This window comes from Elephas maximus, chromosome 6 (genome assembly GCF_024166365.1).
Source record: "Elephas maximus indicus isolate mEleMax1 chromosome 6, mEleMax1 primary haplotype, whole genome shotgun sequence".
Classification (NCBI taxonomy): Eukaryota; Metazoa; Chordata; class Mammalia; order Proboscidea; family Elephantidae; genus Elephas; species Elephas maximus.
Genome location: NC_064824.1, coordinates 116,753,060 through 116,866,419, shown reverse-complemented (window position 1 = coordinate 116,866,419; position 113,360 = coordinate 116,753,060). Strand labels below are relative to the sequence as shown.

The window sequence follows — 113,360 nt, the reverse complement described above, 5'->3', positions numbered from 1 at the left end:
AGTGGTTAAGAGCTGGACTTTTAACCAAAAGGTTAACTGTTTGAATCCACCAGCTGCTCCTTGGAAACCCTACGGGGCAGTTCTACTCTGTCCTATAGGGTCACTATGAGTGGTAATAGACCTAATGGCAATGGGTTTGTTTTTGTTTGGCCTAGGAGCTGGCCCAACTCCATTTTGTTACAACCTCCTGTTTCTGCATTCCCGAGAATGTAACTCTGACTTCTTCCCATTCATATGCATATGAACTTGGGGTTCTGGCTGGGTGGAAGCAACACACAATGTGGCTACACCTAGGCAAGCTAGGGCAAGCCTGAGCAAGCCTGGACAAGTCTGGAAAAGTCCAGGGAGGGTCAGTCAATCAGAATCTTGCTGAGAGGTTCCTGATTCTGCCCTGTAACTGTCCTTGCCAAGCAGCAGCCCACTGGATTCATTGGTCTTCACTCTGTGTGGGCTAACGTCTCCCCATTCAAATGTTTCTTATGCTTTCAATAAATCCTTTTGTTTTAATTTAGCAGAGTCTGAGAGTTTCATACTTTGTACATACCACATTCAGATTATTAACAGCTATTTCTTCTCATTTTGAGTCATGCCACATCAACAAATGAAGGCTCTAAAAGCTTTACTTCATCCACATCATTAAGATCAACTCTACTTTGAGGAGACAGCTCTTTCCCAGTCGTATTTTCAGTGTCTTCCAACCTGAGGGGCTCATCAGGTTTCAGGTGAGCTTCCAAACTAAGACAAACTAGGAAGAAGGACCTAGCAATTTATTTCTTTAAAACATTGATCAACAAAAACCTTATGAATACCAGTGGAACCCCCGCCCCCTGCCACTTAAGCACATTAAAATTTCTCCAGTTCAACAGATTATGGGTCAGGCGCTGTGCTGAGGTCTAAGAATGAATGAGATTTTGTCTCTGCCCTCCAGTAGAGATAAAGAGGTATATTTAACCCAGGCTGGGTTAATGCCATTATTCAGTAAATACAAAGTCCTCTGAAAAAGGCAGCTTCTTTGAGAAAGTTAATGATAAAAGCAATGATTGGGTGAGTAACATTTTAAGTTCTAAGTAACCAGGCATGCTGCAGGACGGCAGATTACTGGGGCTCTGGGGCTGTACCAGAGGGGGCAGAGAAAGTTCTTCAGATACACTACTCCAGTTCATAGTTTTCCCTACCCACTTCCTGCTCCACTTCAGGGGCCTGCCGGAAGTTATGCCCACTCTTTCTAGTCTCCTGTCACCCCCTCCCATCAATTACTAAGCTACTGTATCCCTAAAATAAACATTGGCCTGATCCCTTTCATGCTCTCCTCTTCCTGCTGCCACTGGCTTGACTTGACGTGTCTTTCCTCCCAGGGCAGCATTGCCAGAAAAATACGAGACAGCCAGTTAAATTTGAATTTCAGATAAATAATGGACGCTTTTTTTAGTATAAATATTCTTAAATATTGCATAGGACGATGAGTTATACTAATACAAAAAAATTATTTGTAGTTTATCTGAAATTCAAATTTAACTGGCATCCTGCATTTTTATTTGCTAAATTTGGCAACTTTACCCCAGAGGCACCACCAGAACCTCATTTCCTCCTAACCTCCCTCCAAAGGGCTGTTTAGAGCAGTCTCAAGGCTCCCCATTGCCCTCAGGTAAAACCTCCTTGTCTCTTCTTGTTAGGTCCCGTTGAGTAGATTTTCCACATACAGACCTCCTGTGACAGAGTAGGACTGCCCCATAGGGTTTTCTAGGCTGCAATCTTTACACGAGCAGATCACTAGGTCTTTCTCCCATGGAGCTGATGTTTGAATTCGAAATGCCAACCTTCTGGTTAGCAGCTGTGTGCTTAACCTAACCATTGTTCTACCAGGGCTCCTAGTCCAGCCCTATTTCTTACCAATTTCACCCTATAACATTCCACCTCACCCCACCCACCTACCCACCCAGTCCCGGATTGCTATGACACTGGGCCTGAGGCCCTTTGCTTCCCATGCTGTTCCCCCGTCCCACAGCTTTCTTCCCTGCTCTGCCCACCACCCTAGCTTGATTCCTAAACACCCCCCAACACTCAGCTCAGGCATCACCTCCTCTGGATATCCTTTCCTGAACACCCTGTCCCCCAAATGCTGGGTTAGAAGCTCCATTCTCTAAGATGCCACAGCACTGAGTGAGTACTTAAAAAAAATTTTTTTTTTTTTAATCTCAGCATTTATCAAACTGAACAGCAATTATCTGGTCTTTTACTTGTCTCCTTTAAATTGTGACTTTCTTAAGGGCAGGAGTTGTGTCCTTCAGTTTTGTCATCTCTAGAACCAGAAATTTCTGTTTGGCAGACCAAAAAAAAAAAAAAAAAAATCCAAACCCGTTGCCCTCAAGTCTATTCCGACTCATAGAGACCCTATAGGACAGAGTAGGACTTCCCCATAGGGTTTCCGTAGCTTTTAACTACTACGCCACCGGGGTTTCCGTTTGGCAGACGGTAGGGCTTAACTAATAGTCTGATAAAGGGCATACAGATCAGTCCCTCATCCCTTTCCCCAGGAATAAGCCGGTCCGTTCTGACTCACGGCAGCCCCCTGTGTGTCAGGGTAGAACCGCGCTCCACAGGGTGTTTAGTGGCTGAGTTCTCAGAAGCAGATCACCAGGGCTTTCTTCACAGGTGCCTCTGGGTGGACTCGAACCTCCAAACTTTCAGTTAGCAGTCAAGCACATTAACTGTTTGCACCACCCAGGGACTCAAAAAAAGGGGGGGGGGGAGGGGGAGGAGACAATAATTTATTGAATACCTATTGTGAGTCAAGTTCTGTATTCTCCAGGCCAAGTGCTTCAGATGTTTTGGGTTTGTAATCTCGATTCCACGGTCAGAAAACGGGCTCAGAAGGAAGAGCAGGCTGCAATACTTGTGTGTGGCTTGTCCATGTGGGCCCCTAGTCGGGTGGGGTGTGAGGCGTTGGTGACTGCTGGCTGGAAAACAAATCTCCTTGGAGACCATTTTGGCAGTTGGTGAGAGTGAAGGGTGCTTTCTGGGGAGGCGGCCTGTTATGGATTGAATTGTGTCCCCCCAAAATGTGTGTCAGCTTGGCTAAGCCATGACTCCCAGTATTACGTGGTTGCCCTCCATTTTGTGATCTGATGTAATTTTCCTGTGTGTTGTAAATCCTAACCTCTATGATGTTAATGAGGCAGGATTAGAGGCAGGACACAATCTACAGGATTAGGTTGTTTCTTGAGTTAATCTCTTTTGAGATATAAAAGAGAAGTGAGCAGAGAGGAGAGGGACCTCCTACCGCCAAGGAAGAAGGGCTGGGAGCAGAACAAGTCTTTTGAACCTGGGATCCCTGCTCTGAGAAGCTTCTAGACCAGGGAAGATCAATGATAAGGGCCTTCTCCCAGAGTTGGAAGAGAGAGAGAGCCTTCTCCTACAGCTGGCACCATGAATTTGGACTTCTAACCTCCTAAATCATGAGAGAATAATTTTTTGTTTATTGAAGCCATCCACTTGTGGTATTTCTGTTATAGCAGCACTAGATAACTAAGACAGGGCTCAAGTGCAGAAAGCATGAAGAGATGTCAGGAGACCTGGCCAGATTCTATAGGCTTTGCAGGCCACCTTGGGCTCCACTTGGGGAGCAAGAGGGAGACAGGGGTTGAGCAGGGCTGTATTTGCTCCACTGAGCTCACACTTTGGGAGGGGACTTACTGTGCCCCTAGGAACTGAACTAAACTTACATTTGAAGTGTTGGAATGACAGGGGAGTTAGCCCTCCATAATGTCCACCAGTCCCCCTGAGTAACTCCTACTTAAATTTCTATCTATCCATCTATCTAAATAAATGTATATACTGTGGCGGAAAAGTAATTTTAAAAAGTCTCTATTTTAATTGATCTGAAATATACAATCTAAGTGAAAACTTTGCTTACTAGTAAGCACTCTGCTTTCACTTACACTTACTATGCAAATTAGCTTCCAGATAAGTCCCTGGGCCCCTCCTTCCTAAATTTTGTTCCACAAAACAGCTGGACTGGCCACTGGAGATAATAACGTAAGTAAAAGTGCCTGGTAATGGGTTTGGGACTCAGGAGGGGCTCAAGAGGTCTGAATTGCCTAGCTGCGTTCATTTCTATAGGTGCAGTGGGGACACAGTGGTTAAAGTGCTCGGCTGCTAATCGAAAGGTCAGCAATTCGAACCTATCAGCTGCTCCACGGGAGAAAGGTGTGGCAGTCTGCTTCTGTAAAGATTTTACAGCTTTGGTGGCCCCGTGGGGTCACTATGAGTCAGAATTGACTCAAGGGCGATGGGTTTGAGTTTTGGTGGAAGGTTCATTTCTAGCTGTGTTTTATCAAGTTAACTCCTGCCCACTTAATAAAGAAGTGTCATTAGGCTTTGAAGGACCTTTAGTGTTGGTATTGATTGGTAGCTATCAGCACGAGATAAATTCCTTAAAGCTGCTCTTCCATGGCAATCTTGGCATCATGGAAATAACATGGACTTTGGAACCACACAAACTCAGGTGACGTTTCAAAGCTTCCCTGAACTTGTGGAACTGTAATATGGATGGCTGTGAGGGTTGAGATGTGAGTGCAAAGTCACCAGCCCAAATTTGTGCACTAATGGTAGTGATCTAGGGTCCGTGGCGGCACAGGGGTTAAAGTGTTCAGCTGCTAGTCAAAAGGTCGGCAGTTCGAACTCACTAGCTGCTCTGCAGGAGAAAGATGTGGCAGTCAGCTTCTGTGAAGATTCACAGCCTTGGAAGCCCTATGGTGCAGTTCTACTTTGTCCCACAGGGTTGCTGTGAGTCAGAACTGACTTGACGGCAATGGGTTTGGTTTATTTGTTTGTTTGTTTTGTTTCGGTTGGTAGAAATCCACATTGCAATTCAGGACTTTCGACTTTAACACCTGTTTTCCTGGTTGAAGTAATTTCAAGTACAAAATGCCCTACTTTCCAGAGACAGAGGTTCTAAGTTCCATCTCTATTCTTTGACGTTGGAAGTTTTAAACCTGAGAAACGCGTTTGCTTTAAAAAGCATAGAATTGAAAGGGTGTTCATCACTGGGTTTACTTATAATAATAAAAAATGGGAAATAACTGAAATGTCCTTCAGTAGGAAATTGATTTAATAAATCAGAGCATAGCTTTTTGATGGAATACCTTGCAGCATTAAAAGTACGCATTTGAAGAACCTTTAGTGACCAAAAATGTTCATGATAAAATTTTAAGGAAAATGCAGCAATAAACAAAACATACAATATGACCCTACTCTAGAAAAACGAGTACATAGTAGATACATAGGCAAAGAAGCATTGATCCAATTGCTTCACGCTGGGATTTGGGAGTGATGAGCAGTTATTTTCTTCCTCGCATTTTGTGTGTATTCTAAATTTCCAGCAACGATCATGCATTGCCTTTAAACTCCGAAAATAACCACCAACGCTATTAATAAATTGCTGCCGTGCCCAATACAGGCGCGCGCCGGCTGGGAGAACCTCGGTGGGACGAAGGGCCGACCCCCGGCGTCTGCCAGGCTGCCCACCAGCGCCCCCTGGCGTTGCCCGAGGCCCCGCCCCAAGGGGCGGCTCCGCCCGCGCGACGGGGCGGGGCGCGGTGCGCAGCCAGAGCGGAGCGGAGCGGAGCCCAGCCCAGCCCAGCCCAGCCCAGCCCAGCCCAGCCGGAGCAGGACTCGCAACACCCAGAGGCTCGGAACGCACCGTTCGGAGCGGCCCAGGCAAGCTAAAGGGCCGGGGCGTTTGAGGGCTGGGGCGGCCCCGGGCTTGGCCCCCAAACTTTCTTGGAGTGCGCGACCCGCTCCGGGAGTTAGTCCCGGGCCGGTCCGCTCCGGCCCATGAAGCCGCGCCGGAATGGGATTCTCGCCCGGGCTGAAGTTTCGCTTTCCCTGTGTGCCCCGGGCGTGTGGCGCCAGTACAGCCTTGGGAGCTGGGCGGCTGGTTGTGGGATGGGGGTTGTGCCCTCCTGTCGCCCTCTTTCTGGCGCGAGTGGCCTGACTATCGCAGGGCGTGTCCACGGGGCAGCCCCCGAGCGGCCACCTGTGTGGAATGGGGACTGTCGTGGCCCTCAGCTGGTGGGAGGAGGAGGGGAGACAGCACAGGACCTGGCGCCGACCTCGCTGCCAGCCTTGGTGTAAACAGGTGAAGGGAAGGTCCTTAGCTCCGCGACGCGGTGGGAGCCAGCGGGCAGCCCAACCTCTTGGGCGTGGGTTAGTGGCCACCCTGCCACCATTACTTTGCTTCCAGCCATTTGCCCCCGGGCTAGTTCAGAAAGTTACGGGGAGGAGTGGTCTCCTTGGGTCAGAGTAAAAACAACTGAAATGGGAAGAGCGTGGAAGCAAATGGAGAAGACTGGGGAAGGAGCCAGGGAAGCGTGGGAGGGGAAGTAGAAGTCTGCTGGGGAGCTTTGACCCTGATCTTGTGGGCCAAATCTCAACAGACTTGTCCTCTCAGTTCATGTCCTATGGGGTCTCAAACCCCTCTCACTCCAATGTGGCTCCACTTGGTATCCAGGGGGTCAGAGTTCTGCCCCACAATCCCGGACATGGGATAAATGGGGGCGGGAGGGGTAGGCCTGGGAACCAGGGTCAGAGATGGAGCCATGGAAGGTCCCTCAGGTGTCCAGTTCTCTGGGGCTCTGAAATATTCATCTCATTGGTGAGCTTTGGTTTCAAAGCTGGCACCTTTGGCCTGGCCACTGGTGGCAGGGGACCCAAGTGCCTCCTTGGCTGCTTGGTTTGGGGCAAAGGGGGAACCTGCCTGCTCTCCCTGTCTCCAGTCATGAGGACTCAGACAGAGTCCCAGTGTATAATTTAGAAAGAAGTGGTTGTGACCACACAGTGTCAAGGGCCCTGACTTCCTCTGTCTGCTTGTGCCATGACTTCAGTGCCTCACTTCTAAAAAAGTGGGCACGTCAGAGGTAATGATGGGTTATACCATAAGTGTAGGGAGTGCCTAATGTTATGAGCTGGGGGAATGACACCTCAGCTTAGCTGCCTCCCCTGGAAATGGAGACCTCAGCCAGGAAGCCATCCGCTTCAGGGCACCTCCATCCCCAAGACTTCCCACCCAGCCCTTCAGAAAGAGCAGAAGCCACAGAGAAGGGACACACATGCTTGAGAGCCAGAGAATGGAAACTCATATAGCTCACTGGGTAGAAGACCTCTGCAAACAGCATGGGTAACCATGACGTGGGCTTTCTAGAAGTAATTTTTTTTCCACCTTTTTTTTTGTGTGCTTTAAGTGAAAGTTTATAGCTCAAGTTAGTTTCTTATACAAAAATTTTTACACACATTGTTAGATGACCCTAGTTGCTCTCTCTATAATGTGACAGCACACTCCTCCTTTCCACCCCAGATTTCCTGTGTCCATTCAACCAGCTCCTATTCCTTTCTGCCTTCTCATCTCACCTCTGGGCAGGAACTGCCCATTTAGTCTCATGTATCTACTTTTTTTTTTTTTTTTATCTACTTGAACTAAGAAGCACGCTCTTCACGAGTATCATTTTATGTCTTACAGTCCAGTCTAATCTTTGAAGAGTTGGCTTCGAATGGTTTTAGTTCAGAGTTTACAGAGATTCCAGGGGCCGTGTCTTCTGGGGTTCCTACAGCCTCAGTCACACCATTAAGTCTAGTCTTTTTACTAGAATATGAGTTCTGCATCCCACTTTTCTCCAGCTCCATCAGGGACTCTATTGAGTCCCCTGTCAGGGCAGTCATTGGGATAGCTGGGTACCATCTAGTTCTTCTGGTCTCAGGCCGATGGAGTCTCTGGTTTATGTGGCTATTTCTGTTTCTTGGGCTAATATTTTCCTTGTGTCTTTGGTGTTCTTCATTCTCCTTTGCTCCAGGTGGGTTGAGATCAATTGATGCATCTTAGATGGCCACTTGCTAGCTTTTAAGACCCCAGGTGCCACTCACTAAAGTGAGATGCAGAACATTTTCTTAATAAACTTTGTTATGCCAGTTGACTTAGATGTCCCCCTGAAATCACGATCCCCAGACCCCTGCCCCTCCTAGTCTGTCCCTCAAAGGGTTTGGTTGTATTCAGGAAACTTCTTAGCTTTTGGTTTAGTTCAGTTGTGCTGAATTCTCCTATGTTGCGTGTTGTCCTTCCCTTCACCTAAGATAATTCTTGTCTACTGTCTAGTTAGTGAATACCCCCTCCGTACCTCCCCACCCTCATAGCTATAGAAGAATGTTTCCTTCTGTGTTTTAGCCTTTTTCTGAGTTCTTATAATAGTGGTCTCATACAATATTTGCCCTTTTGCAACAGATTAATCTGAAACTATTCTGTTGGGAATGTTGTGGAGGGGTTGAACTTGACAGAATCTTTCAGCCCTAAGATGCTGGGATTCTAGACCAAAACCTGGGCCTTGTTTTGAAGGAGAAATGATATCCAGAAGTTCACAGGTCACAGTGCTGGGTACCTAGAGGGTAGCCAATACATTGGTCAAGGAAGAAGATAATGAGTCCTTACTCTTGTACAGAATGAGATTTGTACTTTTTCCCATCACATAGAGGTGATGTTAGGGTAGCTGGCATTCTGATGCTATGTTAGTTGGAGATGTCTCCCAGCCCTTGGTGGTAAATCCCACAGTGGAGGTTATGTAGCAGCAGCTGTCTGGGACTGTATGTATGGGAGCATGTCTAGTACTTAATGTGACAGTTCTGAGGGGCTCGGTATAAGGACAAGAGGTTTTAAGATATGAGGAGCTAAGAGAGGAGTCATTCTCAGGATTGGGTCTATATAAAACAAAGGTGGCTTAGATCAGCATCACATGGGACATTAATAGGTATGCATTGATAAAAATGTTTCAGGCTTAAGGAAGTTTGAAGGAACGCTGGGTTAAAACAAAGTTAATCAGGTTTGCTTACTGCAAGACTTCTCAGAGGCTTAATATGTATGTCATTGTGCTTCATGACCTCCAAGAAGGGGATGTAGGTTGCAGTGTCCTTTCTCAGACACCTCGGTTTTCAGAGCTCATCCAATAAGGTCTCCTGGGGGCAGTGTTCCTTAGACTGCAGTTTGGGAAATGCCAGGATAGATGATTCTAGCTCTCTATTCTTTGGTTCTGGATAAACTAGCCCCTTCCCCTCTCCCCCATGTGGGCTGATTAGCACTCACTCCCAGGTGGGGGAAAGGAGGCTAAGTGAGTCCTTTGTCTGGATTCTCAAAGCAGTTAATGGCAGAGTTAGAACTTGAACTTGGGACTCTTGACTTCCTGGCTCATTCATATTCTTTCCTCTCTACAGTGTCATGCTGTGTCTCTGCAGGCTATGGGGTAAGTGAGCACCAAGGAGGAGCTAGTCTTAGGATCCAGACAGGATTATGGAGGCAGTGTGGTGGGAGAGGAGCCCTGGTGGCACAGTGGTTAAGAGCTTGGCTGCTAACCAAAAGATCGGCAGTTCGAATCCACCAGCCACTCCTTGGAAACCCTGTGGGTTTCCTGATAGGGTCGCTATTAGTTGGAATCTACTCAACAGCAACAGTTTGGGTGGGAGGAGAAAAGGAGCCCTGGCGGTGCAGTGGTTATGTGCGCAGCTGCTAAACAAAAGGTCAGCTGTTCAAGTCCACCGGTCACACCAGTTCTCTGTCCTTTGGGTTGCTATGAGTTGGAACAGACTCAGCGGCAACGGGTTTGGTTTTTTTGGTATGGGAGGAGAAAAGGAGACCTGGTGGCACAATGGTTAAGCATTGAGCAGCTAACCAAAAGGTCAGCAGTATGAACCCACCAGCTACTCTGTGGGAGAAAGATGTGGCAATCTGCTTCCATAAAGATTATAGTTTTAAAGCCTGAGAATGTGGCCCCTGGACACCCTCTTAGCTCAGTGATGAAGTCACTCCTGAGGTTCACCCTTAAGCCAAAGATTAGACAGGCCCATAAAACAAAATGAGACTAAAGGGGCACACCAGCCCAGGGGCAAGGACTAGAAGGCAGGAGGTAACAGAAAAGCTGGTAATGGGGAACCCAAGGTCGAGAAGGGAGAGTGTTGACATGTTGTGGTGTTGGTAACCAATGTCACAAAACAACAGTGCGGGGAAAAAAAAAAGATTATAGCCTTGTCCTATAGAGTTGCTATGAGTTGGAATCGACTCGACAGCAACAGGGTATGGGAGGGGAAAGATTATGGCCATTCCCATACCAGACTTCCATAGACTTCCTCTGGACAAGCTTCACAACAGTAGACTCCCCAGCTAAGATTCTTTAGGAAGCATGTGATTCACTCAGAATCAGAAACTGTCAAAGTTGGAATGGACTTTAACCTCTCAGTTCAGGGTGCTCATCTTCAGATGAGAAAACTGGGTCCAGAGATGTGAAGTGGTTTGCCTCACTCACACAGTGGAGATAGTACTAGAGCCAGACAAGAACGCAGGTCCCTGCCTCCTTACCCAGAGCTTTAGCATAGGATTGACTTTGCACTAGGGAAAAGGAATTGGTATCAGCAACAAACTTGCTCAGCTCCTTTCTGCCATTTTTAATCATTAGAACCTCCCTCCTCATCCTAGGTGGTGGCCTCTTCACACAGATAACTGGTGGGGGTGCCTCTGGGGCTTTTGCTCCAGCCGGATGTAAGAGGAAAGGGCATGAACTTGAAAATCAGACTGCAGACCTGGGTTCAAATCCCATCTCTTTTGTTTGCCTGTTGTGGGACCTTAGATGTGTTTTTCTCTGAATTTCAGTTTTCTCATCTGCAGAGTGGGGATAATAATATCCACCTCATAGAGCTGCTGTAAGGATTAGATGTGCCTCAGACTATTAGTTGAAGGGTTGGTGGTTTGAACCGACCCAGAGGCACCCACCCTGGAAGACAGGCCTGGTGATCTGTTTCTGAAAAGTCAGCCTTGAAAACCCTGCAAAGCAGTTCTTCTCTGTACACATGGGGTCACCATGAGTCAGAATTGACTGGGAGTCAACTAACAATTAACAACAACAGTACCTGGTACTAAGTACACAGCAAATATGGGTTCCTTTCTCTTCTGGCCCACATGCAGGGAAGGATTTGTCTCCATTCTCCATCCTGGGTGGTTAATTATCTGTCACTTTTCTCTGTCTCTCTTCCCCCCAATCTTGAAGTTCAACTAAAAAGATAACAGGATGAAACACATAGAGGGTGGTGGATAGGGGCTATGCTTCAGAAGTGACACCCAGCACCTGTTAATAGGTTCCTCTTATCTGTACACCCAGGCCGTCCTGAGGTAGGTCCTGGCTTGGCTGAGGTTTCTGAGCCTGCCCACCCTGCTCACACAGCTCTGCCCGCAGAGACAAGGGTGACTGGGGAGCTGCAGTGTTGTGCCCTTCGTGCTGTCCAGAGCTCCCTAGCTTTCCTTGGAGGCTGGAGACACACTTCTCTGTCTCCCTGGGTCTGTAGAGAGGCTGCCCTGCCTAGAGACGGGCTGGACAGGATCGCTTCTAGCTGGGAGAGGGCATAGAGGTTTGGCAGTCTTATTTTTCTGAGCAGGAAGGACACGAGAGAACTGGGGGAATGGGGGTCTTGTTCTGGTTCCTCCTGTGGATGTGAGCTTGGGTCCTTACTCTGAGACAGTGGGCAGGGCTGGGAAGGGAAGTTCTAAACCCATGACCAAGAGGGAGGTCAGTCATGGGCCTGGGCAAGAACTTTCTCAGCCTTGGGCTTTTCTTGTCTGTCAAGTGACCAGGATTTCTCAAGTGCATTCCAGCTCTGACGTTTCAGTTTCTTGGTCCTTGTTGGCGCTATCCTCTTAACCCCCAGAGGCTCGGCTGATACCAGACTACTAAGGTGACACAGGATATTAAGGCCCCCTTGGTCCCTGAGTGCTTCAGGCCTGTGACTTGCCTGGATGCTCCCATGTATCCTTTTCCTCCTCTGCCCTCGGGGCTACTTGGCTAGGGGAGGAGGGTAAGTTTTCTTGTTGGGGAGCGGAGAGCAGGGGGACAAGAAGGGCTGGGGGAGCTGGGGTAGGGTAAGGCAAAGGAAGACAGGAGCCTGTCAGAGCCCTGGGCATGGTGGGCCAGGAGCCATGCTCAGTGCTTGCTGGGTGGGGCTTCCTGTGATGCACACTCTGAGGTATTCTTTCCGTTCTGGCTCTGGGCATCGGTTCCTGGCAGGGATGAGGGCAGGCGGCCTGGACCAGTCAGCTGCGCCTCTCTGTCCCTCCCTCCCACATACACAGACTCTTCTGTAACCCCAGTAGCTCAGGCCTCCTTTCTGCAGATTCCAGGGCCTTAACCCTTCAGATGCCTGAGCAGAGGCTGAGCCTTAGTAGGCTGGGGGTGTGGTCATCCCACTGACCTACTGAGGTGGCTCCAGGGGAAGGGGATGCTTTCCCTACTCTGCATCTGACAGAGCCCACCCACTTATGTGGCCATCCCAGGCTGGGCCTTGGAGCCCTGCAGGTGGGGACCTGGCTCCTTCCTGGTAGGGGACAACTGTGTATGTGTGGGGAGAGGGAAGGACAAACTTAGATCATGGACAGAGCAGTCTAAATGCTTCAGTAATAGGCAGTGTGAGGAAGAATGTGCCAGTGATCCCAGCTGCCTGCAAACCCAATGTGCTTGCCCCCCTCACTAGAGTTTGTTCAAACAGAAGCTGAATGCCTACTGTATTTTAGGAAAATTCAGGCTTCCAGTGGGAAGGTCCTTTTTAGCCCCTGGACACTGTGACCCCTTGAATACCTACCAGCAGAACTCAAATGACCTGAATTCTAGTCTTCGGGCATCTTCCTCACTGTGTCTTTGATCTTCTTCCTCCCCTTTTCCCTCTCTTTCTACTCGCCACTCTTCTCTGGCTCTTATTTTTAGCCGTAGCTAGGAAAGTAAACACTGCCCATGTCCCCCTTTCCCTACAGGCTAGGCAGATGCCAGCCCTAAGCCTCATCCCTAGCTGAGGCCTTAGTGATGTGGAAGTGGCCAGGGTCCTCATATAGGTTGGGCAGGAGCCAGGGAGCAGTCTCCAGGCCCCCAGGCTCCTGCCGGTCTGACAGTGTTTTCCTTGGCATTGCTCAGAGGTGAGCGTGTCTGAGTTTAGCATCTCTCCTGCCTGGCCTTAACACCAGGAGTCTCTTTCCCTCTCCTGCACCCATGTCTTTATAGAACCAGCTTTGTGACCAAAGACAAGTCACTCTACCTGCCTGCACTGTGTTTGGTTGGCTGGTAAAGTAAGAGGGTTGGCTACTTTAGATGCCTTTACTTGCAGCTATGCCATGTATGACTCTCCAGCTCTGAGCTGGAGTCCGTGGGTGGCGTACATGGTTAAGCACTCGACTATTAACCGAAAGATTGGTGGTTTGAATCCACTCAGAGGGGCGCCTTGGAAGACAGACCTGGCGATCTGTTTCTGAAAGATCATAGCTTTGAAAACCCTATGGAGTGCGGTTCTCCTCTGCACATGTGGGGTCACCATGAGTCGGAATTGACTCAATGGCAACTAACAATAGTTCTGAACCACACTCTTCTCCTTGGGGCAGTTGGACAGGGTTTGGGAATGGTGGGATAATGGACAGCGCTGACTAGGTAGGCTTCACACAGGCATCGGGTTCTGTGTGAATCTTCTGTCATCAGCTCAACTCCGGGGGGGTTTGTCATTAGAGAGTCTTCCACAGGAAGCCACGGTAGAAGCGATGAGAAGTTAGGATAAGCAGAGTGTCCAAATGAGGGATTAGAGCAGAGTGATTAAGAGTGTGGGTCTTGGAGACCAAGTCTTGACCTCATCACACCTCAGCTAGGTAACCTTTGGCAAGTCACCTAATTCCTCTAAGCCCCAATTTCTTCGTTTGTAAATAAGGATAATAATAATAGTATGTCTAGTGCTATTGTAAGGATTTAATGAAACAATAACTAAAAATAGCTAACATTCACCCCAGAGGCCAGCTTGACACAAGACTGGGGTTTATCAGGGGTTGGGTTCTATGTGTGTGTGTTCTCATTTTTTATAACAACCCTGTGGAGGGTACTATTCCTAGCATTAAACCCATTTTCCAGGTGAAGAAACCGAGGCATAGTGAGGTGAGGTGGTCTGGGCCAGCTTTGGTAAGGATAGGCATCTAGCTGGGTGACGCCCTCAGAGAACTGGCCCGTGGTTCTTAGCAGGCAGGACTACTGGTGAATTCCCCTGAAACCAGAAGAGTGAAAGGGGAGGGGCAAGGGAGTGGAGGAGGTAGTCTTTGTGAGTCAGCAGCCAGCTGGGCTGGACCTGAACCCTGGGGTCCAAGTGGCCCACCCAAGGCTGGCCTCTCTCTGTGCGTCACCCTTTACTCTGTGGTCGCAGCCCCTTTAGTCTGGGTAGGTACCTGTTGTTTGCCCTGCTTGGCTTAGAGGAGGGAGGGCGGGGCAGACATCTGGCTGGGCAAAGGGCTGACCCCACCCACATTGCTGGCTGCTCAGATAATTTCCAGGATCACAGTGTGTTAGAGCTGGAAGTGAGCTCAGCAATCTTCTGGCCCACCCATCTCATTTCACAGAGCTGCAGCCTGAGGCCTGTGAGGTGACGGAGCAGGTCATGGTCATGTCATTGTTTGGTGGCTTCACTTCCAGCCCCAGGGCCTTTTCTGTCAGTGCTTCTTGGGCCCTGTTCAGCCAACCCCCTGTATACCGCCCCCCGCCCCCGCCGCCTCCGCCAATGGTGGATGTCTCATAGGCCTGGGGTGCTGAGAGGATGGCAATAATGACAAATAACCCTACTTCAAGTGTGACCTGCCCAGTGCCCCTTCCACCAAAGAGGATGCTGTTCTCTTTGTGGAGGCAAAGGGTGTTTTCAGAGGGGAAGGGATGGGAGGGTGTAGGGAGAAGGAGGCTCTTACTCCAGGGAGGGGAACACAGTTTTCTTTTTCTTCCTGTTAAGGGGATTCATATATTTTAACCAGTTATGGATTTTTCCCTAACCTTACATAAGCCCAAACCATTTTCAAAAGCAGTTTATATCTCTCAGATTCTTAAACTCACAACACTTGAAATTTTAGTCTTTTCTTTGTTCTCTTTTGTGCCTGGATTTCTCAGGGCTGGCTGGCTGATGTCCTGGGGTGGGGCTGGGGAGGGGGGTACCGCCACCACTACCCCTTTTGCCACCCTGGTTTGCATCCTTCACTGTCAGGAAGGCCTTTGTTATTTGTGACCCGACACATGCTGGCTGTGGCTCTGGCCCATTTACTTAGGAAAGATGGAGAAGAGCTTTCCTTGAAATAACCCATTTAGAGACCTAGCCTGTTGTGACTCCTCCCCGCCCCCACTCCGCTTACTCACTGTCCCCTCTCTGAGTTATCCTGGTCTCCATAAGAAGGGAGAGAAGAGATAAGACCATCCTTTATCTGATCCCTGAACCACTCTCGGGGTGCCCTACAAAGAGAAGCAGGTTCTCTCTTTCTTCCAGCAGAGGCCATGAGGGTATCTGCTGACCTGAATTTGGGGGTGCCTCCTCCCTGTGGGGTGCTGAAGGCCTACGCCTTGGGAACTGCCCTAGGGGGTGGTGGCAGCCCTGTTAAGGTGCCCAGACTCTTTCAGGGCTTTTCCCTCCCAGGGCTCAGGGGGCATCCTGCTTAGCTCTTCCCAGGCCCCCAACTCTGCCACCTCAGAGGGAAACACCAGGCCTGGGGCACGATTATTTGGTGGAAGTGGCATAAAGAACACAACATAGCATAAAGGACATATATCCAGGCTGCTGAAGACTTCCATTCTGGTTATGCCACTAACCTGCCAGTTCTGTGCCCCAGGGGTCATGTCACTGTTCTGGGCCTTGGTTCCCTCATCTGAAGTGAGTGTTCGGGGCTACACAACCATGAGGTCCCTTCTAGCTCTGTTTCAGGGTTCCCTCCACCTGCTTGGTCGGCCCTGCCCTGGCTGTGGGGTCTTCCTACTGCAGAGAAGGTACTGACTTGCTCTAGTGTATAACCCCTCAGCTCTCTCATCTTGCCACTAGCCACTGCCCTGGGGGGAGACAGGCAGGATTCACAGGGGTTCCAGACCCTGGGGTACTCTGGGAAGTGCGTCTCCCTCTTTTAGGGGGTCTCGGGGCCCTGCACTCACTATCCACTCCCAGGCAAGGCCATTGAAGGGAACAGTTGCGACACACATTGCCACACGCCTATCTGATGTGTCAGGGCTATTACTTGAAGAAACCAGAAAGTCCTCTCTCAGGCCTGCACGTTTGCACAGCCCCCAGCCCCCAGTGGCCACCCCTGGGCACCCACTTGCCCAGGCCTCTCAGTTGTCCCCAGACTCAGCCTGCCCTGGTCTAGTCCCCTGGCCCCTTCCCCCTCTGGGGCCTGGCGGCTGTGGCACCGGGGCTAGTTTGTTTTCCTGTTCCTCTAGCTCTCCACTGGGAGCTTTGGCCCTGCCCCAGCTCTGGCATTCAGGCCTGGTGCTCCTGCCAGCTGCTGTGGGGGCTGGGCTGACCCCTTCAATGGGCCCCAGCTGGCCCTGTGACTCACTGAGAGCCTTTGCTGTCAGTGCCTTCCCAGTTTCTTCCCTGGTTCTGACGTCAAGTCCCCGATGCTGGAAGGTTTTAACTGAGAACAGGGGAGTTCCCAGGCTCCTCCTGGTGCCTCATCTCTCATACCACTGATGCTCAGGAAACCCTCTGGGCTCCAGAACTCAATCTCCCCTCCTGCTGCTTCCCTAGGCCAGGGGGCTGTACAGCAAAGAAAGGGCCAGGGCTGGAAAGCTGGCAGGAGGGCCAGGGGTTGATCTGGAGGGGTGGACAGTGTGCAGAGAGGGATATGCTGTGACCTAGAGAAAGTATGAAGGGCTCTTCCTCACAGAGATGGCCTGGACTGGGGCTGGAAGGGAGGTGGGTTGGCTGAGTGAGCTAGGCCTGGCCACTCATGACTGCTGTTCTTGTCTTCCATTTTAGGTCCAAGCAGCTGGGGTCCTCAGCCCTTGAGCGGCCATGTCCAACCCCAGTGCCCCTCCTCCATACGAGGACCGCAACCCTCTCTACCCTGGCCCCCCACCCCCTGGGGGCTATGGGCAGCCATCTGTCCTCCCGGGTGGCTACCCTGCCTACCCTGCCTACCCGCAACCTGGCTACGGTCACCCTGCTGGCTACCCACAGCCTATGCCCCCCATCCACCCGACGCCCATGAACTATGGTGAGTCCTTGAGGGGCACATGGAGGGGGGAGGGAGGAAGCAGCAATTGCAGTAGATGAGGCTACCTCTTTTTGTTCATTTTCTCATCAGCTTCCCGTTTAATCCCTTTTTCTTGTCTTCTCTGTTTGGATCTCTCTTTCTGTTCCTGTCTTCTTTACCCTGCTACTTTTTCCCTCGGCACCTAGTTTCCGAGACATGGGCTAGCCCCTTTATCCAGTAAGGAGACTGAGTCCATAAGCCCCACACCAGAACTTGCACGTCCAGATGACAGAGTAGCTGGATAATTCTCAGCGTGGTTACCTTAGGGGACCGTTTCCTTGTTTCCCAACAAGGCAGTTGCCACCCACCCAGACTTGCCATCTTCCTTAGGAATTGCCTTTGAAACCCAACACACATTAAAAAAAAAAAAAAAAACCCGCTGTGCTGATGAATCTCATTCTTTAAGGTAAAATGTGATTTTGCAAACATCCAAAAGTCATGTGGAGTAGAGTTTGATAAACATCATGGCAGGTAAAGGCTATATAAAAAAAAAAGGCTATAGTTGGTCAAAAATGAAATGAGATTAGAACGTGGTGGGACTGTTATCCTAGTAACTCATACACAGACTTTAAAAGCATTTCCCAAGGAAGCATTCAAGGACTGTTCTGAGTGCCCAAGGCGTCCCTGGAATCCTGGAGTAAGTGTGCAGCCAACTCTTTCTGGGTATACGTGCTCTAGGCAAATAGTAGCACATCAGTGATGTTTCAGTCCCACCTCATCCTGGGCATGTACACACCTGATGCATCTGTGTCCCAGGAGGCCTTAACGTTTCTTCCGCCCTGGGAGGCCCGACGTCGATCAGTCTTTGCACCTTGTTCCTCGCCTTATGCACGTGCACACATACACGTGTTCTTCTGCCCTCCTTTTCCCCACCCTCCATCCTCTGCTCTGATGCAGCCACTTCCTACCCATCCCCTGGGCATCGTGCCCATCAGGAGGGATTCCAGCTGATGATCTCGGCCTGCTCCTGCCTGGCTGCCCCCTAGATCAGGAGTCCCTGGATGGCAGGGACCACGTGCTTTTGTGCCCCACTAGGCAGCCAGCTGTGTGCTGGGCACACAGGGCCCTCCATAAATGCATGCTGGTGGAATGGTTCCCACCTGAACCCCTCACTGCAGGTCACACAGCTCCACATGGTGCCCAGGCCAGCTTTGGGACACCGAGGGCCCTGGATTGTGGGGGGTAGTACCTGAGTTATAACACTTGTCTTTGGCTGGAGATACCTGAGACTTTGTTGGGAGAGTGTGTGTGTGAGGAGCTTTGGGATTGAGGCCACGTGTTCCAGGTCCCCAGTTGGTCATATATAATCTGTCCCCAGGCCCAGGTGACGGCTATGGTCGGGAGGAGAGGGCAGTGAGTGACAACTTTGGGCCTGGAGATTGGGATGACCAGAAAGTTCGACATACCTTCATCCGAAAGGTGAGATGTGGGCTGGGAGGCAGATGTAGCTGGGGCCCCTTGGCTGTGGGAAGAGGTGGGGGGAGGGAGCCAGTATTACCCCAGGACTCATTCCCTGTGAGCTGCCAGCTGCCCTCTCTGTGCTTCCGGGCCTGGCTCCCTCCCTCTTCTGCTCCCTGAGCCCAGTGTCCCTGTCCTCACCTTGTTCTGGGAGGGTACATTCAATCTGGGAAGTGCTCTGTCTTCCCAGACATTTTTCTCCAGCTAGACTCACTGTAAGCAACTGAAAGCCGGAAATGATCATTGCTAACCCATCTGTCCCCCAGCCCATGTCTACACAGTGCTTTGCTCAGAGCAGATACACAACAGACGTCAGACAGAGCTGCGTGAAATGCGAGGCCATCATGCGTAGTGTGATGGCAATGAAGCAGGGGACGTAACTCATGAACTAGGCCAGATACAGGACAGGGAGGGGCGATGCCAAGGAGCAGCAGGAGGTGGGGAGAGCCAGAAGTGTTCCGCCCTGAGGATGTGTGTAGCATCTGAGCACACTGCCCACTGCAGGTGGGGTGGGGGTGGCCTCTAGGCCAGGCTGCAGCAGGACTGTGGAGTGAAAACAAAGTAAGAGTAAATCCTCCAAGAGAAAAAAAGCCTTCGCCACCACTAAAAGACAGGGAAGGAGTGGGACCCCCTGGTGGGCTCTTTGGGGCTCTCTGGTCTTGGGGGCTGGTTGCTTCCTAGGAGAGGCCAGGAGTGCGGTGGTGACCTGCGCCTGTGTTCCAGGTTTACACCATCATCTCCATCCAGCTGCTTATCACAGTAGCCATCATCGCTGTCTTCACCTTCGTGTGAGTCTCTAGGCCTCTCTACCCGACTCTGACCAGCCCTGGGCCCTGGGAGCTTGGGTTGGGGAGAGCCCTGCTCTCAGAGATGGGTGGATGGGGAAGATGAGCTGGGAGGCAGGCGGTTAGAGAAGATGATAAGGAGTCAGGCTGCCTGGTGGGACTTGGCAGAGAGGTAGGCATGTTGTGGTGTGAGCTGCCCTTGTCCTCCTCCCTCCACAGGAAACCAGTCGGCGATTTCGTGAGGAGAAATGTGGCTGTCTACTATGCATCCTAGTGAGTGTGCGCTGTTCTCTGCTCAGGGGCAATAGTTCCAGTTCCTAGCTGACCTACTCTCCTCAGGGCAGGGACCAAAATACTTTTTGAAGGGCCTTCCAAGTTGCCTTTGCCAGATTCCTGTGATGGGAAGTGTGGGTATGTGGGGCTAAATGAGGAGTAACAGAATCACAGGACTTGTGAGGGTGGGGGTGGGAAACTGTGGGGGTGATATGCATCCTGCAAAATGGTGTCTGTGTTCCCTTAGTCTATCTGCTATGGCGTCCCTACACTTACTTCTGGCCAGAATCCCTGTGTCACAGAGGTTCTCCGTGTACCTGACTGGGGAATATCTTGTCCTTGCTTCCTACTGAGTAGCTTCCCCTCAGACTTCCAGAGAGCCGTTTGGGCCTCCAGCCCACTACCTGCTCCTGTGCTGGGAGGCTGGGAGGCTGGGTCAGGAGGGGCCGAGGGGCGGTTTGGGCCTGCAGGCTACCTCCTTATCTCTTCCTCCCCAGTGCTGTCTTCCTGGTCACCTACCTGACTCTTGCCTGCTGCCAGGGACCCAGGTGAGTCCTGGAGGCTTAGACAGTGAGAAGGGATGGCAGAAGGTGGGAGAGGGGTAAAATATTTTGGGGAAAAAAAGGGGACTCCTTATGGCAGATGAATGGAGACTTGAAGAAATGAGGACAATAATGATAGCAGTTACTGTTCTGATGTATACAAAGGACCATGTGGGTGTACTGTCTGCCTGTCTTCCTTACAACAACCTGCAACATATGTAGCATTTTAACCACTTAACAGGTAGGAAAAACCTAGGGCCCCAAAAAGGCTAACTTTCTCACCGTCTCAAGGGCTGCAGCTGAGTCCACATTTTCCTGGCTCCATAGTCCTGGCCTGTGCCCCATGCTGCCCCTTCATAGAACATCTGAGCAGGTACCAAAGGCCTCTCGGAGTCAAGGCTTGATCCTCCAGGGAAATGAGCCAAGCACTTCTTTGTGCTAAAAGAGCCTCTAATATTTGATCAGCCCCATGTCACTTAATCACAGTTTCTCTTTCCCTTCAGACGCCGTTTCCCATGGAACATCATCTTGCTGACCCTCTTTGTAAGTCCAGAAGGGAGGGGGAGGGGGAGGAGATGGTTCGAGGGAGGGCATGGGGACAAGGTTGCAGAAGGATGTCCCTGGCTCCCTCCCCCATCTTATCTCTCAGTCTCCTCTGTGGCTTTCACTTTCCTACTTAGTCATGTTTGTCCCCAGCTCTGATGATCCACCGTGGTCATCCCCCCACGTGCTGACTTTCTTTTTAAGTGTTTTATTCTTGTCTCTATCCCTCCCTTAGACTCTTGCCTTGGGCTTCATGACGGGTACCATTTCCAGGTACATTCAGGGACAGCCTCACCCCAGTACCCTTGGGAAGTGTGTATTTTGGGGAAGTGGGGGTCCCTGGCTGGCAGTTATCTGCATGGGTGGAATCTGGGTAGGATCTTTCTGGAAGTGATGATTTTGAAGTCATCCCTACATGGCTAATGCCTTTGGCCTCTCTCGACTCCTTCCTAGTATGTATAATACCAAAGCCGTCATCATTGCAATGATCATCACTGCTGTGGTATCCATTTCAGTCACCATCTTCTGCTTCCAGACCAAGGTGAGGGCATGGAGGCCCCTCCCTGGCCACCCCCCCGCCCCGCCCTCCACTTTCTTATACAGACATGGCCCTTTGGACTTGACTGTTGAGCAAGCCAAGGAGAAGGGATTCCTAAGATGGGAAGGCCCAGACCCCTATACCAGGCATTTCCCTTAGAGCTCTTGATTCCCTTCCCCTCATATCTGTGTCTACAAAACTGCTTCCTATGTCTGTCCTAGAAGGTCACAGTCATTCCTGTGCCCCCTGGGCAGAGGCAGGACGCAGCACTGGGCCTCCCTGGTAGGTGGGGCCTGGCCAGGCTGGCTAGGCTGCTTGGTGGGGCAGGTGGCAGTCTTCTGACAGCTGCTTGCTGCTCCCTTCCCGGCAGGTGGACTTCACCTCATGTACAGGCCTCTTCTGTGTCCTGGGAATTGTGCTGATGGTGACTGGGATTATCACTGCCATTGTGCTGTCCTTCAAATATGTGAGTGTCCCAGGAGGCTGGAATCAGTGAACCCAGTGCTTAGAGCAGGCTTTCTGTATAGCACTGTGTTACAGGCCCCCACCCAGGTCCCAAAGGCTTCTGGCAGGCTCTGTCCTCCAGAATCCCTTGAATGGCTAACAGTGGTGCCAACACCAAGGCCCCATCCTTTTTTGGTTAGGGAATAATCTTCATTTGGAGACGGATAGCCCTGGCAGCCACAGCACCTGAAGCCCTGTATAGCAGCACCACATTCCTGTGGGAATGGTGAATTAGATCTGTTGGACAGCTGAGACCAAGTCTTAGAAGGCTTCCTGAGGACTTCTGGAATGCAGTGGACTGAGATGATGGGCTTGGGTGTATCTCTTAAGGATTGCTGTATCCAGCCCCTCCTTTAGTCCATCAGCTAGGGGAGAGCATGAGGCCCCCAGGCTGAGGGGAGCCACATGGGGGAACCATGTACGGAAGAGTGAGGAAAGGGGAAGGATATAAACATGAGGCCTGGCTACCCACTTCCTGGCAGGCCAGCCCTGCCCTTCTGAGGAGAGGCACCTATAGGGGTGTGGAGCAGGGCTGTCCTATGGGTGCTCTCTGGTTCTGATACTCATCAGGGGATGGGGTGGGGGCCTTCCTTCACAGCCGTTCTTCCTTAGTCTGGGCTGCAGGAACCACTCTGTTGAATGCTGACCATGGTTAGCGGAAAGGAGATGGGGCTCGTCAACCAGTGCCTGCCTAGGTCTGCCCCCTCCAGAGCTGCCACTCAGCCACCTTCTTGCAGAAGTACAGTGGAAGCCTCTGTACCTTGACTAACTCTGGAGATTGGCTTGGCTAAGAGATGCTGTGACTGGCTTTATTTGGCCTTTGTAGGATGGCCTCTGTTTTCTCTTCCAAATATATTACCATTCTCAATTTCTTCCAGGATCTGGAAGGCAGTAGTAGTCCCTTCATGAAGAGCTAGCTTCCTGCATTGACCCACTCTGATTCCAGAACCCTGGGGGAAGTGGTTACTGAGAGCCTGCCTCAGCCCTTGTGCTTTGTTAAAGTCCTAACCCATTCCTGTTCCCCTTTTTCGTAGGTTCCCTGGCTTCACATGCTCTATGCCGCTCTGGGGGCCATTGCTTTCACCCTGGTGAGTCAGTCCCAGCCCTCTCTCCAGGATGGGGCGGTGAGGGGGTGGAGGGGAGGAGCTGAGGGAATGAAGCATGGATTTAGGCTGCTTGAGGGGCAGGGAGTAGGGCCATAGCTGACTTTCCCTCTCCCCACTGTCAACAGGTGTCTGTTAATTTTCTGGGTATTCCCACCCTCTTTTGTTCACACTGCCTACTATTAGAACACTCAGCAGGCTGCATTATAGACTGGGGTGTCTGTCTTCCTTCCTAAACTGTAACTTACTTGGAGGCAGTTCATTAATGTGTCCCCCTAGAACACTGTGCCCCTAAGCTCCCAGGCTAAATCTGCTGACCCAAAGTGAGCTCTGGACACTGGGGCTCTGGGTTCTTACCCTGACTTCCGTGTCCCGGCAGTTCCTAGCTTACGACACGCAGCTGGTTCTGGGGAACCGGAAGCACACCATTAGCCCGGAGGACTACATCACCGGTGCCCTGCAGATCTACACTGACATTGTCTACATCTTTACCTTTGTGCTGCAGCTGGTTGGGGACCGCAATTAAGGAGCACCCCGTTTCACCCACCCTGGGCTCTCCCTTCCTAGAGGGCTGGGCCCTGTGACCAGGGTCTGGGCTTCAGACTCTTCTGCCCCTCAAGTGATGCCCAGTTTCCTTTTTTGTCCTGGGGGTGGTAGCCTCTCTGACTGTGGATATTGTAGGTACCTGATGGGGTTGAAGAGCCAAGATTGACTCTTGCCCTTGTTGGGCTCGGCAGGGACTGGGTTGAAGATGTCCTTTCTTCTCTAGCCACTACGTGGCACCAAATTTTTCTTAGCAGCTGGGGCTGGCAGGGAGGAGGGGGGCATGAAAAGAGCCTATTCTGTAGCTAAAAGGGAATATGAAAAGGGAAGTGACTTCAAGGTGATGAGGTTTCCCCTCCAGTCTCCTCCCTCTGCCCCCAAAGCCAGGAGCTTTGATCCGGTCATCTGGACTTATAGACCATTGTCCTGTGAGGCTTTTGCAACCCATGGCGCCTGCCAGCTCAGGTCTATACAGCTGGGCCTGGTCTCCCTGCTTCAACCCCTTCTTCTTTCAGTATGTGTGTATATATTGTTTATCTAGGTGGAGTGTGGGCACGAGGAGGAGAACAAGCAAAGTAAAATACAGGGGCCAGTCAGAGCAGCTCCTGCCCTGGGCTCCCTCATAGCTTGTGGTGGCGATGGAGAGCAGGTCACCATCCTCCAAAGCTGCTTGGAGCCTCACTGGGTGCTTCTGAGATCTCTGGTCAGAGGCACCTCTTGTTTCCTGTGCTCAGGCTGCTCAGAGCAGAAAGTGAGGTCAGGAGATGGGGTGGCTTATTACAATTTTAAGTGTGGCCAGGAAGTAACTGGGTGAAGAGAGACTGGGGTGGGGGCAGAGAAAATGCCTTGGGGCTCCCCACCCCATCTGAGCGATATCCAAGCCTTCCATGGCTCCCACAAAGACTTCTGTGTTCTTTCCTCCTGCTAACCCTGGGAGGACCTGCGAAGACGACTTCCTGTTTGTTCTTACTTCTGCTGGGCAACTTTAGACTTGAGCCCCAACGCCTCAGCAAGCCACCACTTTCTTAACACTAAGTGCCTCAAGTTGGAAGAGGGGCAGGGGTCGCTCTGTTGGGTGGGGGTGGAAGCCATATCAGCCCAAGGGTATATTTATGATTTCTCTATCATGTACTTGGTCCTAAGTATATCACACAAAAGGATACAACCAAAAATGTAATAAAGTTTTATGTTTAGAAGTAAAAACCCTATATGGCTCTGTTATTCTCCCTATGAAAAACATGTCAGCCCTGGAGCGGTAGTCTGGCTCTGCCCAAGGCATCCATGTCCTACTCCACATTCTGGCTTGATTTCTCCCATTTTCTAAGATAATCTGATACACTTTCTCCAGTAATTCCTGATGATGGATGCCATAAGCTAGCTCAGCAATCGCCTGTGGAGAAGGGAGTGTTAACTCCTGCAGTGCTGGATCTGGAAGGGACCTCTCAGAGAGGTGACGCTTAACCTTTTCTGGGTCATCAACCCATTCAAAAAGCTCATGAGAGCGATTAACTCTTCTCCAAAAAGCTGCACACAATTTTGCCTATGGGGTGGGATATGGACCCCAGGTTCAGAACCCCTGCCTTAGAAATCACTAGTCCAATCCCTCTTAACAGATAAGGAAACTGAGGCCCAGAGAAACTGAGTCATTTGGACTCAGCCAAGAGCGCATTTTTCCTCCACACCCTAAATGTCTTATATGATTCCTTTTATTATTTACTTCAAGGCTGAGTGAGGCCACACCCTCCTGGCCAGCAGCTCAGTGGGCTTGGTCCCCAGGGCCTGAGCCTAGGCTTGTTGAGCCTAAGTCTCTGGTTTCCCCACCATCCAGCTGGGAACACTGAGGCTTCAGTGAGAAGGAGCACACATGAGTAACCAGCCCCACCCTCTGCCCCTCCCGTCCCCAGGGACTTGCAAACCCAGGCCTGTTCCTTTCCACTCAAAATCTTAGTAACTTTATTTGCCTTTGGCCGGCTTGATGTGGGAGGGGCGAGGGGTGGCAGCAGCCTGGGCTTCAGGCGCCCCCTGGTGGGCCTCAGTGGCAGGACCAGAGTGACAGCCAGTCCTGAGGGAGGCCATGGTTAACACAGTCTAGGGGAGGTTTGCAGTGTTCCTCAGGCCTGCACCCGGGATCCACCTTCAGGAGATGGGGTATGTTAGGAGGAGGCCCTGAACCTCTGGCTCTCATACTCGCCCGCGTTGGACGCCCGCATGTTCTGCCGAGCCTTCATCTGCTTCAAACGGTCCTTGTCCACTTCCCGCTTGGTGAGGATGAAGAGGAGGATACCACAGGGCAAGCCGATGGCCCTAGGGGTAGGGAGACGTGCACGGGGTTTGGAGAGGGGCTGACCTGAGCCAGAGGGGTTGGGGTAGTCCCATTCTAGCTGCACCAGTTACATGGATACTGCAATACCTCTTGCCTCTATCCTCTGTGCTGGCTGCCAGAGGGCCCCACACAAATCGGATCCTGTGCTACACTGCTTAAAACCCTGTAATGGCTCCTCATTACTTGTGGTCAAGTTCCAAACTCCTAAGCATGGCACGCCAGGCCCACTGTGGTTGGGTTTCTGCCTACCTCTTCACCCCTTTCCCCTGTAGTGTGATACTACCCGATATGAACCCTGCACTCCTGCCACACAGACTGTGCATGATCCTCCAGAAAGTCCATCCTCTTTCCAGCTCCCAAGTCTTAGCAAAGGTTCCCTCTGCCTGAACTGCTCCCCATCCCCTCTCAGACTCTGCTCCTTAAGCTGAATAAGTGTTACTTGGGAGGCACTTTGGTGTGGAGGAAAGAGCATGGAGTCACAAGACTTGGTGAAAATCCCAGCTCTGAGCCTCAGTTCCCTCCTCTGTGAAATGGGGAAGTGATATTTATCTCAGAAAGACTAACAAATTACACTATAAAGTACTGGCACACCTCAGGTGCTGAAAAAAATGTTCATTTCCCCCTGCTTTTTTTTTAATATTAATAAATATGTATTAATATCAGAGTCAGATTCAAATAACAATGCACTGAATACCTTCTAGGTGCTACTATACAGCTAAAATAATCTCACATGATTTCAATTAATTAATTACAGAAACTTGGGTCTCACCCCAAGCTCTCTAACGGGAGGATAAGACCAGGGACTCATATTCAAGCCAGACCAATTCAGCTTACTCCACAGAAAACCCACTCTCTCCTCAATTCCACACCCCTTCCCACACCCCTTGCCCAATTCCTCTGACATTCCAATCCTTGCACCCAGCAATTCTGTCCCCACACCTTGGATTCAGCTCACCATTTGAAACTTGAAGAAGTTTCTGGGTCCTGCCCTCCCCTGGATTCCACTCCCCATTGGTGGGCAAAGCGGCAGTGAAAACTCACCAGGCTAGTCCCACAGCCTTCATAGGGTTCTTGGCCCTCTTTCTGGGAATGTATTCCAGCTCAGGGGGTAAGGGCGCAGGCTCCTCCTTGCACTCTGGGGAACTGTGGCTTTGCAGTGCCCGGGTCCTGCTCTGGGAAGCTTTCTCTCCTGAGAGAATCCCTGTGGATGGAGGTTAGGAAAGTCAGAATGAGGGGGTGAGGAGAAAGCCTGGGGGAGGGGCTGGGGAGGTGTGGTTGAGTTCTGAGGAGGGGGAGTGACTGCAATTCGAAGTAACGCGTGCCAGGGAGAATCCAAATGAAATGGGAAAATCGCCATCGAGGTGGCACCTTTGGAAGCCACTTCGACGTCACTGCGGGTTCATCACCCTGGTGCCAGGAGAGCGAGCTTCGAGCTTCGCTGTTCTTCATTTCCTCAGGCGACTGGACGGGAAGGACTGCAGTGGGACTGACATGAGCCGTATAAAGGAAATTCGGGGAAAGGTTTTAAAACAGCAGAATGTTAGAACTGGAAGGGAGCTTAAACATAGCCTATTCCATCCCCTCATTCTATAGAACAGGAAACTGAAGCTCCGAGAGATGGACTCCCTCGCCCAAGGTCAAACCGCTAATTATTCGGCGCTAGAAGCAGCCCAGGGCTCTTTCCTCCGCACTGCGGTGCGTGTGAAACACCTGGAGCATGGAAGTCTAAAAGGCTTCCTTGGGGCTCCCTCTCGCAGCAAGACCCCGGAGGTGTCGTGTAACCCTAAGTCAGGGGGATGGACTAGAGAGTATCTTTTAGCCCCAGTCACTTAAGATCCTGCAGAGGGGCGTGGGCATGAATGGACAGCCTTGACTTCTTGCTGTCGCCGGGCGAGATGTGAAAGAAAAGTAATCCCCTGCAGCCCTGCCCTCCCCGGGGTCCCTCTCCTTACCCCGGAGGACGCGGGCATTTCTCGCCCCCCGGCCCTTCAGCGCCGTAGCAGCTACCACCGCCGCCATGTTCAGATCCCACCCCCCCTTCACCGCGCTCCCCGCCGGGAATTGTAGTTTGCGTAAGGGGCCTCCCCCACTCCTTCCGGCCTGCCTACAGATCAGGTACTACAACTCCCAGAAGCCTGAGGAGTGGACCCGGGAGAACTACTCTTCCCATGAGACCACGGCGGCGCGCACGCTCGCTGGTTTCACTCCTGTTAGGGGTGGAGTAAGGGTGGGCGGAGCTTATGTTCTCCCCGCCACGCCCCGTTCCTTCTCACAACTCTGCGCTGTGATTGGTAGTTCAACCAGCCAGTCCCCCTCGCTATTGGCCGAACGGCCGTCGCTCTTCCTGCCGGGGAGTCGCCTACGCCTACTTCCTCCCGGGAGGAGGGGCTCGAGTTCCGCGTCGTCTCGCAGAGCTGACTCTGGGAAGCGTTTGGGCCCAGAGAAGTGGATCGGCAGCTTGCGCCGCATGGAGTCCGAATCGGAAGCCGGGGCTGCTGCTGACACCCCCCCACTGGAGACCCTAAGCTTCCATGGCGATGAAGAGATTATCGAGGTGGTAGAACTGGATCCCGGTCCGCCGGACCCGGGTGAGAACTGCCGCTCCTCAGGCCATGGGACAGGAGGCGCTCACCCCTGGCCTCTGACCCCTGCTTCTCCCCCTCCCCCACACCCACCGGTCGTTCCGATCAACACCCCTCCCCCACACACATATTTATACGCACTTAGTTCTCAGGCCTGGTCTGGGTAGGGGTTCCCCTGACGCCTCCCCTGGCCCTTCCCCTCACACACCCCCTTCCCATCATTCCCTCGGCCCTCTTTTCCTATACCATCTCTAGCCAAACCCGGGTCAGCCGACTTCTCTTATCCTCACTCCCACACCCCCCCCCCCCCCGTCCTGCGGCTTCTCGTTCCCGCTACACCCTAACTGTCGGACCCCACCTTCCCCTCTTACCACATGACCCATTTCTGTCCGCAGACCTCTTTATACGTCTCCCCATCCTTCTCACAGCCTTCTCTGTCCCCAAAGCAGATGATCTGGCCCAGGAGATGGAAGATGTAGACTTTGAGGAAGAGGAAGAAGAGGAGGAGGGCAACGAGGAGGGCTGGGTGCTGGAACCCCAGGAAGGGGTGGTCGGCAGCATGGAGGGCCCAGATGATAGCGAGGTCACCTTTGCGTTGCACTCAGGTAGGCCCTTCAGAAAATCTACCGTAGGGTTGGGCATCAGGACCCCAGGACTAGTAGCAGCCCCAGCCATGACCTGCCTTCACTCATACCTCAACATGCACAACACAGTGCTTCCATCGGGCAGTTGAGGCCTCTTTGAACTCAGTTCAGTTGGGCATTTGAGCATCAAACACTTACTAGGTACAGAGTATTTTGGGGAAAACCCTGGTGGTGTAGTGGTTAGGAGCTAGGGCTGCTAACCAAAAGGTTGGCAGTTTGAATTCACCAGGTGCTCCTTGGAAACCCTACCGGGCAGTTCTCCTCTCTCCTTAGAGTTACTATGAGTCAAAATCGATTTGATGGCAATGGGTTTGGTTTTGGGTTTAGATAGGGGAAAGATACTGGTCCTGCCTTGGAGGAGCTCATAGGTAGGGGACAGGATGACGAAATGGGTGAGAACTTGGCTCCAGATGGTTGAGACAGCCTAGGTTCAAATCCTAGCCCTGCAAATTACCAGTTTAGGAGCTGTATTAATCTGTGTCTTAGTCTTCTTTTAAAAAGCTATTCTTGATGAAAGTTAGTATAAGTTGTCTCATTGTAAGTTAGAGGTAACGTCATGTGCTGTCAAATCAATCCTGACTCGCAATAAGCCTACAGGACAAAGTAGAACTACCGCATAGGGTTTCCTAGGCTGAAATCTTTACGGGAGCAGATCACCAGGCCTTTTCTCCCACAGAGCAGCTGTGGGTTGAAACTACGAACCTTTCAGTTAGCAGCCAAGCGCTTAACCATTGCACCACCAGGGCATCTTAATTAGAGGTGATAGTATCTTTTAAATCACATTTTATATAATCTTCTCTCATATTAACTCTTAACAAGGAAACCGTAACATGATGCCCTCCTTACTGGTGATATTCCATATGGAGACCTGTGCCGTGCATACGTACCTGCCTCCTGTCCCTGGCATCAGTGTGGGACATCAAGGGGGGCACAGATGGTAGCAGGGGTTGGGGGTGGAGGATCTGCCCTGGAGAAGAAGCTTTCTCCAGCAACCTAATCATGGGAACTTAGAAAAATTTGGATGCACCCTTTCTTTCCAGGAGGAAAGACTTGTTGCTTTGGGTGATACTTGGGGTTGGGCTGAAGTCCTGAAGGACAGAGTCCTAGGTGGGTGCCCAGTCCTTTTACTGATGCGGTATCTCCTGGGACAGCATCAGTGTTTTGTGTGAGCCTGGACCCCAAGACCAACACCTTGGCAGTGACGGGGGGTGAAGATGACAAAGCCTTCGTGTGGAGGCTCAGTGATGGCGAGCTGCTCTTTGAGTGTGCAGGTGAGAGACCTAGAGTGGGGGTCCGGGGGAGGTTATGTTTCTTTTTGGGTGTCCTAGGGGGTTGGCCTACAGTGGTTGTGCATCCAGCAGCCATGTATTGACAGCTGTGGTATGCCAGCACTATGCTGGGCCCCAAGAACACACAGAAGAACATGGTCTGTTGTGGGTACAGGGGAAGGAAGCAACAATTAACCTAGGGAGCCTGGGAGGAAAGACCTAAGAGGAGGTGACATTAGTGAAGGCATAACTGGACAGAGGGAAGGGTAGGGGTATTTCAGGCCAAGGTGCAGAGTGGACAGGAGGGGTAAGACTCAAGAAGCCTGGGCTCCCTTTGGTTGAGTGGGGGCCATCAGTATCTTTCCTGAGAAGACCAGAGTGTTTGTTCCTGAAGTGGCAACAGGTTTGGTCACCTGTTTTGCTGTGTTCCACCCCTCTTTTTTTCCCCATCTGGTAGTTTCGGGGGACCAGATTCCTGGGTCATGTGTCCCAGTGCTGAGTAACCTGATGTTCTCTTCTCTTTCTGCTCCCTTTCTCTTCTAGGCCATAAAGATTCTGTGACTTGTGCTGGTTTCAGCCATGACTCCACCCTAGTGGCCACAGGAGACATGAGTGGGCTCTTGAAAGTGTGGCAGGTGGACACCAAGGAGGAGGTCTGGTCCTTTGAAGCAGGCGACTTGGAGGTGAGGCTGTCAGAGTGGGATTTAACTCTGCAGGCCTTGGGTAGGGGGTGAGAGGTTGGGGTCCTGTCCTGCCTCTATTGGACCAAGCTCACTGTGAGTTAGTGTACCCCAGGGGCAGCAAGAATGGCCACACCTGTTACCTGGAAAGTCCCTGCTGACCCTAGAAGCAGGGAAGGCTTGGGTTGGGCTCATGAGGCAGTATCCCAGGTAGGGTGGGCTGACAGGCGTCCCTGTTGTCCCTTGCTCTCTGCCCAGTGGATGGAGTGGCACCCGCGTGCACCTGTCCTACTGGCGGGCACAGCTGACGGCAACACCTGGATGTGGAAGGTACCGAATGGAGACTGCAAGACCTTCCAGGGACCCAACTGCCCATCCACCTGTGGCCGAGTCCTCCCAGATGGTGAGAGCATCTCTCTTGAGGGCTTTGTTTTTGGGTATGGAGAGATTGAGCCCAGGGTTCCACACCTCCCTAAGCTCCCTCCTGGGCCACATCTGGCAAACCCTGAGGCCTGATCTCTGGAGCACTGGCCTCCCTGGCCTGAAGCAGGCATCTTCTCCTTTCCTACCCTGAACTGGGGAATTGGTCTCCTCTGCTATTTCGTTATTCCCCCCGCCATCCTTGCCGGGTATATCTGAGTGCACTCCTTTCTCCTTTCTTGCTCTGCCTCTGGGGGGCCTCTAGGGAAGAGAGCTGTGGTTGGCTATGAAGATGGCACCATCAGGATCTGGGACCTGAAGCAGGGAAACCCCATCCATGTACTAAAAGGTATCAGAGGTGGGGGAAGTGTTAACCTGGGCCTGTGTGGGGAGGTGGCCAAGATCCTGGGCAGGAGTCAGAGGGAGACAGGATGAAGCCTGACCTGTCCCCTTGTTCCATCCTAGGGACTGAGGGTCACCAGGGCCCTCTGACCTGTGTTGCCACCAACCAGGATGGCAGCCTGATCCTAACTGGCTCTGTGGACTGCCAGGCCAAGTTGGTCAGTGCCACCACTGGCAAGGTGAGTGAGTCCTGGACCCTGGGTCTGGGGCCCTCCATTCACCCACGTTTTCTCTCCTTCCTTTTTTATTCTTTACCCTGTCTTTCTCTACTGCCCCTCTTTTCTATTGGAGGACCAAGGTCCAGTCCCTCTTCTCACGCTCTTCTTTTGCTCATAGGTGGTGGGCGTTTTCAGACCCGAGACTGTGGCCTCCCAGCCCAGCCTGGGGGAGGGGGAGGAGAGCGAGTCCAACTCAGTGGAGTCCTTGGGCTTCTGCAGTGTGTGAGTGGGAGCCAAGGCCTAGGCCTGGAGGCAGGGGCACTGGGCGAACCGAGGGCCAGAATCATGGTTTCAGGCAGTTGTGGTAGGAGAAGGGGACTTGTGGGAGGGAGTGTGGGCTGGGGGACTAGGAAAGAGCGAAGAGCAGGTGAAACCAGGGTCTTCCGTGAGCCTTCTTGTGCCCTCCTCTGCCCAGAATGCCTCTGGCTGCTGTTGGTTACCTGGATGGAACTTTGGCCATCTATGATCTATCTACGCAGACCCTCAGGCACCAGTGTCAGCACCAGGTACAGGCAGCCTGGAGCTGGCATCTACCCCAGACCTGGCCCTGAATTGGTCCTTCTCCATGGTACCCCTTCTTCCTCTCCCTCCCCTCTTTCATTCCCCAGCCTCCCCTCCTCCTTGAGAGCTGAAAGTAGACCCCTCCCATGCTCACACTCCTGTCCCTGCCCTGCCTTTGTCATCCTCTGTGCAGTCGGGCATCGTGCAGCTGCTGTGGGAGGCAGGCACAGCTGTGGTTTATACCTGCAGCCTGGATGGCATTGTGCGCCTTTGGGACGCTCGCACCGGCCGTCTGCTCACCGATTACCGGGGCCACACAGCTGAGATCCTGGACTTTGCTCTTAGCAAGTAAGGGAATTGGGCAAAGGTGGGACCCACGTGTGGTTTTGGAAGATAGGAGTAGCATGAGGGGTGTCCTCAGGTGTGGAGAGGATGACTAAGGGTAGTGGGGCCCTAGCCTGGGAGGCAGGAGTGCTGGGAAACCCAATCCAGCCCCAACCCCAGTGGTTTACACCTCAGTCTCGAACTGAGACTCAGGCTCCCGCCTAGCTCGGTTCTGTGCTTCGCCTGTGCTGGGGGCTCCTCGTATGATCCCCTTGCTGGGTGCCTGCTTCATGTATGCTCATTTGGTGTGGATGTGCTGGCACAGTGCTGGGCACCAAACCAAACCCACTGCCGTGGAGGTGATTCCTACTCATAGTGACCCTATAGGACAGAGTAGAGCTGCCCATAGGCTTTCCAAGGAGCAACTGGTGGATTTGAACTGCGGATCTTTTGGTTAGCAGCCATAGCTCTTAATCACTGTACCACCAGGGCTCCAGTGCTGGGCACCAGGGATCTAAAATTGAGGAAGCGCTTGAAGGGGCGAGACCGTCCTAGATCCCTGGGTAGCTTGCCTGGGGCTGGGCCCCAGGCACCCCATTCCCTCCAACCTTGTGCTTTCTGTCTACAGAGATGCCTCCCTGGTGGTGACCACATCAGGAGACCATAAAGCAAAAGTATTTTGTGTCCAGAGACCTGACCGCTAAAGGCTGCTGCCTCTGGCTTTGTGTCTGGTGTTGAGGGGGATGGAGGGCGTCCCCCTCCCCACCAGCAGAGGCAGTAGGGTACCTGGGGGAGAGGAGGGGAGGGGCCTTGGACTACTTTCAACCCCTTCAAACTGACTTGCCCCCTCCCTGTCCCTTTCTTCTCTTTAGAGACCCACCCCCTCAGGCCCCTCCCTCCTTGCCCCTGCCCAGACCTGGCAGGTCCTTCAGAGGGAGTCTCTGACCTCTTTCACTTTCCTTTGCTGGTGTGAGCCATGGGGATGTGTATTTGTATGTGGGGAGTAGGTCTTTGAGGTTCTCTTCCTTTCCTTTCCCAAGTCTTTGGGGGTGGAAAGGAAGAAGAGATACTAGTTACAGATTTTAAAAATGTAAATAAAATATACTTCCCAGAGACGTGTGTGTGGATTTTGTGACGGTTAGGCTTGTCAGGCGAGGGTCCCCAAAAGATCTTTTGAGTTTGAAGGCACCTCAACTCTCTTGGGCGGTTGTCTGTTCTGCCCTAGAATACCTGCCTGTCTGGAGATGGACTCTCCCTTGGTACACACGGCTTGTTCTTTAGGTTCTTTCCATAGCTGTTCCCTTTCTGGGTGGAGTGAGAAAACTATAAACAGAGCCAGGGAGCTTTATTCAGCCAGGGTGGGGCCAAATATGGGGCAGGGTCTCTGATCCAGGAGTGGGGACACAAGAGAGGCGGGCTTGGTGGCCGAGATGGTTGGATGTTTCTAGTAGTCAGCAGCGGCCCTTTCTGTTCCCCTAGTTGAAGTCCAAGCCAGCGCTGCCTTGGCTGCTGGTGTAGTAGGCAGTGCTGGGGCTGGGGCTGCCCCCGGAGGCTCTTCCCTGCAGCCGCTGTAGCCACCTTCGGGCGGCTGCCCGCCAGGGTGCTGTGTAGCGCTGATCACCCAGCCCCATGGCTACAGGCACGGCCGCTGCACTGGCACTGCCCAGCGAGGTCAGGGACAACAGAGTTCCAGGCCCCAGTGGGGGGCGATGCTCATAGGCCAGAACAGAGAGCAGCTGTGTGGCTACATAGGGCCCCCAGCACAGCCCAAAGAGCAGTGTGGCTCCCGCCTGCGCCCTTGCCTGCCTCCAGGTGAGGGCCCGGGCCAGGGTTGAGGGCTCGCCGCGGCACACTGCCCGCTCCAGCCTGCGGATGTCCTGCAGCTGGCGGTGGGCAGTGGCCAGCACGCGGGCAGAGAGCAGGGCGGCAGCACCCACGGCAGGCAGCAGGATCCCATAGACTTCAAGGTAGAGGTAGGGGGCTGGGAAGATAGCCTGGGAGCTGCAGTTGGCCCCAGGGGCCCAGTGGTTCCATCCCAGAGCGGGCAGGCTGGCAAAGAGCAGCGGCCCAGTCCAGGTGAGGAGTAGGGCCAGCCGAGTGTTCCCGCGGGGCCGGAGGGGCCGCAGCACTGCCATATAGCGCTCCCCATGCACCAGCAGGAGGTTGGCAAGCAGGGAGAGGAAGGAGAAGTTGGGGGCCAGGTAGAGGAGGATGCAAGGCCAGTATCCCCGGCGGCTCTGGCTCCACAGCCCGGGCAGCGTGGGCAGTGCCAGCCCTGTGAACAGCCCAGCCAGTAGCAGGCTCAGGAAGAAGCAGCCAGCGGGTGGGCTGCGCAAGCGGCGGTCCCAGGCAATGCCCAGGGCCAGGAGCAGGTTGGCAGCAACGATGAGGCTTGCCAGGGCCAGGGAGAGCCCCAGGGTTCCCCTGGGAATGGGGCTGGGCACTTCCCAGCTGCTGTTGGGTGTCATCTTGGGCCTCCAGAGAGGGGAGGTCTGGAACAGCAGCCAGTGTGCCTACATGGAGGATGGGGGAGTCAGAGTTAGGGGGCCACACAGGTCATTGTCCTGCTGGGGACTGCACATTAATCCAAAGGTGTGGACCGCTGAACAGTGGGTCATATCCCGTCTGCTAATACATTTAATTGCCAATAAAAAATTTATATAAAATACCCTATTTTTGGTCTCTCTTGAAACATCTGTTTAGATGCAAAGGCAGCCCCACTCAGCCCCAAAGCATTTTGTCCATCCCCTGCCTCCGCCTGGCCAGGCCACTAAATTAGCCAAAAGTGAGGCAAGGGGCTGGTGTGAGCAGTCTGGCAACAGCCAGTATTCCAGAGTCTCCTTTGGGCAGCGGCCAGGTGCACTCAGGGCAAGTACTGAGGTGCACGCGGGGATCCCCGTCTTCAGATGCTCAGCCCCTGGTTGGGTGCAAAGAAGTTATGGCCCCAAAGCATTATGCCAGATGTTATGTTACTAAGGGGGGGCGGGGGCAGGTGTGAGGCACTCACATTAATGAGGCGGCAGGTGCCAGGGCAAGGGGTGGCAGCAAGCAGGGTGCCTTGTATCCTGCACCGCCCCCGCCCCCATCTGCCCTCGTAGCCGGTTCCAGCTCAGTGAGCAGCCTCCGGCTAGGATTTCCAGCCCATAAACTCGACTCCTCTGTTCCATCCGCACTAGCAACAGGACCCTTCCTGGGAGCTGGAGGAAGGAGAGGAGTTGCTGGGGGGTGGGAGTGGCAGTGATACATACGGAGGTGCCAGCAGCAGGGAGAAGACCCCCCCCAACACACACCTCCAGGGGCTGATGCTGAGCCAGAGAGGGAGGAGCCCAGGGCAAGGCCTGGCCTCTCTGTGGTTCTGATCTGTCCCTGTCCTTTCCTTCAGTTTTCTCCCAGTTCTCAGCCCCCCAGTGCTGTGGGCCTCCGGCCACCACATTGTGGGAACCAGAGGGAGGGTCCTGGGTCCTGTGGGAGCTCCCACCTCTGTCAACAGGGGAGCCGCTGCTGTTGCTAGGAATAAAGTCAATAAGGAAAGGATTCTACCTAGCTCCCCTACCCTCCACCAGGGGCTTACGGCCACCCTGAGCTGAGGGATAGGCCCCCTTCTGTTTCTAATCCCCCCAGGGACCCCCAGCCCCAGGCCTCCACGCAATGTGCTCCTTTCCTCTTCTTCCTTCATTTTCCCTAGTACCGTCCATCAGGGGCGTCTTTCTGTCTCCTGGGCCCTCCAGTTTCTGTCCCCTCCCTCTCTGCACCATCAATTCTGTTAAACCCCCCGAGACCTCAGAGACCTTGCTCCAAACCTGGCCTCTGGGGTCCTCAGTTGGAGTTCCCAGCCCTACCTGGAGGTGTCCCCTCACCCCACCTCCACCAGAGCAGCAAGAAAGGCAGGGATCAGCCCCCAGGTGTGACTTCCCAGGGGTTTGGGCTGGGTGCAGTGGCCTCTCCAGGACCTGGGTCTGTGGTATGGAGGTGTGGCCTGGGAGGAGGGGTACTCACATGGCTACGGGGGGCAGGTGTGGCTCACCCAGCCCAGGCTTTCCCCTGAGGGTTAGGGGTGGCTGCCATCCACACTGCAGGGCTTCAGGCAGTGTCTGGTGTCCTGGCCGGCGAGTGTGGGAGTGTGGGAAGCGCCACCCTGGGATCGGCTGCCCAGGCTCTGCCCTGTCTGGGCTCCCGGAGGGATGCAGGAGCTGAGGCCGGTGGGGCTCGCCCAGCTCCGCCTCTGGGGGGTGGGACCTGGTGCACCCTGGGCTGCAGCAACGAGAAGCCTCCCCACTGAGTGCCTCTCCTACCCCAGCCGCCAGCCATCCCTGGTCACCTAGGTGGCAGCTCCCCTACTCAGGTACCCCATCTTGGAGCCCTTTTGGCTGCTACTGCCCAGCTAATCTGAGAAATGCATTGGAGTTAATGAATAATAATGATTTGGTCTGTCCCTCCCCACTTTCCACCCCAGTGAATACATTTACATTTTATGAACCTTAACCCCTATGAATGGCCAGCCAGCCGAGGGAGGGCAGCTCCAGCTCCATAATTCTGCATTTGCTAAAGGGTAGTATGTGTGTGAAGAGGGCAGCTCCCCTATCCCATCAAGGGGCTCTGGTGGCTGCTAATTGAAAGGTTAGCAGTTTGAACCTACCTACCAGAAGAAAGACCTGGGGATCTGCTCCCGTAAAGATTACAGCCTAGAAAACCCTCTGTAAAGATTATAGCCTAAAGACCCTATGGGGCAGTTCTATTCTGTCACATGGGGTGGCAAAATCCACTTAACAACAACCTCTATCCTATCACTTTATCAGCCTTTCAGTGTATAAAGCCAGCCCTGCCTTCCTGAATCTGGGGTAATTCCATACTTAACTACTTTGTGAGTCAAGTTCTGGGCTATGAGATTCAAATGGCTCTGGGTGTGGAGTTGCTCGGGTAGTGGGCCTCAATTTTCCCTCCTGTAAAATAGGAACAAGAAAAATCCACTCTCAGGGTTATAGGAGTATCATGAGATAACATATGTAACTGCATATACCCCAGTGCCTGACACCTAAATGGGGGGGGGGGTCTTAAGTGACTCTATTTGTTCATCCTTCATGATGATCAAAAGGCATGAGTCAGCTTTGGAATCAGGCATGCTGAGTTTGAATCCCAGTTAGAAACGTGGCTGGGATCCAATTTTTAGCCGTGTGAACTTGGGCAAATTAAAAAGTTCTCTTGCCTTGGTTTCCTCATCTGTAAAATGGGGCTCATAGGTGGCCCAAAAAAGTTAAGCACTCAGCTGCTAACCAAAAAGTTGGTGGTTCAAATTTACCCAGAGGCACCTTGGAAGACAGGCCTGGCGATCTACTTCTGAAAAGTCACACTCATTCAAAATCCTATTGAACACAGTTCTACTCTGACACACACGGGGTAGGAATCAACTTGAGAGCAACTGGGTTGGTTTGCTTTTACGGTGAGATTAAATGAGTTGATGTGTTACAAGGACTTAGATCAGCACTTGGCATTTGATAAACACTCAACAAACGGTGGCAATGATTATTATGAGAATTTCTGCCCTTTTCTGCATGTCCCTTCCCTCCAGCCACACGTCCCCTCTAAGAAAGAACTCCGCTGAGACAGGCAGGAAGCCTATGAAAAACAGGGGGAGATGACACTTCAGCACCATAGGGAAACTGAGGACACTAGGCTTAGGACGCCAAGAGCTGTGGTGCCTCAATTTCTACCTTAGACTTTGTGGCTTGGGATGAGGGAGAGGAGAGAAGCCAGTTATTCTGAGGCCTGAAACGGGAGGAACAAGCTGAAACTGCGGCAAGAAAGCTAGAGGTTAGACATTAGAAAAAACTTCCTTAGGAGCCCTAATACAAGGCATAAACAGAATACAAAACATTACCAAAAATGATGAAGAGAAACCAGATAACTGGGAGCTCCTAAAAATCAAACACCTATGCTCATCTAAAGACTTCACCAAAAGAGTAAAAAGACCACCTACAGACTGGGAAAGAATTTTCAGCTATGACATCTCAGACCAGCGCCTGATCTCTAAAATCTACATGATCCTGTCAAAACTTAACCACAAAAAGACAAACAACCCAATCAAGAAGTGGGCAAAGGATATGAACACACATTTCACTAAAGAAGATATTCAGGCAGCTAACAGATACATGAGAAAATGCTCTCGATCATTAGCTATTAGAGAAATGCAAATTAAAACTACGATGAGATTCCATCTCACTCCAACAAGGCTGGAATTAATCCAAAAAACACAAAATCATAAATGTTGGAGAGGCTGCGGAGAGATTGGAACTCTTATACACTGCTGGTGGGAATGTAAAATGGTACAACCACTTTGGAAATCTATCTGGCGTTATCTTAAACAGTTAGAACTACCATACAACCCAGAAATCCCACTCGGAATATACCCTAGAGATACAAGAGCCTTCACACAAGCAGATATATGCACACCCATGTTTATTGCAGCTCTGTTTACAATAGCAAAAAGCTGGAAGCAACCAAGGTGTCCGTCAACGGATGAATGGGTAAATAAATTGTGGTATATTCACACAATGGAATACTACGCATCGATAAAGAACAGTGACGCATCTGTGAAACATTTCATAACATGGAGGAACCTGGAAGGCATTATGCTGAGCGAAATGAGTCAGAGGCAAAAGGACAAATATTGTATAAGACCACTAGTATAAGATCTTGAGAAATAGTAAAAACTGAGAAGAACACATACTTTTGTGGTTACGAAGAGGGGAGGGAGAGGGTTTTTTATGGATTAATCAGTAGATAAGAACTGCTTTGGGTGAAGGGAAAGACAACACTCAATACATGGAAGGTCAGCTCAATTGGACTGGACAAAAAGCAAAGAAGTTTCTGGGATAAAATGAATGCTTCAAAGGTCAGCGGAGCAGGGGCGGGGGTCTGGGGAACATGGTTTGAGGGGACTTCTACGTCAATTGGCAAAATAATTCTATTATGAAAACTCTGCATCCCACTTTGAAATGTGGCGTCTGGGGTCTTAAATGCTAACAAGCGGCCATCTAAGATGCATCAATTAGTCTCAACCCAGCTGGAGCAAAGGAAAATGAAGACCACCAAGGTCACACGACAACTAAGAGCCCAAGAGACAGAAAGGGCCACATGAACCAGAAACCTACATTATCCTGAGACCAGAAGAACTAGTTGGTGCCCGGCCACAATCGATGACTGCCCTGACAGGGAGCACAACGGAGAACCCCTGAGGGAGCAGGAGATCAGTGGGATGCAGACCCCAAATTCTCATAAAAAGACCATACTTAATGGTCTGACTGAGACTAGAGGAATCCCGGCGGCAATGCTCCCCAGACCTTCTGTTGGCACAGGACAGGAACCATCCCCGAAGACAACTCATCAGACATGAAAGGGACTGGTCAGCGAGGGGAGGGGGGGAGATGCTGATGAAGAGTGAGCTAATTAAATCGGGTGGACACTTGAGATTGTGTTGGCAACTCTTGTCTGGAGGGGGGTTGGGAGGATAGATAGGGAAGCTGGCAAAATTGTCACGAAAGGAGAGACTGAAAGGGCTGACTCAATAGGGGGAGAGCAAGTGGGAGTAGGGAGTAAGATGTATGTAAACTTATATGTGACAGACTGATTGGATTTGTAAACGTCCACTTGAAGCTTAATAAAAGTTAATTAAAAAAAAAAAATCAAAACTTCCTCACTGAAGAGGACAAGTGGAAAGAGCAAGGGGTCTTCTGAGCTCTCTCGGGGAGACCTGGGCCTGAAAGGCCTGAGGCCTGAGGAGTCTAGCTCTGCCAACGCTGCACAGGCAGTCACGGAGCCCAGGGCGGAAGAGGAAAGCATCCAGCCTCAAACCCATCCTCCAGGGAGCTGGTGAGCAAATGGACTCTGGGTTCCAGCAGACGAATGGCCCTCAGACCCATGCTATCTGGTGGGCAGAAGTCAGAGGCTCTGGGAGAGTTCATCCTGTGGTGTGGACAGAAGTGGGTATGGGGCCCCTCAGATAGTGGGCTGCCAGGAATAAACAAATCTCCTTCTGTTCCTGGCCCTGGCCTCTTCCCTGCAGGGATTTAGGATGTCTGTGTTTCTTCTTCGCTGCTCTGTTTAAACATTGTGTGTGGGATGACATGTGGAGGGGGTTGACTTAGGCGGTAGGAGTCGGGAAGCCTGGGTCAGCCCTGCTTCTTTCTTACTGGATGAGCCCGTTCCTCTCTGCTCCCCCAGCATGCCCTGGGACTGACTCATACCCAGCCTTTTCCCTCCTCTCCACTGAGAGGGCTCTGGTGAGAGTAGTTTTCAGATGCTTCATGGACTCTGTAGGCAGTCTTATAGCCTCCATTGTGGACCCCGATCTCCTTCCTAAGGTTCAGCCTGTATTCACACTCTGGCATTGAATCCTCCTGGGTCTACTTTGTCTCCATTCTCTTAAATGTTTTTCTCTCTGCTGACCAACGTCTGGGACTGGGTGTTATACGCGAGGGCTGGGCATACCAACTCTGGACAGGTAGAGGCAAACAGGCAGTGGGGCTTCCTGGGCGCTGGCTGGCCTCTTGGAGCTGCTGTTCAATGCTTCGCTTCCCACAGACAAGCCCTTTGGAGCCTCTGAAGGGCTCTGGGAACAAAACTATGACCCAGAGACTGGCCAGGATCTGGGCTTCAGGAAGCCCTAAGTCAGTCATATGAACAGAATAAATTCTGGTCCTTCCTGTTAGGTCTAAGCAACCAGTCTCCTGGTCTGGGTTGGCTGCCTAGGTCACAAAAGGAGCCATAGAAATGGTGGCATTTTTAGCAATCTCCAGAGGGGGGCAGCATTGCTTGAACGCAAAATCATCACATCAGTGACCCAGGCTCAGTCTCCCCTCTATGAAGCTGTGTGGACTAGGGCATCAGACCTGCTCCAAGAGTCTGAACGTCAGTGAAGGACAACTGCCAAGTCTCAGCTCCCCACAAGGAGGCTGATGCAGCAGCTAGGGCCATTTCCTTCTCCTGGTTTTAATTTCCCTGCCCTCTGATCCCACCCCTTTACTTCCTATTGTAATTGTTTCCTTTCCTTCCAAACTCCTTCCTAGTCCTGGTGCTATGGCTGTTAACCAAAAGGTTGGCAGTTCAAATCCACCAGCCACTCCTTGGAAACCCTATGGAGCAGTTCAACTGTTCTATAGGGTCGCTGAGTTGGAATGGACTCCACGGCAATAGGTTTCCTTCCAAACTCCTAGTTCTTGCCTGAGTCCTACCTTATCCAGACATGGAGATTCCCACCGCAGCTGCAGGAAAGGCAATCCTAGCAGGGAGCGTGCAATGATTAAAGCACTTGGTTGCTAACCAAAAGGTAGGGGGTTCAAATCCACCAGCCTCCACAGGAGAAAGATGTGGCAGTAACTTCCATAAATATTTATAGCCTTGGAAACCCGGAGGACCTGGAAATCCCCAAGATAGTGACATGATGCTTGGCTTATGTTGTTTTGATTCCCTAGACTGTATAGGAAAGGAACTCAGATTATGTCTTAATAAATGCCCATGATGTGATAGGCACTTATCTGTTCTCTTCCTTTTGTGAGACAGATTGAAAAACTGGCTCAGTCACACAGCCATTAGGTGGTGGAACCTGGATGCAAACCCAAGTCTGTCTCCAAAACATTGTTTTATGCCTCCACAGCTCATACCCAAGGACAACCACTTCCTATGCATGAAGTCTCAGGGGCAGGTGAACCAATTTAATTTAGACTAGATCACTGTTTTTCCCAGCTCCTGTCACCTCAGTGTTCTTGACTCTCATCATGAGATGACCCTACTCGCAGTCCTACGGGCCTTGGCTGCCGTGACAGTGGCCCTCTTTGTGCACAAAGGGGAATAAGGACCTTTGACACTAGATCCACACTAATGCCTAGTGTGTCCTGGAAACAAGTCAGGAGGGAGGGAGGAGCGAGTCAGTATGGAGAGAGGTTTTCACCAGCATGGGTTTTTAATGCTGACAAACAGTTTTTAGAATTAGATACTTCCTTAAGATTTACTGCTGTAAAAAATTAATATTTAATGCCTCTTTCTCTCCTAACTCCATGTTTCCTAAGCAACCTTGATTTTGCCATCTACAGTACTTTTCAGAAATCTGATTCCCATTATTGGCAAGAGATCAGTGGAGTTCCAGCTTACTAGAGTTAGGTTCTAAAGTCAGCAAGAAAGCAAAAAACACTTGTCATCATAATTACCCCTGAAAAACTCCTTAAATGGTCCATGGGGTACAGAATACATTATGTCACCATCTCTTGAGATACCTAGTTCAGGTTTTCCTCCAGCACTGGAACAGATCATCAGCCATCTAAGTGATATGAAAGGCCAGGAAACCACTAGGCTGACAGACTCTGTGGTGAAGACCTCCCCTACTTGAGGCCACAAGGTCAGCCTCACTGAGGGGACAGCACTCCCAGGGCACTGTTGAGGGGATGGACATGGAACTGTCTTCACAATGAAAATTTTTGCCCCTTAACAACTCATTTTTTGGAAGTTACATCTGTGTTTACTGATACTCCTCTGTGAATGAAGCTCCACACAGGTGGCTGCTTACAATAAGCACAATGACCACCTTTGGAGAATCACATGAAGCAAAGAGATCAAAATACGATGGGAAATCAGAGCTCCCTGAGTTCTCTAAAAGCACATTTAAATGAATTAAATGAAGTCTGGATAACTGAATGACCTCTGGCTTTCAAACTTCTTGGCTGTGGCCCACAGTAAACATGCATTTTTACAATCCAGTCAAGATGTGTGTAGGTAACTGAAACACATCACTAATTCAGCACTGTCCCTTAACAGGTGTGATGACTCTGATTAATCTAGTGTATACTATTTCCTTAAAAAAAAAAAGTTGGTCCCATGAAACTACACACGTGGTGAAAATGCACAGAAACACACAACACACGCACAAACAAGTGCATGTAAACCTGGCAAACTCTGAACAAGGTAGGGCCTGTGTCAATGTCAGTTTCCTGGTTGTGGTATTGTACTATAGTTATACAAGATGTAACCACTTGGGGAAACTGATGAAGGGCAGGCACACAGGCTCTTTCTCTGTTATTTCTTACAACTGCATGTGAATCTACAATTATCTTAAAATGAAAAATTTAGAAAATAAAAAAAAATTCTGGTTATATGGCAGTCAAGTGATTTCACACTTCATTAATGGGTCTCAAACCATTGTGAAACCCGCTTCCTTAGACTGAGACAAATTTAAAGGGATCGCAAGATGGCAGAAACCATTAGGATAGCCCCCAGACAACTGGAAAGGTGCCTCTGAAATTCTTCTTTTAGAAAGAGGAACTGCGGTCAATTAGTTTGCATTAGATCCACACCTAAACACTCGTCAATGTCCTGCACTGCTACATACACCATGCAATGCATTTTAGGAAACGCTATGCAATATTCATAGCATAAAGGAGGGAATAAGTCATAAAACACTTATATTTGCCTGTCATTGTCCTGGGAGCTTTTGGCCACTCAGGACCAGAGGGGTCAGGTCACTAGACTTAGTGACCAAGCTTTATCATCAGTACGTTCAAGTCTACTTAGAAATGTCAATCAACAGCTAATGGGTCCAGCATTCTCTCCTGTAAGGGGAGGCAGAGGATCTAGACCTGAGGAGTTCTTGAACCCGAGGTTTCCAGCTCAGTTTTGCAGGTTCAAGGGTAGTGCAGCTTTATCCTTCCTCCCTCCTCCTCTTTCTCTTGGACTCATTGTCCAGTTGTTGTTGTTAGGTGCCGCTGAGTCAGTTCCGACTCATAGCAACTTTACGTAAACAGAATGAAATACCGCGCGGTCCTTCACCGCCCTCACAATTGTTTTCATGCTTGAACCCTTGTTGCAGCCACGGTGTCAATCTCCCTTGTTGATGGAAACCCACCAATTCTCAAGTACGATAGAAAGATTTTCTTTATTAATGAACCCAACCGTATTTCTTTAGATATAGGAGTTTTGAACTCAAATACTTAGGAGAAAACAAGTTAAGATTGCATTATCCTGCAACTCATTACCAGTAACATATTGCAAAGCGAAACAGCTTGGAAAAGAGGGTGGAAGGGGAGTGAAGGAGGGAAGATAAAGAAAAGGAATTAAGTTGATCAAGTGGAATTCTTCTTTTTTTTCTTTTTTAAATTCTCGGGAAATATGAAGTCCTTGCAAGCACAGCTCGTTTCTGCAGATTATTTTCCAAACGTTACAAAATGGAACCAAAATGGAGAATCCCTTAAGAACCTGAAGAGGTGCAACATTAAAAGCTACGATTATCCAGTAGCAAGTGTTCCAGCCTTCGGTTGCCAGCCGCTGCCTCCTCCTGTGCCCCAGTTAGCGGGATGAAAACGTCTTCCCCCTTCAAAAGAAGAGAGTAAGTGTGAAGGCTAGTAGTTTCTGGCTGACTTTCCCTCCCACTCCACACTCCCGAACTAGGAATGGGATCCCAAAGAGACACTAATAGGAGGTGGACAGGGCTAGGGATTCCTTAGGTCAAGGTATGTACGATTTACAGGACAGGCACTGAGCTCCAGCTTTCATAGATTGGATTCATCACCCCTCGCCCTTATGTTAAGCCCATAAGGACATTAAATGTACTGAGTTAGATGGGAGAATCACTTATCCATGATTTCTGGGTGGCCTAGATCTTGAATTTCAGACTGAGCTCAACCTGCTCCTAGTATTACCTAGTCAGTTCAGGCTCCGCCCACAAGCTTATACCTTTTTTTTTTTTTTATCACGAGGCCAAACCAAAAAAAAAAAAACCAAACCCCCTGCCGTCGAGTCAACTCCAACCCACAGCAACCCCACGGGACAGGGTAAAACTGCCCTATACAGTTTCCAAGGAGCACCTGATGGATTCGAAGCGCCAGCCTTTTGGTTAGCAGCTGTAGCTCTTAACCACTGCGCCACCAGGGTTTCCTATTGTGAGGGAGTGTTCTAAATATTCTACATTTAATTCTCACATGGTAGGTGTCCTAGCTGTCTCTGATTTACAGATAAGGAAGCTGAAGCACAGAGAGGACCACTTGCCTAAGTTTACACAGTGGCAAAGCCAAGATTCGAACACAGACAGGCGGACCCTAGAGTCTATGCTCTTAACTACTGTGCCACGCCATACGTGCTTATTTACAAGTCACATTCATATGCTACTATGATGATATATACCTTATGAAACATAAGCATCAATGTGGTGGAGCTTCCAACCTTTTCTAGAACCAGGGTCGTTCTCACTTTTTAAAAAAATTAGTGATAAAATATATGCAACATAAAATTTGTCTTTGTAACCATTTTTAACTATACATTTCACAGTGCAGTGGTATTAATTACATCCCCAATGTTGTGTGGCCATCAACCTATCTCTTTCTGTAACCTTTCCATGCCCCAGACAGATGCTCTGTAGCCATTAAGCAGCAACTCCTCATTCTTCCCTCTCTTCGGCCCCTGGTAACTTCTAATCTGCTTTCTGTCTCTGTGAATTTGCCTGTTCTAGGTATTTTATGTAAGTGCAGTCATGCCATGGACACCCTGCTGGCGCAGTGGTTAAAGCTCATACCTTTTAAGACCAGCAGAGAGCAGTTGCTTAAATCTTTCATCATGGGGGCAGGATGTTCGAAAAAGCAACCCCAGAACAGATAAGGGTGATGGATGAACTACATAATGAATGTAGTTAATGCCACTGAATGTGAAGACTTGCTAAAAATGTCAAATGTTCTGTTACATATGTATTTAAAAAAAAAAAAAAGCAACCCCAAAATGTCTAAGGCTAAAGGCACTTCATGTTGTCACGTGGTGATTAGACTCCGGTTGGAACATTTGCCAGACTTTAGGCTCTTAGTCATAGTGGCCTGTCCTACCCAGTATTTCGTAAAAAGGGCCAGGTTTGGGAAGAGGCTGGTTCCAAAAGGTAAGTAAGGGAATTTGGTAAAGCAGCCTGGAAGCTGGAACTGAGAACTATGAAAATTAGAGCAAAAATACAGGGTCTCAATTTTTCCTGCCCTAATGTCTCACCTACTCCAAAACGAAACCATCTTTAATCACCCCTGCCTCCAAATAAAAAGCTCATAAGCGTGCTGACTCTGATAGTCAGCTTCTATCCAGGGCACTTTTTGTCACAGCAGCCAGCCACCTCCTTCCACCAGGTTCAGAGTTCTGCAGACTCCTCCCTCTGCCCCGTGCTGTGTGTGGGTGTCCTGGCACCTCCTGCCCACAGCTGGCCAGTTAACTCCCACCCTCCATTAGTGACATCATCTGGTTTTCAGAGTGGATACAGTTGTTTGCACTCCTCGTCTCCTTTCTGGAGTCTGACTCCGCCAAAGAAGGCCAAAAGATGAAAAAGGTTTATGGACAATTTGTTCATTTCAAGGATTCATCCTTCCTTAGTTCCTCTGTCATGAGAGGGAGTTATCCCTGCCCCTTATACAACGGCCCTTACTCTGCAGCATCCCCAAGACTGCCTGCTGGCTGTGTACTACAGAGGGAGAGAATCCCTGGTGGGAGACACTGGGCAGTGGCTGCCTGGTAGGCTCTCCTCCTGAACGAATGATACCAGCAATCCTGTGACTCTCTACTTACGAGACCCAGCCTTCCTGTGTGGTTCGTGACAGCTGGCAAGGTCAGCTTCCCTCCTGCTGTACCTAGCTGCCAGTTCACCTCCTGGCCTCTACTGAATTGTTTGTCTCTCCCTTGGGCCCTAAAAGTGGCTGCCTCACACCCAAGGTCACCAAAGTGGTGCCTGGTGAGAAAAGCAGCCCTGTGAAGGGCAAGCAGGGAAAGGGGCAATTTTCAACTCCAGGATGGAGACCAAGTTCTAGAGTTGCAGCAAGGGCACGTTCTCTCACCCCCCCACTCCACCTTGTTGGGAGTCATGCCCATTTTACTATATGCTAAGAAGCTGCAGGGTAGAAGAAATGATGCTACAATCTCACTGCATCGCATCTGGACACCTCTCTAAGCAAAAGACCCATCTAGAGGCTGAATACCATTTCTCGGGCTCTGGGTGGTAAGCACAGAGCTAGTACAAAGCCTTTGGTATCCATTTCCTAATGAGACATGTACAGTCTCTAGAGGCTTTGCCCAAAGAAGTCAAGGTGACAAAGTACTTTGTGTAACCGCCTGCTGTTTCTGTGACTGAAAACCCTTCCCTAGTGCTCAGAGTCAGGCAACTCTCTCATCCTTTCAAACGGCAGCAGAAACTAACTTGGGAGAAGAGGGCCTCCTATGCCAGGGGAAGAGGCCAGAAGGCCTAGACACACCACACCCATCAAAGGGGGTTGGCAAATTCACTGGCTGGGAGGGGTGAAGGCAGGCTTGGTTCACCAGAAGACTTTTAACCCTTTAGTGACTTGTGGGACATACGTATCCCAACCACTTTTTATGCCTCTGGAGCTCTTTGTGAAGGTGAAGGAAGGCCAGTCTTATTTTAACACGTTTACCTTTAAGACGGGAGCATTTTGAAATGCGTGCACCTCAGGAACCCCAGCTGGAGCCGTGTTATGGTGTGGAATGAGCACTGTGTTGGAGTATGTCTCCTGGGTGTGTGAATTTTGTAAACTTTTGACAGGTTTGCCTTTGTTTCTATGAGATAAGCCTCCTCACTGTGTTTCTCAGTTACTATGTTCTCCTAAGAATGTACTTATTGCAAGAGCAAGCTATTCCTAGTCTTCATTAAGTCACAGCGGCCGTTTTCTCCCTGATGCCATTCACTGTTTCCAGCCCCCCGCTCTGCTTTGAGTCTTTGCTTTACAATCTGTCAGGACTGCTTTTCTAGCTTCTCCACAGTAAGTAATGCCTTTGCAATAAGGAATAAGGCATTGCAGTAGAACTTTTCAAGAGGCTCAGGACCTCCTCTAAGTTATTCTTACCCCATAATCTTAGGGCCCAATCACTGCTTTCACGTGTAGCAGGGAGAATGCACTGCTGGGAGCAGGTCTATAATATTCCAAGGTGGCTGTTTCTGCCTCTTAGCTGTTAATGTTAGTACTGCTTTTATTACAATGAAGAATATGTGGTAGTGCTAACTTTTCTGAGATTCAAATTACTTTAGTTGTGGCTTTTACAGCAATGAAGAATGCACTGTAGTGCTCAGTTTCCTGAGATAAAAAAAATCCCTTGGCTTTATTTATCTGGGCTGTAAGTACAGCTTTTGCAGTAAGGAAGAATGCACTGTACCATGTGTTGAATACTTTTGTGAAAAAATAATAAAAAGGCTAAGAAGGAAACTAGAATAAAATATATGTGCAATCATTGCCAGGTGCCTTCATGTTTTACAAATTTTCAATTACAAAAAAAAAAAAAAACAAACCCAGTTTTATCATTAACTCCTATTGGTAGGATTTACTATGTTCAGTGTCCGCTGGGACATCTGTGATCCCAGATAGTGGGTATCAAAATCCGTAAATCATTAACAAAAATTCTGAACTGGTCCTGTAATCAGCATTCCTTCCATTAGTGAAAATATAGTATCAACAAAAAATTCAAAGGAGGAAATAACTGGGTCACCAAAGGGTTAACTCAACCCGCACAAAAGAGAGCAGACCTTATCTCGGGAACAGGATCGCCTAAATTTCCCCAGGAGGGGAACCAAGACCTGGCACCTTGCGCAGCTCTAACTTCCTAGGCCCTGTACCACCCTGGCCTCTCCTGCACGCGGAGCACACACTGCTCGTTTTCCACACAAACTTCTTGCTGAAAAGCCAATGAGGAGAGAACACTGGTGGTTCCAGGACTACTTACTTAACTTAATGTCCTTAAGCAGATTATTCCATTTTTCCAGAAAGACCCTGAGAAGGTCCAGACTGACCTCTCTGGACTCGGGCCCAAAGAGAACACTGCTTATCTTAGCAAAATGGTCTGTTTCTTTCTAGCTGCCATTCTTATAGTTCACAAAAATATGGAGACACGGAAACCCAGCTTGGACTATTCAGTAGCAAAAACCTGCTAATTCCATCATCAGTTTGTCACTAGCTATAAGCCCAATCCTGCCTGCCTCACATGTAGCTACTGCCCAGAAACCTAGAGGGTCAGGCCACCAATGTCCTTTTTTTTCTTCTTGGTGAGTTCAGGAGAGAGGAAGGCGGTCTTGCTGTGGGCCTGCTCTACTTACGTGATTGTTTTCATTTCTTTTTTCTCGGCATCTGGGCGTGCACGGTTCAGCACCTTGAGGAAGTCGGATGTTTTCGCCCGCATACGTGTGTGAATATAGGCCTACGAACAAACAAAATAGGTACTAAAGCAATCATGTTTTAGAAAAACAGCTCTGTTTTCATTAGAAGTCATCAGGAAGGTTTGACAGACTTGGGGCCGTGCAGAGAAGCAGGAAGGCTAGCCATATCCATTTCTCTGTAACGAGGAGGGATGGGGGAGAAGGGAAAGAGATGAAGAAAGGTGTGATTTCTTGAAGCTTCTAGAACTATCTACTTCGAGCCCCTGCCAAAAGCCTGGACTACAGGAATGGCTATTGATGCAATTAACGCTGGTGAAGAGAAGAAACGGCGCACAGAAAACTGAGATCCTGGGGGCAACTCTTACCTTAGAGCACTTGATGTGGTAGTGCAGGTAGTCCCGAAACGTGTGGATCAGGTTGATGGTGTTGTCTCGGGCACTGGTGTTGGTGTGGCGAGGGAACAACACTGGGAAGTGAGGGGCACAAAGAAAGCGTCAGGGTGGAACATGAATACCAAAGAACAGCAGCCTATCGTCAACTTCAATCTCTCCCTGCTGTAGTTGAACCCACTTGCTTCATTACTCCCAGGCTTTGTCAGGGTTTTCTCCTTGAAATGAGAGAGGCATAAACAGTATAACTAGATAAGGTGTGAGTGTAGACGGAGGGCCCCGAGAAAAATGGAGAGCTCATGGTGGAAAAACAGGGCTACTGAGGGGAAGGACCTGATCCTAAGCTGGATCCTTGGTCTGATTCTATGGCTGAGCTTCTGAAATCTATGCCCAGTCTGCCACACATCTATAGCTCCTGCCTCTGCAGCTCAGCAAAGTCTCCTTGGAAGGGTGACACTAACTGGCTATCTGGGTGGACTGCGGAGAAAACAGTTTATCTTAAGAAATCAGGAAACGAATCTTGCCTGTCCTAGGTCGCTGGTGCTGATGTACAGAGTAAACACTCAGAGAAACTAAGTTCCAGAGCACAGCCCATTTTCTTGCTGTGAGAGCCCAACACTAAGGGTCTGAAGACCCAAGCCCTCCAAGCCTTGATGAGGGCAGGGAGGGAGGAGGAGCTGCTTTGGCTGGGAGCTGAGAAATGCCCATCCCATGGTATTAACCACGTGAAGACCCATGTGGTAACACTCAGTCCTCGAGCAGACCTCATGACCCCTTTCCCTTTGGCTTTTTGGAATTCTCTCAATCTCTGCACCCACCCTACTCACTGGTCTATCAGCAAAATGCCCTGAGTTTGAAGTTTTGCCAAAATGAAAAAGAATGCTTCATAAGAGTGAGGACCCTGGGTCAATTTTCCCTAGCCTGAAAAGAAATGAACACTAGCACAGAAGATCCATCGAATCTCTGATGTCACTGACTATACATTTCCCATGATACTATGTACCACAGAGAGATGCTGCTAATTAAACTATGACATGCCATGAATTATAGGCTATATCTCAACTTCAGAGATACTAACATGTACAGAAAAATGCATCTTAGGTTTAACGAACTGTGGTAAATCTACTCACTCGATCATCACCAATAAGCAGGTACACCTTTAGTACTGAGGTTAATTAAATACAACTTCAAAAAAAAAGGAGACATTTTAGCGGCACAGATGCCATGTGAATAAGCTGTTATTCCAAACCATGCTGTAATAATCAGCCAGCTCACAAGACTGAAGCAACTGCAGTAAGGGAAGACTTGAATTTCCTCAGTGGGCAAGTGGAACGAGTGAATCATGGCTGGAGCTCAGGGTTAAAAAGAAAAAAAACAAGAATGCCAAAATGACAAAGAATTCCTATCCAGCTGCTTAGCAGCAGCTATGAGGCCCTAACCCCTAAGCCTTGACATCAGAGACTACCCTTTCCCCACATACGGTTTAGCAAAAAAAAAAAAGGGAAGAGGGGGAAAAAAAGAAAAAACAGAAGAATTACTGCACACAAAACAGGGCCTGCCCTGTCATCAGTGCCCCATGACACCCCTCCTACAGTCATGGCAATGGCAATAGGAACAATTTGGTATGCCTGCTTGGGCCCGCCTTAAAACTGTTAACAAAGGTTCTGTCCACATGGAGGCATCCTTCAGCACAAACCCATTAAGAGCTGCACAGAAGAGGCAATCCTGCTCGCTCACCGAAGGTGATATAGCCAATGTTGTCGCCCACGGCGGCATCGGTGTCTTTCAGCTCGAGAGGAGGTTCCCGGTGGCTGAAGAGGACCTGGGGGGCTGTGTGGCTGGCTCTGCGTCCTTCTTTGAATTCCTTCCAAGATGAAGCAAAAGCAACCAGGAGAGAATTAGGTGTAAGATGAGTGAGAAGCAACATATGCTACGGGGTTTGCCCTATGGGGCGCGATCTGTGTAATCTTCTGGACCAGCAGATGGCTAAAAACAGACTACACTGAACCTGAAATATCACAAGGTGCTGGCTGCTACCGATGTACTTCAGATTCAAAAAGGAGAGATTACTAAGTACTTAAGTCAGATCTTTACAATGTGATAGCAGCTTTGTTAATCGTTTTTCTCTCATTTTGGATCAACACAGGTGACAACTCCATCTGAAACTTCAACTAAGGTGGGAACAGACAACAAATCGAAAAGCACTGAGAGAACCAGAGTAAATTTAGATTAAATTTAGAAGAAAGACTACTGCTTACTCTTTTCTTTTGATTTAATGTGAGAAGAGGTTAGGTTTTTCAGAAAATCTTTATATTAGAATTTCAGGGTGAGTGGAGCCCAAGCTTTAGCCTGGTTAAGACCTCAAGGTTTAAATTCCTTTTTATTTTGCATGTAAAATAAAGCCCCCTACTATCTGACCAATTTTCCATCACTCCTCTCACCCCATCTCCACTCCTTCCAGTTTCATGAATACCACACTTTCTCCTGGCTCCCAGCCTTTCCACAAGACTTGCTTCATTGAGGTATTTCAGATCCCATCACTGTTTGGAATTCATCAATCAGAACTCTAGACCAAATGTAAGCTCTTCATGGGGTCAGGAGACAACGCAGCTAAAGAAGCCAGGTTCTGTTAGTGCTTGGCAAGAAAGGGAGACCGAGTGACATGAGAATTGAAGTCTGATTTTCAACGCTGGCTACTGTCTGAACCTGGACCACCACTCTGCCTAAGAGCCCATCCATCTTGACAAAATGCATCTATCCTCACATCAATCTACACAAAAATGACTGAGGATGTAAAAACCAGGCCATTCCTTCTACTTATATCTCCAAACCTCCTGTTTTTACAATCTGTACATTCCTATATAAATAGACAAGCAATACAATACACATTTCTCTCAATCTAGATCAGCAAAAACAGAACTAGATTTTCCAGAAAGGCCAGTAAAACAGGATAATTCAAATTCATTCGGTGGGTCTTCTAAGATGATGGCAAAGGGATGGAACCAAAGACCTCCCAAGGTCTCTTAGGGCACACAGGCTTACGCAACTATTTTATCTAGGGTGTCCTTCTACTGCTGTTCAAATATCACCATTTCCAATAGCTGGGGGCAGCTGGCTTCTTTCTTACTGGAGTTTTTATGTCTTTTCTATATACCTCTATTACGATACTCTGCAGGTACGAAGAATATGCACTGAACAGCAAGCCCTCAGCAAGTTCATGGCAAAAGAAGACAACACTTGGGGAGTCTTAATGCCCAGTCAGGACCTCGTCTGTTTTGCCATACTGGCTCCTGAGCTAGCACTGTTCGGCTTCTTACAGCTGCAAGAAAATGAAGTACCATAAGTTGGGTTAGTTCAGCTCCCTTTAGAGTACATTTGCTTCCCCAAAGGAAAAATATTTGAGGACGGAGGAAGGAGTCAAGGTAACTCAAAATGGAAATTCCTAAACAAGGGCTTCTGTAACTATCCTTCTCTAGAAAACATCTTTCATTCTGCAAAGAGGTTAGAAAGCTTTCTAAATCCTACTGGTTGTATTCTTTAGCCTTACCAGATCAAGAGTATCTCCCCAAAAGATCTCAACAAATAAGGATGGTTCCAAAGACTCAGACACAAAGAAATCAAGCTCCGACAAAGAGAAGTCTGACTAGTCCTGGAAATACAACCTATGAAACAGTTTCTCTGATACTCTTGTCCCCTTTTTAGTGATCCTGAACCAAGTCCTCAGCACTACTATAATTTAACTGCCAGAGAAAAACCACGTCATGCCAGCCACACGTATCTAAAATTGTGCATGAGGGTACACGTGTGGCAAGCGGGTCCATGGAGTCAATCAGATTCTCAAAGTGGCTGGTGACTTAGGAGTTAAAGTTTTATAAGACTTCTTTTCTTCTGGAAGTGGGGGGGAGAGTTTGAGGGAAGGAATCAGGCCAGTTTCCTCTCTTAGTGACTTTGAAGTAAAAAGGAGAAAAAAATTAAGATTCTAGTAGAAAAAAGTAAATTCCTCAGATAATGGATCTTGATTTCTATCCCTTTTCCTCAATTGTGTAAACTGGGATTACTGAGAAGTATGGGCGTTAGATAGCTCTTGCTCAAAGGGGAGATAGCAACACCTGAAAAAGGGAAAAGAACTAGAGAACCGCTGACTGTAAATAAGCCAGAGATCCCTAGATACTTTTATAAGTGTCATTTAGAAAACAACTAAAGAATACATTTTGTAGTAACCGGATTAATAATAAAATGTGCTATTATAGTTCATCTGTCGGCATACGCTAACTTGTATATAAAACGCTTTGTCATCATAATATCCATCGTGGTGAAATTTTCTCTTTATATCTAAGCTCAATGGCCACAAAATAAAGACAAAAAAAGAAAGAAGAGCTCTGCTGTTTTCCCCCGCTGAACCTCCAGCAGGGCCCTCCACGTGAATTTGCTCAGCCTGTCCTGAGGCATTTTCTTGTGTTTGACAAGTATTCCCTGAGGCTCCAATTCACTGGTCCATGTAGTATGCTCATAACCAGATGGGCTATTTGTAAAACTGTGATGACTTATTAGTTCTGTACACGGAAAATAACACATTTAAGATAACCAGTCAACAATACAGTCAGTGTTGGCATTTTCCTTGAGCCAATGTGATGTCATGTCTCTGCTGCTTCTTGGTTCCTCTTCTTCAATAACACTTTTTAAAACAAACAAACAAACTCAAACAACCCTTCATCCTCATTAGTGTTCCTGGGTCCCTTCATTCCATATATGCCAGAAATACTGCCTCTTTTTTCTCCCTCTGGCTAGTCTAGTTAGGATGCCTTTTGAATATCATGATTTCTCTTTTCCATCAAAGCACAATTTATCATAAGAAAGGCAGAATAAACTTAAAATACATATAGGAATTTAGTACATAATAAAGGTAGGATCTTAAATCAGTGGTGCAAACATGGATTTTTAAATAATTGCTACTTGGACCACTGGGTAGTCACGTAGATGGACCCACTTTTGTACTACATACCAGAAGAAACTCCACAGATAAGATCTAGATGTAAAAGATGAAACTGTAAAAACACTAGGAAAGAAACACAGGTAAATTTCTTTGGAGCAGAGAAGGTGTTTCTATGACTCAACATCTAAAAGCCGTAAGAGAAGATTGATCAATTTGACCGTGAAAAACAAACTTCTACATGGAAACACAAAACACCAAACAAGTCCACTGACAAACTGGGAAAAATATTTTCAGCAAGCAAAGGGCTAATCTCCCTATTATATAAGAAACTGATGACATCAATAGCTCAATTAAAAACATGGGTAAAGAACATAAAGGGACATTTCATAGGAAAAGAAAAACAAAATGGCTTTTAACAGAAGATGTTTGACCTCCTTCACTCATGAGGACGTAGATACCATTTTTAACCTACTGGACTGGCAGAAATTCAAAAGTTTGACACGCCATCCTGGGGAAATGAGCAGGCTCATGCACTGGAGGTGGGAGGGAAACGGCACAACCCCTATGGCAGGAGGGTTGGCGATATCAACAATTACTGATGCACTTGTCATTTGACACAGTGTTTCCAGTTGAAGGAATCTGCCCTACAGATACAACTACAAATGAATAATGCCCCAAAAAACCAAACCCATTGTCGTTGAATCAATTCCGACTCACAGTTCTACTCTCAAACTGCCCCGTAGGATTTTCCAGGCTGTAAATCTTTACAGAAGCAGACTGCCACATCTTTCTCCCAAGGAACAGCTGGTGGGTTTGAACAGCTGACCTTTTGGTTAGCAGCCAGGTGCTTTAGCACCACCAGGGCTCCTTAGACTGACTTTAAGATCTAATAATGTGAAAAGGATTGTTCACCAAGCTCTAATCTGTAAAAACATAAGTGATGGTCCTATTGCTTCTCACAGAATGAACTTTGAAATGATGACTTCCGGCTACACTTTCTCTAGTGCTCAGCTTGAACCACGTACTATGACACTCTAAGTAAGTGGTGGAATAGAAACTCCCTTGGGTTTTTCTAAAGACAGGTAAGCAGCCCTTAGAGCCTGCCTGCCAAAGGACAAGTGCACGAATTGTCTTCTGATCAGGCTGGATGTGCATGCTGGCATGGGAATACCCGTAAGGGCCCACAGCAAGCAAATTAGTGACCATGCGGAACTCCAAATAGCATCCCCTGGTCACAATTTTCTGTGCCAGGCATCCATTGTTCTTTTTTCTCCTAGAAATTTAAAATTACTAGGCCCAGGAAGAAGCTCAGATGACTTATTTTGGGGAAAGCTCAGCAAAATAAGTCCAGTGCTCTATGGTCATTTGCAATACATTACCCCAGTCTCTGAATCCAGAGAGGATGGCAGGGCAGACAGCTTCCTGAGCACAGCCTTTTCACATTCCTAGACACCATATGGGCCCGCGCAGCAGCCAGCTCAGTCACTAACTAGAGATACTGCTAGTGCAAAAATGCAAGAGGCTCTGTTTTCCCTTTTAGACAAGCACCCTACCCCATGTACTTTGAGGAAGGAGTTTAAAATCATACGCAAAAAAATATACAAAATTCTCCTAAGGAACAAATCTCAAGTAAGCTCTCCAAAATAGGTCTGTTTAAAGTATAAATAAGTTAAGATGCCTCCTGAAATAAAATGGAACAAGACTGGTAAAAAATCAGTCAAATCTAAATATATACTTCAGAGCTTTTAAAATTAGTTCATCAGTCTGGATTTAGCCCAATTTCTGAGCGACTGCATTTAATTCCCCTGTCAATTCTGCAGAGAAACACATGAAATGCCCGTCTAGAGGCTGAGCCTGCAGATGCGGGAGATAGATATATACTTTCATAAAACTCAGAACTCTCAAATTCTGGAAGCGTCAATGTTCCAAATTTTCTGCACTGGGATTCCAAAACCAGAGTTTCTGATTAATCAGCCAAAACACAAAAAAGCCACTAGAGATGGATCAAATTGGGGATATCTATCATGAGCCACTTAGAAGGCGACGTACAAAATATCCTCACCAGATTAAGCATAACTGTCTTTCAGTTTGTCTTGACAAAAAATATCCCGTCCCAGGATTCTTAAATTTCATCACCCTGCCAAAGAACGGAATGAATGCACAAGCTGTTTTTGAATTCCGCCCATGTACTAGATCTTGAATACGGAGCCATCTTAGAAGAAATCAGCCTGGATGTCACTCATATCCTGGAGCCAGCAACTGGCTAGCAGACAATGTGACAGAGCCACGTGGGTCTACAATGGCAGAGTCCAACTGCACCAAAAATCCAATTACGAGATGTCCTGCTAAACCCATTACTATTCTTATTACATGAGCTTCTGAGGGATGTACCCTAGGATAATCTCATTCCAATCAAGCCAGTCTCTCCTCTATCAGTTATCAGTTCCATCCTGAAAAGACTTTAGGACTAAACCAAGCCAAAAGGAGACCTTGAAATCTGAGGAAACACAGAGGGTAGGAAACTTGATAGAGCTTTAGGTCAAAGACCCCATAGCAGGAAAGCCACTTAATATTCAGACACATCGGAGCTATGTCGAGTACTCAACTCATCCTCTAGTCCTGTCCTCCAAGGGTAGAGCCGGTATGGAAAAAAACTTTCAGAGAGTTCGAAGGGGCTGTTTAACTGACTCTTCAACGAGTTCCAGTATCAATGAAGAGCTGCTAGTTCTCCATTCTATGCTTATGGTGTGTTTTTATGCAAAGGCATAAATCAGCATGCCATGGACCGCCCCCCAGCCCCCACAAGACGTCCACTCCATACCTGCATGAACACCTTTCCAATGACCACATCATCATCATCTTTAAACACTGTGCTGAAGACTACTGTGACTCTGTCCTTTTTAGACTCAACATACCTAAGGGGAACAAAACCCACAAAAGTAAGTCCAGAATCAGAATGGGGTGTTGTCAACACAACCTATATGTCAAGTAGCAGGCTAAAGTCATGAATCTCTTAATTAATTAAACAAGGCACGCCAGTGAGACTAGGCATTTATGGCTAACAAAGTTGGCATAATAAATGCATGTCCTAAAAGGAGGAGGAGATGGAATGACCAAAAGTGGATTTTATTAACTTGTATACATGGTATGACATGGAATCCAGGGTTAATGATTCTCAGAACTCCACTTTTTAAATTTTATTTACTATGAGGTTTATAGTATGATTTAAGAGTTGCAATAACACAGAACCTATGGTCATTCTCTGCCTCCTGATATTCTTGCAGGGGACTCAGAATAACAAACCTGTTGCCATAGAGCCGATTTCAACTCACAGTGACCCTATAGGACAGGGCAGAACTGCCCATAGGGTTCCCAAGGAGTGCCTGGTGGATTTGAGCTGCCGACCTTTTGGTTAGCAGCTGTAGCACTTAACCACTATGGCACCAGGGTTTCTGGACTCAGAACAGTGGAGCCTAAAGGATTCTTTTCTCAACTTTTGCCAATTCTCAGTATCTGGAGACTAGGAGAACTGGCCTATTTTTTTTTTTTAATTATCTACCTCCTGGCTTAAGGAAATTTATGAAAATAATGTTTCAGTGGGATTCCCACAATTGAGTTTAGGGTCTAACCTCGCCATGTTTCTTTCAGTAAGCATCAACCTGATGTAAGCCACACTCAGGCTTCAGGACCAAATTCTGTACTCACATGGTCTCATCATCCCTATAATGGATAACTGCCCTGTTCTCTCCTTCCTTGCCCTCTTCTTGGAATTGGAAATATTTCTCAAAGACAGAGGCAAAACAATTTCGTTTCAACATGCCAGCCTGATGTACGATGGAATCCTTGGAGGCAGGAAGATTTTCAAGGTCATATAGCAAAGAGACATTGTATCCTGGAGGGGGGAAAAACAAAACCAAACCCAGCAGTTATACTTAAAATCCCTAAAAACACATACAGCTAATTAAAAAAATGCTAAGCAAAAAACTGAAGATCAAAGATGACTGATTAAAAATGTGGAATGGAAGGAAGTCATAAACTGGGAACTTTGATTAGCAATCTAGCATTCCAGACGTAAGTTGTGAAGGGGAAATATATCGTTACAAGCTATGATGTGAATCATATTTTTCTCTGATGGGTTTAAGGTGCCAAGTGCCAACATGATCAGCAGCTGGGTGGCTTTCTGATAATAAGATATATCCCTGGACATGCCATCAAAAACCCTGTGTGGGAGGAGGCAGGGTACAGAAAAACCTAAAGCCCACTTGTATATATATACCCCCAACAGATTTATTTGTATATACTGTAAAATTTTCAAAGTATTTTTAAAATATTTTATTTCATTTGGTCTCTATAACAATCTTTTGAAGTAGGTAGGCCAGATAAGGTCATTCTCACTTTACAGAAGGAAAAAGAGATTCAAAAAAGCAAAGTAACTTGTCAAATGCAGTATGATATGGAGGTGTAGGGAACTCTATTTTGAGCTGAACAGAACTGGGTCCAAATCCTAAGCTTGTCACTTTGTGACCTTGGAAAAATTGCCTAACCTTTACAATTCTGGGATCTGTTTAAAAAAAAAAAGGGCGGGGGTGGTGGACGGGGCAGACTATTGCGAGAATTAAAAGAGTATACAGTATTTAAAAGCTCCTGGACCACAGTGGGTAATCGATATCTCAAACCTCTACATGGTGTTACTATTTTATTTTTTCCCAAAGCATTCCTGAGGTCTGTTTTTTGCTGGATCTATCTCTTGGAGGGCATGGACTGTCTAAGTCACTATTCTAGGTAGTGCTTAGCACATTTCTGGCACTCCAGTATTAAATAATACCAGTCACTATTCCAATTTTGGGCACCTGAAAACCAGATAAGCAAATAGACTACAAGAAGGTTAGATTAAACAGGAAATATTTAGAGTTGAGGTTTGCTAACTTGAAGAAGCCAAGTAAAACAAACTAAATAAAACTATAGCTAAAACCAGACTTTAAGTAAGGCTCAGGATACCAGGCAGAGAATATCCTGAGAATGAAGAAATGTAAGAATCTAGTATGGCCTGCTGAGTTTTCCATACTTTGCTAGATAGATCCACAGAAAGAAAGGAGGAAGGAAGCCACTTTCACATGCTTTTGTATCTTCCATTTACATGAACACAGGGTCTGCAATCTGGCACTATCTGCTTTAGCAGGCCGTGGAAAAAGAAAAAGCCCAGGGACAGAAATGTAAGCTCTAGATATGTATTATGCCTCAGTTGTTCTGATAGATTTTGGGATTTGAGCTGTGACAAGCATCCCCAACAGTTTCTACATGATTTTTCTATTCTAGATCTGATTCTTTCATTCTTTTAAAAAAAATTTTGATTCCTCTTAAAGTCCACAGTGCTACTTATCTTTTGGCTGATACACTTGGCCCGTCAACATGGAGATTAGCATATTTCAGCACTCTTTACGGACTGCTGTCAGACCTTCCATCTAATATACTCCTAGTAACAAGGTGCATTCCGTCTTCTTTATTAGATATTTTGTTTCCAGAGGAGTCCTGGGTGGCGCAAACAGGGTTAGAGGTTCCAATCCACCCAGAGGTGTGTCAGAAGAAAAGGCCTGGAGATCTAATTCTGAAAAATCAGCCACTAAAAACCCTATGGAGCATAGTTCTATTCTGACACACATGGGGTCACCACATGATTTGAGAGAACTGATTTGACGGCAACTATTTTTGTTGTTGTTGGGTGCTGTCAAGTTGATTCCAACTCATAGCGACCCAATGTGACAAAGCAGAACTGCCCGGTAGGGTTTTCTTGGCTGTAATCTTTACGGGAGCAGATTATCAGGTCTCCCTCGTGTGGAGCTGCTGGGTGGGTTCAAACCATCAACCTTTGAGTTAGCAGTTGGGCACTCACTTTTTGTACCACCCAGGGTTCCTTACTGATTAAGATCAAAGACTACAGCCTTCAGTATGGATTACAATTAACATCAAGAAAAAAAAAATTCTCACAACTGGACCAATAAACAACACCGTGATAAACAGAGAAAATACTGAAGTTGTCAAGGATTTCATCTTACTTGGATCCACAAACAATGCCCACGGAAGCAGCAGTCAAGAAATCAAATGACGGGCAAATCTGCTGCAGAAGACCTCTTCAAAGTATTAAAAAGCAAAGATGTCATTTTAAGGACTAAGGTGTACCTAACCCAAGCCATGGTATTTTCAATCACTTCATAATGCATGCAAAAGCTGGACAATGAAAGAATTGATGCCTTTGAACTATGTTGGTGAAGAATACTGAGTATATCACGGACCCCCAGAAGAGTGAACAAATCTGTCTTGGAAGAAGTACAGCCAGAATGCTCCTTGTAAGTGAGGATGGCGAGACTGTCTCACTTACTTTGGACATGTTACCAGGAGGGACCAGTCCCTAGAGAAGGACATCATGCTTGGTAAAGGAGAAGGTCAGCGAAAAAGAAGAAGACCCTCAACAGTAATGACTGTGCGTTGTTCATAGGATCGCTACCCTCACTTTGGGACCTGACTAAATGCCTCAGAATTTGGGATGTATCACTTAATCACACGGATGAAAATATTGGTCGGTTTTTTCCACTTTAAACTGCTTTAAAGCTGTATAATGCAGCTGTTCTAACCAAGGGACCCAGTCACCTTTCAATTCCCCTGGAGTTGGAATAATCTAGAGATTACCTATTAGATTAGGATGAAATCCTTTAGAATGGATTAAAGAAAGGCTCGCATTTTTGTCACTTGAAAATGAGAGAATATTCTCTTCCCTCTCCACATGTGCAGTGTACAGAAAAGAGGTGTTACTGGGGGCTGGGAATCAGTGTTTGCACACTCTTAAAAAGCATTTTAACTACCATGTACAAACAAAGTAGCCCTTTGGCTGAAAGATAAAATCATATGGCCCCATCAAGTAACTGTTAAAAATGACATACATCAAAATTCCATACGCCCCATTGTCACTAACCATACTGGACAAAGGAGCCCTGGTGGTGCAGTGGTTAGGAGCTTGACTGCTAACCAAAAGGTCAACAGTTCGAATCCACCAGCTGCTCCTTGGAAACCCTATGGGACAGTTCTACTCTGTCCTACTGGGTAGCTATGAGTCACCATTGACTCGATGGCAATGGGGTTATACTGGACTAAGTGAAGCCTCTTAAAAGCTATTTTTACGGAGGGAGTTGAAGTGGGAACTGGGCTCATGCAGAAATATTTACAAAATGAATAATATTTAAGTTCGCTGGCTAAAAAAAGCACAGGTAATACAAACAGGGCAAAGGAAACACATGTTTCTTTCCATGTCATTCCATACAATTGCTCATATTACTACATACCTGATTCTGGATTTACCAAGAAACTTCCATACACCCTCTTTAGTAACTGGAAAATACAAGAACAAATATGTTAATCCAAAGGCCATGATACTTTTGTTAGTTATACAGCACTGTATGTGCCAAGCTCCTCCAAACTAGCATTCTTCCTAACTTTCATTTTGTGGGTGGAAAACTAGATACAGAGGGGAAATGGACTCCTCTGAGTTACCAAGCAAGTCACTCAGAACTGAGATTAGAATCCAAAAGGTTAGTCTAGGATCTGGCTTTCCATCAAAGCTCTTCTTTCACTCTTTCAGGACTTGACCACGCTGTTTTTACATTCTCTATTTTCCTCCAGATCCTATGCTGCACTTAATCATCTTTGTTTTCAAGAGGGTAGAAGGATGCTAAATTAAAGTGAGAAAACATATTATGTTATCAAGTAAAAGTACAGGTAAACCACTAACTCAGGTGAATGAAGGGAAAAGGATGAGACTGTTGAGAAATTATTTCAGTTAGCCTTCTTATCTTGTATGCTTCAAAATTGCTTACCTCACAACCAGTTTTTAAGGCAAAGGACAATGGATAATTGAATCCTAGCCCAGCTTTTAATATAGTAGGTCCACAGAAGGTTGCCTACCTTAAATACCTTTTTCCTAAAACCAATGCTTACTGTTGGCTACTTTACAGGTTTTTAATGTAAATGACAAAGCAAGAGGCCCTTTTACGCCTTTTTTTGATTATTCTTTCTCTGCCAGTGTGATTATTTCACCTGGTAGAAACTGCTCCTAGGCTGATGGAGTTTAAAAAACAAACTTTTTATTTGAAAGAAATAGTTTAGACTTAACTATTATATGCGGCACATTAAGCGGTAGAAAGGCAGCTATTTAGAGATAAAACAAATATTAAAGTCACTAACAACCTAATAACCCTTACAGTGCTTAGCAGCTTCTGTATGTCGAAGAGGCAAAATACAGATAGGCCTTATTGGTAACCCTCATTAAAAACTTACAATTAGGGGAGCGAAGGTATCATTACTTCCTAAGAAGGTAAAACCAAGGCCAATATACTAAAACTCAGTAGTAGTACCAGGCTGCTGGGTTTTGTCTAAAGGCATCCAGTCAATTACAAATATCATCTTCCCAACACACTAACAATCCACTAGGATTTTGTGGGATACAAAAAAAAAAAGAAAACCCATAATACTTATTTTATGACAAGTCACCAAACTGAAAATGAACAAAATTACAAACTTTTGTTTTAATTAGTAAAAGTTACCTATGCTTGTTTTTTTTAACTGTACTTTAAATGAAGGTTTACAGAATAAACTAGCTTCTCATTAAATAATTAGCACACATATTGTTTTGTGCCATTGGCTGCCGACCCTGCAACATGTCAACACTCTCCCCTTCTTGACCTTGGGTTCCCTATTACCAGCTTTCCTGTCCCCTCCTGCCTTCTCATCCTTGCCCCTGGGCTGGTGAGTCCATTTAGTCCCATTCTGTTTTATGGGCCTGTCTAATCTTTGGCTGAAGTGAGAACCTCAGGAGTGACTTCATTACTGAGCTGAAACGGTGTCTGGGGAGCCATACTCTTGGGGTTTCTCCAGTCTCTTGTTAGACCAGTAAGTCTGGTCGGTTTTTTTTTTTCCTGGTGAGTTAGAATTTTGTTCTACAATTCTCTCTCTGGCTCTGTCCGGGTCCCTCTATTGTGATCCCTTGTCAGAAGAGTCGGTGGTGGTAGCTGGGCACCATCTAGTTATACTGGACTCAGTCTGGTGGAGTCTGTGGTAGGTTTATATTCCATTAGTCCTTTGGACTAATCTTTCTGTTGTGTCTTTGGTTTTCTTCATTCTCCCTTGCTCCAGAAGGAGTGGGACCAGTAAATGTATCTTAGATGGCTGTTCACAAGCTTTTAAGATCTCAGATGCTACTCACCAAAGTAGGATGTAGAACATTTTCTTTATAAACTATGTTATACCAATCGAGCTAGATGTTCCTCAAGACCACGGTCCCCACAGCCCTCAGCCCAGAAATTCGGTCCCTCAGGACAAGTTCCCTCATGGAGCTTCCATGACCTTGCCTTGGACAAGCTGTGCTGGCTTCCCCAATATGCATGCTTGTTTTAAAGAATTTCATTAGCTGCAGAAAACACTGTGAACACAGGCAGCACTGGAGCGAGTTAGTTCCCCTAGAGCGAGGCCTGTCTGTTCATTGCTGTGCTCTCAGTACCTAGAGCAACACCTGCATTCAGGGACACAAAACGAATACCTGAATGAGAATCAGCATTTTTCTTCTGATCTGATTTTCAATGTGTTGTCATTGTTTCTGTGTACTGTTGAGTCAATTCTGACTCATGGTGACTCTATATGACAGACTAGAACTGCCCCATAGGGTTTCCTAGGCTGTAATCTTAACAGGAGCGGATCGCCAGGTCTTATCTCATGCAGAAGCTGCTGGTAGGTTGAAACTGCCTACCTCTTGGTTAGCCGCCGAGCACTTAACAATTTATTTTTAATGTACTCTTTATATATTAAAAAAAAAAAAAAGGAGCAAACTATATGTTGCTTTTGAAAAAATTACCACGTGACTCCCCCATGCCCCTCATTCTTAAATGTTCTTTGGAAACATCTTAAGAATAGCTGCGAGTAGTCCAATGAATGATATTTTCTTAATATCTCACATATTTACTTGACCATTTTCCTATAGTTGGAAAAAAGTCTCAATATGCAAAACTTAGATAACAGAATGGGCCTCAAAGCATCAATCAGTGATCACATTTGTTTATATAAAGACAAAGACTAAGTAACACCATGTGTAGTTCCTATTTGGTGATCATACACCCACTATGAGGTATCTTTTACAGAAAAGGAACTGAAGGGGGCTCAAGGTCATACAGTTTGTTGGTGGCACAGAGAGATCTGACCTTCAGGTGTCCCATATACCACTTCTCTTGAAGTTTGGAAAAAAATAATCAGCACATCTCACAAGAATTTTAACCAGTATGCTGCCACTGAGCTGTAAGTCTGTACTGTCAGTACTACTAGTATTTGGAGGAAGGGGAAATCAGATGTGGAGAAACCATAGCTCCTAAGATTTAGTTTAATTCCAAGCTTACTAAATTAATACTCAGAAATCTCAGAGGTTCTGAGAAGCAAATTCGTAACATATTCAACTCCTCTGCTCCCTCTCCTTGGCAAAACCAGCCAACACTTCCCGGTTTACTTCACTTGCACTTTTAATCATGATTCACTTTTCAGTTTGCGCCCCCTCTTCCAACCTGACACCAGGCAATGATGGAGGTAACCTATCACTCACATCAGACCTTCCCACCCTAACAGCAGAGGCTTTCTGCCTTTGAAGAGGGCCTGTGACAAAGTAACACGCTTCCTGTGGTTATCACAGCCTGGTCACTGTTTAACCAACCCAGGGAGCCATTTACTGTGTACTCTGCTCGAACACTCTGAATGTTACTTACTCCACCCACTGCAGCGGGTGGGGTTGGTTCTTTGAACCTTGTGGTAGCTACCAGAATAGCAATGTGTTCTGGAGTTCCACTGTACGAAAAGCATAGAGGGGAAACGAGATTTTAAGAAATCTAGCTCAACACTGCCTTTCCCTTCCAAGGATTATTATTATTACACCTAGACCTTTAAAAAGAGAGGGCTATCTAGGGAGAACGATTACACAATATTTCAGTTATCTGTTTAAAAGCTTAACAATTCTTTTCAGGAAGTTATTTTATAGCTAATCTAAAAGCAGGGCTGCTGTAATAGAGACACTTGTTTCCTCTTGCTCTTTCTGGTAAACAGAAGAGTTAGCCACTATCTTTGATATAATAATCTTTACATATGCTTTGTATGATTACGTGTTCCTCTTGGTTTCTTTTTCAGGTGCAGTAACGTTGATTCCAAATTCTCTAAACCTTTCTTCTTCCCTTGAACTTATGGGGCAAATCAATTGCACTTGAATAACTAAGGGAAGTGACTACCTACAGTTCTTAGTATTCTGTTTGGTTAACATGAATTTTAGTTTTTATACGAAAAACTTCCTGAGCTTCTGATCATATTCGTTATGACAAACAGCCTTTTCATTACATATATTTTTAATTCAAAAGCTTCTTCTCTTATTCAGAAAGAAACGTAATAGAAATGGCTGTAGCATCATTTAACAGATTAAGGAGAACCTAGTTTGTTAAAACTAAGATATTTGAAAACTGATTCAGGAACTGAGTCATACTTCCTGCTTTGAGACCCAACCACAATGTTCGTACAGTGGTGTAACAGCGTTTTCTTTCTTCCATAAATGGCTCTCCCCAGAGCAAATATAGTTCAACAGGAACCAAAACTCTACTTAAGCTATCAAAAGAAGCCAGTGGACAAGGCATAGCCATCAAAAATTTCAAAATGTCTGGACATCCTTTATTATTTCCCGTAAGGCAGATGAAGGCAGAAGAGATCCTTGAAGAGGCTAGCTCTGAACAACATTAAATTACAAATTTTAAAGGGCCGATTTGTGTCTATACTTGCAGCACGAGAAACTAAGGGTATACAATTTAAACAGGTCAGAAATTATATATCTGCCTTGATAATGCCACAGAAATAGAACAGGATCCCTCTCATTTTTACAACAGCTCTTTTTGTACTGACTGAGGAAAAGTATTCTTTGCTACCTTTTTGGAGGGCTAAGGCTGTTTTTTTCTTCCTTGTTTTATAAAATCTTGGTAGTGAATATAATTTAAAAAAAGGTACTCTGTTAAGATTTTGATAGTTATTACGCTCTGATGGAGAACATCTTTATTTCTCCAGAGTAAAAAGCAAAGAGCCAAAACCTTTTCTGAGAAATAGCCTTCTTTACATCATTATGGGAAATGGAGTCAGAAGTCTCTGGTTAGGTGGGCAAGCCATCCAGACTTCAGTATACTGAGGTGGGGGTGATTCTGTGCCATGGATCATCTATGAATGGAAAGCTTCCAATAGAAAAGAGGAAATAAAGAGTCCAAAGGAAAATGATGCGGAACTTACCTCATCAGCGCCATGTGCCTGAAGTTCCTTGTAGAATTTCAAAGAAATACTGACCATCACTTTTGTTTTGTCTCCATTAGGATTTGAAATATGATAGAGGACCCCATCGAAATCTGTGAGTAAAGCAAACAAGACTGCTCAACCTGGGAATGGGGAATAACATCGCCAAGTGCCTCCCTTGCTGCAGGCCACAAAGTAGTAGTCCCCCTTATGGCATGCAAGTAAAATGGTGTTTATTTTAAATCCACTGAGAAGTCAGCAGAAACACTGGGTTAGAACTGCTGAGCACCCATCTCTTTGCTCTTTTCTAAACTCACAAAGCTATTCTTGCCTTAAACACAGCTTGGTGTAAAAAAATTTAAAGGACTTTCGACAGCTTGGTATAGAAAAAATTAAAAAAACAAAATAAAAAATTTCTATTGTGACGTATGTTAAGCATGTAAGAAGGAGAAAGGACAGAATGAAACGCCATACCCATCACGCAGCTTCAACAATTATCAACACACGGCCCATCTTGTTTCATTTAGACAACACCCCACACCCCCCATGATTTACATCAATTCATCCATAAATACTTCAGAATGTATCACTAGACGATAAATAGAAGGCTTTTGTTTTTAGGATCCAAACAAGGTCCACACGCTATATTTGGTTATATATCAAGTCTTTCCCGATCTATAGGCTTTCCTTCTCATTGGCTTCTATCGTCCTACAAAACAGAGGACTTATCTTATGTATTTCCTGAAACTAGGTGCTCAGTGCCATTGCTTTAGGGAGCTGGCATGAAAGTCACAGAGGAAGATCTGGCATTTCTATTCAGCAGGAAGAGAGAGAGAGAGACAGTGCCTGGCTTCCAAGTCACAGCACTTCAAAGGTGCGAAAGTCTTCTAAGGTCATCTTGTCCAACTCCTCCTTTTTACAGAGGGTGGCTATGTAACTCCTCAAAGGTTACACAGCAAGTGAGTAGTATCAACCCCTCACTCTTCATAGGGAACAGAAAGTAGTAACATCTCTTTCTGACTTAACAAACATGCTTCTAACATTTTCACATTTTCCCACTACTCTTGTGCCAGGCAAACTAAAACAATGGCTACCCGAAGACAGTAACTTAGTATTTCCAAATCAAAACAAACAAACCTTAGTTTGTACCACAAAACTGAAGCCAAGATATGTTAAGATATCAGCAGGTAACTTCACATAGTTCACTAAACTCCAACGTCAGTATCTGATGGATTAAATACTTGAAATCATCATCTACGATAAAGACCTCAAAAAGACTTGACAATCCAGTGATAGTGCCCAAAATGCCAACACTTATTTTAGGAACAATTTTCTTTTCTATTTTAACAGGGTTGAGATAAAGACACTTACCTGCAAAGGTTACTTCTACTGCTTCTGGTTTGTTTCTGCAAAATAAAACAAAATCTCTTAGTTAAAATAGCTTTATTGCTGCTTGCCTTGAGGGGGACCTGGAAAGGCTTCCGAGGTTTATTCAGGATCAGCCCATTGTGCATAAATCTTAAGCTTACTGTCGATCCAAGCACGCAATTCATTTTTTCATGCACCCGAACCTTTGGATTTGCTTAGAGGATGGAGAAGAAAGCAGGGCAGTTACAGCTTTTGTTTTTCAGGTGCTGTTGAATCTCCTGCCGTGGGTGGTGCTTACCTTCATCCTGAATTTCCTAAGAACACAATATACGTAGGTTTGTATACATGAACAACGAAATGCCATCTTTTGGTCAATGTCTCCCCCATAAGACAGTGGTGGTGGAGGGAATACATTCAGCAGGAAAACTGTTAAGAATAACGTAGAACAGTTTTCATTTGCTCAAAAGTAAAAGGATGATTTCAGGCCATAAAACAGCAAGTTTTATTCTGTATCAAAGTATTAGACAATCTGTACAACCTGTCAGCGCCCCTACACATCATTCCGTCCCCTTTACATCACCCCTTTTCATCCTTCATGAAGCCCTTGGGCTGGTTCTACCCTAGTTGTGGGGTTTTTTTGTTTGTTTGTTTGTTTTTTAATTCCAGCTCTGGACTTGCACAGAAAGTGTAGCACAAAGTAATACTGAGGAGAACAATCAAGACATGTTTTCCAACTTTAGCTTTTTTATCAGGCCCATGTTTTGGGACGAATTAATACCCTCAAGCCTTTGTTTTCTCACATACACATCTATAAGATGGGGGAATACAAGTGATTCTATCTACCTCATAGAACTGCTGGAGATAAAACAAGAGAACAGACCTAAGAACTTATCCTGGAAGGCAATGAGTGTGTAATACTTTCTGTGCAATTCCCAGCTTAGCTGGGTACATGAACTACTTGTTAAATGCTGCCAAGTTATTATTACCTAGAAGGCATGATACACACCCTAGCCGCATACAGCAATGGTCAATTAAGCCCCAGTGAAAAGCTACTTTACATGCCTCCCCTCCTTCTCCTGTAGTGTATTTGGTAGGAAACAAATACACTACAGCCACCTATAACTTAACTGATTCTACTTTGTTTTACGGGCTAGCAGACAAGATATACAAAATTTCACATTTATTCTTACCTAATTTGCTCAAGACCTCACGATCAAGTACACATTTTTGACACTATCTCTGCTCCCTCACCTGTAAAAACAACCAAGGCTGAGCTACCCTCCAGGGTTGCTGGGAAATAACGGAATACATAACATGGTTTATGGCTATTCAAAAGCTGACGCAGAGGCTAAACAGTACTCTTGAAGGAAACTGGCTTCTATTAGGCATATGTGAATCCTACTGAAAAATCAACCTATATAAATCACACATAAAGTTCCACCCCACTTCTTCAAAGCTATCCAGATGTGACTTAGGAAAAGCACTTTGGGTGTCTCTAAGAATGGAGGCAATAAGTGGGTTTATGGGGAGGCAGTGAGTTCAGAACACACTGGAAAGAACTGGAGTGAAAATTTAAGTTGCATCTGAGCCGCCATTTTGAAACTACAGCCAGGAGACAAAGGCAACGAACCGCCAAAAACCATTCTTCACCCCTAGAAGACAAGAGCAAAGAAGAAGTGGCCCATTTGAATGAACTACTAAGATGAACAATGGAAGGGCGTGCTGAAGTATATTTTCCTGGGAAAGTCTGGCTGTGCCTAAGAGTCAAGGTGGGGATTTATTAAAGTCTATATTCCATAGTTTTGTACGTAGTTTTATCTTATTTTTAAACCATTAAGCTTTAACTCAACCAACGTAGGGCTGAGTTCTTCACTCTCCTACTTCATCAACAGATCAGAGAAAAATCAACTACAAATAACGTTAGAGTTCTAAGCTGTAAACATTTTCATTCTCTTAAAATCTGAATTTCTCTAGGCTATAAAGTTCCCTGAGCACAGATCCCCAGTGGGAGAAGTCACTAAGATCTATACTAAGTGGTTTGCTACCTTAGGAATATTTTGTTGAATCACTGCCATTAATATCTTAGTTTACTATTTATGGCTGCACAAAAGGTTGGAGAGGGGAGAGAAAGCTGCTGAGGAGAGCATTAGGCCAAAGGAGACTTCACTGAAGTCACCTGGGAGTTAGACGGCCAAAAACTCTGTGCCTCAACAAGGAGTACTGAAGTACTGCATTTGAAATATATCATAACAGAATCATTCCTCAATTCTAAGACTTAAGTGTTTGCTATTTACTTTTTTTTTAAATAATTTTTATTGTGCTTTAAGTGAAAGTTTACAAATCAATTCAGTCTCTCACACAAAAACCCATATACGCCTTGCTACACACTCCCAATTACTCTCCCCCGTTTTTTAATGAGACAGCCTGCTCTCTCCCTCCACTCTCTATTTTTGCTATTTACTTTTGTGATTTAAAATCAGAGACAGAGGTGAGTAAAACTGGTCTGGGGGAAAGTGTACCACTTAGACCAAAAAGATGAGTGGTTAAGTTATTGACTGTTCTACCATCTGCTAAAGTTTCAAATGATGGGGTGGCTTTAATCACAGAAAAAAACAAGTCCCTTAGAGTTGACTGGTTGACTCAAGTTCTGTCACTTATTAGGTATATAACCACAGGCAAGGTTACCCAAATGTTGCTGGGCTTCAGGTTCCACTTCTATAAACAACACCTACCTCACAAGGTTGTTGTGAAGACTAAACGAGATGATATACGTAGAGTTTCCAAACCAGTGTTTTTTAAGTTACATATATGCTAAGATAAATGTTCCCATTAGCCCTTAGGGGAGCAATATGGCAGGGTCTCTAGCTAGACCACTTACCCAAATGTGCCATATAAATACTGTCATGTTTTATGTGTGCCATACCATAAGCAAGGTCAGGAATCACCAGTGAAGAGTGCCTAGCACAGCACTTTATAGTAGTTACTCAATAAGTAAGGTGCCATGGTGGTACAATGGTTAAGCATTTGGCTGCTAACTAAAAGGGCGATGGTTCAAACCCACCCAGCGGCTCCAACGGTGAGAAAGGCCTGATAATCTGCTTCAGCCTAGGAAACCCTATGGGGCAGTTCTACTCTGTATCACATGGGGTTGTTATGAGTCAGAATCGACTCAATGGTACCCAGTAACTCAATAAATGTTTACTCCCTCCTCAAACCCCAAAAGGTCCTAGTTTCCTCAGTCATAAATAGTAACTACTACATACCTTTTGAAACTAAATAAAACCATGTTAAAGCATACAGCACAGTGCCTGGTTCACAGAAGGTGATCAATAAATTCTTTTTTCTTCTCCTAGGTAGAGTCAGAAGAGACCAGGCTTTGAAGCTGTGGCTGGGAGAGGTTTTAGGATTGTGGTAACTCCCATAATCAGGAATTGGTTAGCAGTACGAGGAGAAACAGAACCCCTTAATAGGTGTCAGACTGTTGTAATGTCTGGAATCCTAGAATAAGCCAGCTGGGTAAGTCCTTAGGGCTAATGACTGGACAGACCAAGACACTAAAACATAATAATGTCTTATTCATTCAGATGTGTTCAATTCATTTAGATGGATTTCAATAGCTATTCTTAAAATCTTTGAGAAAAATTTGCCTTCTATCCTTTATTTCTAAGGTGGCTTCCAGGATGTCACTCATCAGTCAGTAAAGGACTCCCGGCGACTGCGTTATCTAGGCCTCTTTCCCATTAAGGACTTCGGAGTGTTTGCTTCTGAATGCATCCTAGAATCCAATTCCCTATTTGAGAATTTATCCCTCTTCTAGTTATCCCTTCCAAGAGCAGGATTAAATAAACTATTGAATTCTTCTCACCATAAAAATTTCTGACCAGTCTCTTTTAAATGCCCTACAAAGCGCTCATCATCCTTTCTGAGCAAAGCCTACAAAAGGACCCCATTAGTTAGAGGTGGTCCTACTCTCTTCTAAGCCATATCTCAAAATATGGAGACAGAAGCTTCTCTCAAAGCAATAAGCTCCTAAAGAAACCAAGAATCATTCTATCTGGTTTCATTTGCTCCTTCAGGAAAACATTTATTGAGCTGCCTTTATGTACACAGTGAGGATGCTGGAGAAACAAAGATGACTACATTTATAGACCCTGCCCGTGAGGAGTTAGCAGTTTGGTCATAGCTTTATGCCCAAACTGGTTCAACCCAAGGAGGCCAGAGGACCAGCAGCAGTGTATAACTATAAGGATCTGTAAAAAAGATCAACCAGATCTGAGCAACTCAGCCACTTGCAAATACTTAAAAATGTCCTGATTCCAAATCACTTCAAATCAGACTGACTCTCTAAGGACATATGCAGCATTTTGGGGAAAGAGAACAGAGTATCAGCAAGATTTAATTCATTCCTTTCTCAAATCTCTCCGCCCACAGTCCTCGCCCACCCCAACTGGCACTGCTTGCTTACTGAGCTTCGCTCCCCTTCACTGAACCACAGCGCCCCACAATCTGCAAAGGCTGCGGCAAGGAGCCAGCATGCACTTAAAATCAACATCAATTTTCATCTGACAGCATCTCCTCAATTTTGAACTCCAGATTCTAGCTGCATTGATAGGCCTAGCTTCTGAGGTTCACAAGGTTCTTGGTGTATAAGCAGTAACAAAAGAATTCAATTAATTTCCCATATTACTTCTGCTTTAAATGGGGGCCTGGGTTTAAGAATTCCCAAATGAAAAGGTACTGCTTTGATAAGACCTGAGCGTGGGGGTGCTTGTAGGATTGCGTATAGTTTTTTCACCAGTCACATCCTCTTAGGTTGAAGGCTGTTGGGAAAACAATTTACCATTAATTATCATTTTGTGAGGCTATATGGATCACTCCAGTAAACCATTTTCCCCAGTTGTGTGGTAGGAAAAAATAAAAAGCAATTTGTTTGGAATGAATCTTACGCTCTCTGCCTGAAGTGCCTCCAAATTAAAAGGTTATCATGACTAAATGTATTCACTTAAAAGGTTAGATTACAGAACTGCTTTACCAGAAGGAAATGTAGAGTTTTAGTAAGATGTCAGAGGCAAGAAGATTTGAGCAGCATTATTAAAAAGAAGAAACTAGTCTACAGAACCAACAGTCTATACAAACAACAAAATCACCTACCTTGAGACCAGAAGAACTAGATGGTGCCCAGCTACCACTACTGACTGTTCTGACCAGGGGCTCAATAGTCTTGGATAGTATGGGAGAAAAATGTAGAATAAAACTCAAATTCCCCCAAAAAAGGCCAGACTTACTGGACCAGTAGAGACTAGATGAATCCCCAGTCTATCGCCTTGACATACACTTTAAACTTGGAACTCAAACCACTCCCAGAGGTCACCGTTCAGCCAAATGACAGACTGGCCCATAAAATAAATAATATCCCTCGTGAGTACTGTGCTCCTCAAAATAATCACCTAGATGAATTCAAATGATAAGCATTTACCCTACACCAAAGATGAGAAGGTAAAGGGGATCAGGGAAGCTAGACTAATGGAAACAGAACAACCAAAATGGAAATAATGAGAATGCTAATATATTGCGAAGAATGTAACCAGTATCACTGAACAATATGTACAGAAATTGTTAATTAAATGAGAGCCTAATTTCTTGCATAAACTTTGACCAAAAACACACACACACACACAAATAAACCCCAAAAGGAAAACTAACGCCAACTGCATTCTGAAGTATATATACCACAGGACTATCTTCACAGTATCTCAATGCTACGTTTTCAGGAGCTGGAACAATGCTGCCCAACAAAAAGAACTTCAAGCAACAATGGAAACGTTCTGCATCTGCACCGTCCAATACAGTAACTACACGTGGTCACTGAGCACTAGATATATGGCTGGTGTGACCGAGGGACTTGATTTTTAATTTATTACCTTTTAATTACTTTTTATTTAAACAGCCATATGTAGTTAGTGGCTACCGTATTAGACAGTGCAGAGCTGGAAGACCCACTCTGGAAAAGGTTGCTTTGAACCATAACTTTCCCAGCTGGTCTGCTCTAAGAACTTTAAGGAGCTCTGGCAGCACAGTGGTTAAGAACTCAGCTGCTAACCAAAAGGTTGGCAGTTCGAATCCACCACCTGCTCCTTGGAAATCCTAAATGGCAGTTCTAATCTGTCCTATAGGGTCACTATGAGTTGGAATTGACTCAAAGGCAACAGGTTTGGAAGATGTGTAAAGCAGGGTGGAACTGCCCTCTTCCAGGAGGCTCCCACACTTGGCACCACCTTTCAAACTCTCAGCATTTTTCTTTAAGGTCTTTCTCTATCTTCCACCCCAGCACATCTCACCCCTTAGCTTCTCTGTAACTTTGCCAACATGCTCTCTCAGAAAGGCCGGCTTCTTTTTTTCTTTTTTGCTCCTGCCTGGTGTTGAGTGCTGGTAAAAACCAAAGCCAAACCCACTGCCCTTGAGTCATTTCTGAATCATAGCGACCCTATAGTACCGAGCAGAACTGCCCCACAGGGTTTCTAAGGCTGTGATCTTTACGGAAGCAGGCTACCACATCTTTCTCCCGCAGAACGACTGGTGTGTTCAAACCTCCAATCTTTCGGTCAGCAGCCAAGTGCTTAACCACTCACTGTGCCACCAAGGCTCCTTTGAGTACCGGCAGAATCCCATATATGTTTATGATTCTCATAGCAGTCATCCTTTGTGGAAGTTCTGGTGTAGACATGCACTGTGATAAATATTTAACTGCTTCATCGGTGCCTTACCTTACTGGTATGCCTGGAAAAGCACACTTGGCTTGAAATTAGGCTTCTGCTTAGAGTACATCTGCAATCCCAGAAAAGCCCTACCTAGTAGGTCTGAATATTACGGTCTCTTTTCAAAGATTTCCCAAGAGCTTTTCAGCAGAATATGTTTTAAGCCCACTTATTTAAACTACTTTAAATAAGTGGGCATACAATAAAAGCGAAAGCTCAACACCCTCCCTCATATCCAACATCAATACAACACAAATCTTTTAACGAATGTCTTGGAAGTTCTAACTTACCCCTTCCTGACTTGAGGGCCTGCTTTAACCCCTCTGAAATGGTTAGCTGCTCTTTCTAAGAGTAATTTTCTAAAAGAAAACCAGCTGGAAGTTCTGAACAATGGGCCACATTTGGGAATCACAAGTTATTAATACACAAATAGATGTGAAGGTACTCCTGCATACAAGGCAGGCCTCTACTTGAAAATCCACAGGCGGATCTGCTTACAGCCACTCAGGTCTCATTCTTTGCTAGTCTGGACTTGAGAATGCATTAAGATCAGTTGTGAAAATGCAGAAGTTAGCTCAACTTCCTCCTATGTGCTACACTGCTCAAAAAAAGTACACAGCAATCACCCAAAAAAGACCCTAGGCTGATTCACTTGAATTATTTAAAGTGCAAAGGAAATGGCATGATAGACTGAAAAGAAGAAGCAAGTTAGCCTAAAATATAAGCGACTATCATCCCTGGCAAGAAACAGTACTGCTCACTGCATGTCATTACTTCAAGGAATAGTCCGTGCTTTGTTTTACAGATAAAATCTGTGGGCTTAAAAAATAGATAAGACTCATAAGACTCACAATACATTCAATTTAAGCAGTGAGTTAGAAGAGCTTTTTTTTTTTTTTAATTGCCTCCAAGCCACAAGTCCATTACGATTACTCAGAATGTCCCCTCCAGCAAGCCTCTCCCATCTGTGGATCTCTAAGCATTTACTTTCCTATTATTACTTCCCAGTTCATCATAGACACTTTGCATCCAGTTCCTCAACTGAAACTAAGATGTGAAGCCCCATCCTCACAGATGGGGAAATGAAGCAAAAGGACTGGCCACAGGCCACTAAAAATTAGAAGATAAAGCCAATTCCTTGGCCTCATATTTTAAATACTATATTAGAAACCCAAAGCAGCTCTGGGGGAGGGGGCTGTTTGTCTTCTACTGATGCTTGTGTTCAACTGAGAAGACTGCCTTAGAAAAATGTTCTAAGCCCATCTTTAAAAAGGCCAACAATGAAGGTTATCTAAGAACTTTACAGACCTAGGCGGCTCAGAAGTGTGTCACTGGGCCAAGACTATCACAGAAGAAATCACGGGCCAGGGGTCCTGCACCAAGAATTTCAAGATAACCAAATAATGGCTAATGGGTGGGGAAAGTAGCATTAGAACCTCAGAAGACAGATAAGGAATGGATGGATGTGGATGGAGGGACTGTCAACTCTGAGAAATATGTAACAAAATGGCCAGTTTCTTCTTACAGTAGGGTCCGGGGAAAGGGAAATTATAGAAATCGCGTTTTTCCGGTTGTACGGCTGGGTCTGATTGGGGAGATGGAATCGATGGGAAGGAAGCCAGTGCTTCCAGTCTTCCCTCTAGCTCCTTTAGGGAGGAGGTGGGGTGGAGAGCAAGAATGCAGGTGCTAATCTAGGCCTGTATCTTCTTCCCTCCTCCATTCCTGGGAATCCCTGAAAACTTCCAACCCAATCCCAAATGGGCTCTCTTCGGGTTCAGAACAATGACGGGAACAACAGAGGGAAGGGGTCCCCTCCTCGCTCCAGAGGGCAAAGGCATCCTCCAGTGAGTTCAGGCCCAAGCTGCCCTCATGCCCTACAGGTCTCCCTTTGGCACGCGCACTACTGTCCACTCACTGCTTCCGCATCCCTCCTCTGAGCCTCGCCCCACGCATCTCTCTCTGCCCCTCACCCCGCCGCGCCCACGTCTCCACCGCCAGGGCGGCCCCCACACCCTGCCAGGCCCCCCATCTCCCTCCTCCAGGTGTGGGGACCCTGGATGATACTGGGGATTGGCGGGGGTGAGCTCTGCCTCCGCTGCCACCCCTGGCCCCGGGCGCGCGCTCACCCGGCGGCCGCGTTCTCGAACTTCAGCGCGAGCGTCTCCTCGATGATGCGGTTGTTCACCTCCAGCAGGATCATGGCGGCGGCTGCCCCGGGCAGGGGAAGGAGAAACGAGGCGGGTGAGGATGGGTAAAGGAGGGAAGGACAGAGGGAGCGGCCCTGCTGCCCCTGACAAGGGGGCCTGGGTGGAGTAGTAAGTGAAGGGAAAAGGGGAGAGGGGCCGGGATGGGGGGGAAGGGAAGGACACGCGCGCTAGCCCGCGCACGCACACACTGTGGAGACACCCACCCACCCACCCGACCGACCTGGCCCCGGAAGCCTCAACCCGCCTGCCGAGCCGCCGCCGCCGCCTCACCAACAAGCCCGGTCCCCGCCCAGCCCCCGGCTCTAGCCGGTCACTTCCGCTCTCACACCCACTTCCGCTCGCCGCCCTACGCGCGGCCCCGCGGCGCCAATTCCGCTCCGACCCCTCGTGCACGCGCACGCAGGCACGCCTGCGGACCGAGGCCGCGCTTGCGCACTCGTGATGCCGTCGTCCCGCCTCCACTTTCCCACAGACCCCCTTACATCCAGCCCCTTCAAATATGTGGTTTACCCAGCTGTCATTCTCTGAGGCCTTCTTCACTGTCCGTCGCCTCCCTCCCGCTTGTCCCAGAGGTCCAGCTCTACCTTTCCGGTCTAGTCATTTTAGAGATCCCCGCATGAAGCTTCCCATTGTCATCTCCCAGTTCATCTCCCCTTTGCTCTTGGTGCCTGTTCGTTCTCGGTATCCCTTCCTCATCCGCGCTAATGGCTGCCTAGCTGCACCATTACCTTTTCGTTTCTCAACAAATATTTAGTGGGCTTCCTCTCTGTGCAGAGGATACAGCGGTGAAAAAAATAGACGCGGCCCTGCTCTCATGAAGCCTATGGTCTGGTAAAGGAAACAGACAACAAACAAGTAAACGCTGAAGTATATAACTTCAAACTGTTAAAAGGACAATAAAAGAAAGAAATGGGAAGTCACTGAGGTGAATATGCAACTTAGATGGACCTCCCTGGGTTCCTGTCACGCCTCCATTTTTGTGCCTGGGGGAGCAGCTTCCGGGCGCGGCTCTGAACGTAATCTCTTCTGCCTTGGAAACCTTCACGTTCCAGTACCTCTGCAAGAGACATACCGTCCACCTCATCTTCAGGCAGAATCTGAACTCACCTTTGTGGTACATCTGCACCTTCCGCCTGTGTGTCTTGTTTTGTATCTGCCGCCCCTCCCCCTCCCCACCCCAGGGAGACTAAGAGACTTAGATGAGTCCCTTCTACATGCAATACTTAATTTTCTGTTAAGTGTTCTGAGGGGAGGAGGGATCCAAGAAAAGGAACACAAAACTAACCCCTATCAACAAGGCCTAGACAGCCCTTTAGAAAAGATTTCTTATGGGCCATGGATAAGCTTCAGGAAATTGCAGATCCTACCAAATTATATGCTAACGTGTTAAAAATATTTATTGTATTAAAGTAACGCATATACCAAAAAAAAAAAAACCCACTGCTATCGAGTCCGACTCATAGCGACCCTGTAGGGCAGAGTAGAACTGCCCCATAGAGTTTCCAAGGAGCTCCTGGCGAATTCAAACTGCTGACCTTTTAGAACCTAAAAGCAGCCGTAGCACTTAACCACTATGGCACCAGGGTTTCCAACGCATACACACTTTAAAAATAACTAACGCGTTGTTGTCTGGTATATTCTGACTCATAGCAACCCTACAGGACGGAGTAGAACTAACTGCCCCATAGAGTTTCCAGGGAACGGCTGGTGGATTGGAACTGCCGACCTTTTGTCTAGCAGCCCAACTCTTAACCAGTGCGCCCCTTGCGTCAGAATTGACTCCACGACAACTTTTTTTTTTTTTTTTTTTGGTTTCTGATATTAAAAGCCTTTGGAATCGACTCGACGGCACTGGGTTTAATATTAAAAGACTTGCAGTGAGAAAAGCAGTTCCCTGGCCCGCTCTTCAGAGGCAATATCCTCTTATTCATCCTGCTATTTATCACCACATTTCTAAATAAATGCTTATACCACTATTTCTTGATTTGTTAATTCTGAGCATTATCTGATTTCCTGCCAAGGTAGGTGAGAATTTGTCTCCATCACTTCTCCTCCTCCCTACCCCCACATCCACACATACTGAAGAAACAATTTTTGGTTAAGTCAATAATCAATGTTTGTTATGTATGCAAATATTGATCATTGAGGAGCCAAGAAATGCACTGTATGCATGCCTTCTAGCTTACACAGCCTTTCAGTTTTTCCTAGGTTAATTATTGCCTTTTTACCCTTACTTGTCTGATTTTCTATATATTTATAGTTGGCTGTTTCCTCCCAAGTGCTCTAAGATTCTGCGTAAAAAAAAAAAAAAAAAAACCTACCAATAATATTTTCTGTATATTCAAAAATATAAATTTCATTTTTCTCTGAAGTCTTTGTCCCAGAACATTCCTTCCTCTTATTTCAATCTAGATTAATTGCTCTGTAGACTTGCTGCACAGCCGCCATTCTGGGATATTCCTTCATCGTGGTCTGGGTTGGTTTGGCTGGTTGCTCAGCTGATATTTAGACTCTGTAGGTCATGCTCTTGACCACTATGCAATACTAGTATACAGAAATGAACTGGATAGTTCTGTATTTGAGTTTGGAGTTTGATAAAATCAAGGTGTGAGAAACTGGATCTGTCAATATCCGTTTACAAAATAATGACAACTTCTTGACTGGACTGTCACCCTTCCGAACCCTGATGGCTTAAATAGGGAAAGCGATTCTTCAAGGATAGCCAGAAATCTGATGCTTTCAGTCTTAAAGATAGAGGCTGGAGCTCATCTTGGAGGGCTGTCTGGCTATTCTCTGTTTCGTCCTCCAGATCCACTCTTCACCCTTTTCCATCCCCACATCAGCTGGGCCCCCTTGCCCTTTGGCTTTTGGTTGGCCAATAGGGAGCCCCAGCAGGAAAAGAAAGAGATACAGAGACTCCCTCAGGCTGGCTATGTCCCTCAACCAAATGTCACTGCTCTACCTCAGTCAGAACCACTCTCTTCTTCCTTTCAGGTCCTGATAACTGACCCCTCCCCTCATCCTTTTGGGCCTAGGGGCAGTATTAGTTTGGCTGCTACTAGTCCTGGGTTACTGCACTGTCTTGTGATTCTCTTATACCCACATATTTTTAAACCCGAAAATACCCAGTATTTTTTAAATAGTCCTTTGTAAATACACCCTCCTTGAATTATCCTATCTTGAGTGTGCTCTGTGTTTCCTGTGGGGTCAAGACAAAATAAGGAGCAGATGGTTATTCTGGGAGGAATTGCTTTACAGAACCCTTACAGTCTTGCAGTTGTAAGTCAAGCCCTATCCTTAGGGTAGCTGAGCATAGATGGAATGATCCAAATGCTAACGTCTCAGACTCAAATGTTAAATATTCTCCTTAATAGTCTTAAAGACATTCCAACTCTCTTAAAAATGGCTTTTAGTGTGAGTTGTTTGGCAGTGTTCTCTAGAGTGCTGGGAGAGAGTGTTGTTGGGTGTAGTCCTGAGATTAGGGGAGAGGGGAAATGAGACAAAGGCCTTGGAGCCAAAGGAGATGCCATCGGAGACCTGGCCATCAGTCTTGGTCACTCTTTGGGCCTTTTTCTCTGTACCACTGGACTAATCTGCTGTTTGGCCACTAGACCAGGGATATCACCATCTGGTTCTTCTGTTGAAACTACTTGGTAACATGGGTAGAAGCTGGGCAATGGGAAACCATGGAAGGGTTTTGATCAGGGGAGTGGCATGATCAGCCCATTCTGGCCATCCTGTGAAAGATGTTTTGGAGACCAGGCAGGAATAACACGCAGCCTAGCCCCGTGACACCAGGGTATCAATCTATGAGGGACGTTAAAACATCAGTAAGTCAAACTGAATTCCTGTTAACTCAGGCTCCCACAAGAGACTGCTTATATACATAACGGATGAAAAATGTTACATTCTATTAGTTATCCATTGCTGCATCACAATTTACCCCCAGTTATGCTGCTGAAAACAACAAACATTCATTATCTCACAGTTTCTGTGGGTCAGGTATTTGGGAGTGGCTTAGCTGGATTTTTCTGGCTCGGGATCTCTCATGAAATTGCAGTCAAGATGTCAGTAGGGGCTGCGGTAATCCAAAGGCTTGACTGGGGCTAGAAGATCTGCTTCCAAGCTCACTCCTTGGCTGATGTCACTAAGTCTCAGTTCCTCTTCTTAGGTCATGGCAGCTGGCTTCCCTTGAGTGAATGATCCAGGAGTGAACAAGGCAGAAGCCACAGTGTTTTTATAAAATAGCCTGCCATCACTTCTGTTGTATTATCTTGGTCACACAGACCAGCCCTAATACAGTGTGGGAAAAGACTACACACAGGCATGAATACCAGGAGGAAGGGATCATTAGGGGTCATGTTGGAGGCTGGCTAAACTAGAACTCCTCAGGATTCTATCTTTGGATTGTTTCAGTTATCTCTTGCTGGGTAACAAGCTACCACCAAAAAATAATGGTTTTAAAACAATGATTTATTAGTTCTCAGAATTCTGTGGGTTAACTGGATGGGTTTCTGCTGCTCTTGCCTGGGCTCACTCATATTGTTGCAGGGCAAGGCTTCCCGGGTCAGGACTAAGTCCTGCCTAGGTTCTTTTTTTTTAAAATAATTTTTATTGTGCTTTAAGTGAAAGTTTACAAGTCAAGTCAGTCTCTCACACAAAAACTTATATACACCTTGCTACATACTCCCAATTACTCTCCCCCTAATGAGATAGCCCTATCTCTCCCTCCACTCTCTCTTTTCGTGTCCATTTCGCCAGCTTCTTACCCCCTCTACCGTCTCATCTCTCCTCCAGGCAGGAGATGCCAGCATAGTCTCAAGTGTCCACCTGATTCAAGAAGCTCACTTCTCACCAGCATTCGTCTTCAACCCACTGTCCAGTCCAATCCATGTCTGAAGAGTTGCCTGCCTAGGTTCTTGCCTTCTACTGACCAAGAACGACCAGAAGAGGCTCAGAGGTTCCACATGAACAAAGGTTTATTAGTGACAGAAAGAAAGTGAAGGCTCACGAGCAGAGAGAGAGGGAACAGGCAACGCTAACCTCTGTTCCCCTGAACAAAGGTTTTTCTGGGGCTTATATGGGTTTGGCGAGGATAATACAGTAATGAATATTTAGTAGGTTTCTTTCAAGGGGCGGATACTTCTCAGAATGGTGGTGCATACTGAAATTAGGTTGTGAGCGCATCTGGAATTCAAGATGCAACCCGTAGCAAAGGCTCCTGGGACTGGGTAACCGGACGTATTATGGGGTGTCATGCCTGTGCAGTCCCTCCTGTGGTGCCGGCTCAGTTCCTGTTGTGGGTACTTGCATCAGGTGGAGGTCATCCGTCAGTCCCCTTGCGGATGTCTGCCCATGCTCCAGGACCCAGATCAGGCAGGTCCTTCTGAAAAACATCTTACAAGGAAGTACATTGTTTGTTTTTTTCTTATCACACATTCCAGGATGGGTGTTCTGCATTATTAGCCAAGCACATAATTTTTTTTTTTTTTTTTTTATAATAACTTTTATTAAGCTTCAAGTGAACGTTTACAAATCCAATCAGTCTGTCACATATAAGTTTACATACATCTCACTCCCTACTCCCACTTACTCTCCCCGTCTTGAGTCAGCCCTTTCAGTCTCTCCAAGCACATAATTTTTGCAAGTAAGTTGCAAGTTGCAGGTGTTGCAGGGTTCCTTGCCTAGGGCACAGTCCCTTTTTCTTCCCTATCTCAATATGGCTGCATTTAGCTGGTAGGTCAATTGAGGATTGGGCTCAGGTGGGACATTTGGACCTCTCCATTTGATCTTTCATCCTTGGCTCCTTCAGACATGGAGGTCTCAGTGCAGTATTCTAAGGGGCAAAGGTGAAAGCTTCAAGGCCTCTCAAGGTCTATACAATGAAATTTGCACGATGTCACTTCTAGAACATTTCTATTGTGGAGAGATAGATTCTAACTCTAGATGCAAAGGGTTGTACTTACTGAGATGGGGGGCATTTGTGGCCGTAATCTGCCACACAGGTGCTGATCTATTTCTTTGGAATATTCTTGTGATAGACACAATCTATACCTTCAGTTAAAGGCCAGCAATTGCCTTTAACTATAGTCAGCTGAAACTCTGAATCTGAAAAACTCAATGGATTGTTCTATTTACAGAGATTGATTTATTTTGTTGTTTATATTTTAAGTAATTTAATGTGCCTTCCATGAAGTTATCTGCTTTGGAAAATTGTTGTTGTTACATGCAGTCAAGTAGGTTCTGACACATAGCGACCCTGTATGAGTCATATATTGAATCTCTCATTTTGGGTTAAAAAGAGGCATACCACTTTTATTACTAGACATCCCGTTTCTCATCATCCCTGCTGAATAAATGTTGAGTACATAACCATTTGAAGAATACAATCAAGATGTCTTGATAATTACTGGTGATTGGAATGTGAAAGTTGGGAACAAAGAAGAAGGATTGGTAGTTGGAAAATATGACCTTGGTGATATAAATGCCACTGGGGATTTCAAGATAGAATTTTGCAAGACCAATGACTTCTTAATTGCAAATACCTTTTTTTAATAACATAAATGGCAACTATACACATGAACCTTACCAGATGGAATACACAGGAATCAAATTGACTACATTTGTAGAAAGAGTTGATGGAAAAGCTCAACATCATCAGTCAGGACAAGGCCAGGGGCTGACTGAGGAATAGACCATGAATTGCTCATATATATGCAAGCTCAAGTTGAAGTTGAGGAAAATTAGAACAAGTGCATGAGAGCCAAAGTATGACCTTGAGTATATTCCACCTGAATTTAGTGACCATCTCAAGAATAGATTTGACTCGTTGAACACTGATGACTGAAGACCAGGTAAGTTGTGGAGTGACATCAATGACATCCTATATGAAAAAAGCAAGAGGTCATTAAAAAGAGGGAAAGAAAAGACCAAAATAGATGTCAGAAGAGACTCTGAAACTTGCTCTCGAATATAGAGTAGCTAAAGTGAAAGGAAGAAATGATGAAGTAAAGAGCTGAACAAAAGATTTCAAAGGGTGACTTGAGAAGACAAAGTATTGTAATGAAATGTGCAAAGAGCTGGAGATAGAAAACCAAAAGGGAAGAACATGCCTGGCATAGCTCAAGCTGAAAGAACTGCAGAAAAAATTCAAGCCTCGAATATTGAAGTATTCTACATGGAAAATATTAAACGATCCAGGAAGCATCATAAAAAGATGGAAGGGATGCACAGAGTCACTGTACCAAAAAGAATTGCTTGACTTTCAGCTGTTTCAGGAAGTAGCATATGATCAAGAACCGATGGTACTGAAAGAAGAGGTCCTAGCTGCACTGAAGGCACTGGTGAAAAACAAGGCTCCAGGAATTGACAGGATACCAAATGAGATGTTTCAACAAATGGATGTAGTGCTGGAAGCGTTCATTCCTCTATGCCAAGAAATTTGGAAGACAGCTACCTGGCCAATCGACTGGAAGAGATCCGTATTTGTACTCCTTCCAAAGAAAGGCGATCCAACAGAATTTGTGAATTATCAAACAATATCATCACTATCAACATAAGTAAAATTTTGCTGAAGATCATTCAAAAACATTTGCAGCAGTACCTCGACAGGGAACTGCCAGAAATTCAAGCCGGATTCAGAAGAGGAGGTGAAACAAGGGATATCATTGCTGAAGTCATATGGATAATGGCTGAAAGCAGAGAATCCTAGAAAGATGTTTACCTGTGTTTTATTGCCTAGGTGGAAGCCATTCGACTGTGTGGATTACAACAAATTACGAATAACATTGTGAAGAATGGGAATTCCAGAACACTTAGTTGTGCTCATGAGGAACCTGTACTTAAACCAAGAGGCAGTCGTTTGAACAGAGCAAGGGGATCCTGCATGGTGTAAAGTCAAGAAAGGTGTGTGTCAGGGTTGTATCCTTTCACCATACTTATTTAGTGTGTATGCTGAACAAATAATCTGAGGAGCTGGAGCTGGACTATATGAAGAAGAATGGGGTATAAGGATTGGAGGAAGACTCATTAACAACCTGCATTATGCAGATGACACAGTCTTGCTTGCTGAAAGTGAAGAGGACTTGAAGCACTTACTAATGAAGATCAAAGACCACAGCCTTCAGTATGGATTACACCTCAACATAAAGAAAACAAAAATCCTCACAAGTGGACCAATAAGCAGCATCATGATAAATGGAGAAAATGTTGAAGATGTCAAGGATTTCATTTTACTTGGATCCACAGTCAACACCCATGGAAGCAGCAGTCAAGAAATCAAAAGACGCATGGCATTGGGCAAATCTTCTGCAAAAGATCTCTTTAAAGTGTTAAAAAACAAAAATGTCACTTTAAGGACTAAGGTGCACCTGACCCAAGCTAAGGTGTTTTCAATCGCCTCATCTGCATGTGAAAGCTGGACAATAAATAAGAAAGACCGAAGAAGAATTTATGGGTTAGAATTGTGTTGGCAAAGAATACTGAATATACCATGGACTACCAGAAGAACAAACAAATCTGTCTTGGAAGAACTACAGCCAGAATGCTCCTTAGAAGCATTGATGATGAGACTTTGTCTCACATACTTCGGACATGTTTTTGGGACAGACCAGTCCCTGGAGAAGGACACCATGCTTGGTAGAGTGTCAGTGAAAAAGAATAAGACCCTCAATGAGATGGACTGACACAGTGGCTGCAGCAATGGGCTGAAGCATAACAATGATTTTGAGGATGGCACAAGACCAGTCAGTGTTTCATTCTGTTGATATGTGGTCTTCTCACAGCATGACAGTTTACTTCTTCAAAGTAAACTGCCCCATAAAGTTTCCAGGGAGTGCCTGGTGGATTCAAACTGTCGACCTTTTGGTTAGCAACCGTAGCTCTTAACCAAAAGGTTAAGCCAACTTGACAGCAGTTAACAACAACAACTGGGGTGCTCTCGTGTCATGGTCCAGCTCTGATGGGCGTGGGACAAATGTGACAGGCGAGATCAAGAGGCTAGTCTATTTGTCTGGGTAGGAGATGATGACAGTTTGCTCTGGGTGAGGTATTAAAGATGGAAAAAAGTGGATAGATTCAAGAATTCTTTCAGTGAAGGAGTCAAAAAATTCTGGTGATGTATTGGATGGGCACTGCGTTAGTTTTCTTTGCTGAACAATAAGCTACTGCAAATTTAGTTAGTTAAAATAACACCTGTTCATTATCTTACAGTTTCTGTGGCATAGCTTAGTTTGCCACATGGCATGGCATAGTTTCCAGTTTTAGCTTAGCTAAGTCCTCTGTTCAGGGTCTCACCAGGCTGCAATCTAGCTGCTGACAGAGGCTGTAGTCTCATCAAAAGTTCAACTGGGAAAAGATCTGCTTCCAAGCTCCCTCAGGTTGTTGGTAGAATTATCTCCTTGAGATTGTAGCACTGAGGTCCCTGTTTTCTTGCTGTCTGTTAAAGGCCATCTGAAGTTCCATAGTTCATGGTCTTCTCACTGCATGACAGTTTACTTCTTCAAAGCAAGCAAGGGAGTCTCCCTCACCCCAGTTGGCTAAGGTGGAGTTTTATATAACATAATGTAATCGTGGGAGTGGTATCCCATCACCCTCGCCATATAACATAACCCAATCAAGGGGCTGGCATCCATCACCTTAGCCATATTCCACTGATTAGAAGCAAGTGCCACCTGCACTCAAGAGGGGGAGATTATACAAGGGCATGACTCATGATGGCGTATCCACGTTAGGATGTGTCCACCACAGGTAGGATAAGGGAAAGGGAAGTGCCAGCCATAATGCTCAGGTTTGAGCAGCTGAGTGGAAATTATGCCATTTATGGAGACAGAGAACACAGGGGAGCACGTTGGTTTAAGGAAGATCTTAAGCTCAGCTGTTGACATGTCAAATTAAGCTGCTCAAGGTCACCATCTGTGTCTATTTTTTCTTCACTCTGTATCAGTGCAAGCATAGTTCCTGACACATAGTAGGTGCTCAGTAGAATGAATGAATGAGGTCTGTGATATATCCAAGTGGAGACATTGAGGAAGCCGATAACTCCTGGAGGCCAGTAGAGAGGTCTTGACTGGACATATATTTTAAGAAGTCAGTCGTGTTTGCACAGTGACTAAAATGCTGGCCTAAATGAGACTACCTAGGAAAGAGAGTAGAGGGAGGAGAGCTAAGGTCTTAGGACAGAGTTCCAACACAGAAAGGTTAGGCTGGAGAGAAAACACTGCTGAGAAGGTGAGACAGGACTGAGAGGTGGACATTGAAGAGCTGTTCTTGGTAGGGCAATGGGGCTCAGCATTTAATTTGATGGGTTCAGGGATAGACAGGAGGTGAAGAAAGGTAGGGCAAGTAGACAATTCTTTCTAGAAGTCTGGCTATAGGGGGGAGGGATTAGTGATAGGTCTCTTCCCTACACTACGAGTGATAGGTAGAGAGAGATAAATCCCCCGCAATTGAGACCATCCAGGTTCTACCATCAACAGAGGGCAGCCTGAGGCAGGTGCTGGGGGATGAAGGGCTGGATTGGCCCTCTTGGTCAGAGGAAGAGAGAGTGCCTTTGCTACCTATCTCTAGTCTAGTTTTCATGCTGCTTTCTTTATCATGTTTTCATTATAGTCAAACTAACATATTTAGAATGTTTAAAAGTCACCCCTTTTGCAGAATATCTCAGGAATCCTCCATCCTTCCCTGTTCTTTCCCCTCTCCCCTTTTACCTGACCCCTCACCATAATTCTGGTCCAAAATTTCCTGCTCTCTCCTTCTTCATTCTTTCCCCACAAGAGAGACTTGAGCAGTTTTCATTGCTGACAAGTAGGCTGCAAGATAATGAGAGGTTGGAGATAAAGAAAGCAAGAGTGATAATTAAGAACATAAGGCTTTTGAGAAAGTGGTAAAGAGATGGACTCTAGGGCACAGGTGGTGGAATTGGCTTTGGGGAGGCCAAGGGACAGCAGCTCCACTGTGGCAGGAGAAAAAGAGAAAGGGGCCTAGCCATAGTATTGGTTTGGTGGCAGGAAGTGGAGGGCAGTTCCCAGAGCTCAGACCTGATTGTCTTTTTTGACCACCCCAATACCTGGAAAAAAAAAAAATCCCACTGCTGTTGAGTCGATTCCGACTCATAGCAACCCTATAGGACAGAGTAGAACTGCCCCATAGGGTTTCCCAGTAGTGCCTGGCGAATTCAAACTGCCCACCTTTTGGTTAGCAGCTGTAGCTCTTAACCACTACTCCACCAGGGTTTCTGAAACACATAATATTTGTTGAATGAAAGGATGTGGGAATACATCTCCTAAAAAACAGCATAAATAGCCTACTTCTACCTTATTTAAAAAAAAAAAAATCCTTACGGATTTTTGTTATCATACAAGTAATATAGCTCTTTATAAAAAAGTTTAAATAATATAAAGATTTTCCCTTGAACCTCTACCCAACAGAGATAACACCTGTTAACAGTAGGTGTCTACCTTACCAGTGGGTTATATATTAAACAAAAGAGAATCACCTTATAGGTGAAATTGTGTGAGTTGTTCTTCTCACTTTAACATTATATCCTTTGTGTCAATATGCAAAGATCTTCCTTATCTTTTGTAACACCGGCCTCGTCTTTATAATACCTTCTAGTCTCATAAGCTTGTTTAACCAAAACCCTATTGATGGCATTTAGGTTGTTTCTAACTTTTCAGTATGATGACCATTCTTGTTCATACAATTTTGTACCCCTGTACCATTATTTTGTTAAAAAAATAATTTCCTAGAGGAGTTCCACATGTATGCAAATTTCATATGTTGATACCTATCTCCAAATTGTCCTCCAGAAGGTTGTGCCAATGCAGCCTTCTATCAACAGTATATAAGGGCACCGATTTCCCTACATCCTTGCAACACTGGCTGTTATAAATCTTTGCAATCTGTCAATCTAAGTGAAAAATGATATCTCATTTTAATTTGCTCTTCTGTAGTTATTAGTGACGTTGAACACCTTGAAGATGAATTTTGGCCATCTGTATGTCTACTTTTATGAAATGCTTCTTTATGCCTTTTGCTCATTTTTGTGTTTGGCTCGTAATTCTCTTATTGGATTCTAAACGCTCCACAGCTTAACAATTTAGTAATACTACTCATTCTCCACCATGTTGTAAATACTTTTTCGAATTTTGTTGTGTGTCTTTTAACTATGCTGTTGATTTGCTTTGCCATTTACAGATTTTACATTTTTGTGTTGTCGAATTTCTCTAACCTTTTCCTCTAGTAGTTATAAGAAAGCGTATTCCCACATTAACGTTGTAAAAAATCTCCTATGTTTTATTATTTTGTGGATTAACCTTCCTTGTTAAATTTTTTCTTTTTTACTTCTTTTTAATTAGATGAGCAATACATGATTATAGCATTGTCACCTCCTTAGATATAATCACTGTTATCAGATTGAGGTTCATCCTTCCAGGGTTTTTTAATACATTTACATTCATATGTTCATAGTTCATATAGAGGTGTGTGTGTATACAGTGCTGTCTCAATATTTGACATAAATGGTGTCATACTATGTATTTTGTTTGTAATCTAGCTTATTTTTTTATTGATCAATAAATCTTGAAGATACACCCTTGTTGGTACACAGAAATTGACCTATGGTGGTGTGATGGCTCACTTTTAGATGGTCTTTCTCATCATGGTCTTGTAACTCCCACCAAATAATTGAGTGGGACTACGCAAATAAGTAGCCCACCAAGGGGATTGGACAGCTTGCTAATAATGCAAATAAGGCACATGGAGCCCCTGTGAAGGATGGGATCATGCAAATAAGGTGTATGGAGCCCTAACAAGGGGACCGGTCAGTTTTGCCATCCCACTAGTCTTAAAGAGAGCCAATGTCAGAGCAGAGGGGGATCTCACTACCACCAAGAAAGAGGAGCTAGAAGTATAGTAGGTCATTTGGGACTGGGATCCCTGTGCTAAGAACCTCCTGGACCAGGAGACAGAGGGAGGGGTATAATACTGGAGACAGTGAGAGATGGCAAGAAGCAGCAGCAGAGAAATGGTGGCAGCAGAGGCAGCAGAAACAGGAGACTGAAAGGGAGCAGCCCGGTGGGCTTCTTGGCCCATGGAACGAGAAAGCTGAGCACTTTTAGGTAGGAGGCTTCCTGGTGGAGTAGTGTGCCTCCTGGCAATTGTTGGTGAAGCTGAAGAGCTTTGTAACACTCGCCTGATCAGGGCAGTGGCTGGGCTGGCCCAAGAGGCCCAAGAGACCCGAGGGGCCTGAGGGAGAGGCCTACCTGTGGGCACGGCTGAGAAGCTGCCCTGACCAAAGAACTGTATCCTGAGTCATTTCTGATCTTGAATTGTAAACCTGTCACTTCCCCAATAAATCCCATAATCATGAGTATTGTCTGTGAGTTCTGTGTGGCCATTGCAATGAATATTGAACCTAGCAGACAAGTAGAGAGTGCCATGGGAGGGACGGCTGGTGTCAGAATTGGTAAAAAGATCGGAGAGAGAGGAGGTATGTCTGACCTCTGCTTCGCAGGAATCAGCCTTGGGCTGATGCTGATGGTGATTCTCCCCCTTGTGAAGTCAGAGGAGGTTAGATACCTCTGCCACACCATTTTTAGACCTATTTTTTAAACTGCTGTATAAAGTGTATTTTATGAAAGTACCATAATTTATGGCTTAATTTTTTCATAAAAATGTAAATATAAAATTTAAATCTTTGATCCATCTGAAATTTTGTGTGTGTGTGTTTGCATTACTGGAGTGCAGTACCAACGCAAACCAAACCCATTGCTGTTGAGTTGATTTTGACTCATAATGACCCTATAGGACTGGGTAGAACAGCCCCATGGGGTTTCCAAGGCTGTAATCTTTATGTAAGCAGACTGTCACATCTTTCTCCCACAGAGCAGCTGGTGGGTTAGCGGCTCAGCACTTAACCACTGTACCACCAAGGCTCTTTGGAGTGCATTAGTGACATAATTTTCTCCCAGTAATTTTCCAGCTGTCCTAACATGTTGTGTTGAATAATCCATCTTTTCTCCACTGACTTGAAGTGTCACTTTTATAATTGAATGAACACTCACTATTAGGAGATGGACCTAACAGAGTGTTCAGGAGCATCTGAGAGGGCTTCCTGCTTCTGCTGTACTAGCAGAACCAGCTGGCCTGGACATCGTTATTTCTTCCTCATCCATGTAGCTGGCTCTGCACAGACATAAAAACAGTGCTGACCAATAGTTCTTAATTGTTTTGCCTTCAGGCACACAGAAATCTTAGTTTTGAAATCAGGCCCAGTAATAATAGTAATAAAACTTTATAAGTCTGCGGGAGACCTGGCAGTCATCCCCATCTTCACAGAGTCCCTTGTGTGTCCCATGTAACTCAGGGGGAGTCCCTGCTCAATAGCATTCCCTTTTGGGAATCTGAGAGAGGAATATCGGAATATCCAAGACAGAGTGGTATTGCTTTATCAAAGTGCTCCACTGGTGAAAATGAAGTGATTTTGGGAGGTGTGTGGTGAATCTGTTAAGTTTTAGTTAGCAGATTTATTTTAATGGATCTTAAAAAAACAAAACACGTGAAAGCCACAGGCTACAGTGGGTTTTTAAATTAACAAAGGTGAATCAATTTAAAGAAGAATACTGGTACTTGATTAGACGTAACAAAAATGCCAAAGGTGGTTTGAGAATGACTACAGTTTGGAAAACCCCAAACTAGACGATGATGTTATCAGTCAGTAGTAATGCTCTCAGATGCAAAACTAACTCGTAGTGGTTTAAAAACATAGGGGTGAGGTCTTGTTTTGTTTTGTTTAATTTTACACATAATGTCTGCTAATTTTGGTTTGTGGACTCAGTGATATTCAAGGTCAAACTTGTTATTCTTTTGGTCATTTCCTCATGGTCCCACGATGGCTGCTGTAGCTCTATCCATTACAACCAAAAGAAAGAAATAGGAAGAGATGGCACCAAGCCATGTTCTTCCCTTTTGTGAGGAAGAGCAAGAGCTTTGCTAGTGTTCCCAGTAGTCTTCTCCTTAAGCTTCACTGACCAGACCATTTCACATGGCCACCCCTGGGTGTAAAGGAGCTGAGAAGGTGGACAACAGATTGTTGTAATTGGCTTAGACCATTCTCACCAAGGCTGAGGTTTTATTAGCGAGGAAGAAGGGAGAATAGATAGTGGATAGACAACTGCATAGTCTGCCATGTGGGAATATATAGATCTTCAGAGAGAAGCCTGGATGGGACACCATATGGCCCCAAAGGGGCCATCCCCTAAGTGACAAGCTGTACTTCATTTCCTGTTCTTACAAGTTGGCGAGATTACCAGTTGTATCCTTTCCATAAACTCTCCTTTCGCTTGAGCTAGTAGGAGTGGGTTTCTGTTCTTCATAGGTCTGAGCAGAGTTTTGAATACATTAAAATTGTATTTTCTAATTTGTTCTTTATAGCAGTTATTATTCTCCTTATGTGACCAACCCAGGTTTTCTGACAATTAGTATATTCTTCATGCTGTCTCTCTATTTTTAAGAGGGCCGTATTTAAAGGGGAAGTGTTTGTTCTTTAAATAGCAACATGAGGACAAAGGGAATAAATACGGGAGAGATTGAGTTTCCTCTGGGGCTTGTCAATGTCACCCATCACTCCATCCCTGGATTAAGTCAAAAGGTGGGAGGCAGCTTGTCTTTGTCATGTGTCTGAGTTTCAGAGACCTAGAGAATGTTTAGTTTTCGTCTATTTCCAAACTTTATGTATGTAATTTATTGTCCTGATTACAACTTAACATGGTTGGAGGGTATGAGACATTCAAGTCACGGATTTGTGTGAGAAGCATAAGAGAAAATAAGTGCACTGGGGGCTGTGACCCCCTCCCTTCTCATGCCATAGGACATCTCTCCTTGGGTGGCCTTGGCCATGCTCCTGATTTTACCATCACCAAGACAGTGCTGCCTCTCAAAATGTTGATTCATCCTGGTCAAGCCAAAATCATTATCTCCTTCTCCAAACTTGCCCTTTCTCCACATTCCCTATCCTGGAAAATGGTACCACCATCTATACAGTCATGCCAAGAAGTCATCACCACCGTGTGCAACCTCTCGCCAAATTATCTAGGTTTTTTTACCCTAAATCATTCTGTAACATGCCCATTCCACTTACCCCTTGTGCTTTAAGTTCAGGCCTTCATTCCCTGTTAGAGGATGGTTGCCATGATCTTCAGGAGTGAGTGTTTTCTAGGAATAATCCCTGGGTGGTGCAAACAGCTAACACACTCGGCTGCTAACCGAAAGGTTGGTAGCTAGAGTCCATTCAAACCTCCTACGGAAGAAAGGCTTGGAGATCTACGTCTGAAAATTGGCCATTGATAACCCTATGGAGCATAGTTCTGCTCTGATATGCAGTTGTACTTTGAGTCAACTCAACGGCAACTTGTAGGCTTATTGGAAAATCATAGAGAGTCCCAGGTTCTTCCCCTAAAGTCTGATTCAGTAGCTCTGGGGCAGGGCCCTGGAATCTGTATGCTTAACGAGTGTCCCAGGAGATTCTTTTGAGCAGTGGGCAACACTGGTACCTAGCTCGTCTCTCTCTTTCTGGCCTCTCTTCTGCCAATTTAGTCCTGCTCTGTTGTAGAAATATCTTTCTAAAGCGTGCCAGTGGCTGTTTATGTGCAGCACAGAACACAAACTCTGTAGCATAGCAAACAGGGCATAATTTTGTTCCTACTTCCCTTTTCAGCCTCGTCTCTTGCCTTCTCTGGGCTCTAATAATATAAACTATTTGTCAGTTTTGAAGATTCCATTGCTCTTTCATTGCTCAGTGCCTTTGTATATGTTGGTCTTTCTGCCTGGACAGCCCCCCTCCCCCAGGTCTACCTGAAAAACTCCTATCCATCCTGCAAGACCCAACTCAAGTGTTCCCTCATCCCTGACACCTTCCTTGCCACTCCTGTAGCTTGAACATCTTTTTATTATTGAGCTTACCCATTGGCTCCTCTGCAGCAGAGACTGCTCAGCTCACAGGTTCAGGTAGTAGCAGGTGCTCATTAACATCTGTTGGATAAACCTGTGTTTCCTTTGTGGGAGGAAATTTAGTGAGTAGGGCAGTTTCCAGGAAAAAAGGTTTTCTTACCCTTTCCCCTGTAAATCTAAACTCTAGAGAGTTTTGTACTTTGAAATGAATCATTATTTTATGGTTATATTAACAAAGTCAATGTATTAAACTGTATAATAACAGTCAGCATTTATTTCGTGCCCACTGTGTGTCAGGGACTTTGCATTCAGCCTTTCATTTCATCTTTTAAGAGGAAACTGAGGCTCAGAGGTGAAGTATTTTGCCCAAGATCACAAAACTGGTAAGTGGTGGGATTGGTGCAATGCCATGCTATCTCTCCTGGAGAGTCACCAAGAATTAGGATGTGTAGTATGTGTCTAGGATAAAACACCTCTGTACCAAAAGGTGCAGATAAAGTAAATGAGTGAAGCAGCCTGGACATGAGGCAATAAGTAGGGGTAGGGAGTGCAGCAAGCTGGAGGGAGTGTACTCTATTTAAGGCGTCAGCCAAGAGTGAATGCCAGCTGATCCCCACCCACCAACATTTTATTGTGAAAAATTTCAAACATACAGCAAAGTTGAAAGAATTTTATTGCGTATCCCTGTACTGGAGCCCTGGTGGTGCAATGGTTAAGAGCTTGGCTGCTAACAATGTTTTTTTTTTTTAAATCCCTGAGTACTTACTACCTACATTCTACCATTAACATTTTATTTTACTTGCTTTATTTCATATCTGTCCATCTATCCACCCCTATATCCATTAATCGATTTTATTTTTTTGATGTGTTTCAAAGTAAATTGTAGGCATCAGAACACTTCTTCCTAAATACATCAGCGTGCACATTGTTAACTGTTGCTGTGTGCCATCCAGTCGATTCTGACTCATAGCGATTCTATAGGACAGAGTAGAACTGCCGCATAGGGTTTCCAAAGCTGTAAATCTTTATGGAAGCAGACTGTCACATCTTTCTCCCACGGAGCGGCTGATGGGTTTGAACCATCAACCTTTCAGTGAGCCATGGAGTGCTTAACCATTGTGCAACCAGGACTCCTCATATCGTTATCTAAAGATCAACATTTACATGTTTTTTTTGTTTGATGTAAAATTTATATAAAATGAAATGCGCAAATCTTAAGTGTATATTCCCTAAATTTGGATAAATACATTAAAAAATAAAAAACAAAAAACAACCGCCGCAGTCAAGTTAATTCTGACTCGTGGCAATGGCGACCCCATGTGTTAAAGCGTAGAACTGCTCCACAGAGTTTTTTTGGCTGTAGTTTTTATGGAAGCAGATCGCCAGACCTTTCTTCTACGTGTCACTGGGTGGGTTTGAACTGTCAACCTTTAGTTTACCAGTCAATTACAAATCACTTGTGCCACCCAGGGACTCAGACGAATACATACTCCTGTGTAATCCCAGCCCCTATCAATACAGAAAACATTACCATCATCTCTGAAAATTCTCTCATGCCCCTCCCCAGTTTATCTCTGAATCGATCCCCTTCAGATGTAACCAGTCTTCTGATTATTTTACATCATAGATTAGTTTTGTCTGGTCTGGAACTTTATAAAAGTAGAGTCATACAGTGTGTATTCTTCTGTAAGGCTACTTTCAGTCGGCTTAATGTTTTTAAGACTCATCCATATATTGTTGAGTGTATCAGTAACTCATTCCTTTCTGTTGATGAGGAATATTCCATTGTATGAATATACCATAGGTTATTCATTTTCCTATTGACGAACAACTGGCTGTTTCTAGTTTTTGACTATAATGAATAAAACTATGAATACTTTTGTGAGCATATGTTTTCATTTCTCTTCCATATACTTCTAGGAGTGGAATTTCTGGGTTATAGGATAGGTGTATGTTTAGTTTTATAAGAAACTTCCAGACCTTTTATCGAAGTAGTTTTAACATTTTACATTCCCACCAACAATGTATGAGCATTCCAGTTGCTCCCTAGTCTCACCAGCACTTGATGTTATCATTCCTTTTTATTTTTAGTCATTCTGGTGATTGCCTAGTGGTATCTCCATTGTGGCTTTAATTTGCATTTCCCTAGTGATCCAGGCTGGAGTCCTGGTGGTGCAGTGGTTAAAGCACGCAGCTGCTAACTGAAAGGTCTGTGGTTCGAACCCACCAGCTGCTCCACAGGAGGAAGATGTGGCAGTCTGCTTCTGTAAAGATCACAGTCTTGGAAGCCCCATAGGGCAGTTCTACCTTGTCTTATAGGGTCACTGTGAGTTAGAAGGAAACCCTGGTGGCATAGTGGTTAAGAGCTACTGCTGCTAACCAAAAAGTTGGCAGTTTGAATCCACCAGGCGCTCCTTGGAAACTCTATGGGACAGCTCTATGAGTTGGAACTGACTTGATGGCAACAGGTTTAGTCTGATTTTTTGGGTAGTCATCAAGGAGATCCCTAGATGGGGCAAATGGTTTGCACTCGACTGCTAACCTAAAGGTTGGCTGTTGGAACCCACCTAGTGGTGACACGGAAGGTAGACCTGGCAATCTGCTTCCATTAAGATTACAACCAAAAAAACCCCATGGAGCAGTTCTACTCTGTAACACATGGAATCAACACGAGTCAGAATCAGTTCCATGGCAACCAATGAACGACAACAACAACATGATCAGGAATGTTGAGCGCTTTTTCATACCATTTGTGTATCTTCTTTTGTGGAGTGTCCCTTCATATCTTTTGCCCACTTTTTGGGTTGTCTATTATTATTGTTGGAGTTCTTTTTATATCTTGGATGCCAGTCCTTTTTCAGGTATATGTTTTGCAATAATTTTCTCCCAGATTATGGCTTGCCTATTCATTTTCTTAAGTGTCTTTTTGATGCGCAGAAAATTTTAATTTTGATGAAGTCTAAATTATCAATTTTTTTCTTTTATGGTTATTGCATTCTTTGAATTGCCTTGGAAGCTTTTACCCTCAAGTTATGAAGATGTTCACCCATTGTCTTAGTCATCTAGTGCTGCTTTAGCAGAAATACCACAAGCTGATGGCTTTAACAAAGAGAAGTTTATTTTCTCACAGCCTACTAGATTACAAGTCCAAATTCAGCGTGTTGGCTCCAGGAGAAGGCTTTCTCTCTCTGTTGGCTCTGGAGGAAGGTCCTTGTCTTCAATCTTCCCTTGGTCGAGGAGCTTCTCAGGCACAGCGACCCTGTGTCCGAAGGACACACTCTGTTCCTGGTGCTGCTTTCTTGGTGGTATGAGGTCCCCAACTCTCTGCTTTCCCCCTTTTCCTTTTATCTCTTGAGAGGTAAAAGGTGGTGCAGGCCACACCCCAGGGAAACTAATTCCCCTTACCTTGGATCAGGGAGGTAACCTGAGTAAGGGTGGTGTTACAATCCCACCCTAATCGTCCCAACACAAAATTACATTCACAAAATAGAGGACAACCACACAATACTGGGAATCATGGCCTAACGAAGCTGACACGTATTTTTAGGGGGACACAATTCAATCCGTGACACCCATGTTTTCCTCTAAAACTTTATAGTTTTAGCTTTTGCCTTTAGCTTTTACACTGTGTGTGATATGAAGTAGGGGTCAAGGTTCATTCCCCCCCCCCCATATCCAGTTATTCCAGCACCATTTTGTTGACAAAACTTTCCTTTCTCCATTGGATTGCTTTGACGCCTTTGTTGAAAATCAAATGATGGTGTGAGTGTGGTCCTGTTTCTGGGCTCTTGTTTCTGTACCAGATTTAGCAGGTTTTTGCCCGTTAGGAATACGGGCTCAGTGTTGTCAGATCTTTCAAAATTTGTTGTTATTCCTGAGGGAGCAGGAGAGCAGTGGGATGCAGACCTCAAATTCTCATAAAAAGACCAAACTTAATGGTCTGATTGAGACTAGAAAGACCCTGGAAGTCATGGTTCCCAGACCTTCTGTTAGCCCGAGACTGGAGCCATTCCCAAAGCCAACTCTTCAGACAGGGATTGGACTGGACTATAAGATAGAAAATGATACTGGTGAGGAGTGAGCTTCTTGGCTCAAGCAGACTCATGAGACTATGTGGGGAGCTCCTGTCTGAGAGGGGAGATGAGAGGGCAGAGGGGGACAGAAGCTGGCTGAATGGACACGGGGAATACAGGGTGGAGAGAAGGAGTGTGCTGTCTCATTAGGGGGAGAGCAACTAGGAGTATATAGCAAGGTGCATGTAAATTTTCGTATGAGAGACTGACTTGATTTGTAAACTTTCACCTAAAGCACAATAAAAATAAAAAAAATTAAAAAAAGATTTTGTTGTTATTAGGTGCCATTGAGTTGGCTGTGACTCATAGCAACCCCATGTACAATGGGAAGAAACACGGCCCAGTCCTGAGCCATCCTCATAATCTTTGATATGTTTGAGCCCATTGTTGCGGTCACTGTGTCAATCCATCTTGTTAAGAGTCTTCCTCTTTTTCGCTTACCCTCTACCTCACCAAGCATGATGTCCTTCTCCACGCACTGGTTCCTCCAGATAACAAGCCCAGAGTGTGTGAGACAGAGTCTTGCCATCCTTGCTTCAAGGAGCACTCTGACTATATTTCTTCCGAGAGAGACTTGTTCATTCTTTTGGCAGTTCATGGTGTATTTAATATTCTTCATCAACTCCTAAATTCAAAGACATCAATTCTTCTTCAGTTTTATATTTTGTCCAGCTTTCACATGCATATGAAGTGATTGGAAATACCACGGCTTGGGTCTGAGGCCCCTTATTCCTCAAAATGACATCTTTGTTTTTCAACACTTAAAAAAAGCAAAAAAACAAAAACAAAAAAATTAGAGGAGATATATATCCAGTTTTTTTTTAATGTGAAAAAACCTTAATTTTTAAAAGTTGGAAACAAATTCCAATTAAAACGAACAAAGAAACGAACCAACTCTGTGCAACCAAAGAAACCCACCTGCATACTGCATTGGGTCTATGGCCTTTGGATTGGGTAAGGTAACTTTGGCAAGAAGCTGGCTATATGTTTATTTAGTGTAAATAAAGGGTCTAATTTTAAATAAGAGCCCTGGTGGCTCAGTGGTTAAGCGTTTGGCTGCTAACCAAAAGGTTGGCAGTTGGAATTAACCAGCTGCTCTTTGGAAACCCTACGGGACAGTGCTACCCTGTCCTACCGGGTCGCTATGAGTTGGAATCGACTCGATTGCAATCGGTTTGGTTTTTTTGGTTTATTTTAAAGAAAGATAAAGGGCATGTTCCCAGGGCAAATAGGTGGGTTTCAGTAGTGAATGCAAGCCAGTGAGAATTCACACTGCAAGGGGCAGATTAAAATCCAGAGATAGATGTCTCCTGGTGGCTAGGAGAGTGGGGGAGTGAACTTGTGGCAGTGTTTGAAATTGCATTTAGAAATAATAAGGTCCGAGAGATCCAAGCGGGATCTGAGGAGAGGCCAGGACGGCCTGGTTCGTATAGGGTAGGCATAGACACACCAGTGACAGGAAAGAGAAAAAGCCAAGAGAGTCCAGGCTGAGCTGCTTTGAAGTCAAAGGCCTAGAGAAGAGTGAATTAAGAGCAGCAACAGGTCTCCAAACCTGACCCAGAAAGAAGCTCTTTGGACTTGGCTGATGGCCTCTTTGGCTCTCTGGGCAGAAGTTAAGACAGAGCAGCCAGGAAATATTTAAGCAACTGCGGATGCCAGAGCTTAAAACAAGGTTCTCCGCTGCACGACAGATTTCCTACCATCATGTTTATCAGTTTTTAACATTTTGAAATTACTTTTTACATTTAAAAATTTTAGTGGGAACTACTTCACGTGTCTCAAAATAAAAAAAAAATAAAAACAAAAAGCCGTTAATGAAAAGACTTCTTCCCACGTGTTTCCCATCTGCCCAGTTCCCATCTCCAACCCCTCCACCCCCAGGTAACCATTTGTGCAATTTATTTTTACTGCAACCAAGGATACATATTTTGGCAGCTGTGCCTGTCAGACAGAATGCTGATTATGCTGGCTGGGCCACAGAGGGTAGAGCTCAGTACAGTTGGCTGCACCAAGAGAAAAGCAGTGACATATAATATAAGCAAGCCTGCTTCAAAGACAGATAGTGGTACATGTTAGACCTTGCTAGCACCTTGCCTCATGAATATATAAGAGATCACTATTGTTTTTTTTTTTTTTTTTTACTATCAGAGAAGCAGTTGTTCCCTGGGTAGCACAAAAGGTTTGCACTCAACTACTAACCTAAAGGTGGGCAATTTGAACCCATCCAATAGTGCTGTGGAAGCAAGCCTGGTGACCTGCTTCCGTAAAGATTACAGCCAAGAAAACCGTATGAAGCAGCTCTACTCTGTAACACATGGGTCGCCCTGAGTTGGGTTCAACTCTATGGGAACAGGTTTTAGTTTTTGGTATCAGGGAAGGAGATCGTTCTACTCAAACTGTGACATGCTGGAATACCAAAAAGTGAGCTGTAAGAAAACTTTGAAAATATTTTCAGTTTTCTGAAACTTGCTTTTTGGATATCTTTTAATCACATTGCCTAGCGTGTCCAAATGTGCTATATTGGAAAGTGTGGGTTAACACAAAGAGGCTGAGAGCCACTGGTCAAGAGGAAGGATCTGTGGGCTGGAAAAAGGGAATGATCATAGGACCATAAAGTGCTTGAAACTCTTGATGCCTAGAGTGACACATGACCACAGAGATGACATAATTCAACAGTTTAGTTCAAACTCTGCCATTCTCTGGCAAACTGCTAAACTCTCATTTGGGAGAAGGAATTTATGTGAAAGGGTCTGCAAACCTTAAAGGGAGGTGTTAGGTTCTAGAAGTTGGCTGCCTAACCCCATGTACAATTGTGTACTTCTATGGGGAATAGGGAAACCCTGGTGGTGTAGTGGTTAAGTGCTACGGCTGTTAACCAAGAGGTCAGCAGTTCGAATCCGCCAGGCACTCCTTGGAAACTATGGGGCAGTTCTACTCTGTTCTGAAGGATCGCTATGAGTCGGAATTGACTCGACGGCAGTGGTTTTGGTTTTGGTTCAGATGGGGAATAGGGAGCCCTAGGGGCTCAGTGGTTAAGAGCTCAGCTACTAACTAAAAAGGTTCAAATCAACCAGCTGCTCATTGGAAACCCTATGGGGCAGTTCTGTTCTGGGGTCACTATGAGATGGAACTGGTGTTTTTTTTTTTTTTTTTTGGTTATGGGGAACAGGGTGTTTTTTTCAAGCGGGTTATGTCCCCAGATCCACCAGGGGTTTAGTTTGATTTGAAGATAATGCTGCCCTCTCCTGGACTTGTCTTGTAACTACAGCCCCTGGCTACGAGGACTAGATTCTTTCCCCTTACGTAACCCTTGGACCTCAGGTGTTGATAGATTAGTTAAAATGACAGCTTTGCTCAGTCATTTCTACAGTGATGGTGGGCTCAACTTTCTCCCCAGTTTTACTTCCTAGAAGCTAGAGGTGGAAGAAACATAGGGCAAGTCACTTCTGGGTTTCCGGATAATCCATCTTCCTTTCCTTTTCTTTCTTCAACACATTTTAAAATTCATTTTGAACAGTTTATTTTATTTTTTTTGTTGCTGAGAATGTTCACATCAAAACACACACCAATTCAACAGTTTCTACATGTACACTTCAGTGACATTGATTACACTCTGAGCTGTGCAACCATTCTCATCCTCCTTTTCTGAGTTTTTGCTCCCCGATTAACATAAGCTCATTGCCCCCTAGGATTTCTGTCTACTCTTCTGAGTTACTGTTGTCAATTTGATCTCAGATTGATAGGTATTTTTTTTTTAATTGTGCTTTAGGTGAAATTTTACAGTACAAATTAGTTTCTTATTCAAAAATTTATACACAAATTGTTTCCTGGCATTGGTTGCAATCCCGCATTGTGTCCGCACTCTCCCCCTTTCCCTTTCTACTTGGGTCGCTCTGTTCCATTACCTGGTTTTCCTGTCCCTTCCCACCTTCTCAACTTTGTGTTTGGGCAGGTGTTGATCACTTAATCTTGTATACCTGATTGATCTAAGAAGCAGCTTCCTCATGTATGTTAGTGTTTGTTTTATAGGCCTCCCTAATCTTTGGCTGGGGTCCTGGTGGCGCAGTGGTTAAGCATTTGGCTGCTAACCAACAGGTTGGCAGTTTGAATCCACCCAGCCCCTGCTTGGGAACCCTACAGGGCAGTTCTACTCTGTCCTATATATAGAGTTGCTGTGAGTCAGCATCAACTAGACCACAATGGGTAATCTTCGGCTGAAAGGTGAACTTTGGGAGTGGCTTCGGTTCTGAGTTAGAAGGGTGTCTGTGGGCTATAGTCTTGGGAGTTCCTCCAGTCTCTGTCAGACCAGAAAGTCCGGTCTTTTTTGTGAATTTCCATATCGGTAGATTTTAAAAAGAGCGCAATGCTCAAGGCAGACATTTTTTACTAGTTAAGCTAAACTATTGTTTGGTTTTAAGAAGACTTCAGGGAATATTTTTGGTTTAAGGTTTAAAGATTATCTCAGGGGTATAGTTTCAGGGGTTCGTCTACCCTCCATGGCTCTAGAAAGTCTGGATTCCATGAGAATGTGAAATTCTGTTCCACATTTTCTTCCTTTTGATCAGAGTTCTTCTATAGAGTTTAAAAAAAATTTATTGTGCTTTAAGTGAAAGTTTACAAATCAAGTCAGTCTCTCACAGAAACAGGTATATACACCTTGCTTTGTACTCCTAGCTGCTCTCCTAATGAGATAGCACATTCCTCCTCTCCACCCTGTAGTTCCCGTGTCCATTCGCCCAGCTCCTGTCCCTTCTTCCTTCACATCTTGCCTCCAGACAGGAGTTGCCCACTTAGTCTCATAAGCCAAGAAGCTACTTTGAGCCAAGAAGCTCACTCCTCACCAGTATCTTTATCTGTAGTATAGTCCAGTACAATCTCTATCTGGAGAGTTGACTTTGGGAATGGTTCTAATCTTGGGCTAACAAAGGGTCCAGGGACTATGACCTCCAGGGTCCCTCCAGTCTCAGTCAGCCTGGTCTTTTTACAAGAATTTGATATCTGCATCCCGCTGTTCTCCTGCTCCATCAGGGATTCTCTATTGTGTTCCCTGTCAGGGCAGTGATCTGTGGTAGCTGGGCACTATCTAGTTCTTCTGGTCTCAGGCTGGTGGAGTCTCTGGTTTATGTGGCCCTTTCTGTCTCTTGGGCTCATCTATACCATATGTCTTTTGTGTTGTTCATTCTTCTATAGAGTTTTTGATCAAAATATTCAGTAATGGTAGCTGGGCACCATCCAGTATTTCAGGTCTTATGGCAGAGCAGACAGTTGTTCATAGAGGCAATTAGCCACACATTCCATACCCTCCTCCTATTCCTGACTCTTCTTCCTCTGTGTTTCAGGTGAATAGAAACCAATTGTGTCTTGGATGGCCACTTGCAAATTTTTGAGACCCCAGGCACTATGCAACAAACTAGGAAATAGAACAGGAGCACTAAACACGTTATTAGGCAAATTAACTGGGATGTCCTGTGAAACCATGCCCCTAAATCTCCAAACCAAGGAACCAGATCCCATGGGGGTGTTTGGTTGTATATAAATGGCCTCAACAGTTACTCTTTTTTTTTTTTTGGTCATTGCTGTAAATCTATCACACAACTTTTGCCAATTCAACCTTTTACAGATGTACAGCTTAATAACAGCACTTATAATAATTGACTGTGCAACCCTACCCTTAATCAATGTGATTTTTTTCCATCACTATTAACCGCAAACTCAGTACTCCATAAATAATAACTCTTCTTTTCCCCCTTCCTCCTGCCCCTGGCAACCACTAATAAACTTTGGTCTCATTTGCCTTTTCTTGTCTTTTTTTAATATAAGTGAGGTCATACAATGTTTGTCCTTTTGTAATTGATTTATTTCACTCCGCATAATGTCTTGAAACTCCATTCATAGAGTGGCATGTATCAAGACTTCATTTCTCTTACTGCGTGAGTAATAGCCCATTGTAGTTTGTATCACACTTTATCCATTCATCTATTAATGGGTGTTTAGGTTGTTTCCACCTTTTGGCTATTGTGAATAGAGCTGCAGTGAACATTGGTGTACAAGTCTCTGTATGAGTCTCTACTTTCAAGTCTTTTAAGTATGTACTTACAAGTGGACTTGCTGGGTTATGTGGTAGTTCTAAGGAGCCCTTGTGCTACAGTGGTTAAGTGCTCTGCTGCTAACTAAAAGGCCAGTGGTTCGAACCCATCGGTCACTCTGTGGGAGAAAGATGTGGCTGTCTGCTTCCGTAAATATTACAGCCTTGGAAACCCTATGAGGCAGTTCTACTCTGTCCTATAGGGTTGCTATGAGTTGGTATCAACTCAATGGCAATTTTTTTTTGTTTGTTTTTCTGAGGAACCGCCACACAAATGATTTCGTTCGTTTTCCACAACAGCTGTACCATTTTGCTTTTCCACTAGCAATGGACAAGGGCTCTAATTTCCCCACATCCTTGCCAACATTTGTTATTTTGTTTTTGTTTTTATCTTAGCCATCCTAGTGGGAGTGAAATGGTATCTCATTGTGATTTTGATTTGCATCTCTCTGGTGACTAATGACATTGAGCATTTCAGGAGTTTGGTGGCCATTTGAATGTCCTTTTTGGTAAAACGTCAATTCAGGTTCTTCGCTCATTTTATAATTGGGTTATTTGTCTTTTGTTGTAAGTTGTTGAAGTTTTATATATATTTTGGTTATTAGATTATTATCGGATATATGGTTTCCAAAGATATTCTCCCAGTCAGTAGCTTGTCTTTTCATTTTTTGAGTAAAGTCTTTTGATGAACAAAATTTTAAAATTTTTATGAGGTCCCATTTATTTGCCTTTTACTGTTTGTATTTATTATATTAGATAATCCATTGCTAAAAGCTAGGCCTGACAGCATTGCCCCTACATTTTCTTCTAAGAATTTTATGGTTTTAGTTTTCACATTTAGGTCCTTAATTTATTTTAAATTTGTTTTTGTGTATAGTGTGATCTTTAACAACTGTTTATTGCACCCATTACATGTCAAGCTGTCTCCTAGGCAGTTGAGATCCAGTGATCAAAATAGTTAAGGATCCTTGCCCTCCTGAAGCTTATATTCTAGAGAGAGTTAGAGACAATAGAAACAATAAACAGGACAATAGAGGCAAATGGTTAAGCGCTTGACAGCTGGATGAAAAGTTGGCGGTTCAAACCTACCCAGAGGCGCCTCAGGAGACCAGACTGACATCTCATTCCGAAATGTTGCAGCCTTGAAAACCCTGTGGAGCAGTTCTACTCTGCACACACAGGGTCACCATGAGTTGGAATCGACTCCATGACAACTAACAACAACAATATATAACAAAGTAAATTACTTTGTATGTTATAAGGTGATAAGTGCTGGTAGAAGAGAAAAGAAATGTTTAAAATAGAGCCAGGTTAAGGGTCCCTGGGTGGCACAAAAGGTTTGCGTTCGACTGCTGACCTAAAGGAGCCCTGGTGGCGCAGTGGTTAAAGCATTTGACTGCTAGTAGAAAGGTCAGTGGTTGGAAACCGCCAGCGACTCCACAGGATAAAGATGTGGTGTGCTTCCGTAAAGATTTATAGCCTTGGAAACCCTATGGAGCCTGTATGAGTAGGAATTGACTTGACAGCAGTAAGTTTGGTTTTTTTTGAAGTGACCAGCCTAAAGGTTAGTAGTTCGAACCCACTGAGTGACACTGCAGAAGAAAGGCCAGGTGATCTACTTCTGAAAATCAATCAATAAAGACTCTATTAATCACAATGGTCTGTTCTGTAATGGTCATGGGGATAGCGTGGGACCCAGCAACGTTTTGTTCCATTGTGGATGGGACCTCCATGTGACTGTCCTTTATTTATTTATTTTTGTTGAGGAAAACATACACCAATTCGACTGTTTCGACATATGCAATTCAATGACGTTGATTACATTCTTTGAGTTGTGTAACCATTCTCACCTGCCTTTTCTGAGTTGTTGCTCCCCCATTAACATAAATTCACTGCCCCATAAGGTTTCTATCTAATCTTTAGAGTTACTGTTGTCACTTTGATCCCATATAGATAAATCTTAGAAGAGCATAATGCTTAAGGCAGGCATTTTTTCTAGTTAAGCTAAACTATTATTTGGTTTTAAGAAGACTTCAGGGGATATTTTCAGCTTAAGGCTTTAAGATTATCTCAGGGCAATAGTTTCAGAGATCCATCCAACTCCCATGGCTCCAGAAAGTCTGGAGCTTGTGACGATTTTCATAGGACTTTGACAAAATTCAATACCCATTTCTCATTTAAAACAAACAAAAACCCTCAATAAAATAGTCAACATCTTAAAAAAAAAAAAAAAAAAACAAGTATTAACTAGATTCCAGATTTTATTTGGATTTCACTAGTTTTTCTGTTAATCCATACTTTCTGCTTCAGGATTCAATCCAAGTTAACACATGGTGTTTAATTGTCATGTGTCCTCGTTCTCCTGAGGTTGATGACAATTTCTCAGTCTTTCCTTGTTTTTCATGTCTGTGATAGTCTTGAGGGATACTGGCCAGGTACACTGGCCAGGTACTGTAGAACGTTCCCAGATTTGGATTTGTCCGATATTTTTCTCATGAGTAGGCAAGGGTTACGAGTTTTTGGAGGCGTCCCTGAGTGCTGCAAATGGTTAAGTGCTCAATTACTAAGAGAAAACTTGGCAGTTCAAACCAATTCAGAGGCACCTTAGAAAACAGGCCTGGCTATCTGCTTCTGAAAAGTCACAACTTTGAAATGCTATGAAGCGGCTCTACTTTGCACACATGCAGTCTCCATCAGTTGGAATTGACTTGATGGCAACCAACAGCAACACCAACAACAACATAGATTTTTGGAGCAAAGACCACAGAGATGAGGACCTCTTCTCATTGTACCATATTGGAAGGTACATGATGTGTACATGACGTTACTGGTGATGTTAGCCTTCATCACTTGGTTAATTTAAGATAATGCTTGCCAGATTTCTTCACTCTAAAACTACTTAAAATTTTTAAACATGTAAGGTAGTAAAATTAATTCTTCGGAGACATTAGAAAGTGTTAAGGAGTGTCATGATCTGACTTACAGTTTACAAGGATCACCCTGGCTGGCCTAATGAGAATATAGACTGGTGGAAGGGAAGGACAGGAACAGGGATGACTGGGAAGTTATTTCAGCAACTGAGGTGTGAAGGGATGGTGACAGGGGCCAGCGTTATGGTAGCAGAGGTGGTGAGAAATGATAGGAGTTCAAATTTATTTTGGTAGAGGCAGCAGCATTTCCTGGTGGATTGAATGTTGGGTGTAAGAGATAAAAAGAAGTCAACGATGAGTCCAAGATTTTTGGCCTGAGCAGTTGGAACGATGGAGCTGCCAGCAGTTGAGTTAAGATAAGAATTTCTATTCTGCCATTTAGTTCCCCTTCTTCAATATATCATGCATCTAGTGAATATTTTTTTGGTGTTAGGTCTGACTGCATACATTGCAGGACCCAGTGCAAAATGAAAAGGCAAGGCCCTTTCTGCCAAAAGCCAGACAAAGTTTTTCCTTTCTTCTGTGATCTTCTCTCTTTTAACTTGACATAGTGTTTTCTGTTTGCTGTTTAATGTTGTGCTTCCTGGGTCACGGGGATACTCATGGGGAAGTGTAGACCCTCACAGGTGCCCATGCCCTGTCCCTCAACTGCCTGACCCTGACCCTTCCTGCGCCCACACCTAGGCCAGTTTGGGGGTGGAGGGCTACAGTGGTTGTTGGGTGGGGGATTGAGCAGCTGAGACCTTAGCCCAGGGAAGTGACAAGAGATGAGACCATGAACGAACTGAGGTTCCAAAACCCTGGTATGCTCCATTGTCCCATTGGACTTCCCTTACAAAACACAAATCCCAAGATTAAATCATTAAGAATTTCAAGACAGCGGAACATTGAAGCCCAAGCAGGGGGTGGAGTGGGCTTTCTGAGCACTGGATCCTATGTGACTGCACTGATCGTATGCCCACGCCCTGTTTCACATCTACTACTATGTGATACACACTTTGCTGGGCACAGAGGATGCAAAATAGAATCTTTACAGTTCCTAGCTTTAAGGGGGACAAGGGGAAAAGAGTGAATCACTACTATGTATTGGGCTTTGTGCCAGATTCTTTGCAGCCCTTGCCTACCCACAGCCCAGTGGGAGAGAAAGACTCCTACAAATAAATGTAATACAGTTTGGAAACTGTGAAGGTAGAGAAATAGGTGGTGTGGGAGCCTGGAGGAGGAAGGAGACTGCAGAGAACTCACGGATTGAAAAATTAGGAGTCCAGAGGGGTGGAAACTCAGCGTCCTGGGCATCTGCCCACCAGCCTAACAAGTCCGAAAGAGGAGTGGGCAAATGTTCATCATAGAATTATTTATTCATTTTTTATAATGAAAATGGTTATATATTTTTTCTGATTATAACAAAAGTGTTGTTTTTAGGTGCCGTCAAGTCAGTTCCAACCCATAGTGACTGTCATGGATTGAATTGTGTCCTCATAAAATATCTGTCAACTTGGCTAGGTTGTGATTCCCCGTATTCTGTGATTGGCTACCATTTTGTCATCCGATGTGATTTCCTTATGTGTTGCAAATTCTATTGCTATGATATTAATGAGATGAATTAGTGGCAGTTATTTTTTTTATATTGATGAGATCTACAAGATTAGATAGTGTCTTAAGCCAATCTCTTTTGAGATATAAAAGAGAGAAGTGAGCAGAGAGACATAGGGACCTCATACTACGAAGAAAGCAGCACTGGGAGCAAAGCGCATCCTCTGGACTTGGGGTCCCTGCACCTGAGAAGCCCCTTTACCAGGGGAAGATTGATGACAAGGACCTTCCTCCAGAACTGACAGAGAGAGAAAGTCTTCCCTGAATTTGGATTTCTGGCCTACTTTACTGTGAGGAAATAAATTTCTCTTTGTTAACGCCATCCACTTGTGGGTATTTCACTAGATGAGTAAGGAAGCAACCCTATGTACAACAGAACAAAACACTGCCAGATCCTGTACCACCCTCACAATTGTTGTTACGCTTGAGCCCATTGTTGCAGCCACTGTGTCGATCCATCTCACCGAGGGTCTTCCTCTTTTTCTCTGACCCTCTACCAAGCATGATGTCCTTCTCCAGGGACTGGTCTCTGTTGATAACATGCCCAAAGTAAGCAAGACGAATTCTCTCCATCTTTGCTTCCAAGGAGCATTCTGGCCATACTTCTTCCAAGATAGATTTGTTCTTGTTCCGGGCAGTCCATGGTATATTCAACATTCTTTGCCAATACCATAATCCAAAGGCATCAGTTCCTCTTCAACCTTCTCTTGCTTTTGCATGCATATGAAGTGATTGAAAATACCATGGCTAGAGTCAGGCGCACCTTAGTCCTCAAAGTGACATCTTTGCTTTTTAACACTTTAAAGAGATCTTTTGCAGCAGATTTGCTCAATGCAATATGTCATTTGATTTCTTGACTGCTGCTTCCATGGGCATTGATCGTGGATCCAAGTAAAATGAAATCCGTGACAACTTCAATATTTTCTCCATTTATCATGATGTTGCTTATTGGTCCAGTTGTGAGGATTTTTGTTTTCTTTATGTTGAGGTGTAACCCATACCGAAGGCCGTAACCTTTGGCCTTCATCAGTAAGTGCTTCAAGTCCTCTTTGCTTCCAGTAAGCCAGATTGTGTCATCTGCCTATCACAGGTTGTTAATGAGTCTTCCTCTAATCCTGATGCTGTGTTCTTCTTGATATAGTCCAGCTTCTCAGATTATTTGCTCAGCATACCACCCTGACACGTGCTTTTCCTGATTTTAAACCACACAGTATCCGCTTGTTCTGTTTGAACGACTGCCTCTTGATCTATGTGCAAGTTCCACATGAGCACAATTAAGTGTTCCAGAATTCCCATTTCTTGCAATGTTATCCATAATTTGTTATGATCCACACTGTCAAATGCCTTTATATAGTCAATAAAACACAGGCAAAAATATTTCTGGTATTCTCTGTTTTCAGCTAAGATTCATCTGACATCAGCAGTGATAGCCCTTGTTCCATGTCCTCTTCTGAATTCGGTTTGAATTTTCAACAGTTCCCTGTTTATGTACTACTGCAGTTGTTTTTGAATTTAGAGATCACCTCAAAAATACATTTGATGTATTGAACACTAAAGACTGAAAACCAGATGAATTGTGGGATGACATCAAGGACATCATACATGAAGAAAGCAAATGGTCATTAAAAAGACAGGAAAGAAAGAAAAGACCAAAAGAGACTCTGAAACTTGCTCTTGAATGTAGACTAGCTAAAGCAAATGGAAGACATGATAAAGAGCTGAAAAGAAGATTTCAAAGAGTGGCTCAAGAAGACAAAGTAAGTATTGAAACCTGCAAAGACCTGAAGTTAGAAAACCAGAAGGGAAGAACATGCTTGGCATTTCTCAAGCTGAAAGAACTGAAGAAAAAAATTCAAGCCTCAAGTTGCAATATTGAAAGGACTCTATGGGCAAAATATTGAATGACCTGGGAAGCATCAAGAGAAGAAAGGAATACACAGAGTCACTGTACCAAAAAGAATTGGTAGGCATTCAACCATTTCAGGAAGCAGCATATGATCAAGAACCAATGGTACTGAAGAAAGAAGTGCAAGCTGCACTGAAGGCACTGGCGAAAAACGAGGCTTCAGGAATCGACGGAATACCAATTGAGATGTTTCACCAAACAGATGCAATGCTGGAAGCACTCACTTGTCTATGCCAAGAAATTTGAAAGACAGCTACCTGGTTAACCTACTGGAAGAGACTCATATAAGCGTCCATTCCAAACAAAGGTGATCCAACAGAATGTGGAAATTATCAAAAAATATCATTAATATCACAGCACAAGTAATGCTCATTAGAAAAGTGGACAATTTCAAAAGATATTAGCAAGAAAGCAAGTATCTATAGCCCCATTTCCTAAAGATAAACCACTGTTAACATTTTGATTCTCTTTCCACTTTTTTTCTGGTACATATACATACATACATATATATACATCTTACAAAATGTATATATATATATATTATATATATACATCTTACAAAATGTATCATACTGTAAAATTCAACTTGTTAACCTTTTTTCCACTTAGTATACTAAAAAAAAAAAAAATTTTTCATACTATTACAGATACATTTCCATAGCATTAATTATAGTTGTATGTTACTGTTTTTAATAGAAATATGGTGTTCCATTTTATAGATGTACAATAATTTATATAAAAGTTTATGAAAGACCTTGAAACTATTTCCAAGTTTTATTAATATAAACAACCCTGTGATAAACTTTATTGTAAATGCCTTTCTTTCTTTCTTCTTCCTTCCTCCTCCCTCATTTCCGTCCTTGATTAATGATTTCAAAGTGGGATTACAAGGTCAAAAGGTTGGTATTTTTAGTGCATTTTCCCAGCAGGACCGTGAGTAGTGGTAGTTGGGATCATGTATAATGACAGTTAAAAGTGAATGAACCCCTATTATGTGCCAGACACTGTGCTAAGCAATTTATATGTGTTAGCTCTTTGCATCCTCCTAGGAATCCTGTTATAGATTGAATTGTGCCCCCCCCGCCAAGTTATGTTGAAATCCTAACTCGATGCCTGTAAATACAACACAGTTTGGAAACAGTTTTCTTTTGTTGTTAATGAGGTCATACTAGAGTAGAGTGGGTCCTAAACCTAATCACTTCTGAGTAGTGTCTTATAAAAAGAACAGAATAGACACAGATGCACAGAGGGACACGCCCACCATGTGATGAGGAATGCAGATGCATCTGTAAACTGTGAAGGAATGCCAAGAATTGTGGTAGCCACCAGAAACTAGGAGAGAGTCCTGCAGAAGGAACTGACATGGTCAAGTGTTATGGCTTGAATTGCATCCCCCCAAAATATGTGTTGTAAAGCCTAACCTCTGTGCCTGTGGTTATAATCCCATTTGGGAATGGGTCTCCTTTGTTATGTTAATGAGGCAGGATTAGTGTAGGGCGTATTTTGAGTCAATCTCTTAAAAGATACAGAATGAGCAGATTAAACAAGCCGAAGCAGGGGAAGATAGATGTCAAACCACATGGAGATTTCTAAGGAACCCGGAAGCAGAAGCCGAAGAGACAAGGGCCTTCCTCCAGGGCCGACAGAGAGAGAAAGTCTTCCTGTACAGTCCATGCCCTAAATTTGAACTTCTAGCCTCGTAAACTGTGATATAATAAATTTCTGTTTTTTTTTTCTATATATTTTGGGCTATTTCATTGTCACCATTTTTTTTTTTTTTACTGTACTTTAGATGAAGGTTTACAGCTTTCCTGTTCCCTCCTGCCTTCTAGTCCTTGCCCCTGGGCTGATGTACCCCTTTAGTCTTGTTTTGTTTTATGGGCCTGTCTAATCTTTTGCTGAAGGGTGAACCTCGGGAGTGACTTCATTAC

The 113,360-nt window shown here is 45.7% G+C and overlaps 5 protein-coding genes and 1 long non-coding RNA gene across 8 annotated transcripts; 2 read left to right on the top strand and 4 right to left on the bottom strand.

Moving 5' to 3' along the window:
- Window positions 1-5,611: 5,611 nt before the first annotated feature.
- On the top strand, window positions 5,612-24,611 carry TMBIM1 (transmembrane BAX inhibitor motif containing 1). Of its 2 annotated transcripts, none has more exons than XM_049888146.1 (12): window positions 5,612-5,718; window positions 16,822-17,059; window positions 18,417-18,517; window positions 19,280-19,344; window positions 19,561-19,614; window positions 20,112-20,162; window positions 20,660-20,699; window positions 20,935-20,972; window positions 21,153-21,240; window positions 21,608-21,703; window positions 22,776-22,829; window positions 23,224-24,611. In XM_049888146.1, the coding sequence occupies exons 2-12, from the start codon at window positions 16,858-16,860 to the stop codon at window positions 23,368-23,370; spliced, it is 936 nt and encodes a 311-aa protein (XP_049744103.1). In that variant the 5' UTR covers window positions 5,612-5,718; window positions 16,822-16,857; the 3' UTR covers window positions 23,371-24,611. The 2 variants fall into 2 exon arrangements, with proteins under 2 accessions (XP_049744103.1, XP_049744104.1); XM_049888147.1 differs by lacking the exon at window positions 5,612-5,718 and adding an exon at window positions 15,072-16,706.
- A 665-nt stretch (window positions 24,612-25,276) lies between these two features.
- PNKD (PNKD metallo-beta-lactamase domain containing) lies at window positions 25,277-27,742 on the bottom strand. Its single transcript, XM_049888148.1, has 3 exons — window positions 27,663-27,742; window positions 26,752-26,911; window positions 25,277-25,691 (listed from the first exon to the last, which is right to left on the bottom strand). Exons 1-3 carry the CDS (start codon window positions 27,727-27,729, stop codon window positions 25,541-25,543), a joined length of 378 nt encoding a protein of 125 aa, XP_049744105.1. The 5' UTR covers window positions 27,730-27,742; the 3' UTR covers window positions 25,277-25,540.
- A 348-nt stretch (window positions 27,743-28,090) lies between these two features.
- AAMP (angio associated migratory cell protein) lies at window positions 28,091-33,888 on the top strand. Of its 2 annotated transcripts, none has more exons than XM_049888142.1 (11): window positions 28,091-28,298; window positions 28,739-28,897; window positions 30,088-30,207; window positions 30,748-30,887; window positions 31,143-31,287; window positions 31,570-31,653; window positions 31,770-31,885; window positions 32,043-32,146; window positions 32,340-32,430; window positions 32,619-32,773; window positions 33,378-33,888. In XM_049888142.1, exons 1-11 carry the CDS (start codon window positions 28,178-28,180, stop codon window positions 33,451-33,453), a joined length of 1,311 nt encoding a protein of 436 aa, XP_049744099.1. In that variant the 5' UTR covers window positions 28,091-28,177; the 3' UTR covers window positions 33,454-33,888. The 2 variants fall into 2 exon arrangements, with proteins under 2 accessions (XP_049744099.1, XP_049744100.1); XM_049888143.1 differs by having other exon boundaries at window positions 28,092-28,298; window positions 28,742-28,897.
- Window positions 33,889-34,224: 336 nt separating this feature from the next.
- GPBAR1 (G protein-coupled bile acid receptor 1) lies at window positions 34,225-35,217 on the bottom strand. Its single transcript, XM_049888141.1, has one exon. The coding sequence runs from the start codon at window positions 35,215-35,217 to the stop codon at window positions 34,225-34,227; it is 993 nt and encodes a 330-aa protein (XP_049744098.1).
- LOC126078090 (uncharacterized) lies at window positions 35,213-36,910 on the bottom strand. Its single transcript, XR_007517961.1, has 3 exons — window positions 36,746-36,910; window positions 35,757-35,946; window positions 35,213-35,262 (listed from the first exon to the last, which is right to left on the bottom strand). It is a non-coding gene; the product is annotated as an uncharacterized LOC126078090 (long non-coding RNA).
- A 7,737-nt stretch (window positions 36,911-44,647) lies between these two features.
- Window positions 44,648-78,217, bottom strand: ARPC2 (actin related protein 2/3 complex subunit 2). Its single transcript, XM_049888140.1, has 11 exons — window positions 78,116-78,217; window positions 77,815-77,896; window positions 68,937-68,971; window positions 67,566-67,678; window positions 62,564-62,609; window positions 58,935-59,121; window positions 58,051-58,144; window positions 52,034-52,160; window positions 50,273-50,373; window positions 49,848-49,948; window positions 44,648-45,101 (listed from the first exon to the last, which is right to left on the bottom strand). The coding sequence occupies exons 2-11, from the start codon at window positions 77,886-77,888 to the stop codon at window positions 45,077-45,079; spliced, it is 903 nt and encodes a 300-aa protein (XP_049744097.1). The 5' UTR covers window positions 77,889-77,896; window positions 78,116-78,217; the 3' UTR covers window positions 44,648-45,076.
- Window positions 78,218-113,360: the final 35,143 nt, after the last annotated feature.

What these genes read in the sequence shown, in the direction of transcription:
- TMBIM1 (XM_049888146.1), top strand. Translation starts at nt 16,858, where the DNA reads ATGTCCAACCCCAGTGCCCCTCCTCCATACGAGGACCGCAACCCTCTC. An exon ending in GCCTGCTGCCAGGGACCCAG is followed by an intron (nt 20,163 to 20,659) that starts GTGAGTCCTGGA and finishes CTTTCCCTTCAG; the next exon opens with ACGCCGTTTCCCATGGAACA. An exon ending in TCATCTTGCTGACCCTCTTT is followed by an intron (nt 20,700 to 20,934) that starts GTAAGTCCAGAA and finishes TCCCTCCCTTAG; the next exon opens with ACTCTTGCCTTGGGCTTCAT.
- PNKD (XM_049888148.1), bottom strand. Translation starts at nt 27,729, where the DNA reads ATGGCGGCGGTGGTAGCTGCTACGGCGCTGAAGGGCCGGGGGGCGAGA. An exon ending in AAATGCCCGCGTCCTCCGGG is followed by an intron (nt 26,912 to 27,662) that starts GTAAGGAGAGGG and finishes CTCCATCCACAG; the next exon opens with GGATTCTCTCAGGAGAGAAA. An exon ending in AAGGCTGTGGGACTAGCCTG is followed by an intron (nt 25,692 to 26,751) that starts GTGAGTTTTCAC and finishes CCCTACCCCTAG; the next exon opens with GGCCATCGGCTTGCCCTGTG.
- ARPC2 (XM_049888140.1), bottom strand. Translation starts at nt 77,888, where the DNA reads ATGATCCTGCTGGAGGTGAACAACCGCATCATCGAGGAGACGCTCGCG. An exon ending in AGTAGAAGTAACCTTTGCAG is followed by an intron (nt 67,679 to 68,936) that starts GTAAGTGTCTTT and finishes CTTTACTCACAG; the next exon opens with ATTTCGATGGGGTCCTCTAT. An exon ending in TATAGGGATGATGAGACCAT is followed by an intron (nt 58,145 to 58,934) that starts GTGAGTACAGAA and finishes TGTTCCCCTTAG; the next exon opens with GTATGTTGAGTCTAAAAAGG.
- AAMP (XM_049888142.1), top strand. Translation starts at nt 28,178, where the DNA reads ATGGAGTCCGAATCGGAAGCCGGGGCTGCTGCTGACACCCCCCCACTG. An exon ending in TCCCGGTCCGCCGGACCCGG is followed by an intron (nt 28,299 to 28,738) that starts GTGAGAACTGCC and finishes CTGTCCCCAAAG; the next exon opens with CAGATGATCTGGCCCAGGAG. An exon ending in TGGCCGAGTCCTCCCAGATG is followed by an intron (nt 31,288 to 31,569) that starts GTGAGAGCATCT and finishes GGGGGCCTCTAG; the next exon opens with GGAAGAGAGCTGTGGTTGGC.
- GPBAR1 (XM_049888141.1), bottom strand. Translation starts at nt 35,217, where the DNA reads ATGACACCCAACAGCAGCTGGGAAGTGCCCAGCCCCATTCCCAGGGGA.